Genomic DNA, 144,179 nt, shown 5'->3' on the forward strand with positions numbered 1-144,179 from the left:
TTGGAGCTCAGTTTGCACACTAAACTAAAACACTTAAAGGAGCCAACTCCAACCGCCCAATAGTAGGGTAGTCTAGTAGAGCACAAGGCTTCATATGGAAAAACAGACCGCAATTTAAGGTACTATCCAATAAAACAAATGCAAAATCACATCTTACATTAACATGATGAATTATCTAAATTCTATGGCATAATGCATTCAATGGCATAACACAATTTATTTTTGCAAGGAAATTAAGATTCATAAACTGTTAATATAACGTCTCTCGCACTGAGATAAATGTTGTAGTTTTCTGTCGCGAGTGCAAGGAGGCAGGAGGGGGAGAATATTAGCGATGTAAAGGCAGAGGCGGAGTTTTTTCCTTTTGGGTTTGATATGCTGCATGTTTTTATGCATGTATGCAGTCGTGTAAATGTTGGGGGATCATTGCGCTTACTGAGGCCCCTATAGAGGAATATGTGCACTATATATAAATAGCAACTTTCCCCTAAAATGCTGCGGATTCAGTGGTGTGGGCATTTGAAATCTGATGTCTGCAGTGTGCCATAGGAGCAATATTTGACATGCTTCACTTGAAAGTTATTGCTTTCAGTGCATGTGGGCCTTTAGCTACTGAGTGACATCACTGGAGGGAATTTATCAGATAACATGCTGCTTCCTCTTGAGCCACAAAAGGTTTTTCACTACTAGTACTCCCTAAGACCTGTAAACCCACTTCAATGTGTAAAATTGGTGTAGCTACCCTTTAATGACAACAGGCCACAGCAGAGTGTTGTCTTCATTTGTAGACAAATGTCTAAATTTATGCATGTACAAGCAAATTTAGTATATGTGCAGGATTATGATTTACCCAAGCATTTTTTTTTGTTGGTATTATAATCTCTTTAAGTAAATGTTTTCAAATTGGCTCATATTGGGCACCATATACGCAGATACTGATTTAATTGTGTTATCAGCCAATTTATATATCAGTTGGGCTCTAGTTTTAGGTTGTTTGAACATAACTGAATGTGTCTGTGTCGCACCCTGTCACTAACAGATACTCACCAACAAACAGGACAAGCACTGAAAAGGCTCCCAGCTCCAGAGGGGTGGCTTGTGGGAGACCCTGCAGTTTGGTCCACACCTTCTGCAGAATATCCAACACCTCCTCTTTCACATCCATTCTGACTCTCAGATGCAAGTTCCACAGGGAGATATGACAAAATGCCTCGGGCTTTGCTTTCGGGAGGGGAAACGGAGCTCACACCGCTACACCTTAAAAAAAAAACAAAAGATATGATGCAGTGAATGAATAAGAGTTTCACTGTCTCATGGGGAGAAGTTCTGAAAGTAGAAATGAAGAAGTTATTTTCATCTCCAGCCCCACCCTGCACTACTTATACCTCCACCCTGCAATTACACTGCAAGCCTGGTAAGCATATATACCCTTTATCCCTAAATACTCTATGTGCTTTGTGAATACTCATTATATATCGGCACCCCTAATTAGCCCCCGTATTAACTTCCTGCACTTGTAGGTGTATGTGGACACACCACGCGTCTATATAGTGTGTGATTATGGACACAGTGTGATTGCCTGCTCCAGCCTGGGCACATTTGTATCCACACACAGGAGGCACCATCCTGCATGTTCAGTTTAATTATAAACAAGGCAGACTATTTCAGGCATGACATTTCAACTCTGGGGCCTGTCATCATTGCCGGAGCAGCTGCGTGTGGGTGAGATCGCACAGGCTACTAGACAGGCTGAACAGACGACACAGGGCTGTGAAGTGGCAGCACAACAGCACATTGAAGATAACAAGTCATCAGAGATACACTCTAAATGGACATTTGTGACTTAATAATACATTCAGGATCTATACTTATTTATATACAACTTCAAATAAAGGCTGACGGTTTTCAATGTATATAATTTACATATTATTATATAGTAGTATTATTTATACGTGGCCAAAAAACAGATAAACACACAAACCTTGCCATAGAACCTACTGTTATTCCTTAAAAACTACAGATAATGCACTCTTTGGATAATGTGAGTATGTATATCATAAAATATCAATTAACAGCTACTACCAATAATGTATGTCATTAACTCAGTAAATGTAGACACATTATAACACATGGCTACAGTAAATGCAAACAACATATATGGCAGGTTCTGTAAAGACCAATTAGTGACAGAGAAAAAAGGAAACAACATTCAGGTAGGATAAATACACTGGTGGGCAACATAGGCTAGTAAACTATCATTAGCAGAAACAAATGAGTTTAGATCATGCTGTTCTTGATGTTATTTCCTTGTTCAGGAAGTGTATGTGTGCCACCAGACACAAAACTGCTGTCTCACTATGATTGAAGAGGGTTTTGTCTTTTTGTGGTTGGCATACTGTCACAGTGTTTTGGTTGAGATAAACAACAGTCCGCAGCTCTTACAGGAAGACAGTAAAGAAATACTTCCACGTAGGTAGTTCTTTAACTCATTCTGATGACATTACTTACAAATATTTCCTCAAACATGCGTTAATATAGCTATATTGTTCATGGATGTGTACGTTCTTGTTTTGTGGAAGCCTCTCCAGCTGAAAGATCTCAACCACCTGCCGGAATTAACCTGAAGAATGTCTGACCTCTGCTGCTGACTCTCTCATCTCTGCACTCTCCTCATGTCTTAGTCCTCCTTCCACTGTACTCCCACATCATATTTCACAATAAGCAGAACATAGAGACCAAGACATGCTGCAGAAACCTTACTGTAGAACAGAACACAACAACATCTTTGCACTGAATCCTGGAAGTGTAAATAAGTCTGTGTCACTGAAACAAGCTTCTTTATATTGCATTTACCTACATATCTTACCTTACCTTACCTAAAAGCCTGCAACTTGTCAACAAAACATGCAAACAAGTCCAAAGATGGCACTGAGTTTGATATACACTGACATGTAACACATGAATAACAAAAAACATGCTCTTACCTCTGCAGTGAATGTCAGCAACTTGACTTTGAGAGCGTCACTGTTTCCACTTGTTAACTCTTCTGTGAGAGAAGAAACACACTCAGCTGTACATAAAACCATCCCCAAAATGTTTCACAGACTACTGCTTCTCGTCTTTACCCTCCCCCTCTGCACTCATTCGGGTTTTTTTTCTCAAAAGTTTGTTTGTGGTCTCAGGATCTTCATCTAATTAGCCTGCTCCAGTTCAGACTGAGAGAGCAGCTCTGGATGTTTGGAGGTAATTTGACTCTTTCAGCAGATCAGCAGACTGCAACTGTTCCTCCTTCCGTGTGTGTTCACTTTCTCCTACTTTTTGACTACTAACTCCAGTTCTTGGGTAGTTTGTGCACCTCCTCCCTCTCCTCCTCCTCCTCCTTTTTCACCCTCTGTCTCTCTCCTCCCAGCCCCCCCCCCCCCAACCACTTCACAAATCGACTTGTTCACTGCTGCTGAGCCTGTCTCCCACACCCCCTCACCCTCTGTCCTGTCTGTGCGTCTGAACACCCATTCACTGTTTTTTTCCCTTCTCTCTCTCTCTCTCTCTCTGGTTGTTGAAGACCAGCTGTGCCAGGGCCTCCTTTTTTGTCTTGCGTCACCGTGGAGACGAGGCTCCTTCTAAAAGGAGCAGGGGGTGGTGTGTGTGTGTGTGTGTGTGTGAGTGTGAGTGTGTGTGCGTCCATCTGGTGTCCCGCCAGCTGACTCCCATATTTCACAAGAGGATGCACGTATGCGTTTGCTGTCGATTCTCCGTGCATACGTGTGAAGCTGTACAGCAGACATGACTGATAAAACCATTGGAGGCTCATTTTCCCCTGTGATTTCCTCCTCCATCTAAGTCTGAGGTGGGGTCTCCTGTGCCATGGAAAGGGTCTCACAAAGAAAAGAATGAAAGAAAAGAACAATGAAGCTGTTCCTTGATCTTTGTTGTTGAATATTTTTGAAATATTTTTCCTAGCTGGTGTATCTTTGATGAAAGATGAAAGAAATGCATTAGAGGATATGGACTTTCCAAGATAGATAGATAGATAGATGGATGTGTTCTTTGTTGTTTTCTCTGTGTGTAATATTGTTTCAAATGCAAGTAAATTGTGAAGCAGATTGTAAGCAGCAATTTTACACGCTGTTACAAACTTTGGCCACAAGCTGGTAGTATTGAGTTGTGTTATTGACAAGTTCATTATAGTCTATATTTCCCTTTTGCATGCGATCCATCTGGAGTTTTGCTGATTAAACACACATGTCAACACTATGTCAACGGGCACAGCTATTGCTGCTCTCTTGTCGAATCGACAAGAGAATCGCCAAATGCAATATTAGTGGAATGAATAAAGGATGCTGGATGGAAATCAAACTTTATCAGGTACCTGAAAACATACCAAACAAATAGCAATAGCAAACATTTTTAGCTCAGCATCGACAGCATGCAAGGGGTCAGTTCACTGAGTTCACAAGTTCAGAATTTTTCTTCACTAATTTAAACACTGAAAAATTTTAAGCATGAGAAGCTGTGCTATCCAGCCAGTAAGTAAATCACCGATAATTGATGCTCTTTCATAAGAAAGTAAACTGCAGTGTCGTTTTACATTTCAAATTGGTTTAATTGTAAGTGACGTTTAGTACACTGTGCTACCTACATGTAAACCTAGAACTGATGGTAAGCAAAACATCTTAGAGGAAAGCATGGTTTGAGTGGGTTTCATTCCAAAACACAAACATTTCTTTCAGGGATTAAAGTCAGCTGATGTTTGCTGTTAAACAACAAAGACAATTGTATCCACAAAAGTGTTCTGTTCTGTAAGAAAAGGACTGAAGATAGCCAATAACTCCAATCATATTTCATCAAGAGTTTTATTTTCACGCAAGAAAGGAGCCAGTTTTCACAAACGGTAGATTTCTCTTTTCAACAAAACTGTTCATGTTTTAATGTCACCAGTTTATGGACTTGCAGTATATTTCAGATACTTTAGCAGCAACAGTGTTTTGCTTGTAGCTACTGTAGCTGTGTATTGTGTTTTTTTCACACTGCATTGCAATAGCCTGTTTAAAGTGACCATATACCAAACAACTAATCAGTGCTGACAATACTCTATGCCAATAGATAAAGAATAAGAGATGATAATACAGTACATGCTTTGAATTCTTAAGATATAACTATGCAGTGTTCTAAGCAGACCTGATGGCATGCATCAGATGATAGAACGCTCATTACAACCATAAGAGACTTGAGACTTGACTTGGACATGTAAAAAATGACTTGTGGGCATCTCTGCCCTGAAGTAATTGTGTCCTCTGTCTAATTCCATGGACGACATAAATAACGTAATCATTTTTGTGGATGACAAAACTCCACCCTCCCACCTCCCATCGGCATGTGTGACTTTAGTGTCACGCGTTATGAAGACCTCAGTCAGGCCTGGAGGATCACCTGTTCAGCAATGACAGGAAGTATCCTTTCAGCCTTAAAGTGTTCACACATCACCTTACCCTGTGAATTAACATCTCATTGTTCTAGATGCTGTACAGGACAAGAATGATTCATTGTGGGGATGTCATCGCCATTAATGGAACTGGTCAGTGGTTTATGAGTAAGGGGCTGACTTGCGTTGACCCCTGTGTGATAGGATGTGGGAAGGTCTTGTGAATGAAAACCAGTTGAGACAGGTCTCCATTCAGGCTTTGTTTTGGGCAGTGTGTGACATGATAGCACTTCAACCTTGTGACCCCTGTTGTTGTCGGACACAGAGAGCACTCTACACCCCTGAATCCCTTATCTGTAGCCTTATTGAGCCCAAAACATGCAATATTGATTATTTTTCATTTTGTAGTACTACTACATCATAGGAATCAAAAAGCTTTCAAAAATAACAACCAAAAGCAAATCTCTGCACTGACTTCTGCTTGTTATTTGTGCTAAACCTCCCTCGCAAGAAATATGTGCAAAGTACCAGACAGGTGACAAACCCTGATGTAATCACTGACGCTGTACATGCTAATAATTGTTCTTTGGAATGAATTTTGCTGTGAAAATTTAAGCAAGTCTTGCTTGTGCAATTCAAATGGAATTATGCCACACTCTAAATAAGGTCATGCTTTTTAAAAACATGTTCTTATGAAGCAGAGATCTGGTCATTGTTACTTTGACTCAAGTTTATTTGGGTCTCTGTTTTTATGACTTGCAACTTCACAAAAAAATGACTTGGGACTCGACTTTGAAGATGAAGACTTAAAGACTGGCGACTTGAAACATGATAACTCGAATGACTTGTCCGTGTTCACTTTTTGTTTTCAGTATAGGTTTTTTCAGTATTTCATTGTTTAAAAGTGATAGGGATACTTTTTTTGATCGACAACACATTTCGAAATAATTAATTATAATTTCAATTAATTGTTATACTTTTTAAACAGGTTAGAAAAATCATTATTAGACGGGTAATACCTTGTCTTTTCTCGTTATAAAAGGCTGCAGGTAAAACTGCAGTATCTTGTCGGGGAAAAAGTGACTTTACTAAAAGTGACCTTTTCTACGGACTCCACTTAACTTGAGTCACATTGTATTTAAATGACTGTTTGGCCTTTTCCATCTCTTTACTAAACTTAGGAGTTACAGTAATACCATCCATGTAAATAATGAGAATTAGACTCAATAAATGCTGTGCACAAACTCCTCAACCCCGTGGGTTTGGATAACACTGAAACCCATGTCTTCTGAATGTCCAGAAATTCAGTGAAAGCTGAACAATAAAAGTGATTCAGTCAATGGGAATTTTTAACCATTTGGCCAGATACCAGCATCCTACCAGCATACCAATAATCTGCTTTCTGCTCTCCCTTATTGAGTTTGCTCATTTCAATCTTTAATTCCTGTTCTTTTATACTTAGTCGGGTGATGAGAAAAAGGGAAGTCTGTTTTTGCCTCAGTGTCTTTTCTGTTCTCCTTTATAATCTGACCTGGACCTGTTGTTTGGAGGGCTTTGTGGTCTTTTTATAGAACTGACTAAATAAAAAATAATAATAATAAAAAAATTCATCTATCACAATAAAATGCATTGCTATTCATAGTTGCATGCCTTGAATATGCACCAATCAAACTCTCCCTTTGGAGAGGGCACTTGTGTAGATGCATGAATACGTCATATAAAAATATACTATACAATGAACTGAAGTGTTGACATTTAGAAACTTGCTTCACAAGTAGCACATCCCCCCATAAACCCAACCCAGCATCACTGCAACAGACAGGTGTGTCGTACATGATCAGGCTGTGTCTTCTTTTATTTTTTAGTGGATTTATAGTGGAAGTAAAAGTAAAAGTAAAAGTAAAAGTAGCAATACCACAGTGTAGAGATACTCTGTAATAAAAAAATTAGACTTGTGTAAAAATACAAGCTCATTTTAACTTTTAGTAGAGCGTAATCATAACCTGAATCAGTGAAATAATTAAAGCTTTACAAAAAATGTAGTGCAATAAAAGTGAAAGGCACACCATAAAGTACAAGATCCCTCACTGACTTCCCACTAAGGAACATTGCAGTTTTGTTTGGAGAGCTGGAAGTTGTGCTGTCATGAAGTGAACCCAGGTTTCTGGAGAGGCTGCATTTGTCTTTCAACTGCACAACCCGGGCACCCCTATCAGCATGCTACATTACTTAAAGGATGAGTTCACCCAAAATGAAAATTCAGTCAGTATTTACTTACCCATATGCTGATGAAAAATCAGGTTGGGAGTTTTATTTACACATTTTTGAAGCAGAAATCTTCTCTATAGCTGCTAAGCTAAAAGTGCTATAGCGCTTCCGTGTGAAATGGACCTTTGAGCTCATCTATGCATTTCAGCATTGTGGTATAGTGTTGGGTTAAATCTTAACAGATGTACATTTACAATGAATAGGCCTACTGTATGTTATTTGATGTTATGACATCCTTAGGTGTACAAATCTAGAGGGCGCACTTTGTCGAAAGGGGACAAAACGTTAGTGTTGCATCTTACGAGCGGTACCTGAATGCAGCGTGAGCGTGCCGCTGATAACGGGGATAAAGGAAGCGCTGTTGTTGCAACACCTCTGCCACGTCTGTAGGCTCCTCTGCAGCAGCAGGAGCAGCACTGGGTCTGAGCACCGGGATGGGCCGCTGCTGGGCGGTGGGGGGATGAGAGGGAGAAGTGGGAGTGACGGAGGGAACACAGATGAGAGAGGAAGGAAAGAGGAAACACGTAGAGAGCCACAACACAACACTCCCTGACGGAGGACTCCAACTTGAAGGAGCGACCCGCTGCCTGCTGGGGCTCTTTTGTTCTCACAGAGGGGCTCATTTCTGCGGTTCTCCCGGGGTCACCCATGCTAAGCTCAGGGAAAATGGAGGAATTCGTGACCGAAGAGGAAGAGCCGTGGTACGACCAGCAGGACCTGGAGCAGGGTAAGACCAGACACCATCCTCCCTGCTCGCAGCATCCCTACCGTCAGCTGCTGGCGCCGGCCGGTCAGCTAGCCTCCCGCACAACAAAGGCTCTCTGTCATGTAAAGACACGGCAGAGATGTCATTTAGTATTCTTTACTGAGTGCAATCATTCAAACACATTAAAGTAGCTGAGGAGCAGGCGACCATCTTTGACAACAATGCATTGAAAGCATGCCAAGCAGGGCCTGTGCGGCCGGAGATGGCACCAGACACTGTGTGACCAGGCTGTGGTTTATGACGCAAAGATATATTTTGTCTAACTACTAGTCGACTAATTGATCAGCTTGACAGAAAAAATAGGCCTAATTGTCAACAATTGTGCCCATCACTTGTCATTTATAAGGCAAAATTCATGGTGTTTGTGGTTGCAGCTTCTGAAATGTGAGGATGTGCTACTTTTATCTGTTTTATATAACTGAACGTTGAATATCTTCGGGTTGTGGGGAAATAAAAACACCCAACAACTTCAAGATGTCACGGTCAGCCCTGGAAGAATGTGACAATTTCTTCAATATTGTAGTATGATATATAACCATTTCATAATACAGAGCCAAATTATTATGGAAGGCTCTGGTTCTGTGCACCTACTAAGAATATTTTTATTTTTACTTTATATCTACAAATTGTAGTTTAACACAGAGATACAAAAATGCATTGCTTGCCCTAATGTGCTCACAAAATTTTTATGCAAGTATAATTTTTTGCTGTCTACTGAAGTATGTTCAGAACATCTGCAAGTCATATTACCAAACTGAATATGCATTGTACTGCACAGAATCTCACAATCTTGGTTAAACAACGTAAATAGACAAGATGTTTTTAAAATTCGGGACCACTGTCATGCTGATATGAATGGCGCCTGAATGCAGTTCTTACATTTTCATCAAAAACAAAGGGTCCTCTTTGTTCTCTGCACCATTTCACTTCCTGTCTCTCACCATCTCTCCATCACTTCTCCTCTTGGCAAGTAATTACAATACTACATTTTCTGAGGTGAAATGGTGCTGATGCAGTGATTTTACTTGACCAGAAACAGACATGCACACACAGGCATACATGTGCCTGCGGTCATGGTGTCGCGGATTTATGAGACAACTTCTTTCCTGTCACACACGGATGGACCTGAGGATAAAAATAGACCTTCAGTACTCTTTTCTTCAAAATAAGGAGGAGGAAAGAGTCAAAGAGACACAGCAGCAGAGGGGACAAGCATTTAAAGTCAAAATGGCCAGTGTATAAATGAGCGGTGTCTTCATATGTGCCTCTGTATTTGATGGAGCAAAGATGATGCCACAACTCTCAGAGCAGCGCTTTGCCTCATAGTGCTGACTGCCTGAGCTCATCTGTTGTGGTGTGACATTTCAGATGCCACGAGTCCTTCAGAGAGAGGCACCGCTGTCATGGCATTACAGTACCTGGCTGTCATGCTGGAGTCACTGGCGGGTTGAGCAGTCTGGGCTTAACTGCAGCGGGAGAAGAAGGCTCTTTTGCAGGGTTTCATCCTAAAGAGACGTGGGAAGAAAAAAAGAGTACTAATATATTTTACTCTAAATAGTGTAGAGCTGAAACAAACAGTCAATTCATCAATTAGATGACAGAAAAAGAATCGGCAACTTTTTTTGAGAATTGTTTAATCCTTTAAAGCCAAAATAGTGAAAACATGCCAAACATTCTCTGGTTAAGTTTCTCAAATGAGAGGATTTCCCTGCTTACTGAGACGTTGTGAAGGGTATTTTTTTCATACTTTTTTGACATTTCAGAAGAAATGATCATTCAATTTAATAAAGACAATAACTGGCAGATCATCATCAATAAGAAAAATAATTGTTAGTTGTTGCCATAAAGAAAGAGCGTAACTCAGCTGCTGCTTTGGAATGAATGATTTAAAAATATTGGATAATATCACTAAAATTCTGTGGTAATAAGACTTTTTGGAAACAACCTTTGGATTTAAGTAGTTACTAATAAAGGAAAAGTTTCTGAGTTAAAAAAATCAGCTTTTAATTGTAAGATTAAAAACAGTAGAGAGAGCGTCTGAGGAGGCTGACCTGGGTTGCAACCTAAATTAGAGGACACAAGAACACATCAACTGCAAGTGGAGTGCCCCTGTAAAATTAGATGCATGTTGCTTATTGGTGGTGTTAAAGCTACTACTACGAAGCAGCTAACATGACGCCACCAGCAACAGCTGCTTGGCTTATCTTAGCATAAAGACAGGGAACGGGCATTCCAGGCTCTTTCTAAATCATGAACTGTTAAATATGTGGACAGAGCTTCTGGGTCTGAAAAATTAAGCCGATGCAGAAGTGTCTTAAACCTGCATTCTTTCTAATGGCCAGCAGGGGCGGCAACTCCAGTGGTTGCAAAAAGAAGTCTGATTGTATATATGCTTATGAGAAAATGAACGCACTTCTTACTTGATGTATTACCTCAGTAAACAGTTTCCTAATGAGTTTATGGGTTCAATCATTAGTTTCAAGTCTTCTTCAATATAGTGTGATGCTCATTTAGTAAATTATTGTATTTAGGAGTAAAATAGATGATAAAGCAGGGTAAGCTTAAGGTAGCTTGTACTTTGTAATTGACAAGTTGCTATCAGTTTGTCTTTAGGTTTTCAGCCAGATAGAATCATTATTTTCCACAGCTCCACCCTCTCATCCAAATATGGTCACTTCTGGCTCCCAAAAAAACCATACGGCAATGGCTGTAGGTGCTAATGTAATGGGTTTACACTTGGTCTAATTGTAAAAACAATCCCACTACGAGCACCTCAAGGCTCACTAATAAACATGTTATATCTGGTTGTTTAATCTGTACAAAAACTGAAGAGTAATAAAGACAAGCTGTTGTTGCTTTAAGGGGGTTATGTTCCAGACTATTTCTTGGCCAGTTGCAGTTACTTGATGTTCTCTTGTTGTCGTAGAGGTGCCAGAAGGGGGATTTTGTTACCCCTGGAGAAAACCAGGCTAACCTTTTCATCTTGTTTTAAGTCTTTGCACTAAACTAAGCAAAACTATGTTAAACTAAGTGAAGCTAAGGGAACTGGCTGTAGCTTCATAATATAATGTAAACACATCAGAGTGGTATAAGTCTTCTTGGCAAGAGAGCTGATAAGCTTATTTCCCAAAGAGTTGAACTCCTCCCTGAAGTCATTTGAGAAACAGCTCTTCATTTGCATGGACATTTAGCAGATGTGGAACTTGGAAAGCTGAGTGCCCCTGTGGAATGTAAGAGATGTTATGAAGCAGTTACAGCTGACATTACAATTCTTAAAGCTGAAAAACAGGAGGGCTGCAGACATCTTATTTGGATGCGTCTTTGTTTGGGCCTATTGTGTGTTAGCCAGAGCCTCTAATGGCCCAAGGCCAGTAGAAAATGCGTGGCTCTACCAGCTGAGACTGAAGGCTTGTTGGCTTGACCTACAGTACATGTGATCAGAGGCTTCCTCAACTGTTTATATGCTCATGTTACAGCTGTGTTTGTATATGCCAAATCATTCATTAAGTCAGTTCAGAGTCTGCTATACAAGTGTATGTCTTGCCAGTGAATATATCTTGAACCTTTTTTGTTAAGAATTTGAGTCTGCAACTCAGGAAAAGAGGAGGAGGAGGAGGAGAAGTCTTGCTTTCAACATTCCAGTAAACCTCATGGGTGATATTCACCTATCAAAACAACACTGTCTGTGGAAGAGATCACCACATAAAACATGGAATATGCCTGTCAACATGCACACACGGCCATGAGCTACTAAAAACCAGATTCAGTGTCTAACGAAGACATTTATATAATTCAAATAATAACTGTGTGAAAAGTGCAGCAGGGTTCTCTGAACTCACAAACACACTCCTAACTGGTTGCAGCTGGTTTTCTGAAGCATGCAGGAAATGTATCTGTCATAAATGATGTGATTACGATGGAGTTCCGGCCTGAGTGGTTTCATCTTGTGCGAGTCAAGCCTCAGGACTGTGATCTGTGGCAAGTATGCACAGGGCTTATCCCATCTAAGTTAGCGCAGTTAGTTGTAACGATTGGCTGTCTTCCTTCTCCTCCTGTATTCTCCTTTCACTGAGGCTTTTGGCTGTGGAGAGCTGACATTCCCTCTGTGGCAGCCAAAGAGAAATCAACATCTGAAGCTGGACACTAACACAGTGTTTCTCTCGCCTGGTTTTCTTGCTGGAATTTGATCTAGATGCGTCAGATTTGTCCATAAAGGCGCAGATTTAAAGAGCTTGTCAGAAGTCTTTAGCCATATAGTCTGCCTAAACAATTTGTTTTAGTTCATGAGAGAAAGATGTTAGTGCATGATAATATACTAGATTGGTTTATGTGGTACAGTGCTAATGCTAACTACACAATTCATCCTCAGCATATTTCAAACAAATAACTTATAGATATCAATTTTAAACTAGCATTAGTTCATGTTATGGCCACTTGGGGGCAGTGCAACAAGCGTAAACACATCACTAACATATTATTATCTTATACAGTTGATATAGTGAATGTGTTAATAACAACATGCTGCTGCTTACGGCAGGAATTCATTGAGCTATCAGCACAGAGGGAAGTCTGTGAATTAGTCCATATGGAGCTGTTGGCAAATGTATGCTTAGCTTGCCTCTCATTAGTCCAATGGAAGCTGGTGAGAACGGGACTGCCAGGTAGAAGAGGAACATGGCTTCAAAACATGCAGTGACTTAGGGCTAACTTACAATGGATTTATAAGGCTAAAAGCAAATTTTGAAATTGGATAAAATTAGATATATGCCATTAACAATAATGTATTCGTGATTAGCTAAAAAACATTCCAATTGAGTATGTAATTGCATTTCTTTTGAGAGCTTTTTTTGAGAGGGGTATGCAGCCAGTGTAGAGTGGATTTATCAGAGCTTCTTTCACAGCTTTCTGCAACTGGAGAAACTATAACAGTGGTGAGAGTGAACCAAAGCAGTCCAGTTGCAGGTTGTCAAACCAAAACAATGAGCTATAAGATGCTCGAACTCTCCATAGAGCTGAGGGGAACAGCAGAGTTGGAGGATAATGATTATTTTGATTACAAATAATTCTGTTTTATATTCAGTTTACAATGACATGAAACAGAAAAAAACAACCAATCAATACTTAAACCTGGAGAATGTTTGAAATGTTTGCTTGATGTATGACAATTTACTGATTATCAAAATGGTTCTTGAGCCATTCTGTTGATCAAGTAATGAATTAGTCAACCTTTTTTTTGGCACTAAATCCGACAACGATTCGCTTGGTAGATGTAAGCTGAATCCAATCTAAGATGTACAACTATCTGTCTAATTACCTCTGTTACAGTACCTGCACATTCTCAGTAAATATATTCTGGTTGAGTGTGTGATTTCTCTATTTACTCCGTTCCAACATGGCACAGCTTTGCTGATAGCTAAATGTTGCAGTGATGCCGGTCAGGAGTTGGCATCCGTCCCAGTGATAACTATTAATTATTAAAGACAGAGCCAGGAGTACATGAGAGATGACTTTATTGGCTGCTTAGTTTAGTCCTCCACTTTCTCTGAAAGGTCGCAAACCACATCTTGCTGAGTCAGACCCAACAATGTGGGCCATCAATACCACTGAGTCAGAGCACAGTTAGAATAACGGATGGTGACAGTGACTCATCTAACTTTAGAGGTCTGGAAGCACAAAAACAAACAGTAGAGCATGGTGAAGTAAAAGTAAAGCGATGACTGGTGTCGAACATGCTTTGTTTTTGTGATCAATGGCGGAAATTCAATATCAGCACACTTTTGTTTAACACATACATGTGAATTTTCCTGCCTTAGTCTCCTACATCCCAGCTTCCTGAATTCCATCGTATTTCTGTTCTAATCTCAGTGGAGAGATGTCTCTCCAAATAATCTTGGCACCAATCTCTGACCTTCTCAGCGGGGAGAAAAGGACCTGCAGGGAGAAGTACTGCCTCTGTCCTCCTGCTCCCCCCTCTCTATAATTGAAATGGTTGAGTGCAGACTGTGACGACATGATGGGCCCTCTGATCATTCTGTTCCAGACCCTGTTATAACCTTGTCTAAAATAGAACCAAGTGCTCCATTAATCGTGACAGTGGGTGTAATCTAAATTGTATGCCTGCATTAAGTCTTTTTCTTCAAGATTAAATCCCCCTTATCTGTCTTCCTCAGTCCTCAGTCATCTCTATTTCTGGATTTGTGACTTACTTCTTCATGCCTTTCATAATTTCTTTCCAATTTTCTAGACCTCCATTTGGCGGCTGAGCTGGGAAAGACTCTGCTGGAGAGGAACAAAGAGCTTGAGGACTCCCTGCAGCAGATGTATATCACTAATGAAGAGCAAGTGCAAGAGATCGAGGTATGTATGAGTCCTGCCAAATATGTCAAGAACTTGTCCTAATCGATGCAGGTTGGCAGGCAAAGAGGATGGCTTTATTATTATACTGATTTTGATTTTTTTTGTTTCTTGCTTATCCAAACCATTAATTGAATTCACAAATTGAATTAAGTACAGTTGACAATCTCATCTCAAATCTCAAGGTCCATTTAGTGGTTGCTCTGGGTCACTTCATCATATTACACAAACTCAATCACAAACAGTACATTAAAAGAAAGTACAGCCAGATTCTTGGGACAGCCACTGAGAGCGTGTGCTGCTCCCCTGCTGCTGTTAAAGATCTGAATGCCATGCTATGTGTGACTATGTGTATACATGGTATGCGTATACAGTAGGGGTTTGTAACATATCTATGTGTTTGTCCCTTAGTACCTATCAAAGCAGCTGGAGGTCCTTCGGGACATGAACGAGCAACATGCCAAAGTGTATGAGCAGCTGGATGGGACCGCCAGAGAGCTGGAACGCACCAACCACACTTTGGTGATCGACAGCAAGGCCTCACAGCAAAAAATAGAGAGGTGACTGGGACTAAAGTTTTCTTTTCTCTGTCTCCCTTCATCCTCCTGCTTTACTCCTTTAACATTTACCCTTCTTCCTGGACCAGGTTAACAGGGACCATTGAGACTTTGCAGAACCAGGTGGAGTCTCTCTCAGGGCAGGTGGAGCAGCTTCACTCTATGGAGCAGCTCCGAGTCAGGAGGGAGAAGAGGGAAAGACGCAAGACCATCCACTCCTTCCCCTGCCTTCGGGAGCTTTGCACAGCACCCAGGTTCTTCTTCTTTTGTCCACAGTCTGTAAAAGGAGAGCAGGTGACAAGTCATCCTTACAATGAAATACTGTATACTACCAGTCATCACTATTTCTGTGTCATGTTGTCAGGTATGAGGATGAGTTTGTAGTGGGCAGGGCGGAGAGTTTTTCCGTGGATGTAAAACCTCCACCAATGGAAGAGGAGAACCAGCATCTGAGAGAGGCGGTGTCGGCCCTACGAGCGGCTGTCCGGACCGAGAGGGGGCGTAGAGAGGGTGTGGAGAGGGAGTGCAACCTCTTAATTGCTGAATTCTCCAGGCTGCAGACTCGAGTCCAGGTAAGGTCCAGAATGGAACACAATATCACAGCCTTATGATTATATCTGTAACATGCAACAGTACCCTTGGCCTAGGATGGGAACCAAATGCACCAGGTGGTTCTGTATTCAGAAAGATCGGGGAAGGCCGTGCTAGAAACTGTTTGGAAAAGGGCAGACACTTGGCAGATGATTGGACGGACCATCTGTCTATCTCCGTATTTCATGGGCTAACTTCAGCCAATCAGATCAACAGTAGGAGCGAGCTACCACCAGCAGTGCCCATTGGTAAACCCAAGTCTTACCAAAGTCGAGCTTTCTGGTATCTGCTATATCTATCTGCTACAGCAGCTGCATTAACCTCTTGAGAAGCTGCCATTGTTGTTTTTAGACGAACAGATGCTTCTCTCACTGGTTGTTACACCTAAACCACACCCGTAGCTGACAGTAGTTATCCTAGGACGCTGATTGATTCAACCACTGTGTTCGGCCACAATTGCATAGCTTGAAGACTGACGAGGTGGATCTTACACCTCTGAATTTGAATTGGACGTTGCATTTGGTGATCAAAATCAAAAGAACCGTCAGATCTCATTGTAAAAATTGTTTGTCTTTGGTCTTAGGATGCTGAGAGCTGCCAGGGGAGGGTGCGGGAGTTGGAGGTGGAGCTGCAGGAGCTGCAGCAGCTACGTCGGGCTAGGACTTTCCTGCTGAGCAGCGAGGACGACGGTGTGACTCTTACCCAGACCGTCCTCAACAGTACCCCAGAGACTGACACCTTCCTGGAAGTGGAAGGTGGCGAGACAGGAGGAGGTGTGAGGGAAGAAACTCAAGGCGGAGGAGGTGTTGGTGGAGAGACTCTCCCCGATTCCAGCCCCGTGAGGAAAAGCTGCAGCGACACAGCGCTCAACGCAATCGTGGCCCGTGACGCGTCTGGCCGCAGAAGAGGCAGCTATGCTCTCCACGCCAACAGCGTGAGGAAGCGGGGGATGTCTATCCTCAGGGAAGTGGATGAGCAGTACCACGCCTTACTGGAGAAATATGAGGAGTTGTTAGGGAAGTGTAGGCGCCACGAGGAGAGCCTGTGCCACACCGGTGTCCAGACTTCCAGACCCGTTTCTCGAGACCCATCCATGAAAGACTGTGCTATGGGGCCAACCCCGGCGCCTCCTCCTACGCCCACCCAGTCGCCCTCCACCCCCGAGGCCATTGAGAGCATCAGCAAGCAGGTGGAGGCCGTGGATAAGAGGCTGGGACAGAACACTCCAGAGTACAAAGCGCTTTTTAAGGAGATCTTCTCTCGTATCCAGAAGACCAAGATGGACATCAAAGCTACCAAAGCTGCTAAGGCTAGCAAGTCTGGCAAATCTGGCAAATCTAGTAAACCTAGTAAACAGTAATGGTGCACTGATTGGCTCTAGAATATGAATATGTGCTATTTTAGTGTTAAGTACTGGTGTTTGTGAAAGGGGTCTTGGTCGAAAGATTCTTATAGAGGGTGCTATTTCAAAAACTGCTAAATCCAAGTACAGTGAAGCTCAATCGCAGTCAACTCAAAAGGAGTGCAAAGTTTTCATCCAGAATTGAAACCTTCTCGCATACAGGAGGATCTGATTAGCATGTGATCTATTTTAAATATTAGCAGAAGTCATATATATAAACCGTGGTTCGATAAGAGCCAGTTCACCCCCCTCATATCCTTTTATGTAATAATCCAAAATATATACTGGCTTCACTGCCTTACTACGTTAGGCATATACCACAATAACACAGTAAAAGCAATAGGCCTCCCATGAGCCTCACAAATGCACTAAATGTTAAAGCTTCACAAAGACAACAAACTTGCATCTCTGATGAAAACGTGTGGAAATCTAAATCTCATAGCAACAGGAACTGTAGCTGTAAGGTTAATTATAATGGACTACTAACATTTGTATAATTGCAGTAAAAAAAGTGAGATTGATCCTCTCAGGCCACAGTGCTGTCTGTCTCTAGAATAAACTCCAGGTGCTATCAATTGCCATCCCATATCGCTAAAGAAATTAACACTGCTCAAAATTTAAAAAAGCCTTTAGTCTGGGTTCACATCTAATTCATTCTGTGTGTGACCTTACTACTACTTTTTAAAGTTTGCAGTGCCTCGCCCTTTTATCTAGAGATCTTGAGGAAGAGCTTCTTTCCTAACAGTTGGATAAAAGGGCTAAAGTAAAGTAAATATGGCGCTGTAGCCAGTTAGCCTAGCTTAGCTTAATGACTGAAAACAGGGAAACTGCTAGCCTGACACTGTTGACATTGACAAGTTGTGTTTTTTTTTTAAATAAATTAACCAGACAAGATATAACGTGTTAATTAGCTAGGGTTATTGGCAGATTTTTTGCCTTGGGCAGAGTCAGGCTAGCTGTTTGCGTTCTGTCTTTAGCTAAGCGAGCTAACTGGCTGCTCCTATTGTTAGCTTCTTATTTAGCGTAAATTAAAAGTGTGGTGTCGACATTTTCTTCTAACTGTTGACAAGAAAGCAAATATGGTTGTTTTGCAAAATGTTGCAAAATGGTGAACTAATACACTTGAAGGCTTGTGCTTACATGCTGCTTAGTGCTCAGATGCCTTTGGAGTTAAAGTGAAAAAAGGATGCTAACTGTTCAACTTCAGGAAAGGAGCCCAGACTAGAAACTCAACTTACATTCATAAAATAAATATCTTCTCCCTGCACGGTGTTAAGTCAGTTCATCTCTCTTATGAGAAGTGTTATCTTATTTGCCCGTTAGGACAAAAATAACATTGTTCAATGAGATATAGGAAGGATTATTATTTCATAGTAGTGAGTGACATCTACAATATAGGCTATATATGATCCCACTAAAGGCTGAAGAGCTGCTGTCTCTGCAGATTGTTATTTTCACCATTTTCTGGGCATTATGGACGCTCGGCATACAGAATATAAAAATGTTGAGATGTCTAATAATGGGTTTTGCACCATACTGTATACAGTATAGGCATTTCTGTTTGCTGGGGGAATCGTTTTGGGTCTATCTAACAAATAGCAAAAAGACATGAACGAGGCATAACTGTTGATTGACATTTGGATTGTTTAAAAAGGCCACTGGATGGAGACAGCATGGACATTAAAAACACACGGGGATGTGGATCCTTTTCAAAGAAATTGGTCCGGACTATGATGAATAAAATATTCTTCAAAGCTTTTTTTATACAAGTGTTGAGACTATTTTCCTTTAATTACAGCTAGACAGACACTGTATAGTCAAACTGTAACCAGTATAAGGCTTCAAACCAGGGCTTTGTCTAACACCTAGCAGTCTTACCAAACTATAAAACTAACCTGCAAACATATTGCACCCTTTTTCACAATATTATATAGCCTACCTATGCCTTTTTTCTGGGTACCTCCTATGTATAAACCTTTGTTATAATGAATGTTATTACAGCTAATTTTATATCCGACTCTTCAGCAAAGTTGAAGACATAGCCAAGCTTAAAATCTTTCACATGTGGCACAGCTCGCACCAGAGGGACCCTACACTCGTGTTTGAGGCTATTGTGTGTAAAAGGAGGGAAGGATGGATGTTTGGCTGTAACCTGGCGTTGAAATCAGAGAGAAATTGTGTTATGAAGTTAAGGTTAAGTTACTGTTGCAGCAATTGTGGTGTATGGAGTGCATTTGAGGTCAATGCTCATGTCTCTTCGAATGATTCTAGCATGAGGAGGGAGGAATATGTATTAGCATAGACAAAACAATGCCAATCCAGAGCCTGTTATCTTATTTAAAGGCTCATGGGGTTTTTGTACTGTAATGTCTTACCTATTGCACTTGAAAATGTTTGATGCCTCATCTTTTGCATATTTAGAATAGCTAATATGAAACCGTATCTGTGTATTTATTTCTGTGTGAATGTTCTTCTTTTCTTTTTAACTTTTCTTTTTTTTATTTTTTACTTTTTCAGTGCCTATATGTGAATGTCACTAACAAATTGTCAAAATAAAACTATTTAATTGCCTTACTTATATTATCCAGTTTAAATGTGTGCATTATTAGTAGATAAGATATTGGCATTAAAGTTTAGTCTGCTCTGGTATTAGTTCATATCATTACTGAACTAAGACCTGTTTAACCTTGTTAATAAAGCATTTAAAGAAGGCATCTTGTGTTGTCGTCTTTACTGTATTGAATGAAAAAAAAGAAAGAAAAAAGACACAATTCAAAGAAACCACCAAAATAACAACCATTAAATACATACCTCTTTGCCCACCTTTACAGCCACTATTTCGAAGTGACGTTAGAGCAGATCTATCTCTCTGGATGAAAACAGAGCTGTACTATTGCCATGTTTCTTTAGTACTATAGGTATTTGTAGAGATCACGGTTGCTATGAAGTCAATCCGACCGCGTGGCCTAATGGATAAGGCGTCTGACTTCGGATCAGAAGATTGAGGGTTCGAGTCCCTTCGTGGTCGTCTTTTGCAGACATCAGCTTTTTACTGTTTGTACACGGTAGCTGTGGCTTTTGTGGCAAGCAGCACTAGTTAGCTGTATCTTGTCATACGCATCGTTATAAGAAGCATCGAGATAGCAATCTTTGTTTAGCCAATCAACACTATGATTGTGCTAACATAGCTAGGATAGCTACTGTTAGCTAGGATAGCTAATGTTAGCTAAATTTAATTGTCACAGAAATGGCCACACCTTACAGAAAGAATAGTCGGCAAATGCGTTACAACATATTCAATAACTGCGAAACTTGAAGTGTTGGTTTGGATATTTTTTGGGATGTTTTAACGCGGTGCTAAACACAAAAAAACTAACCAATCGAGGCAGCCGTAGACTAGCAACTCCCGTGTTTTGTGTGGCAAAATTGCTATTTTTGTCAAAGGAGTCTGGCGACTTTCGAGAAAGTATAGATGCATGTTAACAGCTCGGTAAGAGCTGTCTAACGGCAAGGATGAAGTATTCTAAATATGGCGTATACTTAAGAATATTGATCTTTATTATAATGTAATTAAGCGGTGTGCTGCAGGTGGCAAAAATACACTCAATATTCTACAAAAAGTCCGAAATGACCCTTTATAGTGAGATCAGGTCTCCTATTGACGTAGCAGCAGAGTGGCGCAGCGGAAGCGTGCTGGGCCCATAACCCAGAGGTCGATGGATCGAAACCATCCTCTGCTATGTTTTTTTCATTTTGTCTGTCACTATATTGACAACCTTGTACAAGTACGGTTGTTAATTAGTATTACTGCTTCATTACTGCACTATTTTGTACTTCTCTACTCTTCCTATTGGTAATTTCTATTTTAACACCAGTGTGACCTGAATAGGAATATTGCCACTGTCTTTGAATCCATCATACTTTAACACATACTTAATCCTAGAATTAGACTCAACTTTACAGACAAAGTATTGTGTGTTTTTACGTTGCTCTCAGTGTACATGCACACATTTCCAGCAGCGAGACAGAGCTGAAAAACTATGACAACAAAGCTGAACAAAGATGGGTAAAAATAAACATAAAACTATTATATAAATACAAATAGGTGAAACAGATATGTGTATATGTGCAATGACCAACAAAACAGTGTTTGTTACTTGTATACAAATACTGCAGAGGAATAAATATAAAATACATTAAGTAGGTGGGTTTGTACAGTATATGTATGTATGCATAGCACACATCCCTGAGGGCTGCCAGTGCTGACTGTCCTGCTCCTGAATATGTTTTCCCCAACCTCACCTGCTGCTGGCACAGTGAGCTGGGTGAGTTTAGAGAGTTTGATAGGAAGACAGGTGTATGTGCAAAAATGTTGCCACCATAGTCTTTGTAACCCCTCAGATTTTTTTTGTATAACAGCTATAAAAATAAAGCAGGTATGATAAATATGTTCACAGTGGAAATACAGCAAAAAATCCTGATGTATGACACAGAATCAGACACATTTAACACTGGTTTGTATATTTAGTAAAAAAGTAATACGTTTATTCTTCAGAAAACTAAAGACAAAATAATAAACACTACACATACAAATAATACGTAATTATTGACAATACAATCATGGGAGGTAGAAAAGTAGCAATCAATCAGTCAAAATCCACTTGTCTGCTCTTTTTGATTGCTGAATGGATCTTCTTCTGGTGGAGTCTCTCCTTGTTCCTTCTCTCTAACCTGCACAACATATTTCACATCAGACACACATGAGACACATTTATAATCAAGATGGATAGAAACACATTGTGCTCTAGTACAGCTACTACTAGTAATACCTGTCCTCCCTGAGAGCTATGTCTTCTGCTGTCGGTTCATGTGGCTTCTCACTGGCCTCAGCTATAATGGCAGAAATCTTCTGGATACAATCTGAAAGGTTTCTCTGCTGACTCCTGCTCAGCTCCGAGGTCACCAGCAGCTCTCCGGCCTTATTGATGCGGTTTTTGTTCTGTGCCACAAAGCAAAAAAAATGGTGCAGTTGGTTAGGCTACAGTTTCAAGATGACAAAAATCAGCATATGCAGAGGTCATTCAAATACTAAATGTACTGCTTTTCTGTTGACAATGTAATGGTCCTTAAGGAGAAAACTATAAAATAGAAACTTTGAGAACTACAACTGTGTACTTGTACTTAACTATTGAGGCTTTTATCCTGATTCCACAGAATTATAAAACAAACCTTTTCAAAGATCTTCTGTCGAACATCTTCTGGGATCCAGTCTGCTGTGTGTACATGGAAACGGACTTCTGCTTTTGTGCTGACTTTGGATTGAGATGTCATTAAAGAAAAGGAATATAATGTATGTTGAGATGTTGAGAGTCACTTGTCACTTTACATGCTCTTTTCAATGGAGGAACATTTTTTTGAATAATAAAGTTAAACTTTGGCCACCTTTATTGACGTGCTGACCACCAGGACCACTGCTTCTGCTGTAAGATACTGTCAGACGTCCTAGGAGACAACAGGAGTTGAAATACATTGCTCAAAAAATTAAGGGAAAACTTTAATCACACATCAGATCTTGATGATCACATTATTCAAGTTGGAAATCTTTACTGAGGTACATTGTGTAATTTGTTGAGAACAAAATAACGTAACAACGGTCAATGGAAACCAAAATCATCAACCCACTGAGGGCTGGATTCAAAATCACACAGAAAATTGATATCACAGGCTGATCCAACTTGCGTGAATTGGATGATACAGGCAGCATAATGTTCAGCACAGTGTCTCCAGACTCTTTCATGCCTGTCACATGTGCTCAGTGTGAACCTGCTCTCATCTGAGAAGAGAACATGCCGCCAATAGTGGACCTGACAATTCTGCTGTTCTCTCCTGAATGCCAATCAAGCTGCACGGTGCTGGGCAGTGAGCACAGGTCTCACCAGAGGAAGTCAGGCCCTCATGCCACCCTCATGGAGTCTGTTTCTGACAGTTTGGTCCAAAACATACACATCAGTAGCCTGCTGGAGGTCATTTTGTAGGGCTCTGGCAGTGCTCCTCCTGTTCCTCCTCGCACAAATGAGCAGATACCAGCATGCTGCTGGGTTGATGCCCTTCTACGGCCCTGTCCAGCTCTCCTTGTGCAACGGCCTCCATGCTCTTGAGACTGTGCTGCGAGACAAAGCAAACCTTCTTGCGCACATATGGATGTGCTATCCTGGAGGAGCTGGACTTCGTGTGCAACCTGATTGGGCTGCAGGTATCACCTCACCAGTAGTGACAAGGACACTAGCAGAACACAAAACTAGAGAAGAATCAGTCAGGAAGGATAAGGAGAGAGCAACTGTCTGTGGCCACCGGACGCAAAACCATTCCCTTTTGGAGGGATGTTTTGCTTTTGCCTCTCCATTGCACCTGTTGTCACTTTTATTTACACCAAAGCAGGTGAAGCTGATTCACAATCACTTGTGCTTCCTAAATGGACAGACTGATATCCCTGAAGTTTAACTGACTTGGTGCTATACTGTGACAATTCGGAGTTCCCTTCATTTTTTTTGAGCAGTGTATATTATTGAAAAATACAAAAAGAGAAAGAAGATACTTTCCAATTCTGCTTTGGCAAACATAGACGTGTATAGTTACCGATTGGAATGTGCACTTGGGTGTCCTGAAAAAAGAAAACATTAAATAAATCCGACATCATCAGCCATTTTATGAATGTATTGCTTTGTTTGAGGATGGCACAGCAAACTCCATTCACAATTCTGACCACATTGCCACAACAATGACCTCTGGAGGTCAATTTGAAAAAGTAATAGCTTAGTACTGCTTGTATTTGAAGTAAGCACATCCTGGTGTAATACAAGGAACGGTCATTACGTTGCTCGATCTTGCTTTGGGGCCTGACTGCAGTGTCGGTTATATTGAAGTCAACACAATTGTGGCTGTGGTCTTTCAGTTTATTGAAGACATTTTACCTCTCATGCAAGAGGCTTGTTCAGTTCACTGAACTGAACTGAAAAAGCCTCTTGGATGAGAGGTGAAACGTCTTAGATTATAGCTGCACTTGTGTTAAGCAACTAACCTGTGAGTTGTCTGTCCCTCGAGTCCCGTAACCAGCTCTCGGCTGCAAAGCTCTGTTTAAGTCTGTTATTTCAACACTCCTGGGTTTGACATGCTGTGAAATAACATTTACTACTGCTCTGCAACAAAATAAATAAGGACGTCGTGTTATGTGCGCCGCCATGTTGGACTGACGTCGTTATAGCCACGTGACCTAGATGCTGACGTTAACTACGTCTGCTCGTATTTTTTGAGTGCGCGCTGACATGGGCTTTACTGCACACACACGTAGTGTTACACGTTATTACATTTGTATAGCCGGATAAGCGGAAGAAAATGGATCGATGGATGGATGGACATTTGTATATAGATGTGAAAGAAAAATATAAAGACAGGTTCCACCGAGATTTGAACTCGGATCGCTGGATTCAGAGTCCAGAGTGCTAACCATTACACCATGGAACCCATGCGAGATTACAAGAAACTTTAGATGTTATGATGTTTTTGTTATATTGCGTGAATTGCTATTTTGTGAACAATACATCGAAGCAACGATAAGTAAACAGTATAGTTCACAAAGCCGTGTACAAAACTAGGTGGCATTTGGGAAGAGGGGCGCTTTTATTAGAGGAAGAAAGAAATACCGGAACCCCTGTACACTAGCCTCTGTTGCAATAGTGTACCATTAGCGGGCGGACACTGCTCGTTCTAGAGCACAACAAAACAAACCAGCTTTCTACATTTGGCTATGATTGATGTTACCTACACTTCTGAGATGAATAGGTAACGTTCGACATAAAGCAAAACATTGATACGACTAACAATACGACGATATAACAATATTAGCGGTTGACGTACGGCATTCGTTCTATTTTTTACGGAATCGTTCAGAGTATTTTTAGCTAGCTTTCGTGTTAGTAACGTTAGCCTACGCTTGTCACGCAATGATTCTACTGGCTGTCGTTAATGTTTGGCAAGCTGTGCGTTGATATATCGCAGACCGCAACACTGTCTATGAGATAAATTTTACTTGGGCGTTCCTGGCTAACGAGTTAGGTCACGTCGATGGGTACACATTTCCTTGATTACTCAGCTTGACGTTATCGTGTAGCTAGCTAACATAGGCAAAACCATTTGGTAACCTATATTCATTTGGCAACGCAGGAAAGTACGTTATTATGTGACGACAACGGGTCAAGCTCGTTTCCTGCCACTGTAACTGCTGCTTTGGCAGTGGAGACATGCAAGGCTTGAAGTGTCCATTGTTCCAGAGAATCCTGTCCACTTTCTAGTGGTGAGAAGATAATTTGCCACAAAAGAGATATTTGGGCTTGTCAACTTGCAAAATGCCTGGACTCGTGGTGTTTGGTCGGCGGTGGGGGATCGCCAGTGACGACCTTGTCCTCCCCGGCTGCTTCGAACTATTCGTCCGTGTACTTTGGTATGTTTTTACCTTCATAAGTGGCAATTACTCACTGTAGACTCAGGACACCTGATGTCCAGCTACATAATAACATTCATTGACTCTGCTCTTGTCATTCTCTACTGTTATTTACTTCTCAGGTGGATTGGCACCATGATCCTGTACACCTACCACAAGGGTCATTTTGACTGTAATGGGAAAGGAGTACTTCACAGCTATCTGGTTGGACTATTGGTTGTACTGGCGCTCATCATCCTGTCACTGCTGGCTATTGTCTATGTCAGTGCTCGAGGTAAATCAGCTGTGGTTTATCAGGATGATTAGACATGAATAACCTATTGTAGGGGTGGGTGTCTTTTTTGATCACAGCAGCAAATGTGTCAAAATACAGGTTGTCTGCAAAATGCAATACAAGAAGTTTGCAAGACAGTTGCTGCCTACACAACACCATTCAGAGTTGGACTCTTAAATGAGATAGTGTCCTGGGTTCTTTACTCCTCCATCACAGCAAACTAAATATCTTTAGGTTGTGGACAAAAACAAGACATTTGTGGATGTCATCTAGGGCTTTGAGAAACACTGATCAAATCACTGAACATTTTCACTATTATCTGACATTTAATAGACCAAATAACTAATCAACTAATAGAGAAAATAATTGACAGATTAATCGACGGTGAAAATTATTACAGCAACATGTACACAACAGTTATAAACTTGCAAAAGGCTGAATGTAGTATATAGTATGGAATAGTATCCAATTTGCGATTTAATATGACATCCCGTTGATAGTATTCCTAGGCAACTTAAAACTTTTGCATTTCAGTGTTGGGCTTCGACTGAGGATCATTTTCAGAATAAATTAATCTGCAGATTATTTCGTATTGATTGATTCATTTGTCTATAAAATGTAAAAACAAAAAAATGTGTTCTCATCACAATTTTCCAGAGCCCAAAGCGACATCTTCAGATTGCTTTGTTTCTCTAACCAACTGTCCAAAACCCAGTCCCTCTTCATTTACTATCATGAATGACAAAGAAAAGCAGCAAATCCTTACATTTAAGAAGCTGGACCCAGCAAATGTTTGACATTTTTACTTGAAAAATGACTGAAACGATGAATCGATTATCAAAAGAGCTGGCATTCATTTTCTTTTGATCCAAAAACTGATGAATCGACTTATCTTTGCAGCTCTTTTTCAGGGCGTTGCTTGCTTGCTTGATACTCTGATGGAACAAGTTTTTTGTGGCATCATTACCTACTACTGTAGTACAGCTAATTAAACATTTCCCTTTCACAAGTGCAAAGCAAAGGTATATTTTTTATTAATTACTCTCATTTCTGTGCTCGTTTCTCAGGTACCATTACGAACCCTGGCCCCCGGCGCTCTATCCCTGCACTGGTGTACCTGCGAGCTCTCCTGTACCTCCCTGAGCTGGTGTGGGCCTGTTTGGGAGCTGTCTGGGTGTCTGATGACAGCCAAGGCTGCGATCCTGCCACAGTGGGTGCTGTCATTGCAGCAGTGGTTGCCAGGTAGGTTCTTTAAGGCGATGAGGTCACAGTTTATAATTTGTCAAAGGGCTGTTTTGATCCAGCATTTTTCTCTTTGTGTCACAACAGCTGGATCATCCTGCTTTTCACTGGGGTAGGCGTGGTGTTTGTGTTCGACCCATTGGGCAACCCCCGTCCTCAGCCTGCTGCCATGGAGCCACTGGGAGTACAAGATATGCAGAGCAACGAGGGCGCCCAGTTCCTCTTCACAGCTCGCTCCCTGGCCGTCAAAGTGTGGGAGAGCAGGCTGCGACTCCTGTGCTGCTGTCTGCCGCAGGACGAAAGTCACCGTGCAGCGTTCTCCAGCATCGCACAGCTCTTCAGCGGATTCTTCTCTGTAAGGGACACCTTCTCTTCCTTTGCTTTTGATCTGGCAGTTTGTGGGTTTGGGATAAGATCATAGTAAAAATCAAGAAAAACTAAAACAAACTGTGTGTGTGTGTGTGTGTGTGTTTGTGTGTGTTGCAGGACACAGACCTGGTTCCCAGTGACATAGCAGCCGGTTTGGCTCTGCTGCATCAGGAGCAGGATAAGATGGAGCAAAGCAGAGACCCAGAGGTCATTATTGATCACAGCCCTTCCTCTCCCGTCGTAAGTACACCTCAGAGCAGTCAGGAATATTGGTAAACCAGCGAGGAAAACCATCGATGTCATGCAAGTCTGCCAGATAAAATCCTAATTCTTCAATATTTTTGCTTGCTTGTTTATCTTTAACCGTTTGAAGGGAGAAGATTTGGAAGCAGAGTTGGAGAAAGCAGCTCACTGCATGCAGTTTGCTGCAGCAGCTTATGGCTGGCCGTTGTACATTTACTCCAACCTGCTTACTGCGCCCTGCAAGCTCAGTGGAGACTGGTAAGATGGACTGTTGTCTGAGTCAGTTAGGTTAGTTTAAAGGGACAGTTCACAAAATAAAAGCTCATCCCAAGTGAAATGTCCAAGTGGTAATTACAATATATCAATGAAATTGACGCAATAACACTTTTTATTTAAATTATACTTTTAAACTATTTTTATGTGAAATATATTTAATTGATGAGTAACAGTTTATATAAAAAATTACATAGCATTTAATTCCCAATTCCAATATTTTTCAAATTGATCATTATAGGTTTTCAGTTAAAGGGCAGAAATAGGCTGCCTCAAAAAACAGTGAACTACAGATTAAGTTTTTTGTCCTGCAAAAGGTTGGATTTTCTTCTGCTTATAGAGAAAAGACAAATGCTCTTATGACAGCACATAACTTGGCCTACAAGTTACGTAATCTCAGCGTCAGAGAAACATAAGGAAGTAAAACATTTATTCTTAGATATTTTTACTCAGTTGAGCCTTATCAAATCTGACGCCTTAGTAATAATATGATAGTGAGAACCAAAAGGATGAAATCAGTAATTGGAACAAGAAAACCATAAGCATAAATAGAGATCATGTTTACAGTTTAGTGGCTTTGTCTTCTTGTTTTACATCTCAAAAATCTGTACCCAGCTACGGAACTGCGAGATTGTTGACAGTGTCTCTGTCTTTGGTCAACTGGCTTATGTTGCCTTTGTTCACAACCAAATCAAAATGTGTGTTTCAGCTGTAGGAGTCATGCGGGTGAGTATGACATCGTCGGAGGAGACCACCTCGGTTGTCACTTTTCATCCATCCTGCTCAGCACTGGTTTGCAGTACAGAGACTTCATCTATGTCAGCTTCCACAACCAGGTAGACATTTTATTAGCTGTCACTGTCAGGAGCACTCCTTTGTGTTGATATTTTAGGTTCTTCTCAGTTGTATTCCTTAGAGGTCAGCACCTGTCCAACAGTCTCAATGATTCAAACTGTTCAGCCATGTTCTGTGGATCATGTAGGCAAACTGTTTTTGTTGCAGATCTATGAGATCCCCTTCTTTGTGGCTCTGGATCATAAGAGAGAGGCTGTTCTGGTGGCTGTCAGAGGAACACTGTCACTGAAGGTGAGTTGCGCCTTTTTGAAAATGTTTTTCTTTTCTTATATCATTTTTTTGGGAAAAGACAACTGTTTATTACTTTTTTATTCACCAGGCCAGATTTATCTGACACTTGTTGTCCACATGTGTAATAGAGATGTGATTTATTTTTTTTGGTCAGTATTTTCATCAGTCATTCTGTGCAACTGCTGTGAATTTGTAGTGCTTCCTGTTTTCCTTCCATCTCCACTTACTGTTTAGAATCACTTCCCTGTTTGTATGGATGACTTGATAACTGAAAGAAGAGTTCTTCTAACGGCATGAGCCACTAAAAATAATGTTTGTATAAAAAAAGAAGATTTAAGTGAAAGTGTGGTGCGTAAGTGAGGGTGTTTGAATGAGTGTATCAACGCATGTGACAGTCATAATCCATATATTCCAATCCTGTGTATGTTTGTCTACAGGTCTGAATCTTGTCCCCCAGCATTGATTCTGAACACAGGAATTTGTTCTCTACCAAAATAATATTCTACATGCAGCCTTAAACTGTTGCCTTTGACATTTGGTCTGATACGTGGGTAATCAGATTCTCAGGCTATATTATCTGACACGGTGTCTGTCCTGCAGGATGTCCTGACAGACTTGTCTGCTGAATGTGAGAACCTGCCTGTAGAAGGAGTGTCTGGAGCCTGCTACGCTCACAAGGTCATTGTCCTTTTAAACTCACTACTCTCAACTTGTGTTGAACTTGTGTGATGTTTACACCACTCTCAGGTAGGATTATCTAAGGTGTTTGTTTTCCAAGATATCAACGCATGCATGTGTCTCTTACTGCAGGGCATTTGCCAGGCGGCAAGTTATATCTACAAGAAGCTGGTCAACGATGGCATCCTTAACCAGGCTTTCAACATTGCACCGGTAAGAAGTGTAACAGAGGTCAAAGACTACATTTCAGCTGCAGCAGACATAACTGTGTTTTATCGTAATTCCATCATAGCTGGAAGCAACAAGATATTATCAGTGGGAAAGTTCTGCGTGGATGGTAGAGTTCAGGCAGGGAAAACTACATGATGCTAATTTGCAATACTTCTGATAAAAACCACAAAAACACCAAAATCTGCTTTCCTCCATTAGCCGGTACAAACACACACAGAATACCTGTGTCCAGTGAGGTTTAAGGGCTACATATACATTTTAAAGTGTTAATTTACATATTCTATAAATATTGCAATTATCTCTGTTTTACAGCATGAGGTAATATGTCCACTTAAAACTTGTTTTAATGGCTGACTTTATTTTGACGGAATATCTTTTTTGTGGTAATCATCTATTTCATTTCTTGCGTGAAGTACTTATTATTAAATTGTGATGTTGTTGGCGTACATTTTCTAACCATTTATTGATACGAAATAACAAAAAAACTTGCGAAGGTAATACGTCGATAACAATCCTCAGAGTATGTAATGTGTCTCCTCATTCCTGTATTTCTAGGAGTATAAACTGGTCATCACTGGTCACAGTCTGGGTGCTGGCACAGCCTCAGTGCTGGCAGTCCTCTTGCGCAGTTCCTTCCCCACCCTGCAGTGCTACTCGTTCTCTCCACCAGGGGGACTCTTGAGGTAATGATAACTGTACAGTAGCACTGTGGCAAGTACAAACAGCTTACAGTGGACAGACTGGGACTGATTTCTCCGGTCAGTTATTGTATACAGTTAAAAAAGACACTTATTTAAGGAACAGGTTGAAAAATGTCTCGTTCATAGGCACCCAGTATAAGATAAAGATGTATGATAAAGATAGCCCTGTTATCAAATGTATTTTTTACAGGTCTAACTTAAAACATGTGATGTTTATATACTTTCTGCACTCTCAATTATTGGCCACAACTTCCATTGTAACAGGGTTTTTTCGATCTGTTATGTACAGTAAAGCTTTAGCTGATTACTCCAAGGACTTTGTGGTCTCGGTCGTACTGGGAAAGGATCTTGTTCCCAGGTAAGACAAAGCTTTTTTACTGTATATTCTTAACAGCCATTAGAACATATTATTTAATTAAAGGTGCGCTGTGTAGTTTTGGGGAAAGACTTCTAATTGGAAGAGAAAGATTTTCATTGATTGATTGTCTGACAAACTAAATAAATGAACTCTTTTCATTTCATGACTGAATTAACTGACCTTAAAGGGAAACCCAGTTTCATACTTTAGTTTTACTTTCTCTACATGTGTTTCCTCTGAGAACAGCTTGTTTCAGTAATGGAAAAAAATAACAATTTCTGTTTGTATTATTCCTCATTGATATTGTAAATATTAAAATTCCGAGTTTAAACTTCTTTTCCAAAACTACATAGTGCCCCTTTAAACTAGCACGTCTTAATGAATAAATGTAACCCTATATTAATACTGGTTACATCTTTGTAGCAATTTAATTTTGTTGTGACAATATTCACTGTGGCTTGTGTAAGGTAGATATATTTTTGTGTGTTAGCAGCACTGTAGACTCTTGTCTTCATAGGCCAATATGAATGTGCTGTGGTGCATAGACTATTATAGACTAGTGCGTGATGGCAATTCTATATTTGGCTCTGCCCTGTTATTACAGGCACAGAGGAGAAAATGAGTGCAGCTCACATGCTCCATTTTCCTCTGTTCTGTTAAAGCTGTGTTCTCCCTTTGCAGTGTTTAATCAATCAGCTATCACTCTGTTTGTACAGGCTGAGCATTCCTAATATGGAGGATCTGAAGAGAAAGATTCTTAAGATAGTTTCCAACTGCAGTAAGCCAAAGGTAAAAAACAAACAAACCATGGTTTCACACCTTGACACCAATGTTCAGTATTTTAAGTCACAGTCAGTCATTTTCTCTGTATTTTCCAGTACCGCATCCTGCTGCAGGGGTGTTGGTACGAGCTGTTTGGAGGAGACCCAGACGACTTTCCCACAGAGATGGACGACAGGAGGGAGGAGGAGCTTAGTCAGCCGCTGCTTGGGGAGGAGTCACTGATGATTCGCCACTCATCATCCTATCAGAGCCTGGCGTCAGATGACTCTCCTGCCCACACAGCTGCACATTTACCTCTCTTTTTGCCTGGACGCATTCTGCATATCACAGAAGATGGGCCGTCACGGAGGTCTGTCTATTGTTAATTTTCCATTCACTTTACAGCAAATTTGATGTTAATATGAGCAGCTGAGTAGGAAAATGTGTGCCCTCTAGCTGAGGTAGAAGTAGGATGTCGGGGAAGCTTCTATTACGCGGACGATAAAGGGTGTTTTAGGCGAATAACATTATCGATATTTAAAAAAATCCAAGAATGATATTAATTTTCTTTACAACCCATACAATTAATAACCGTTTTTGATTAGGTTCCTCGAAAAAAACAAATAAACAACTGCAACCAAAAGATTTACTGGCCGGGACATTTTACAGTTGAAGCATAAACTTGACACTACTCTATGCTCGGTAAACTATAGAATGGTGACACTGTTATCAGAGTCAGAATCAGAAATATTTGCATGCGTTACAGCTGCTCCCATTCAAAGTCCCAGAAATATGCAGAAGAATAAAAGCGATATATAAGAACAACAAAAACAGAACAAAATGACAAGAAATGTACATTCTCCTAGAATATATCCATATTAAAATACCTTTACTATAATACCATTATAATACCTTACTTTTTTTGGGATGTCTGTACTGTCATTACAAGCTGCCAGAGGTGTCTGCTCCGTGTGCCAGCAGGCCAGCAGCAGAGTCGCAGCACAAAGTAACAGGAGTCACATTTCACTTTAGCATGGAGAAAGGAGAGCTGACTGACAAGATGATGGCAGAGGATTTGTTGTCAAAACACAAAGCATATTCATACATACACTACCAGTCAGAAGTTTGGACACACCTTCTCATCCAATGTTGTTTCTTTATTTTTATTATTGAATACTGAAGACATCCAAACTATGAAGGAACACATAAGGAATTATGCAGTAAACAAAAAAGTGTTAAACAAACCAGAATATGTTTTATATTCTTCAAAGTAGCCACCTTTTGCTTTGATGACAGCTTTGCACACTCTTGGCATTCTCGCAATCAGCTTCATGAGGTAGTCACCTGGAATGGTTTTCCAACAGTCTTGAAGGAGTTCCAAACCATCTCAACTGGGTTTAGGTTGAGTGATTGTGGAGGCCAGGTCACCTGACGCAGCACTCCATCACTCTACTTCTTGGTCAGATAGCCATTACAAAGCCTGGAGGTGTGTTTGGCGTCATTATTCTGTTGAAAAACAAACGATGGTCTCGATTAGCACAAACCAGATAGGATGGCATGTCGTTGCAGAATGCTGTGGTAGCCATGCTGATTCAGTGTGCCTTGAATTTTGAATAAATCACCAATAGTGTCATCAGCAAAGCACCCCCACACCATCACACCATCACACCTCCTCCTCCATGCTTCACGGTGGGAACCACACATGTAGAAACCATCCACTCACCTTTTCTGCGTCTCATGAAAGACTCGGCGGATAGAACCAAAAATCTCAAATTTGGATTCATCAGACCAAAGTACAGATTTCCACTGTTCTAATGTCCAATCCTTGTGTTTCTTGGCCCAAACACTTCTCCTCTTCTTGTTGTTCTTCCTCAGTAGTGGCTTCTTTGCAGCAATTCGACCATGAAGGCCTGATTCACACAATCTCCTCTGAACAGTTGTTGTTGAGATGTGTCTGCTACTTGAACTCTGTGAAGCATTTATGTGGGCTCTAATCTGAGGTGCTGTTAATTTGTGGTTTCTGGGTCTCTTAACTCTAATGAACTTATCCTCTGCAGCAGTGGTAACTCTTGGTCTTCCTTTCCTGGGGCGGTACTCATGAGAGCCAGTTTCATCATGTGTTCGATGGTTTTCGTGACTGAACTTGAGGATACACTCAAAGTTCTTGATATTTTCCGGATTGACTGACCTTCATGTCTTAAAGTAACGATGGACTGTCGTTTCTCTTTACTTAGCTGAGTGGTTCTTGCCATAATATGGATTAGAACAGTAGCTGAATAGGGCTATTCACTGTATTGAACTGTGTACCAACCCTAGCTCTGCACAACACAACTTGTGGTCTCAAACACATTAAGAAGGCAAAAAATTCCACAGATTAACTATTGACAAGGCGCAGCTGTTAATTGAAAACCATTCCAGGTGACTACCTCATGATTCGATTGAGAGAATGCAAGAAGTTTGTCATCAAAGCAAAAGATGGCTACTTTGAAGAATATAAAATATAAAACATATTCTGGTTTGTTTAACACTTTTTTGTTTACTGCATAATTCCATATGTGTTCCTTCATAGTTTGGATGTCTTCAGTATTAATCTACAATGTAGAAAATAATAAAAATAAAGAAAACCATTGAATGAGAAGGTGTGTCCAAACTTTTGACTGGTCGTGTATATCTATGTATTGTTCAGTCAGTCCCAAAAAGATGCCTCAGACTCTGAAATGAGAATTCTGAGTATGATTTACCACCAAACTTCTTTCTGCCTTTTTCCTCAGATCTTGTTTTTCCCAGGTCCGTTACCGTGCAGACTGGTCCAATGAAATGGCCTTCAGGAGTATTTTGATCAGTCCCAGGATGCTCTCGGATCACATGCCTGACGCTGTGCTCCGAGCACTCAGCAGTCTTACCACCGACAGGCCCTTCTCTCTCTGCCCGTCGTCTTTAAACAACAGCCAGCACAATACTATCTGACATGTACCATGTACCATAGACTGACTCCTTACAAATGTGCTCCCAGACTGGATTGTAATGGTATTGGAAGACATGAAACCACAGAGATTTACCTGTTGTGATCTCCATGAATGAACCTGATTCTTTAAAATGTTGGCGCAGAAGTACTTTGTTAAATTGCACTTTTTAATTATTGAATTCCTGTCATTTGTTTTATTTCAACTCTGAGTTACTCCATGAGCAACTTTATGCTATGATCTTTGAATGTGCGTTGTGTACAATATTTGACAGTGCTGCAGTTTTACTGTGACGTCAGTGTTCTACATTTTATGTTTGTGAGCGCTGTACGGCTGGCAGAGGCTGCCTCACGGTCACTGAAAGTGGCTGATGTTGTCTTCCTTATCTGTGGGGAGGACTGAAGAGCAGTCTGGTCCAGGATGTGAGGATATAGGGCAGGACTGAAGCATTATGTCTTCATTGTGTCGTGACTAGTTAGTCTGTCTTGTGTTTAATGTCTTTAAACATCAGGGTGAACAGTGCCTATGCATTACAGATAAACAAGTAAACAGAATTGGTTTACAGAAAAGGACTGTTGATTGCAGTGTGTTTACATTAAGTTTTCTTCTGCATTTTCTACAATGCAGTTTTAATAATGCATGGTGTTCAGCAAACGATATACATAAGAGGTAGACTGAATGTACTTATACATTATGTGGGAACCTGTTTACTTGCCATGGATATTACTTCTTTTTTTTCAGGTAATGTATAATAATAAGTTGAATCAGAATCATCTGATGCCTGCATAATTGTTTCACATCCTCAGTACAATGGATTGGACTCCTTGATGCAAATAAATGCTTTTTGTGAAGCGCACTCCTCATCCCTGGATTTCTTTTCTAACAGCAGGGATACAAGCATAACCCCCGAAACAGCAACCTGTTGAACTGAATGCAAGTGATCCAGATTTTGAGGAAAATTGGAGGCTTAGAAGTTGAATGAGTCTTCTGACTAAAGCCATATGAGTCAATGGGAGGGGTGTGAATAGTTCTGAATTGTTTCCAATGAACAGATGACTCCGCGTCCGCTACAGCTTTTACTCTATACTACATCAACCCTGTTTAGCATGTGACGTAACCGCGACGTCCCGTCACCAGCACATGACATCTTCAAGTGATCCTCGTATGTCCCTACATCCAAGCGCGGACACGGCAATTTCAAGCGCGGCTGTTGACTGAACAAGTTGTTGCTACTAATGAATTTACATGAAACATCGAACTGTAGACTGCAAACCGGTGACTGCTTTATTTGTTCTGCAGCTTTAGAATGAAACAGATATAGTACGCCAGTAACTGATGCATTTGCAAGGTAACTCAATGAAAAGTAGAAAATAAACGATGAGAAGTGCGCATCGCCCACGGCTGTAACTGAAGAGATAGCCACAAATAAACTGTTTGTTCTTGTAATCAGTTGATACGGGTTGTTGTCCGCCCTCTAAACGTCACATTACTGCAACTATAAAGCAAAAGGTCAGGAGAAATGATTCTTTTAGACTTTAAACTAATGAGATGATAGTGTTCATTCCTACTGTTTGTCGCCACTCATCCGTTATATTGTAGGACTCTAGCCTTCCAACTTTTTTCCAACAGTGTAGCGCTTTCAAATTATATTTTGATTGCACCTTTTGCCTTTTTGTAAAAAAAAAAAAAAAAAAAAAAAAAAAAAAAGTCATTTTCAGAAATTAGGTAGCTTATTTTCCATACATCCGGTAACCACTGAGATCAAATTTGACGTTGTCTCTGCAGTGTTTACTACTATGTTATGTTGTTAAATTGTGTTCATCTCCAGCTTTCCGACGGCACTTGAAGGCAGCAGCAGGAGCTCATCTGTTGGACAGGGAAACTAATCAGGAACCAAGTAAAGACTTTTCAGGACTGCTAGCTACCAGGCTAGCAAGCTTTTAAAGTCAGCCGTCCAGACGACTTAGTGTTATAGACTTTGTTTATGAAGTACAGTGTATCTTCTGTACAATACATAACGTTCAAGCTATGTTTTAGTAACACCGCTTTGTTGCGCTGAAAGTAGCAAGGCGGACAGCCTCTGGCCAGCTGAAGCTTGCGGCTAGCTCATTAACGTTAGCTGGTAAGTAAGTGCAAGCGGAGGCAGGAAAATGGAGCTAGACGACGTAGTCCTGTATCAGGACGATTCTGGCAGCTCGGCCATGATGTCAGAGCGGGTCTCAGGGCTGGCCAGTTCAATATACCGTGAGTTTGAACGGTTAATCGAAAAATACGACGAGGAGGTAGTGAAGGAGCTGATGCCGCTGGTCGTCGCCGTATTGGAGAACTTGGACTCGGTGTTCGCTGTCAACCAGGAGCACGAAGTGGAGCTGGAGCTGCTGAAGGAGGACAACGAGCAGCTCGTCACCCAGTATGAGCGAGAGAAGGCACTGAGAAAACACGCCGAAGAGGTGGGTTTAACTCCCAAACTAATTCATCACCCGGATTATAGATTAGGATCTCGTATTATTTGCTTTGGTATGAAAAGATAAAACGCCAAGCCGAATATGAAAATCTGGCAATTCCCTGTTGTGATGCTCATCAACTACATATCACATCTCAGTATTCATGAATAAGTACTGTATATGAAGTATGTGAACCATCATTTAATTCGGCGTAGTTTGCAGAACCCCATAAAGCAAGTGTTTGAAGAAGAATTGCACTTTATAAAGTGGTTGTTGATACTCGCCACGGCCAACTATCGGGTTGAATTGAAACTATGTTAAAAGAAGACTAGCGTGATGGTTTGCAGGTTCATGAAAAAGGTTTAAAAAAGACCGCCTGCACACACACACACACACACACACACACACACACACACACACACTGTAATTTAGCTGCGACCTCATGTCACCATAGATGCCAGTGACTCTCGGGACCCAGTTGCAGATGCAGTTGATGCGGCATCAAGCTTAATAGGCAGCACGGGTGTTTAGCTTGAAAGACCTCAACATTGATTTCCAGTCAGGCCTGAGTTATGCAAACCACCCAGTGATTTGTTTATCAGGAGGCTGCTTTCTCCTGCCTCCAACAAATTCAAATCAGTCAGTGATCACATTCAGCTTCATGATTAATGACTGTCTCACTGCCCCCTCATTTAGCTCAACCCAAGTGACACACCTATTGCCATGCTCATTATTGCCTCATCACTATGGTGCAGTCTGTGTTTGGACAGTGACATATTTGCAGTTGTTATTGTGCTACACCAACAATCTGGGTGAAACTTAACGGTGTGTTTACGCCGTTATTAGGTCAGTGCTTGGCCTAGTTTTCTTTAACTGCACTGTATGTGACTTTAAGTGATGGTGCATTATTGGCAACTGGTTCACAGTGGTCGTCCAGTATTACATCTTGACACTAAGCCTGTATTAAATCCATTGTAACAACAGGCACACAGATGAGATAAAAGCTGTGGGCTCTAGAGCTGCAATGGTTACTTTATTAGTTGTAAAACTAAATTACCAAATATTTTGTTGATTGATTAATTGGTTTGATTAATTTTTTAAGTAAAGAAAAGTCACATTTCTCTGATATCAGTTTCTTAAATGTAAACATTTGCTGGCCATACCCCTCTATGACCATAAACTGAATGTCTTTGGGTCATGAAACAAACAAGACACATAAGGATGTCATCTTGGGCTTTGGAAAACATTGATGGACATTTTTCTCACTTTTCTGCCATTTTACAGACCAAACAAATAATCAATTAATTCAGAAACTATTCAACAGATGAATCGACAATTAATCATTTCTTTCGGCCCTAGTTAAGTACGATCCACAGTGTTGCGTGTTTTGCTTTAGAAGTCTGTTAGCACAAAGCGTTATTCAGCTTTGCTCCTGTACATATGTGTGTGCACCTCCCTCCCACCTGTTGTCAGGTATGGGTGAGTATGTAATGTGTTGCCCGCTCTACCAAAGGCCACACCACTCCTTTTACTGTAATCACAATAAGTTGCCCACAGTAATGTAATGTTAGGGTCATCCTGGATGACACTGGTGACAGTGAGATTATTTGCAACATGTCTGTGATACGAAGCAGTACCTGTAAAAATAAAGAGGAAAGAATATCTATCTAATCTCTAAAAAAACACAAAAGCCACAGAATTAGAATGTCTAAACCTATCTCTGAAGTATTCATGAAACCTACAGCTACTGGTTTTTAAAAATAGTGTGGACTAGTTATACCAAACACAGGAGTTCAATAATTTCCATCAATGAACATTTTACACTATGCTGTCAGTTGACTTTATAGTTCTGTACTTGTTTCACGGTAAATTTAGCTAAATATTAATGGCTTATTTAGCGTTCTAATGTGGCTCTTTTAGTAGGTTAAATATTTATATGCTTTTGTTTTGAAATGTCTATGTTGAATGACTGCTGCTGCAGTCATTTGACTATCTCCCTGCGCAGTCACACTTCCAGGAATCATTTGGTTACAACTGTTGTCAGGAGAAAAAATCTGAAATGAGTCACAAAGAAAACTGCTGATTGAATGTGACATGTATTATGTATTCTACCATGCTCATGCAGTAGGACCCTGAAGTCATGGTTTGTTCTTTTCAGCCCATGATCAATATTGTGTGCAGGAATTGTATTTTCAAGAACTACTTAACAGACTTCATAAGAAAACAAACAACATGAAATCTAAAATTGTTGCCAGAAAATAAAACCAGAACTTAAACTGCACCTTGAAAACCAAAAACTTAACAAAGGTTCATATATCAAGATTTCTGAAATAATTGTATGTTGAAATCTATCATCTATAATTTTCTTATTATCCTTTTAATAAAAACAGTTTGTGTCACTATATTGATATTGCAATAGCTATAATACTGCAACGCTATTATTCAGTGAATTTCATTGAGGTTTGTTATTGTACTTGTAAAGCTCAAACCCACAAAATTCCTCCTCCTTAAACCTCTCTGTTCCTCATGCAAGCAGCCCCTCAATGAACCATCTTAAATAACCCTGAAATACTGCAGGGATTTGCACTTAATCTGGCTTATTATTTTTCCAGCCTTTAGCCATTTAATCCTAGCAAAAAAAGTGGTGGCCAACATGCTCTAGACTGGGAAAAGCATTGTGAAACCCGGTATGATGTCTGTACATGTGTCATTTTTGCCACTCCTCATTATTTTTCAAGTTGGTGACATTTGACTTGACGGTTAAATGTTGAATGACAGGCGCAACAGGTCACACAGCACTATGTTAATCATTTCTGTCATGTCATAACATTTTGCCAAGCTTTTTAGATAGACCTGTTAACACAAGATTTTCCATTGGTATGTGATGGGCTTACATTTATGTTGTTCTTCTGGCTGCAGTGTGTAAAATACTTCATCCCCTTTATAACTAGCTCTTCACTCAGTGAGGCAACTTGTCAGCTTTCGTGTTGGTGTGACCAGTGTAATTCTTGAGCTGAGATGATGTCAGATCTCGTTCTTTGACTCTAAATTCTCTTTTATAGGAGAGGTCAGCCTCTGTACATGTCAGTGTAGGACCTTGAATGAACAATTACATTTCAGGATGTGGCAGTCATGACCGTGTCAGGATGAGGTTAATGAACAGAGCTGTTCACTATACCAGCTGTCCTATTCAGACTGGCTTGTGGCATTAGGTATAGGACAGGGCATGTTTAAAAATGCTCTATATCTGATTGAAATATGAATACACTAGCTTGAAAGTTTTATTGCTGATATTAGGTGAATGTTTGAATTTCATATTGTTTGTATAAATGGGTCATCTATAAAAGTCAAGTTTTTTTGTGTACAAATTTTTATTAAGTCATGTTGAAAGAAAGAGCATGTATACACCAGCCATACACCTATTTACTTTTGAAATAGTGAAAAATAAAATGTGTTTATGGTCTGTTGTACATATCCATAGGATTAACTACAAGTATGCATATCCATATATACTTAAACTTGGAACATGTGTACAAGTAGTAGACTTGTATGTACCTGCATCTGCGCGAACAAGGTCTTAATTCATATACATCCATGACCGCCATGCCCTCCTACCCCAAACCCAGCTCACTTCCCGTTTTCTGGCAAGAGATTCAACAACTAATGCCATTTTTCCACCAGCACCTTTGGCTGTGCTCGCGACGGTCCTGCTCCAAAGTAGGGCCAAACCGGGCCCGCCCTGGCTCTAAGCGGGCTGCAGTGACGTCTCGCAGCTGCAGCCAACCCGTAACAAGCACCCAACAAGCATTACAGGAAAACTTTTCCCAAAATGACTTACTCAGCCAGGTGTGACCAGATCGATACCAAATTTCGTAGCACACACCACCAACTACCTGCTCAATGGAGGCCAATAAGTAGCATGGCAAGGACTCAGTTACTAAGCTGCTCACTTTGGCAACAAGTCACTCACAAATCAAAGAAGCAGATTAATCTTACCAAACAAACACTTTGTATGAGCCAAGTCATGCTTTTTGCAGCTCCAAGCCCAGAGGGATACCTCCACTCAGTAGTTTATCTCAGCACAGCAGAGGAAAAGGCATGGCAGGAAATTCTTGGGGAAAAACAGCACTTCCCACAGTTCTTTTGTCCTTTCGAGGTAGTCTGCTGACCTGGAAGAGACCACAGCATATTCACGTTAAATTGCAGCTGATTGATTGATCATGGATCGTTAACATGAAATGTATTAAAAGACAGCATTGACACATAGTAAACTGCTTGTATGAAATGAGCAAGTTGATCGCCTAAGGATAAGAAAGATTTTAGTCATGCTAGCAGCGTCGCTCTAGGGACAACGAAGTTGGTTGGTCCAACACTTTGGTCAAGAGTGAAAGAATTTGGATTGATTGCCATGCATTTTCTGTAGAGACAGCCATGGCCTCTAGAATCCTCCAGACTTTTGTAGTCAACTGGCTTTTCTTCTTGCATCAACATGAGGTTGACATTTGTGACTCTTAGTGAAATATCTAAACAACTTTCACAGGGATTGCCATGAAATTTAAGACAGATGTTCATGGTGTCCAGAGGATGAACATCTATGACTGTAGTGATCCCAAATAATATTTTCACTTATCCAGTGAAAAATATCTCAAAATTAATAGCGTGAAAAAGCCAGAAAAGCCAGATTGTACAAATTAAATGTGATGTATGTATTTCAGAACATAAAGCAATTTTGTGTGATATACTACTTCTCCCTCTGCATCTGTACAAAGTTGCTCCTTTATGCTCTCGCATCCTCACCAGTCCCACTGCTAGCTCCCTTCAACCTTCATAAAAACCAATCCGTTGTAAAAGATTTAAGCCAACTCAAATCTTAAATCAAAATTTGATCAGCACTGTCTCACCATCACATTCATCGCCCCTGGAGTGTAGCAGAGAGGACCTGACTGTTTGGTGGCAAACTTGCTGCAGTGAAAATGGACCATGCTGTGGCAGTGCACAGAGCGAACTGGAGACAGCGCAGTTGCTGCCATATGCACTGCCTTCTCCAGAACATCAACCGATACATCCGCACCACCTGCGCATATGGATTGTATTAATTATCAAAGCCTGGAAATAAAGCTATTAAACGCTCTCACACAATCATTACACTCCATATCCCTATTATGAGTCCTAATCATAATGCATAATGTTCACCGTAACAGAACATAATAAATAAATACTGTGCATGTATCAAACTTCCATTTTCAAATGATATCTCAGGGTGGGCAAGACCACTGATGGTCGCGATCACATTGGTGGGCGTGAAGTCAGTCTGATTGCTGTAAATACTTAAATACTGCGCTGACACATCTGTGTGATGCTGCATGATGGATCCATGGCCTTTCACTGTCCTCAGGTTGTCCTCCTCAACGTGAATGAAAGAATTGATAAGTGTTTTATTACCTTCGCCTCACCCAAAAAATGTCTCCCTCTTGGTTGTGACCTTGATTTACTGTATTGATCAGTGGCTCCACTCCATTTTCAGCATTTATAAGGATCTTTGCATTGACCATTTATGTTTGAATTTGGGTGTGGAGAGGGCGGATAAGGGGCTGATCCATGTATGCACATTTCCAAGTTGATTTATAAAAGGAAATTGCACACTGTTGGGCGTATGCCAGGTTTTATAAATCAGAATATTTTTTGTGGTACCTACATTTCCTCTTTTGTACGTTGCAAAGATTTAGTGTGGCTTCTCCGTAGAGTTTTATAAATGAGGCCCCAGGTCTGATATAACTGATGCTATAACAGCTACCCTAAACTCCTGAGGAGCCTCCATTGTTGATTTGAAACAAAGAGTCACTTCTCCTGCTGTTCATCTCACCTAAACCATGCCAAAAGCTTGAGTTCTTCAAGAGATGCTGATTGGTTAAACCTCCGTGTGTATGTATTCGGTCTAAAATATCATGATATTTGATTTTGTGGTTCCTCTGTCAGTTTATTGCATCTGATGAACAAGGCCTTACTTACACACCCCTTGTTTTCCCAAATGTCCCAGTAGCAACCTCACAGCCAAAAACACTAAGAGGAGTTAATTTCACTCTGTCAATTGAGTGCCTATACAGTGGTGCCCTGTCTGTGCGGATGTGCTCGCACTTGTGCTGGAGCCACATGTGTTTGTGTGTAAGTGTGTGCTGGCACTCAGGGACAAAGGGAGCATTATACATGCAGCGTAGGGGGAAGAGCGCACATAAAAACCGTTGAACACTCATTCTCTGGAGCGTTGTCATATGCACAGGCCTCTTTCCTAGGTCATATGATGAGCAGCAGGGTAAGAGAGGAGGATGTAGGGAAGATGTTATTCTAATGAATGTGTTGAGACAGTCATCCATACAATTTGTTAGTCTTTAATGGAGTTAATTGGTCTAAATCTAAGGAGAATCCGACCTCTTCAGATGTTTTTCCTGGTGGCAATTAAAATGATCAGAAGTGAAACCCTGTAACTATTTAGCTTGTCTTCTGTAAATTTGCAGATCAGCGCGCCCCCCCAACCCCCCCACTACTAAACACTCAGTCTGTAGATTAGCACAGTGCTACGTTAATGCTCTTAGTAGAATTACATCGAAAATGCGGCATTACTACCATTGCCTTTTGTTCCTATGATGCTCCCTTGGCTTTCCAGACCCCACTGGGCCCTCTGTAAGTCTCTCAACCCCAAGCCCAGATAACCCCCCCCTGCGTGCACCCTTATTTTCACCCTTGAGAAAAAAGTGCGATTTCATCATAAGGCAAAATCTATTCACTTTTTGTACGAGTTAGATGTCACATATTAAGAGCCAAAGGCAGAGAACACATCTCAGGCCATCAATGCCTGAATTGTGTTTTTAAAAAGAATTAAAAACAGGCCTCAAGGTAAAAAAAAAGCATCTTGAGATAACCTTAGACACCTCCAGTCTCAGTGTGACGTGGGTAGAAAGAAGAGGCTGCTTGTAACAGGGCGCACAGGTGATCCTCATGCCCTTGCAGATGACATCTTCCCACAGGGCTTGACCCCACTGAGCACCCACATCACAAGATGGCATGTTAGTTTTGACTCAGCTGATCAGTAGATTCCAATAACAAAACCAACCACCCAAAAGAGTAACAAAAACATGGTTCTTAGTCTTAGATTTCAATGTTATAGCTGTTACCACATTTTTTCTGTCAAAGCATCTTAAATGTCAACTCTGATGTCAGTCTTCTGCTGTTCAAGTCAACTGATAAATATGTTGGTGTATATCGTAACAGGGGAATGAGGAAATGTATTTTAATGTTTTATTTTAACATTGCATATCGGGTGATGAGACTCTCCATTCTTTTTCACAGTAAGAAACTTTAGATTTACATATCGCCCTATTATTCCATGTATTTTGAATTAGGTTGCAGCTAATGGTTATTTTCATTATCAGTTCATCTACTAATTATACTCTCAGTTAATTTTTAGGTCTGTTAAAAATAAAATAGTTTAGCATGCTCATTACAAAATTCCCATGAGCCCATGGTGATGTTTTCAAATGTCTGAGCTACAGTCCAAAACCCCAAAATATTCATTTAACTATTATCGACGACCAGAGCAGTAAAGCTTTATAGATTGAAGAGTCGGTTGGATTAGTGTTGATGCTGATCTTTTTATTAAGCAGACATGGTATCAGCCCTTATGTGACCAAGCCACATTAGATACACTGTTTTTGTCAGTGTCATAAAATTCAGTGTTTCTGCTGTCGACTAAATGCATTGATTCACAACAAGCTGCTGAATCTGTACTTTGTGTCACAAAAGGGTTTGCTTCACGAATCTATCTGGGAAGGAGCTGCTGGAAACTGTTTGGAAAAGGGCAGGCGCTTTCAAAAAATACTTGGAAGGTGATTGGACGAACCATCTGTCTGTAACTGTCTATCACAGGCTAACTTCAACCAATCAGAACAATAGTAGGAGAGCTCTACCAGCTGTGCTGCTCTATCAGACTCTTACAGAAGCTGGTCGGGAGAAGAGCGAAAAGATCTATTTCATCCAAAACAGCCCTCAGCACTGTTCTTTGCTCTCCTTTTAAATTAAGAAATGTTGTCCAGTTCTGATAAAACTGCTGCTATTGCAGCATACAGGCTAACCTCTTCGGGGGCAGCCATTGTTTAGAAGCTAGCAGTTACTTCTCACCATCGTCGCATCTAAACCACGCCTGTAGCTGCCGACTCTATTACTTCAAAGGACACTGATTGGTCTGATCATTTTTTGTACCGTCCACATGTGTATAGCTTGACGCCTGGCAAGTTGGATTTGCAAGATTATATACTTGTGATCTCGCCAATCCAGTAATCTCTGGAAAGAAAGGTTGGGTGCAACCCTGGTTGGTCAGTCCACTTTGGTCCAGACTTTAGTATCTCAGCAACTATAGGATGCATTGTCATGTCTTGGTCCCCAGAGGATATAGCTTTATGGCTTTGATGATCCCCTGATTTTAATTCTAGTACCACCATGAGATAAACATTTGCAGTCCAGGGTGACATGTCTCAACACTAATGGATAGATTTGGTAGAGAAATCAGTGCTGCCTTCAGCGCTCAACTTTGGTGATCCCCTGACATTCTGTCTAACGCTGTCATCAGGCCAAAATTTGAGTTTGTCAGGTACCAAATTACTGCAAAACTATTGAGTTTCAGTGCTAATTTGCAATCAATAGCCTGCTGTCATGCAGACCTAAGGTTGTAAATCACACCTGCTTAACATCAGCAGGTAAGCATCATCATTGTGAGCATGTTGACTTGGTCGCTTACTTACTTAATTAATTTACTTTTGCCTCAGTAGGTTCTACTGCAGTTGTAAATGCACACACTCTTTTCATATATTTTTAGTATCCTCCAGTGTTTACAGGCTATGTTAGTATCTGCATTTACTTTGTTCTAGTTTTTCCTTACTTTATCTTACAATTTGTCCCTTCAGTAACCCACTTCCCCTCAGCGATCATGAAAGTTTCATAAAATTTATCTATTTATTCACAAACAAAGTACAAATTGCCATCAGGAAGCAGTGGTTAACCCAGCATTAAATGGATCAGATTTGGGCAGCATGGTGGGTTAGTGGTTGGAGACTGTTTGGGAAGCTGGCTCAAAGCACACTGATTTATTCTGACTATTCATTAGAATAATTTATTTAGCATGACGGTGTTCAGAATGCACCTACTGTCCTGGCTCCTGTGTGATAGTTTATCCAGTTGCCCATGATAGTAAAACACTTGGAGTGTCTTAGGTCCCTTGTGAGAAGCTCTGTTGTTAGCGACAAAGGCTGCTGTGAAGATCGAAAAAACAACCTTGGCTCTAATATAAAGTGTTACAAATGTGCCCATGCAAATGTGTGTGTGCACACAGACAGAACACACCACACACAGGCTGTGACTGTAGCTGTTGATCTTTTTTTTTTCCCCCGATGGGGAAGCTGCCGCTGTGCACCTGTTGTGCAGAGAGGTGATATGACTTTCACAATGGGCAGGAGACAGATACTGTATACTCTATTTTCCACTGGAATCAACACTTTTGGCACAAGAAGATCTTTATCACGTGCGCATACACACACACAAACACATGGATTTAGTCCACAACATCATTTGAGCCCCAACTCTTTCAAGTACACTCAAATAATTTGATGTCATGGATGATGATGATTGTGAGGTCATTCAGAGCTGACTTTCTGTCACCTGTTGCTGCCATAAACAAATAATCTTCACAAGTTCACAATGCTGATGTTCAGTTAAACCCTTTGATAATAAAAGATCTGTTCTTTTCTCTTTCCTGTCTTTCCTGTCTTTATTTGCAGAGGTACATCGTCTTTGAAGACTCCCAGGATGGTGAGAAGAAAGATCTCCAGTGTCGACTGGTGACGTTGGAGTCACACACACGTCAGCTAGAGCTAAAAACTAAAAACTATGCAGATCAGAGTAAGTCCACAGCATTGTACATCCATCACAGGCACAGGTTTTACTGTACTAGCTCTATTATTGGAAAGTCTAACACACACTCACACACACTCTCTCTCACACACACACACACACACACACACACACACACACACACACACACACACACACACACACACACACACACACACACACACACACACACACACACACACACACAAGCAGGCCAGAAACCCTGTGAGCAACAACACCAGTTTACAGGTCTTGTGACTGTTTGTTTGCCTGATGTGCCAGAGTGCAGATGGGCTCCCATGTCCCCACTGAATAAAGGCCATTAGTAACATACTATAAGTGTTTGCTTGCCAGGTCTGCAAATGAGAATTGTTGGGATCTAAGGTGCCGAAATATTAAATAAATAAATTATTATTGTAATGTCATTTTGACTTTACTGGATGGAATAAAATGTAGAATGACAATTCAGTGGGATTGGTGAAAAGTGACTTGAAATTTAGGCTAGAGCTGGATTAATTAGTCGATAAACAGAAAAGTTATCTGAAACAACTTGGTAATCAATTCATTGTTTATGTCATTTATCAAGCAAAATGGTAAAAATATGCAAACATTTCTCAGGTTTCAGCTTCTCAAATGGAAACATTGATTGAAATGTTTATTTTGAATATGTAAAGAACAAGAAACGACAGAAAAGAAAAATAGTTCAATAACAAATTGTCAAACACTTGATGACTTTGTTTACATATTCGAAAAGGGTTTGAGAAGAAGTATAAACTTATTTAATACCACTCCTTTTCCATAAGTCATTGAATGATAGTTAACCATCTTCTTTAATGGTCTAAACCTATACTATAATTTTCCTAAACTTGGCCTAATATAATATTGATTACCTTTTATCTTTGTCATACAAAAAATTTAATTCATTACTGATATACTATCCTTAAAATATTAAATTCAATTATTGTCGCATGAACACTCATTTTTTAAGTTAAATTTTCTCCTTAAATTATATTCCCCTATCCTGATCACTTAAGAATTTCTGAATGTTTCCTGGTAGTGGGTTATTTTTAGCCTTGAACATTACTTGTGCCGTTTGATATTCCACATGATCCGTACATTTGAATAATTTTGACTGTAAGAATAATAATTTGTGAATGATCCGTATTGCTCTTTTTTGGAGAATAGATAGTGGATATGATGAACTTTTGTAGTTGTTGCCCCAAACCTCCGCACAGTAATTTAAATATGGTAAGACTAGTGAACAGAAGAGAATGTGAAATGATTTACCTGGGTTATTATTCCTGTAGTTGCTATCATAGACTGTGAAAAGTGGCAGTTGGTCACTGATATTGTTGATTAATGATCCGCTTACTGTGTTGTTTTCAATGTCATTGGTGAATATATTATCAATAAGAGTGGCACAGTGGGATGTAATTCTGCTGGGTCTGGTGATTTTTGGAAATGGGCTCATACTGTACAACCCTATTGACAAATGAATCTGTAATTTTGTGTTTTATTAGTATTTAGCAGGTCAAAATTGACATCTCCACATATGAAAACTGCTTTGTTACTTTTTTTTTAAAACATGCACTCCATCCAGTCCCTGAAGATTTTAATCCTTGAGACTGGTGCTCTCTCTCTTTCAGATATTGCAATTTTGTTGGATGGCTGTGAACATTTTTGTAAATATATCTTTATGTTATTGAAGTTTACATACAGGCTTCTGCTACTTATCTTCAGCATATATCACAGGAAACTGAATATATTTGGGTTTTAGACTTTTGGTTGGACAGAACAAGACATTTAAAAATGTCACCTTTGGGCTCTCAAATTGCTTAAATAAAAGTATTTTAAAATTGTGTTTATGCCTCCACTGTTATTCAGTGCTGCAGCTCTGGGACAGTAACTTGACTGGTGCACAGAGGCATACAACCGCGATGCAGTAATTGTAGTTGAATACTGATGCGATTATCAGGTCTTTCAGTCGGAGAACGTCTTTGATTTTTGAGTTTGGCTTTCCTTCAGGATCACTTGCTTTACTCTCCACATCTCTGTATCTGATCTCCATTATCTCTCCTCCACTCTTTAACCATTAGTTCCTCTTTCAGCCCTCTCATCACCACACTGAATCAGATGCCACTCTCAACCTTTTTCTTGGTCGGCATCTGAGAACGGACACCAAGAATGTAGGACTGTTTTGACTACAAACCAATGCCAAGTTTTAGCCACCGCAAAAAATGGATTACCATTGTTGCTGACTGGATATGACTGAGGCTAGTGGTTGCTCTGTACATAGGTGTGTGGTTTGTTTAGAACCTGTGTTTTTCCTTTTGGTTGGATATGAAAACATGAAACGTGAACTGATTAACTTGTAAATGTTTCGCTACTGTCTAAAGCTTTAAAGAAGACAGTTTTATTCTTCATCTTGAACTTTAATTATTACAAACCACAATGAACTTCTGAAACCACCGTAAGGCGAGACCCAAGGAGGGCTGCAACTAAGATTATTTTCATTGTCAATTAATCTATCTGTTGGTTATTTTCATGATTAATTGATTTGTTGTTTGTTCAGTGAAATGTCCTAAAATGGTGAAAAACTTTGATCAGTGTTTCTCAAAGCCCAAGATGAAGTCTTCAAATGTTTTGTTTTGTCCTGTCCATAACCCATAGATACTTAGTTTCGTTAATTGGGTAATCGTTGCTGTTCTAGCTGCCATGTCTTTTGCATAGAATTAAATGTTTACATCATTATAGTTCTCTAAATCACATCAGCTGCAGATTAAACTGAAAGTTTGATGTTAGTCTTCCAAATGGGTCGAAACAGTAATGACGATAATAAGAGTTTGACTTCACAGCTGTGATTCAGAGAGGTGAAATACTCCTGTGAGGCTCTCTGCTTGATGAGGGCTCCAGAGGGGTTTGTTGATGCACGGTGGCCCTCTTCTGGCATTGAGATGTTATTACAGCAACTACCACAACATGCAGCACCACATAGTTAAATCATACAAAATGTGAGGTGGAAATAATTTATTAATTTGTCAGTAGACAACAGTTTGATCCATGTTGTGTTCATTAATGTAAAAAAATTGCAGTTTTATTGCGTTGTTATCAGTAAAGCTTGCTGCAGTGCGATGGCTTTTCTTTTTTTTTTTTTAACGTGCACTTTAAGTTATTGATTCTGTTTTTCATCCAGTCAGCAGATTTGAGGAGAGAGAGGCAGAGCTCAAGAAGGAGTACAATGCCCTTCATCAGAGACACACAGAGGTAAGCTGGTCAGGCTAGTTCATTGCAACGTTGTTCATCTGTGCATTGTGCTTACACTAACATACGGTGACTACATTATGTGTTCTTTTTTAAAACTTCTTTCACAACACAATATCCAGGACAAAAACTCGGGCACACTGTTCACCTCACTTGCAACCAAGAATTAATTTTGATGCCAACGTTTCGATGATGGAACTGAAAAGTTGCTATTAAAAGTAATAACGTTTTGGTAAAGTCCCTGTGATATGTGGAAAAAAAATTGTTTACCTTTTCATGAAAGCATGAAACTTGGTACAGTTGTACAGTTTGGGGCCCTGAACATTTTCAGATATGGAACCATCACCAAAAGTCACGTGGCAGCTGCGGTGGCCATTTTACTTTCCGCCATAACTGAATTATGTGTTTTACATCATATCTCCTGAACCAAACATGATAACACAGACAAGGTGATATCTACCCCTATGTTTTGATGGTCAGTGATTACAATACCATATACATCATTTAGGTGAAGAGGTAAGGTGGTGAATTCAGTTATTTTGAGAGAAGGAAACGAGGCGGACCATCTAGTGATGGGAACACTCCATTAACATATTGACCTGTGAGTACTTATGTAATCATTACTAAATTATTTCATGAGTACTCAGTAATCATGTGTCAGACCACGCCCATCTTCCAACTTTTTTTTTGCCTTTTCATGGCTTTATTGACAGGACAGCTTGAGAGATCATAGGAAATGGGATGAAAGAGAGGGGGGATGACATGCAGCGAATGGCCAGAGGTCGGCCAGAGGTCGGCTTTCATGTTTGTAGTGGTGTCTCATATAGTGGGTGTTGTTTAGCCTTGTCTAAGTCTTCACTTCACATAACTAGTAATGTGGCTAAAGTATGTTGTGATAAACTGATAAAGAGTCAGTGGAAGTTAATCCTCAATATAATATTACAAACTGGACTCGGCTGATTCATAAAATGTTGCTTTTGCCTCCATTGAGTGAAATCCCGTAGGTTATGACTTTGAGAATCACAGCAATAGATCATGAGATTGTGATGTTTATTGTAAGTTCAGCACCAGTGTCACTGATCGGAGCAGCCTGCCTGTCTGTGACACAGCCCTCAGTTTTGATTGGTTACACTTCATGAGTAATAGCCATTTAGATAGCTCTGTGAACTGATGTTCCTGATTTTTATTATTATTCTCATGGTTATTTTGAGAAAGGCAGGTGCCAGATACCCTTTTTTATTTTTTAGAGGGAGAGAAAGTACGAGAGAAATGAGAAGGCTGAGGTTAAATGCCAAAACCAATATTGTAACTTGTTTAATTAATAAAGTGTAGTGGTGTACATCTGCAGGTGTATTTGCATTATTCTATATCTATATATCATATTTTCTAAGCATGTAAAATGTCATAGTTCTTTTAAATCAGACTTCGACAGAGAGGAACATATAAGTGTATGGGCACAGTCCCTGTCTGTCATACCAGTTAGATCGTCACTGAAAATGTCCTGGAGAAGTCCTAGAAAAATTATCTCTAGGAAAGAGTGGGAGCGCTGAACAAGCAAAGACAAACATGAAATCCAAATAAGGATGTATAGAATTCAGAGACAGAATCATAGAGCAAATCTGGGGGAAAGGTAGAAGAAATTGTAATTAGTCCTGAGAGTTAACAGATTAATACAGAACCAAGCATGGAACGTACTACATGTATTTGTTGCCATCCTGCTCAACATGCATTATTTTCAGGAAAATAATAAAATAATTGTAAGTGGGTCGGGTTGACACTGTTCCATTAAAGGCTGAACACAGTGTGAGTGACAATAAGTTAAAGTAAGAAAGAGAAGAACTGGCCTTTGAGTGGAAAAAATAACAATGGTACTAAAAAATGAAAGCAAGTGTGTTGATTTAATATGATTAACACATGTATTAGTCTCCGAGCATCCAAATCTGCTGTGTCCCTTTAATCTGCCTTGGTCTGTTTTTCATTATGCATCACTAACAGATGCCTCAGTCCACACAAGCCTGTCAGGCTTCAGCCGACAACTGTTGATCTGAATAATGCTGAATAGAGAAGCTGCAAGTCTAATAAAAGCTGTCACCTACATATTATTGGTACTTCTACATCTTTCATTATGAAGCTGACTGTCACAGCTGTGCCTGGACACAATGTACTTCATATGTGATTAACCATAGTGACTAGTTACAGTGAAATATTTTGTAATTGGTAGCAACATACTCATGTTGTTTTCTATTTTTGTCTTAGAAGCACAGGGTCTCTGGAGAGTGTAATACATAAAATGCAGGAGTATATTCTAATACAGCTCATAAAACATGCAAACAGAAAATTCAGTTTACAAAATGATTGTACATCAACAAGAAAATACAATTTTCTTGTTTAAAAGGGTTCTCAGTCAGACTGCCTACATGTATCATGGACTTTCTTTGCAAATAAGCCAGATAGTCACTTTTTTCATTTTCTATTTACGCTCAACCATTGTCCTCATCCTTGAAGAGCACCTGATTCTTTGCATCTACAGCAGAGCAGCACTTGCCTTATTTTTTCACTATAGAATTTTTTGCTTATTCCATGAATCTGTATGTGTTATTTGCAGATGATCCACAACTACATGGAGCACCTGGAGCGTACTAAACACCAGCATACAGTGTCCGCAGCAGAACCCTCAGAAACAGGCACAAGCACATCAGCCAGAACACGGTGAGACTCTGGGTTCACACAAACCTACATAATTTGTCAGTCCTGTAATCTCTTGGATTTAAAAAAGGATATTGGTGCCCGTGGAGCAGCAGCTGGGCAGTTTGAAGGTGTCAAATTGTGTTGATTTTATGTGGGGTTTTTAATTCTTGACACACATGCTGTAACAATTAGTTGACTAATCAATTAGTCAATCGAAAGTAAGTGAAAAGTTTGAGTCATTTTCAAGTAAAAATGTGCTTTTCTTTTTCGTCTATGAAAGAAAATGAAGAGTATTTGGGGTTTGGACTTGTGGTTGGACAAAGGAAACTATTTGAAAAGTTATTCTGGCATTTTTCACAATTTGTGCTACATTTTATAGACTGATTAGGCAGATAAATCAATAATGAAACAAATCCTTACGGTAGCTGCAGCCCTACTTGACACTGTAGAGTGATATTCTCCTTTGTTTAACATACTTACTGCAAGTAGATCATGAAGTTAATGAAACTCCATTGATTTCAAATGCAAATATCTCACGCTGTAGATAACCATGTCAATAATTGAATATAAAGCGCAATATATATTGGAGTTCAAGACGTGACAATGTTGACAAGGGGGTCTACTGTATGTGAGTCACTCTCCAGGTCCGCAGCCTTGTATTGAAGCAGATTTAACCACTGCAGCCTCCTCTACTCCCACACATATATGTTCCCTACAGGCAAGAGGCAGAAATGGGTCAGAGAACCAGCAGAGAAAATGAGAAGAGAAAGCAACTTCAGCTTAATGCAAAAGAGAACTGTACAAAATAAGAAGATATTGTCTGTTTGTAGGTAATGATGAAGGTTTAAGTGAAGATATTGGCATTCAATTGTAATAAGAAGACAAAGTAGGCAGGGACCATCGAAGAGGGAACATCATTAAAAAACAGCTAGATGAAATTAAACTGCATTTACTTGACAGTTTCAGGATGCTGAGGAGTGTGTCAGTCAGGGCTGTAGCTGGGCTGTCATCAGATTAATCTACTTAATGGGAGGATGAGCTTTGGCTGATTGCTCATTTGCTTAGCAGCTTATGCTGCAGGGAGCCACGAGGTAAGCTTAATATTTGTTTTATATTCAGTCCGTAGTTTCTGCAAGGATACTGGTGGAGGCCTCTGTGTCAGCTAGCATTAGTGTTTATTCTGTTTAATTAGATTTTCTTCCATAATTTTTCATTATTGTGATGTACCTTCTAAGGTCGCAGAAAAGCACCTCCACAGCATTTTTCTGTCTTCACCACACTTCTTCCTGGGAAAGGTTTGTTTTTCCTAATGTGCAGTGTTTGCTTTATGACATATAAAGTGTTTAGTTCAGTGGTCAAAAGGCTCCATGGTCTCATCAGACCACAAAACCTCTTTCACCTGCCTTATGGTACTAGTATCCCTGATGTCATGTTTTTTTATCCATGATTTTTTCTTTGACACTTTGGTAAACACCAGAGCTACAGTTGTTATACGCACAAAGTCTCCCATCCCAGCCCTTGGATCCTAAAGCTCCATCACTGTCTAAAGAACTCTCTTTAGCCTCCTTCAGTAGCACTCCTCTCACACAGAGCTTTTGAGAAGAACCTGTTCTTGACAGACTTACAGCTGCTACATATTTTTGTTAGTCTTTTTTTTAGTATCTTGGGCATGTCTTTGTTCACGAGTTTCCTAGAGAGGTCACTGGGGTAATTTATGGGTGATACTTAGAGTAGTAAAAAAAGTATCATAATAACTGACACATCGGCAGCACTTTCAAGAGTTTAGAAGCTTTCGCTAATTGTGCTAAGCCATAATAATAGTAATGAGTTAGTAGTATTCACTCAATAAATCACTTGCATAGATCTTCATGAATGAATGAATGATATGCTGCACAAATTGCTCTAAAAACGATGATTAGCATCCTGTTACCAAGGATAACACCGGTTCTCTTTAAGTGACTAGATGTGCCGGAAGTCGTGGCCATAATTTAGGGATTTAATGATCGATAGAGATAGCCTAATGATGGCATAGCTGTAAGTGCTATTAAAGGAATGTTTAAATGGAAAATCAAATTGAATCCTGACCTTACATATATTATGTAACAATGCATTAAAATGTCCAAAAACAACTAGATCTTTCTGATATATTTTGTTGAGTTGTGTACTTACTCTCTAGAAATCAGAGAGAGCCCGAGAGTGCAGAAGTCAGTGAGTCACATAGATAGATTTTCATTGGCAATAATGGTTGCTAAACAATGAAGGCAAATCTTCCACTGACCCAAGCTACTTACACCTTTGTTTTGTTGACCCCTAGTGGCCAAAATTACATACTGTAATGTTCTATTTAAAATAAAAACTGATAGAATCTTGGACTTGTAGAATGAATCTTGACACCCTTTACTGTAGAGTCTTGTTGCCAAAAAAGTGAACATCCAACAGCTATTTTTGTATACCATTTACACTGCTGACATTTACTGTTGTCAAACTATAAAACATGAAACAGTCCAACAGGTGAGAACGGGGTGTTATACAATGTCACTGTATGTGAATGCACCATGGACTGGATGTGTGCATTCAGGCAGCCCAATGTATTTACGAGCCCCTCACTTTCCCTCTGGTTAATGCAGACGTACTGTCAACCTCCCTCACTAACACACACACACACACACACACACACACACACACACACACACACACACACACACACACACACAAACAGTTTTTGATCAGTGTCCGTGTTTTGCAGCCAATAAGCTGCAGCCTGAGAAGAGGCATATGGAACGAGCTGCCTCAGCATCCAAAAGAGAGAGAGGGAGATGCGGCGAGACAGAGAGGGAGGGGTGGTGGGTGCTATCGGAGTGAGAGACCGTACAAGCTTTCCAGGCTGCACAGTGGCAAATGCGTCGCATCTCGCCAGAGGAGAGGAAGAGTGAAGGAGGAAGGCAAACAGAATCACCTGCCAGAGAAAGACACTGGGGGAGAGGCGCTGCTGCTGCCACCAGCCTCTCCCTGCTCTATGTGGATGATCTGCTGCTCTGTTGCTGCTGCTTTAATCAGTCACTGCTGCTGAAGCCACCAGGATTACTGTTATTGTGACTGCTGCTGGCAGATTAACCTGCTCCCACTCTCTGTCTGCCTCACCATTCAGCTGCAGTATACAGACCCACTGCTCTGGTGTGACTCTCGACTGGACGGATACAGCATTTTACCCTCAGCTATATGTAATTAAAGTGGTTGGTGTCCGATCAGAGGTCTGCCAAGGTGAATTTGTTGCCTCATCTGCAGTCATCGTCTGTGCCCCTTCAACGGCCACGTCCCTGTTGAGGCACTGGGCCATGATCTGGGGGGGCCATGAGCCCCGGGTGTATGCTGCTGTTTGTTTTTGGCTTTGTAGGGGGAGCCGTGGTCATCAACTCTGCTGTACTGGTCTCTCTGTCAGTGCTGCTGCTAGTTCACTACTCTGTCTCTACCGGTGGCTTACCTGCCCTGCCTTCCTTACCCTCCTTACCCAGACCCAGCAGGTATTATCTCTATGTGTATGTGTGTTATCTTTATGTATGTAAACTCGGTGTAATCTGTGTCTTTTGTAGCCATGCAGTCACAGTGTTGCTGCCATGTGGGTGTGTTACAGTCAGACAGTATGAGACTGCACACTAAAAGTAGGTCAAGCGAGGAATGGATGGGGAAAAATGGCAGAGTCATACCTAGAAGACTGCACCACCTTTAAAGTTTATATTTGTTTGTGATTATTCTCGTCATTTACAGTAGTTAACATCTTTTCTGAGATGAAATAGTAATGAAGGAATGACAGTGAGCGTTTGATTTTTTTCCCCCCTCGCCCTTCAGTTCAAATAACAAAAGGCAGCATTGGTCACCATCAGTGGCCTGTATGTGACCTCATCCTCTCAATATGGTGGTGTGTCCATTGTTTTTGAGCTGCAGCTTTTCACCGCTGCCTGTCGGCTGCTCTTTTCACCGTGGCAGCCATTGTTCTGCTCGCAATGTACAATATTTCTTTCAAACCCCGTCACTGGAGGGAGAATTGCTGCAGGTCTGATGCAATGTATTTATTTCAATGTGGTACTGAATATTGAAAGTCTTGAGAGTTGTTGTGAAAAGGTTTGAAAGTTTGAATATAAACTCCCCCCATGCAGGAGGGAGCTGGTTAATGAGTTTTATTGTGAGAGCTGAAGATGCTGATGTGTCCCTGCCTGTGTGTGAAGAGTCTCAGCAGGCAGAGTACATATCCATCAAATGGATTTGTGTTATTGTCTGAGCTCACAGGTGGGAGGTAATGAATTTTATAAGACAACCAGCTTTATTTCTCTTCCCACAATTCAGTGCCAAACTGTCTCAAGGGGGTCTTTGCTGCAAGACCTCTGTGTGAAGTCTTTACTCAGATTGTTTAGTACAACTGATTACACCGATTACATAATTCCAAAATGAACAACTTGAAATGCAAAGGCAAACAAAATGCATTATCTGTAATGTATGTAGCTATAGGGTGACTGAAGAACTGTGGCTGTTACACAAAACTTTATTCATCACTTGACACTATAGCCTATTCGACTATGTGTCACTTTCTCTCCAGAAACCTCATCGCAACATGAGAGAGAGGGTCACAACATTCAAACTAATGAAAACCTGCCCAACGTCATTTATAGTGTGAAATACATCCCAGTTTTTAGTATCCAGTATAAATCTTATGTTCTTGCGCCATGCTGTTCCTCGCACTGCTTTCCATCCTTAAGGTCTCCTTTACTATGAAAATGATTCTTGATGTTTTCAGGCTTGCTAACAGCATGGCAACAGTGATAGCAATGGCGGTCTGTCAGCCAGTTGTGCTGCCCAGCACTTTGATCGTGACAGAAGTATCTCAACAACTATTACATGGTTTGCCACAGAATTCTGTACAAATATCCATTTTACCCACAAGATGACTTTTGATGACATTCTTGAGTTGACACCACCAGCAGGTCAAGTTTTAACGTATTCAGTAGGGATACCATGCCACATTATTTTTTCAGACATTATAGATTAAATTGTGCTCAATTTTGACTAAATTTGTGATTTTCTGAGTGTTTTCTTACTTTCCACTAGTTGAAGTTTAGCCTATAGATGAGTCATTAAGAACATTTCTACTAAAAACTATACCTGTATCAACATTTTAACATGCAGATGTTAGCATTTAGCTCAAAGCACCAATATGCCTTGATACAGCTTCAGAGCTGAGCTTTGATTTCTCTTCACTCTAATTAAGTAAGAGTGACTTGACCAACAGGCCACTCTCTCAGACACTTGTTTATACCTTTCTTTCAGAATTGCGCTTTCCATTTGAGTCATCCTTCAATAAATTTCTCTCTGTTTCCAGGAAGGAGCGTCCCATCTCCATGGGAATATTCCAACTTCCTGGGACTGATGGTATGACCCTTGACGTCCAGAGGGAACCTGTTGACACCCCTTCTGAGCCATGGAGATTCAACAACCTCAGCCATCCACGGTCGAACACAAGCCTCAAGGTATGACTCACTGTGAAGGAAAAAAAAGGACTTTTTTATATCACTAGTTGTGAAGTGTAAAGTTACAGTCTGAAGTTGGCCTGTAAAGCTTCCCACGGATCAGACTGGTGACATCATACCCAGCTCGCTTAAAAGGGAAACAAAATGCAAACATTCAATGCCAGCAAACACCAAAGAAAGAGAGTACATTTCTATTCCGAGAGAAAGGATTGTTCAGTGTGTCCAGAATTTTTAGTAGCCTGTTTAATGGGGTGGCTTGGAGCCCAGCAAGCGGAGGAAGTGGTACCATTTGGGGGCCTGCCTTTAACCCCAAGGGAGGGTGGAAAGGACAGAGTGTCTTCACATTGTTGCTGTTGGAAACCATGCTGCAAGCAAGGCGCCATCATGAATATTAATGACTGCCTCATAAGTATTCATTTGCTGTTATTATACTAGAAAAGGGTCGGATAGAAATTGTAAGTGTTTTGAGTTCTGGTAACCTTTATTTTGACCCATTATCAGGACTTGTGTTTCATAACTGGCAGCCAAGGTGTGCCGTTTAACCCATTTAATATGAATTGAGTATGGATGGTTGATCAGATGGATGGAGGGATGAATGATAGGATGATAACTAATCAAAAAATTTGTTAGGGATTTTGGAATATGGGTGCATATGTACATGTGCATGGATATGCAATGAAAGTCAAATGAATTGTGTGGCTTTTTTTTGGGGGGGGGGCACCAAAAATATTCACAAAACACAAAATAACCCTCTCTACCTCAGCCTTCTCAGCAGCACAGAGGAAGGAATAAAGTTACACACTTTTGTGGACCCTGTCAAATGTACATTAGGCAAGCTAGAGGATGTACATATTGGCTATTTTTTGCTTCAAGGAGAGGCAAGTGCCGTCTTGACTCTGATGTTTGTCCCCAGAAGTTGCATAATAACTACACACAGAGAGGGAGTGTGACATCACTCTCTGGTCAGAACATCTTTACTCCACTATATCTTTACATAGCTAATACTTTTTTCCTGACATCTCGTGACGCTGAATGTTGTATACTTGACCTTTTATCAATAGATGTTTCTCACTCGATTTATACTCACACACACAGTCTTACCAGGCACCCTCAGAGCAGATACACAGCAGTGCCGTTGTGTTTTGTCCTCTGACTTGACATTTTCCAAAGATTTACAGTTAATGATCCCTTCCCTGTGTGTGTGTGTGTGTGTGTGTGTGTGTGTGTGTGTGTGTGTGTGTGTGTGTGTGTGTGTGTGTGTGTGTGTGTGTGTGTGTGTGTGTGTGTGTGTGTGTGTGTGTGTGTGTGTGTGTGTACACTGTAGGGGGGAGGGTTAGGTGTGTGTGTGTGTACACTGTAGGGGGGAGGGTTAGGTGTGTGTGTGTGAATACTTTTTGGAGAGTTGGCGAGCCATTATCAGCAGAGTAGAAGCAGAGGGAAGCTTCCCCCCTATTGTCTGCTCAGTGCTACTATAGCAACAAACGCGTGACGACAGCAAGAGATGTGAGTTGTGTGCTGAGAGAGATATGTTGGGACATAAGTTGGGAGACAACAACAGTATGGAGTTTACTTTTCAAATAGTTTCTTATTCAATGTGTGTGAAAGCCTAATGCTGGCTCTGCTGTCAATGTGACCTAGGGATCTGTGTTGATGCTTTGTTGTTGTCGTCCTGATTGATTTTTTTTTTTTTCCATCAGGCACTGTGCTATTTATAGGACAGAAGCCACCGCAAAGGGCTGCTAAGAGCTGATGAAACCTTACGAGTGTTTGATTGGTATTGTCCAGTATAAATCCAGTTCATTTTCATTTACCTTGACAGAAAGCCTTTGCCAACCAGGTCACTTTGTGTAGCAGCAGAAGCCATAAATACTGCTCATTACGTGGTTCAGTCCCACAGCTTTGTTTTATTTTTTTCGTATCAGTTCTAATGGAAAATCCTCTTACCGTTCATTCTTGCAACATCCATTCATATCTGTGTCTTACCTAAAGCCTTGGTTTTGCTTAGCTCTTTTTTGCTCTTGCAATTTTTATATCTTCATCTGGCCTCAACATTGATTAATTGAGCAGACGTTTTGGTGAGTCATAGCAGGAAAAGCACATGTGCATTGATAACATTAAATGTACTGCATTCACTTTATAGTTAGTGGCTTACTGTGACAGTTGATGCAGCTGAGCCAAAATATGTTTTGTCCTGTGGAAAAGATTTTATAGCTTATTTTCTGTGTTACTGGGTTATGTGCTTATTTTATGGCTTACCAGAATAGATTATGTTTGTGAAAGATGGAGTGTCCTGGTTGCATGTTGTGGTTTGGTTAGTGTTTGTGTTGGCTGTAACTGCACGACAAGGTGTTAAAATGATTTTTGGCGTCATTTTATTTAAATGGGGGGATTGTAAATGTATGTGCTAATGTCATTTTCTGAAAGAGTCTTGAACTTTGAAGACTCTTAACTCAAGGTCAACTCACCTGCTGTTTACTGAGCTAACACTTGAATTTGCTCAGTTGTCACGTCACCTACAGTACGTATGGAACTTCAGCCATAGTTGAAAGCTCCAAATGTGATAGTGAGTAGTCCCCAGGTTAAGATTATTTTTGACGGACTAGTCGGGTCAGCTCTGTCACTCATTTCTTCGTAATGTTTTCCTTTATCTATTATTTTTAGTTTTATATTTTTAGCTGACTATAGAGTTGTGATAATCAGATTTAGTCTTTTTTTAAACTTGTTTGGATTACAAATATGCGAGAGGTTCATGATTTTGAACAACAAAAACATATAATGTTGACTTCTTCATGAAGATCATAATTGTATCTTTTGTTGTCCTTGTTCACCTCTTTTCTCTGTCCCCTTCTCTTCTTCCGTCTTCAGGATGAATTGTCCGGTGCGAACTGTGGAGGCTCCAAGTCCAGTTCTCCAGCCACCCAGGGAAGTGCCTCCAAAAGTGGATCACCTGCGTCTTCACAAGCTGGAGGATCCAAATCCAACAGCCTCATGTCCTCCCAGGGTGGCAGCTCTAAATCAAACACCCCCACATCTACATACAGTGCTAACTCTCAGTCCACCACACCACTATCTCCTCACGATGGAGTGTCAGCTGTCAGGGCTGAGTCTGCCTCTGCCGCATCCCTGTCTACTGCTTCTTCTGATGTCACCATGGAGTCCGTGGACATGCCCCTGCATGAGCAGGAAGTTTCAGACAGGCTCAACAAGAACCTGGACAGGAACAGTGGGAAACCAGAGAGCAGTAAGAACATTACAGCGGTGCAGGAAGGACAGCAGGGTCCTGATGGTCAGTAATGCAGTTAAAACACCTTCATGTTAATACTAGACAAGCAGCAATTTGACATCAACTACCTGCTGTTTGAGTGAACTCATTCTTTTGTTTTGCGTCTCTGCTGGTTGTACTAGATGGAGCAGACAACCTGGAAAAGTCTGAGGTGCAGGCCATCATAGAATCCACTCCAGAGCTGGACATGGACCTTGATCCCAGAGGAACAAGGTACAGAACTGATGAATAGATAACCTGGTTGCATGTAGTGCAGGTGGCAGGAAGCAGGTAGAATGATGAATCTCTGAATCGGATGACAAGCCAGTGTGTCCCACACATAGACTTTTCTTTGCTGGGCCACCCAGGTTTATTAACACCTAAGTATATTTGGCTAACCATTTTAGTATTTTAACTTTTATTGTTATCCTTCTGAGAGAACGACCCCATCCGCGATCATTTAACAAGTGGAAAATCTGTCCTCATTCTACCCCTCTGGGCTACTGATAATTGCATGCGCTGCAGAAAAACGCAGAGAGTCTCTGGTTTTAATCCCTGATAAGTGCCAGGTGTGGCATTTTGTAAATATTCGGCCTCAGAAGTCATTAAATAGTCCCAAATTAGAATTTGTGAGGTCTTAATTGCCAGAAACATTTCTTTCTTTTAATTTCTTTATGTCAAAATGAGTCAAGTTCTTCTGTGTTAAAGTCCACATTTCTGATGTCACAAATCTTTAAACCTATCACTGAATCCAATACTCTTTTTACTTTAAAGTTGCACTTACCTTATCCAAAATGCGGATTAGCCTGACTCTCTCTAATAACCCTTACTCCTGAATAAAACCCTCCTCTGCATGGAACCACATACAGTATAAACTACTTATCTGCTATGTTTGAATAAGAAAAATATGATTTTTCAAAAAGATCATCCTTGTCCTTGCATGTTCTACTACTACATCCTATAGACACCCTACTTTCAAACATTGGATATGTAGGGGCAGGCTCGGTCCACCAATTTCTGTAACTTTCAAAAACTGATAATCTGACATTCACAACTGCTTCACAAAGCGATGGGGCAGCTGTGAAAGAAAGTAAGCAGGGTTTGACTCCTCTCACTAGCCCTTTTTTTATATGAATTCCTTCAGCTCCAGAATAGCTACAGATTGGACCTTGGAGTAAGATTTTTTGTCAACAGTTTCCAAGGTCAACAATGTATGAACATTCCATCTCAACTACAAAAGAGGCTCAGTAATTTTTTAGGTAGTTTTTTTTTATCAATAATATGTAAACGGGTGTAAATAGTGCATTTAACGGGCACCATGTTAAGCCACGGATAAAGTGTGTTGGTTCATTGCAATGAAGCAATATGCGACCCAGTGTGACAGTGCTTTAATGTGTTTTTAATAGTTTTAAGAGAGAAAACTAAACTGAAAGAACAGTGGAACTCTGTGGCACAGAGGAATACATTAAGAAAAAGCGATTCAAAATAACTGCTAAAATTCTTTTACACATTATATTCAAATTCCAATAGGTATCCATTCAAAGAATTAAACTTAAAGCTATGTTCACATTTAATGGCGATATTCAGGGAGATGGTCATATTGCAATAACATGCCTCTTTCATCATGATAATCATCAATTTCTCTATCTTCTCTGTCCTTCCAGCACGCCTTCTAAAAGTGGCATTGAGAATCTGGCATTTGACCGCAACACAGACTCTCTGTTTGAGGAGCTGTCATCTGCAGCAAATGACATGATAGGAGACGTGGACGAAGGAGCCGACCTGCTGGGTAAGATGCCTCACTCTTTCCTTACTTGTTACTATACAGTGTTTCCCCTAGGATGGAGCTGTAGCAGAGGTGTCACACGCGTGCACATTTGTTTTTGTATGTTGGCAAAGTGCGCCGTCAGAGAGGTTTCTGTCGGTCTGCCGGCAGCATAAGGGCTGTAAGTGCATAAAGTACATTTGAGGTGTAATCTTTTTTTTTTTTAACTTAAACAAAGCTAGTTGTGTTTATAGTATATACTGTGGGGGAATTAATATTTTCGCAGGATGGGGGCTCTTTTCCCCCTGGGATTTATGCCGATGTGATTTGACAAACAATTCTTAGTTTATGTGTGACCGCTATCGACGACTAGGTGACCATATACATCCACTGGATGCTAGCTAGCGACTGGCTGTCACTCATTCTTACAATCATTCTTTCTTAACTCTTTGTTTTTCTAGAATTAACTTGCATCACCACAGTGTTGTATCATCAATAAGTGCTAATTTACTTGAATTTAACAACGTTTTCAGTGATAAAATAACTTGTGTTTATGATGGTCTCTTATGAATCCTGTCTAAATAATAATTATTGAGTTGACATTCAGGTAAGCGCAAAGTTCCTCGTGTATATGCAGTGCAAAATATTATAACGTTAGATTCTAAAGTTATAAGAAGGTGTCCTCTCTTCTGTGCTTACTCACAGGTGTAATTGACCTGCAATTTGAAGCGTCCATAGCGCTAAATAATATAGGCTAAATGTAAGAGATAAAATGCATAGATAAATAAGGGTAAACACTGCTATAATCTCAACACAGTCTCTACTTTTGAAAACAATTGTCTTCCCCTGCTGTATTTTCTGAATTGTTTCTTTTTCTTTGGCTGCTGGGCTTTATCGTCCTTGCAGATGAGTTTTCTGGTGTGTATCAATAAATTCCCCTCAGATCTTATTACCAATTCCTTATTCTCAACATTTGTGTCCCTAATTCTGTGCTCATTTCCCTCTGTGACTTCTTTATTTATGTACAGAGTAATAGAGTAGAATGGTGCTATTTTGTTGAGAAGAGCAGTAATACCATAATAGACTGCTGATGTTCAAATGAGACCATTTAACTTATTCAGTCTTCCATCATCTCTTGCATGGCTCTCAGACTACAACTTTCTCGGTAAGACTGTGAGAACAATATGGTAGTATGTAGGATAGATCTCTATATTTTTCCCTTTCGTTTTGGAGCAAATGAGAAGATGAAACATTTATATTGTATTCTCATTACGGTGATCATTTTCAGGTATGGGTCGCGAAGTCGAACATCTTATCCATGAGAACACCCAGCTGCTGGAGACCAAGTTAGTACTCACTTGTATAACTACTGAAGAGTTCATTTCTTTTCTTATGTAATCAATAGGGATGTAATAATGTACAAAATCTTGCGATATTGTGATTAAAACTGCTTTATGGTCATTTTGCTCGTAAAGTTCATGGATCTAGCAAGGGAAAATGGTATAAATGCATTCTACCATCTCCTCTTGTCATTGTATTGTTCTGTTTGAACAGCAGTGGACGCAATCAAACTAATTAGGAAGACAACGTGCCGTTATTATGGGTCCCACCTGAGTTCTCATAAGACCCACCCTACTCCGCCTCTGATGCGTTGGCTTTGTGACAGTGTGTTTACAGGCGGGGAAACTACAGCCATCTGTGTTTTTATAAACCAACCACGAGAAAAACACAATGTCAACCCATTAACACCAGACACCAACTGAATATATAGTTAGGAAATAATAATGTGTCGGTTACTCGTACTGTGAGTTTTTGGTATCGTTACATCCCTAGTAATTAACCATAAATATTGACAAACAGTAAATGAAAAAGATCTAAACTATATTTACATGCACACTGGTTTTCCACTATTATTCAGATCATGAAAACAACATATTCTGTTTGGGTATTCTGGATTAGGCCTTATTCCAAAAGTAGCATTTTTGGATTAAGACATTTGGGATATATCAAGATTAGTTTTAGGAACATTCTTTGGACATGTATACAGTGCATTCAGAATGAAAGGTTAAAATGTCATGGTTTTTGTGACCGTAAAGGTCCACCTTAACTGAATGTTTCTGTTCTCACTCAGTTTTTTTTTTCCTAAGTAGCAGTGTGTTATAAGTTTGGCTTTCAGGCGGCAACAAAGCAGTAAAGGGTGCTTTCTGGCGGAGTATGCAAGGCTGCGTGTGAATGGAAGTATTAGTGGACTAATTTTTCATTAGCTTTATAAAAAGCTTAGTAGGAATATTGTCTTTTTTGGAATACGGACAAAAACTGGAACATTTTGTGCATGTAAACGTGGTCACTGAAGTAACTACAGTGCATCACCATTGCAGACATTGAGTCATGTCAGTGTTAATGAGTCAGGTTGCATGCCAAATACCTGATTTATCTTCCCTATTTGTTTATTTTAAAGATTGATATTGATAATGAGCTGAATTTAACTAATACACGAACACATCAAAACAGAGATAACCTTCCTGTTGCATTATCATGAAACAGGACAGTGCTGCCACCTTGTGTTTAATATAGATCTTACACTAGAAGAATGTTTATGGTCATGTATTCATTTGTTTCTAGAAATGCTTTGAATGTGGTGAAAAATGACCTGATAGCACGCATGGATGAACTGGCATGTGAGAAGGAGGGCCTGCGAGGTGAGCTGGATGCTGTCACTCAGGCCAAGACCAAACTGGAGGAGAAGAACAAAGAATTAGAAGAAGAACTCAGGAAGTGAGTCACGTTGAACTGCCCACCACTCTACATATTGACAGTGTATACTGTAGAAAGATGGAGGCTAAAGACTTTGTGTACTCACTTGCAGGATTCGAGCAGAGCTTGAGGAGGCCAAACAGAAGGTCAAGCCTGAAAACGAGGATGATGTGAGTCCTTAATAATTATTGTCTGAGTGTGTGTTACACCTGTATGGATTAGAGGAATGTTACCTTAACGGTGAACCTGTTTTAGATATCTCGAAATATGACCATTTCCATGGCAATGCTTCCTTTTTAAAAGCTTCGTGGCCATCATATTACTCTGATTAATTCTGATTTTAAATAAAAGGCCAATTAAAGCATGTTTCATGTACTGTATAACCTGCATATGTATTGAATAGTGGTACATATTGCATCTCGTGCGTATTCCAGCAGAGCGATGTGCCAACAGCACAGAGAAAGCGCTTCACCAGGGTTGAGATGGCCAGAGTCTTGATGGAGAGGAACCAGTACAAGGAGAGGCTGATGGAGCTGCAGGAGGCTGTCAGATGGACAGAGATGATCCGGTAAGACAGGAAGCACAGAGGCTGCAAGTAGTGGACAATATGAAGTAAGGCTGAAGAAATGATTTAGATTATATTCTATAAGTCAAACTGCAGTACCACATTTGTGGTCAACATTAGGATAGTGATTATCAGCCTGCCCGAATATCAGGGCCAATGTTCAGCATTTTTCCAATTATTGGTATCAATGGTTTTTGTGGCTGATTGCTGATAATATAAATGTATTTAAGATGAATTAAATGTAATAAGAAATGTACTACTTTGGCTCTGCTGCACTACTTTTGGTCTGCTTGTTGACATAGTGTTAAACAAAACATGAGTACACCATAAATAATCACAATTCAATAGAATAACCAGCTTGTTGTAGAGGTCAAATTGGTTAGAGAGACATTTAAATGTGCCTCGTTCTTCTTTCTACCTAATTTGCCTAATTACTTTTTACACATTGCTTTGATTTGATCATGAAGTACTGCTACAATTGAATATAATTCCCTGGTTCCTGTGTCTCGATCCTTGACACACACATCCACACAAAGGGTCCACAAAAGAAGTACTGTACAATAAAAACTGTCAGAGTGTGGTTTGATGTTTCACATAGAAACTGAAGATTTGTCTGTTTAAAACGTTCAGTTTAATTAAAAGTGAATTGTCTTCTGCAGGGCCTCAAAAGAGAATCCAGCTCTTCCAGAGAAGAAGAAATCCAGCCTCTGGCAGTTGTAAGCTCCTCTTTTCTTTTCACCTCAGCTCTTAGATACCACCAGACTACAATGATTGTTATTTATGTGTTTCGTTTTGCTTTTCTTTTGTATTCCATGTTTTATGGATGTTTCCTCCAGAATGTAGGTACATCGGTGACATGTTAACGGTGTCTAACTTGACTTGGCTTCTGTTGTTTTCATCATGACAACAAAGGAGAGCCAGCCAGGAAGCTCTGATCTCAGATCTGAGCTGCTTTGCTGCCTCAACTGTCTTTAATTCTTTATTCAAAGAATTTATTAAACATAAATTTATAAAGCATAAAATGTGATGGAAACTTTTTAGAGAACTGAGATTGGAAGAAAGCACTTGTTTCCTTATAGAGGAATTAAATCTGACTTCCTGTTATAATCCCAGCTCTCCTTTCCTGAGTGTCATAAGGAATGAGTTTGGTTTGGATTGAAGGAGGACATTAACTCGGTGGCAGGTTTTTGGCATCAGGACTGGGACATCTGTGTGTAAGAGAAGCAAAATCTGATAAATCCACCATCTCTCCTGCCCTGTTTCTGTGTGTCCCTCTATATTCTGCCTGATGTTGTGATGTCTGTGTGCAGGAGGTGTGTTGAGAACGTTGCTATGGAGTTTAGAGGGAAGTTAGGAATATGGGTGGAGTGTGTTGGTTAAACAACACAAATATGCTCGTAAAGATAGACTCACTAAAGCCTGTTTCTTATCTTTAAGTATTCATTAGAGACACGCTTAACATGTGTTGCTATATGTATGTATGTATATGTAAACACGTCTAATGTGATAAATACAGTGTGATCTGAGTTAGGTGCACTTGAAAAGCGTTCTTGTCCAGTGTTCTGTGTTGTTGACTAATGTCCTAGTCGAGCACAAAATTAACCCTGCCCTGCAGCACTGTAGGAGGACAGCTACTCCGATGCTTTGCTCTTTGGGAGACGGGTCAATTGGGTCTCGATGAGTTAATACAAATATGTACATCAATGTTTAATTGCTACCTGTGTGAAAGCTGGCATGGTGTGTTGGCATGGGAAAGGTACCTCTTTACCCTTAAATGTTCCTCTGCTGCTGGAGCTACTGCTTGTGTCCATCCCTCTATACGTTTGTCCGTCTGCTTTCTTTTTCTCTTTCCTCCCCACTTCCCCGTCCTTACACCTCCAGTTTCAGCCGTTTGTTTAGTTCATCGGGCGGGGCAGCCAAGAAGCCGGCAACGGAGGCCCCGGTGAACGTCAAGTACAACGCGCCCACCTCTCAGATTCAGCCATCCGTCAAGAAGAGGAGCAGCACCCTGCAGCAGCTGCCCACTGACAAGAGCAAAGCCTTTGATTTCCTCAATGAGGAGTAAGTCTGACAGTGAAAACATGTAATGCTGAGGCACTCTTGATTGGGAATAACAGGCTACTCATCAACTATCTACACCTCTAAAAAAGAAGTCAGACTTTAATTACACTTTGAAACAACTTTACAGAGATTGCATGAGAAGCTAGGTCTCAGTCTGCTTCCTAGTGGACTCACCAGGAGTTTTTGACAGCAGACATGTATTTTAAGTGTACATTAAAAAGCTGCAATAAACACAACTAAATACAACCAAAACTAACTAACCACACTATTAAGAATGTGACCTCACAATCTGTAAGCTATAAGCGATGTACAACCCAGTCCATAGTTTTGCAAATCATCTAGTAACCACAGTAACACTTACTTTTAATTTTGGTCAACTCAAAATGGTCAACTCTCACAGGCGTGAGCAGGCACTGTCTACTGGGTTTCTGCATAAGCTCTGCTGGTGTTTTTGCAGCCATAGCTGCCCTGAGGGTGTGGCTTAGGACAATGACTATATACTGTAGTTGTGACATCACAACATTACAAAAGTCCTAACCACTTGTTTACAGGCACAGTTTTTGAATACATGTTGTGTGAATTTCTCCGTGGACTGAGCATTTTGACACTTTAACTCACATTATTAATATAGCATGTAGATTTGCTGTGCAATCAAAAACGAAATGGGAATCTCACTTTCTACAATGTGGGACCTTTTAATGTTAACCCCTTTTGGCTGTCAGTGAGAACACAAACTAGACTAAAAAGATTAAAAGACAGCAATGTATATTTTTTTGTTTCCTGACCAAAACTACAGGTCTGAAATCACCCACTCAAAAAATTTCTCACCATAACGGTCTAAGTTTGATTTGGATTTTTAAAGCCTGACTGTCCAACAACAGACATCTTTGTCAGTGAGCTGCTGTTCTGTCCTGCAGAGTGGCAGCTGACAGTGTGGTGTCCAGGCGAGAGCAGAAGAGGGCTCAGTACCAGCAGGTCAAAGCCCACGTCCAGAAGGAGGACGGCAGAGTGCAGGCTTACGGCTGGAGTCTGCCTAAGAAATACAAAGTAAGGAGATGAGTGATAGTACTTTTAGATGTCTTCAGATGATAGTTAAAATATTGTGATCAAAAGCTATAACCGAAACAAGTTGTAATGCAGTGGTGCTGTTTTTATTTCTTTTTCCAGGCCAATGGTGGTCAGGCAGAGGGTAAGATGAAGAATCTACCTGTTCCTGTCTTCCTCAGACCACTGGATGAAAAAGATGCTTCTATGAAGGTATTTCTTCCAGCTTGTTGGTGTAATTGCTACTCTTTTAACCAATACAAAAACGGTAATGTTGGTATGTTTTGACTGAAGGTGCTGGTAGCTTTTATGTACTTTATCTAAGCAATGTGAGAGGGGATGCAATGATGAATCTCATTGTATTTGACTGTTTTACCTGTGTCTTCAGCTGTGGTGTGCTGCTGGTGTGAACCTTTCTGGAGGTAAAACCAGAGATGGAGGTTCCATCGTAGGAGCCAGTGTGTTTTACAGTGATGTGCCTGGACCAGAGAGCCCTAAAAAGAAAATAGGGTCTCAGAGCAGCCTTGATAAACTGGATCAGGAAATCAAGGTAGGCACACAGATTCTAGTTGTTTCATTGTCTTATTCCATGAGGTGATTAAAAATAATCATATGGTACCTAGAGCTTTAAAGACACACATTGACATACACCAGGGGTCTCAAACTGTCGGCCCCCTCCTCTCCATCCGGTCCGCGACCTGATGTCAAAAATATAATACAATCCGGCCTGCAAAATTATAATTATTAATATCAACAAGTTGACTTTTATTTTGAAGTTAACTTATGTCTACAGAGCAAAACAGTGGTGAGTTTCGGCACAGTGGATCAATTTTAAACATGTCTGGGACTGGTTTTACAAGCAATGTAATCGGTGTAAGCCCAACTACTGCGAGAAGCCTAGTTCAAGGTGTAAATACATTATTTATAAGAAAAAACTTGTGTGTACTAATGTATACTTCTGTTTTTGTTAAATATGAAGAAAATATGAGCAGAGGTGCTGCTAGGTGTCTCGCATGACAGTGTTTCCCTTAGGATGGAGTTGTAGCAGCGGAGGTGTCACACGCACGCATTTTTTGTACGTTTGCAAAGCACATCTGGGAGGTTTCTATCAGTCTGCCGGCAGCGTAAGGGCGGCAAGTACATAAAGTACATAGGAGGTGTGATGGGCCAGTTTTTTAAACTCATCTGAAAATTCAAACATGCAGGACCAAAATCCTACGAGATGACAATACCAACAGTGGCAGAGTTTGAGACCCCTCACATACGCACAATATCTCAAGCTCCATGTCTTTTGTTTGCAGGATCAGCAGAAAGAGCTGCGGCAGCAGGAAGAGATGTCGTCGCTGGTTTGGATCTGTACCAGCACCCAAGCCACTACTAAAGCTGTCGTTATTGACGCCAACCAGCCTGGAAACATCCTGGAGAGCTTCTTTGTGTGCAATTCCCATGTCCTATGCATCGCCAGTGTACCAGGTCAGCAAATGAACACATGTGCACATGAAAAGAGGATCTTATTACTGATGTCTGTGGGCATCATGAGGAATTGAATGTTTTCTTATTTGTGATTATATTTATGTCTTTGTTTAGGTGCTAGAGAGACAGACTACCCTGCTGGTGAGGAAGTAGCTCCAAACTCTGAGACAGGACCAGCAGGAGATGGCAGCTCACAATCAACCAATAGTAGCTCAACAGGTTGCGATGACGTGCTGGGAGGCATCACTGTTGTTGGCTGTGAAGCTGAAGGGGCAGCAGCTATTCCTCAGACAGCCGTCAGTCCAGGAGAAGATGGAGAAACTGGTCAGAGATTTTTTTTTTTTATCATTTTGTTTTTATTGTTTTTTCAAAAGGAAAAACATACATACACACATGGCCAATAAAATGTGCCATCCATCAAATTATCACAGAAAACTACACGTAAGACAGTACAAGGACAGAGAACAAGGACAAAGGGAAAAACAGAGACCGAGCATTATATACAGAATATATTCTATCCGATATACATCATATGTACCAAATGGTACATCGTATTATGTAAACTTAATAATACCTCAAATTATACACATCATATAAACCAAAAAAACAACAAAAACAAAACAATATTATTGTAAAGGGTGCAACTCTTCAGGTGGCTTCACTGGTCAGAGATGTTAACCGTGTAATCTCATTTGACCTGATCGTGTTTGACATGCATTTTTGGTGATGAGGGCCTGTATTTATCAAGCATCTCAGTATCACACTGACTTAATGGTGACGTTTCCTACACCAGCTAGAAGGAGTACTTTGCAGAGTGACTGTGTTGCTGTTTTATGGTCGTCAGAGCTGCAGAGTAGAAATTGGGATAATGAGCTATAGTTTTCTCTCAGCTGCAGGTTGAAATATTAAACAGTGAGACTGAAAGTCACCTTTCGGCTTTGGTTCCTGTTAACTTATGTGTCCTTAACATGTGTCTTAAACACAGCCCCGCTATATTAAAATAAATGAATACATGAATTATTAAATAATAAACCCACAATATCTTTGAATATATTTTTTTGTCCACAATATTGTGCTGAGTGGTGTTAGATGAAAGAAATTGCTTCTTATCTCAGTATGAGCAATCAAATTTTGATTTATTGCAGCAGAAACTGTCAATTGTGACAGATGCAAGTCAAAGATGCATCAACCTGTTGCTATGAGGTTGAAAAGACCTGGCTTTAGAGGAGAGAGCATTCTGTCTTTTGCATCCTGAGGATGGCCATCAAATCTTTGCCGAAAGGCGGAGCTGCTATGTTATGTGATGCTACTAGCATGCTGGTCCTACTTGTGATCGTTTGTCCTCATCGATGGATTGAGAATAACAGTAAACAACCAGGATGCCAGGCAGATCATTACTGTGTGTTTTAAACTGGGGCACAGGACCCAACTGAGTGATCACAAGTGAAACATCATGCTACACAGAGAAATGTCTGTTGCATTCCCTTTGGAGCATTTAGCCATGCTAAATAACATGCCCTGCGACTGACCCCTTCTGCTCTGCCTCTGAGCTGCTGTCATGACTGTAGGTTAAGCATGCCGGTCCTACAGTGATCTTGTTTTAAAGTGGTGCAGAATGCCAAACTGACTGAATATACACATGACGCATTACGTTACAATCCTCTGTGGTTTCAGTCATTCATGCTGCAAGTTTGATCGCCAGCTTATGTGACTGGCGACAGTAATGTGACATCAGGCTGCGTTTCTCCAAAAGTTGAGTTGGCTTCAACTATTTCATAGCAGGCTGCATTTTTTCTGGAGCCCCCTGCGGCCAGCACCGCCGTAGCCAAAACGCACTGCCCTCATTAAAATGAATGCCACCACGCCTGATCCAATGTGAGTCCAGCCTTAAAATAGAAACAAAAATGTGTTACTCTGAGAGCTTTTAGCCAGTTGGGACTAATGTCCTCTGAGATGCTTGATAAGCACAGGACCAGACTATGTTTTGATAAAGCAGAAATGCATTCAAACTCATTTAGCCATGTGATCAAGTGCAAGAGGAAAAGTAAAATGATGTGATAACTGTCAGTTCTAAAGAACATAAAAAGAAAGAGACATGCATGACGATCTGTGGTTTAGAGAGGGAAGGACAAAATCTGTTATCAGTATGTGAACATGCTGCATATTCTGGCACATACAGCAACAATGATTCTCTGTACAGACTCCAGACCAGCAGAAGAAGCAACAGAGGCGACAGAGGCCAGCGCAGGGCCTGCAGACCAAAGAGAGAGCTTGAGGGAAGCCTACACAGAGCACATCTTCACTGATCCACTGGGAGCTCAGCAGAGTGCAGAGGCTCTGTCCAACTACTCTCAGAGGTAACATCAGGAGGCCCATTACCCAACACAACGTTATTACAATTCAGTCTGTTCAACTAAATTGCCAATTTTATCAGTGCAACTATCAACAAACCCACTGCAACGACGTCTAATTGCTTTAAACCACTTAGTGTAATACATATTTGTGTGATGGTAGATTAGTATTGCACTGAATTAAACCTACAAGTCAAATTCCTTTGCTACATCACTGGATGGCTGTGTGTGTTTTGCCCTTAGCTACTACTCTCTACAAAATGGACTGCATATAAGGCTAAGAGCTACACTGACTTCTTGTTTGTTTCCTTGTTTATTGACTGTGTATCGTGACATCAGATGGTTAATTATTCACTCTTTCTTTTGTCTCTGATGACCAGGGAGTGTGACCTAGTGAAAGATGGAGTGAGTTCAAACCCCACTGCAGAGGAGCAGGACCTGATGAGAGAAGAGGCTCAGAAAATGAGCAGCGTTCTGCCCACCATGTGGCTCGGAGCACAGAACGGGTGGTGAGCGTAGAGTGTTTGTTTCTCTCACTGTATGTATATGGCCAGAATTCAAGAAATCTAATGATTGAGTTTGTGATTCCAGTGTGTATGTGCACTCGTCTGTGGCTCAGTGGAAGAAGTGTCTCCATTCTATAAAGCTGAAAGATTCTGTGCTCGGCATAGTGTAAGTACAGTGAAATTAATGATGGATTTTCTTTTTTTTTTATATATGCAGCATGTGGTTTTTGAAATGTTTGTGTCCGTTCCACAGGCATGTGAAAGGTCGTGTGTTGGTGGGCCTCTCTGATGGCACTTTAGCCATTTTCCACAGAGGAGTAGGTGAGAGGATACGAGCGTCTTCAAATAAACAAGTCAAATATAACTGATGTAGCATTTTTCTGCAAATCTAACCTTTGACTTCTTGTGTGTGTGTGTGTGTGTGTGTGTCAGATGGACAGTGGGACCTGACCAACTACCACCTGTTAGACTTGGGGAGACCACACCACTCCATCCGCTGCATGACTGTAGTACATGACAAGGTGTGGTGTGGCTTCCGGAACAAGATCTGTGTGGTGCAGCCCAAAGCCATGAAGATAGAGGTAGGACTTAGCCCTCACTCATTTACTTTAATGCATGTTAGCGTGTCCAATTTAGTGTTCTGCATGACCCAAACCAGACCTGCTCGAACCCACCATGGTCAGAGGTTTTTTGTCTGTTTCCATAACATACTCATAATGTTTCCAAAATATAGTCACCTCCCCCTGAATTATTAGGGATTTTAAGAAGCTCCCATTTTGCAAGTTTTTGCTTTATTTAATCCTTTACTGACTGCTAAACCACCAGGCTGACACACTGTATTGCCTTCAGAATGAGAGAGAGAATAATTGTTGTGTGACATAATCCAACCAGAAACTTTACCCACATAAATGGGCCAAAGCTGACCTGAAATACATCCCATCATCTTGTTATTGCTGAACTCCATTCATTTAGAAAGGTCGAGTAGAATCAAAGACATTCAGAATAATTTTATTAATGTCAAAGTTTTATTAGAAGTAGAAAACAATTTTGTTCAACCTCGCTCTGTCTCAGCTTCACTTGACAGTGTGATGGTAGTCAGGCCTGACGCAAATGATACAAAAATTCTACTGTTGCCATGGTTTTCAACATCCAAGTCTGTATCTTCAAATATTTATTTTACATTTTTTTCTGGAAGAGGAAGGAGATGGTGCGCCACACCCAACAAGAGGCAAAAGACTAATAAGGAGCAATACATGGAAATCCTCTGTGGCTTTTAACTTGTCCTCAAAGCCAGCACACATAAAAAAAACAGTAGCTGTCGTCTCCCCTCCTGTCTACATTTTGGTTTCAGCATTTAAATAAATAATGACTGTCAATTTGGTTTATCTAAGCTCAAAATATTTGCAGCAAATTATCACTGAAGCTTCAAAGCCCTAAAAATGTTATACTGGACAGCCCTGATAATAATGTTGTCTTTCCTGCACTCTTCTTACACTCGTCCATATCTGCATATTCTCTTCTCCTTTGCAGAAGTCATTTGACGCCCACCCTCGTAAGGATAGCCAGGTCCGTCAGCTGGCTTGGGATGGCGATGGTATCTGGGTGTCCATCAGACTGGACTCCACTCTCAGGCTGTTCCATGCTCACACCTTCCAGCACCTTCAGGACGTTGACATTGAGCCCTACGTCAGCAAGATGCTGGGTCAGTTCATAACACAAGTATCCATCCTCATTGAAACACACAAAAAACGCTCAGATTTGGTTTTGAACGTGTTCTTTATACCTTTTTCTACAGGTACAGGAAAACTAGGCTTCTCATTTGTGAGGATCACAGCTCTCATGGTGTCATGTAATCGTCTGTGGATCGGCACTGGCAATGGAGTCATCATCTCCATCCCTCTGACAGAGTGTGAGTTTAGACTGATAGATGTTTCTCTTTATTCATTTTTAGAGGGAAAGTGATTTTTTTCAACCGTCTTCATGTTCTTCTATCCACTCACTACAAGTTACTACTGCTCAATATTAATACTGAATATTTGTTTTTGTAATTTTGGGCGGCATTATGCTTATAATACATCCAACAAGAATATCACATTAGTTACACTTCAATCTGACTAATTAAACCGAGTGCATTCCGTTGTCTTGAAATTGGATTATACAGACTGTTTTGTTTCTCCTCCACCATTTCTCTCATACTTCCTCCATTCCATCAGCTGCCAACAAGGTAGCCAAGACGGCAGGTAACCAACCAGGAAGTGTAGTCCGTGTCTACGGGGATGACAGCGGTGACAAAGTGACTGCTGGGACATTTGTTCCATACTGCTCCATGGTTCATGCTCAGCTTTCTTTCCACGGTCACAGAGATGCTGTGAAGTTCTTCACAGCTGTCCCAGGTAAACAAACCACGCTGTTTGACCTTTTTATTTATGTTATTTCTGAACTCTGCTATCAAACCCTTAAGATTTTATCAAACATTTTAGATGTACCTCATCTTTCCTTTGTTGGATATTATTTTTCCATTTAAAACATTTAGGAGTAGTTGTAAAATGCTGTCCTTTTAGTTGCCGCCGACTTACACTTGTGATATGTGATGAAAGAATTTAAGTGTAATATCAAATGAGATTACAATTGCTGTGGTTACATGAAAAATATTTTTTCATTTGGATTGAATCATTCTTATTAGAGATTCCAATGTAACTATATTCATGGATTCTAAAGGAAGTGATCCAGTAAGATGTGTGTTTGCATGCCCCAAGGCACTGAATCAGAATCTAACTTTTTTGATATGCACGTAGTGCTTCCACTCACTGTGAAGGGTCTAATCTGCAAGAACTGTAACGACAGAAGAAGAACAAGATTTTTTGTTGTCATTGCATTGAGAAAATGATTTCATTTATTCGCTCCACCTGTTAATACAGTTTTCAAGATGGAACCACATCGTGTACTGCATGGAAACAATATCTGAGGTTATTTTTTTTCTGGTTCGGTGCTTTCTGACTTTGTTCATCTTTTCAAGCACTTGTGTGAACAACTAGTTGTTTAGAGCCTTTTGACCATTAAGGCATTCAATCTATAAATCTTTTAAGATGTCCAACAAAGAAGTTGAATCGGCCACAGACCAGTTCTGTTTTGCTACTGCCACATGCGCAGAAAGAATATATTTATTCTGACCAGAGAAATTATCAGATTAAGCACTACATTTTTCTATTGAACGGATTATCAAAGGTTTACACCACCTTTGATATTCAGATTAGGCCAGATTGGATCAGTCTCCTCTGATTGAGGTGGTTACGTGAGCTGGTTTTTGTTGTGATTGGGTCAATAATCAGTCTGATTATTAGTGGATTAATGGGGTCCATGTAAACAAAGACCTTCTATATGTGTATAAAATGTTAAAAATAAAAACTAATAATAAATAATAACTGTTTGCTTGTCATACCATGGAATGCAGATTAAAAGCTAGTGTGCCAGAGAACTGAGATATCATTAAATACAGCAAACAGAAAAGAAGGTCTGTGCCAGAAAAACACAATCTGGACTTAATTGCTGTTATTCACAGTTTTATGGCTCTGTGCTTTCAGGTCACGCTGTTCCATCTGTGTCCTGTGGAGGAGAGGCAGCAGGTGACAAGGCGACAGATGCCACAACTCAGGAAGGAACCAAGTCCATGTTGATGATGAGTGGAGGAGAAGGCTACATCGACTTTAGGATGGGTGAGTTAGCTACATGTAATGGATAAAAACATCCCTGTAATCACTGCAGCCGACCTAGAGACAAATGAGATGCCTCTGTGTGTGTGTTTAGGTGATGAGGACGGCGAGGTGGAGGAGGGCGAGGACCCCCCCATGAAGCTGCAGGGTAAAGCCGAGCGCAGCCACCTCATCGTCTGGCAGGTCTTGGCCAACGAGGACTGAACTCTGACCTCGGGTTTGATTTGCCTTTTTCTTTAAACTCCGCTGCCATGCAGGAGGAGTACAGGTGGATGACTTACCTCTGCAGGCACGAGTTTGATCAGCACTTTTTTCTTCCTCACACCTGAACAATAAGAGTGAAACAAGCAAAAACTGTTCTGAGAGCTACTCAGTGGTAAACTGGACTGGAGCAGTGCAAACAGATTCAACTGCATGTTATCGTTTTATTATTAGTTGTTTCCTCTTATTTGTTCTTTTTTAAAAAATATTTTATGGATTTGAATTACAATCTGTTATTATGCCTCTTTCTCTTTTAATATTATTTGAGGTGAAGCGGTTAATGGCTACAGAACTTTTAGTTTGTTATATTTGCAAATTCAATGAATTTTACTCCAGACATTTCCAGTTCCCCTTCACTCAGTTCAGTTATTGTATGCCTATGCTGAACTTGTTGTGCTGACCTGATTCTAAATCAGTTGGTCAAAATTGACAATAATCACCAGTGAGCTCCCTTATTGCCCTTCAGTAATGTAAGGCTGGTGCAACCATGTGGGATTCTGGACTGATTCCATGTTTTTCATCCTTTGAGAACTCGGCTTTTGATTGTATGCAAGTCAAATTTAATTGATCGCCAGTTTTCTCTTAGTTCAATTCATCAGATTCATCTGGTTTGTATGTGTTTGAGCAGAGGATGGCTCCATATTTATCATAATATCCTAGATGTGATCTCATACATGTATTACTGTTACATTTCAGTCAAAGAGCTAAGCAATCTGATTTGTGAAAAATGAATAACTGGCAATCTTTTGAAAACCCAGATTGGTTTAATAATTGTTACCACTGTTCTGGATGTGTTCCCAAAATCCTCAAAGACTCTAACCATCTAAATTAAAGTATATTCCATCTGCTTCAGGATAGAAAAGATTTTGAACCATTTCCAATTCTGGAAATACCTTCAGTGCAGTTGTTAAAATACCTCCTTGGTTTTCAGCCATCCATCACCTTGGTCCAAAATGAAATAACTATTGGATGAAATTTGACATTTATGGCCCCCTCAGGACGAATTAAAATAGTTGGTGACCCTCCAACTTTTCCTGTAGTGCCATCATCAGGTCTAAATGGATTTTTTTTTCCAGACTTCTGACCAAACACATGTAAAACTAATGACACTCCCATCAGCCCCAGCTGTACTTAACTGTTTAATGCTATTAAGCAAATGTTAGCATGTTAACACCCTATCCTTAGATGGAGAACGTGGTTAACGTAATACCTGCTAAGCATGCTTAACATACTAGCATTTTCATTGTCCACATGTTAGCATGCTAACATTAGCATTAAGCTCAAAGCATTGCTGTGCCTAATGCTGCGTTCCAGTCAATGTCAGAAGTCGGACTGGGGAAACGATTATGGTTGATACTTCCGGTGCTCAATGGAGATAGCTACTGACAAAGTATCAGAATAACTGACACACTGGTGGCACTTTCAGCTCTTTAGAAGCATTAGCTAAGTGGGCTAAGCAATAATTTTAGTGTTAGTAGTATAACTCGATGAAGTAACTAACCTAGAGCTTCATGAATAAATGATACACCATACCAATCGCTCTTGGAGGATCATGTACTGCTACTATGGAAAACGCCAGTTCTGGTAATGCTGGAAGTAACACCTGTAATTCAAGGAATCATATGTGTTAGGAATAAAGTGGATACATTTTATTTTACGGCACTTTTATACTTGCCAACATATCTACATATTCCATTCACTAGCCTAATACAATCACAGTCATCTACAAATACATCCTACCACCTCTCCATGGGTGCCGCCATTGTTGTGTGATGTCAGACAACTGCTCCCTCGTGAAGTTGGGGTAGAGGGATTTGCCCCGAGGTTACAATTAGGAATTCCAACTTCGACTGACAGGCCATTATAATTTTGTAACCCCAGTAGGAGGTCGGACATTTTGGAGTTTCAAGTTGTCTGGAACGCAGCATTATACCTGCTAAACATTAACAGGCATTTTCATAAGCTCCCCTGTGCATGAATACAGCCTCACACAGCAGCAAACGTAAATGTAGACTGTTAGTCTTGTTCAAAGATCGCCAGGTAATGCTTTTTCAGAAAATCAGATAGTTAGCTTTGTGACTTGAATGTAATGATAAAACATTAGCAGCATAAAATGGAGCCTAGCTAACTCACTGACAAAATTCCATTCACAAAACTTGTAATTATGAAATAAAAAGCAGCAGCTGCTACATCTACCACTACACACTGTAAATCCTTCTTCCTTTGAGTTAGTTATGATTGCAATGCTGAAAAATTCAGACTTGTATTAAATCCAACATTAATGAGGCTTTCCGTCAGTCCTCTGCTCTCAGTCTACCCACACCCAGCTTGTAGACACTTTAAAGCTATGCCTTAGGTATCAAGGTTTGAAAGGACTAACTTATAGGCTTTTCAGGTGTGACAAAGTATTTATTTTTTCTTGAAAGAATGTTACGGTGGCTACCAAAGGTTAAAGAATGTGATGGATAGTTTGCTACATGCTGAAACAATGCTAGTGTCACATTTTAACATGGCACTCTCTAGCAGCATGTTTGAGTCTGCCTCCATGCAGATGCAAGTTTTTGTAACAGAAATCCTGGTGAATAGATATGATATATTTTTAGACTTTCGTATTAGGAAATGGTAATATTTTCTAGATATGAGAGAGGAGAATGCGCTTGGCCTGTTAATATGAGAGGATAAAACAAGCAGCCACACTGAGGATTACATAATCCCACTTTAATCCTTATCTTGACATTTAGAGGTCAAAATTCAAACATTAATTCGTTTTGTTTTGCCACAAGCAAACTCAGCAAACGGATTATTTCAGAAAGTGTTTTGAGTCTTCCTTATTAACTTTTTTGTTTCATGTCTTTAAGACTGTGCTCTCTGAGCAAAGTGCACAATATGTTCATTTTGGGTATAATATAAGGCTGTCTGTCTGGTCTCTGTGTACCACTACTTTGTATTGAACAGTATCAGAGGAGACCTGTCCTCATCATGAGAGTGTATGAGTATGTATGTGTGTCTCTTCTCTTCAGGAGAGGAGAGAAAATGTTATTGCAGTTTAGCCATTGCAGTATTTATTTACAATGATTGAGCCTTTGCAATTCAGAATGTATCTTTGTACATTGAATATGAATATATATGATTATATATGTATGAAACATGAAAATGGTTTGGGGTTATTGCTTTGACAACAGCTGTTGAAATGATATGAATTTGTTTTGTCGGGGTTAACCTTATCCAGCTATGCACTATGTCTGCGAGGGGAGAGGAGTGTGTGTGTGGTTGTTTTGGGGGGGGGGGGGCTGCTTCAGACCATGTTTTGTTTGTTTGTTTGTTTTTAAGTAGAAACCCAGCAGCCTGTCCACAGATCCTGACACAATCAGTTTTCAGCTCCAATGCAGGAAAAAAGTGAAACTGAAGTCAGCGAGTGGGCAGTTTCATCCCATCACAGCATGATGGAGAGTCTCGCCCATCCCTCTCATCTGCATACAAGTGTCATTGGCAGGGGCTCCCTCTCTTCCCCGTTGCCAGTACACTCACCATCTTGTACTTCTGCAGCATCTCTAGCCTTACCTATTTTTTAACAGTCGATTAAAACTTTTGTGGACAAGTTTTGTCTGCTTGTAATGTTTATTGATTCACAGCTTCTATTAGATTTTGGGATGCACTTCAGAGGTGAAGCTTGTTTTGCTGTCTTTGACTTTGGCCTTGCAGCTCCACAGTAGACAATCTCTGAGCCACCAAAGGCATGTTTCTAAGATCAACATTACCAGAGAGATAAGGGTGAAGCCAGGCTTACATCACTAAGCCTATCTGATTTTAGTAACCATGAAACTAATAAATGAATAAAGCTTGTTTGATAACTTTGGCCCATGGCCTAGCCTCGTAGCAGTATTTTGGTTATTTTCTCTTTAAAAGTCTGAAATTAAATTTAAGAAACTAACAGCCATAAAATATAATCCAATTCCAACTGAGAAAAGAATTCCCTTCTTGAAAATTATTATATTATTATTATATTATATTAGTATTTGCTTCAAAGTTGTTGAATGTCATTTTTCATATTATTTGTACATTAATCTTCAGCACATGTACAAGAGCTGCAACAATGAATTAGTTGTCAACTACTGAATTAGTCGCTAACCATGGAAAAAAGTCTAAATTCTCTGATTCCAGCTTTTTAAATGTGAATATTTTCAGTTTTATTTTCCTTTCCTATGACAGTAGACTGTAGATCTTTGGGTTGTGGACAAAACAAGACATTTGAGGACGCGACCTCGGGCTTTGGGAAACACTAATGGACATTTTTCATCATTTTCCGCATTTTCTAATTTGTTAATCAAGAAAATAACTAACAAATTAATCTACAGTAAAGATAATCGTCAGTAGCAGCCTTAAACCATACAAACAAAATTGGCTGGCAAAACATCTGTTTTGGTTTTGGTTTTGGTTTTGTTTGCATTGGCTTCTATGAAGTCAGTTTGACAGGCCTTTCACAGCAAGCCCTGCTTGTCTGAAGCTCCTTGTCTCAAAGCTTTATTACAGTATTTATGTTGCTTTGGCTCGTCAGATTTCAGCTTATATTTCAGTGAATTTCTGTTTTTCGTGCAGGTACAGACTATCGGAGCCACAGTGCACCTGCCAACACTAGGTGGCAGGCTTGAACTACACTGTAATAATGTTTTCCCAGTGACTTTATTGGAAGGACAGAAGCACCCCTCCCCTGCCTGTGATTGGTCCAGCACGGTTCTATTCAAGGCCTCGGTTTCAGCCCATTGAATGAGGCTGAACTGGTGCTTAGCAGGCTGAGAGGCAGATAGGGAGGCTTTAATCTCTTCACAAGCTCTTAGGAGAACACCTGGCTGTCATGGAGTCACAGTCATGATAGTGGAGTAGGATGTTAAGTAATATATATATATATATATATATATATACAGAACAGTACAGTATGCCTGGTGACTGTGGTGCCTGAATAAGGTCAGAGAAACATATAGTTACATGTCCTTTAACTGCTGTCATAAGATACAAGATTACATGCACCAAGAGAAACTGCAAACTGCTGAGCATGAAAAATTATTTTCAAAAAACAAACTTAAACCTTTCTCATGCTCGCGATCCGTTTCTCTGCCTCTGGAACCAACATCAGCACACACATTTAGTGTAAGATTATTGACATGCAGGCAGCAAGCCTCACATCAACATGCACAATACCAAGTATCGGCTGGAGTGTCACAACTGGGTTCTGGAGCAGTGGAAACAAGTTTAGTGATGAATCACACTTCACTATCTGGTAGTCTGATGGACTAATTGGCGCCAGAAGAACACTTTCCTATGTAATGCATAGCTGTAGCAGCAGTATATGTATAGTATTACACAGCAGCATTCAGAGTTTACTACTAGTCACTAGTCACTGGTGCTGCAGAACCTCTGAGTGTACTGATACGAGCAAGGCTGTGTTTTATAGTCTAGCGCTTAATGTTTCACTTATGAGATGAAGAAGTTATTTAACCTCTACAAAGTTACATAGATTCACTTGAAGATGATTTTGCAGTAAATGGGTCCTTAACTATACTATTGCCCAACCCTCCAAATAGGATAGAAACATCTAAACCACTGGGACTCAGCTGCCCACGTTTTAACATACAGGGCTGTAAGGCCATGAGTTTACTCTTCATGTAACTAATCACTTTTATCATTATAAATGCTCCACCCAACTGTGTAAACTGAACTTACACCAGCCTTGCTAACAGGAGAAAAATCTATTACGCCAGTTTGCATAACCTAACCACCATTTTACAGTCAATTCTGCAGTTAAGATAGACAGATGGCTCCAGGGTTGTAAGAGGGGGTTATCCTGGTCCAACCACAACCATGACCTCTTGAATCCTGTTGAGGAAACTGTTGCCCAGGATGCTCCAGGTTAACTGACCTACTTATACCACTGCAACTCAGTGTTTACAGTAACACAGAGTTGGTCTGAGGTGAAATCCTGCAGAACAGAACATGCTATAAAAGTACAAGAGTCTTTTATATTTCACAGAGGGTCACACGGGTGTAATGAGATTGATGCTGACTTCGCTGAATGCCACATTTTCGCCATGAGAAGACAAACGCACCAGGGGGAAATAGCTGCACACAGACATTCACCCTCTCCTCAAGCAAGATTTGCTGTGGTGCATCTATTCAGCATGAATCATGGGTAACAGACAGACAGACAGAGACACACACACACTCACTCACTCCAGGAGAGAAACGACACACACCTTTCACTGGGTGTTTATGCAGCCTGTCGTCTGTGTTGCATGTCACAGGCCTCGTGGGCTCTGTCATCTCAGCTGGCTCGACACAGTCTTCCCTGGTGCAGGATAAACACACAGCTGGACCACCCTTCATTTCACACACATCGTCTATTTCTGTCCTCTCATCGTTTCTCATCACTCTTTTTTTCACGCTCTCCTGCTTCCTCTTTGTCATCCCATGTTTTCCCTTATGTTTGTTTCTTTGTGTGATGTGAGGACTCCCTTTCCTTGACAGTCATCTCTATCACCAAAGGGTTTTTCCTCTCTATTTGTGTGTGTGACTCTAAGATGAATTAGAGCTGAGCTGACAGTGTATGTGAAGCTATCAAGAAAACTCCAGCTTCAGCACACATCTTTGTTTCGTTTCCATTAACCTCCGATATTAGAAGAGTGGAAGTCGTGTCTGCATGCATATTGCCCAGTCTCCGTTTACAGTCACCCTGATGCTTTGATCTGCTTTGTCAGGGCTACACACACAACACTGTCATAACTGAACACGTTCACACACGCACTGAGCGTTGCAGAGACACTGATTAGACACACTCATTTCTCTTTTACCAGCCAAGAGCCCAAGGCAGAGACGAAGGAGAGAATCCAGCGCTTTCTGTTTAATTTTTCAGATCTATTATGTTTTTTCCTTTCCTGTCATTTCATTTGGTGTTGGCCTTGAACCTAGCTGTTCAATTGCTTCATTGCAAGAGGCCATATTTGCCATGTTAGACTAATATATATATTACCAGTTTTTTGACATAACATAAGGTCATTTATGACTGTCACTCTCTAGAAAATGTTCTCTTTTTTACTGGTCATTGAAGTATTAACTTTAAAAAATATTTACAAAAATGTAACTGTACCCAGTTTTTATTTGCAAATGTGTCAAAAGAATATTTAATATCTATTTGATATTCTGGTATATGTGCTAATTTGCTTTCTTGTTGATAACTAGATGAACATATCAATACTACTTTCATAAACATCTGTCAAATATGAAGCTACCACCAGCCTTCGAATAGGATAGGATAGGATAGGATAGCTTTGCTTATAGGTTAGCTTTGCTAACTAGCTGTTTTCTCATTTCTAGTATTAATGCTGAACTTGGCTAACTGGTTGCTAGCTGAAACTTTGTATTTACGATATGGTTACAATCAATTTTATCATCCTAGTCTCCCCAAGAAACCAAAAAGCTGTTTCCCAAAATGCTGAATGATTGAATGACAAAATTGTAATCTATAATGGTAGAAAATGGTAGAACAGGGAAGGAGCAGTGCATTATGGGATTGTCCTTTTAATGTATAGAAATAACTGAATAACCCATGTTGTCAAATTATTATTTGATTCTATTTTCCATGGTCCTTACAGCTGCTGAGCATGTAAGTCTATAGAGTTGTGAATGTTAATAAGTTGTCAATAAATGGATTTTGGTCTGGATGCAGCTCTTTTCACACAAGGTAAATACTGAAACTGTCTATTTGAGGAGTCCTGCTGGTAAATTAGAGTGCTACATAAATAGACAAAGGGGACAATTTTTGGTAGGTCAGTACAGTTAGACTACATGTACTATAAGGTTACATATCCTGTATTTTCACTGTATATTAATTTATGACATAATGCCACGCAGCCACGTGAGAGGCTCATCTACTACCGATAAAGAGGCGGCTCTCTTAAATACAAAGTAAGAAAGTACAAAAATGTGTTACATTCTGGTTTTTGTACAGATGAATTGAGACAGTCAGTAGATTTTGCTACGTTTGGACAGAGACAGGTCAGCTGTTAACCTTGTTTCAGTCTTGAAGCTAAGCTAGGCTAACTGACTCCTGGCTCTAGCTTCATATTTCACAGACAGATATGAGAGTTGGATCGAGCTGCTAATCTAATCCAACTTTAAGAATGATGGGGAAATTCCTTCCCCACAGTGTTATCTCTATTTGAGCTGCCTAGAAAAGATTACTATTGTTTTCTTGTCCATGCTTTTAGAATTAGAGCTCCCATATTATAAAAAGTGAGATTTCTGTGTCTTTTTTCATTATAAAGCAGGTCTAGGTGCTATATAAATACTGTGTTGTGTCAAAACACTCAATCCATGTGAAAAAATGCAAGTAGCTCATAGTGTGCCTTTAAGCGACCCACCAGGCCTTCCGTAAGGTTGTGATGTCACAACTATATAGTCACCGCCGTCAGCCATGCCCCCAGCACTGCCTTGGTTACAAAAACACCAGCAGAGCTGATGTGGAAACACAGTGAGTGGTGTCTGTGTAACAAGGTCAGTTATACAGCAGTAATATGTGTGTAATATGTTAATTTATTATGTGCAGCATTATAATTGATTACAAAATCTGTGTAAATAGTTATTACCTGACAAGCTAGTCAATATGTGGAAAGTCTGAGACGTCTTCTCCGTTGACCTCTCCCCTTTTGCCATTGTACTCCACGGTAGAGGAGCTCAAGTTTGAGGGCATAATTGACTGGAGGGATTTGTTATTCACCTGTTTGTCAGAATAAACAGAAAAGACCTCCAAAGATATCCTGGCCTGGGCCTCTTCATCAATCACGTCGCAGACAACGCTAGTCCCCTCCAGTTAAACTTGGTGCAGTTGCATCTCCAATCAACGCTCGCCTGGTCTTTTGGGATAAAGCTGCTGACTCCTGTCTCCTCTGCTCCTCCTCCATGCTTTGTGGCCTCTGTGAAGTGTTGCTCGCTCCTGAGTGCACATGAGGTGTGTCACTCAAATCAAAGGTATTATTGGTTTGTGCTGATAAGACTATCATGGCCAGCAAGTGCATCACAGGGTCACTTTAGTCATTAAAGGTAAAACTAACAAGAAACTGTATATAGGAAGAGAGGAAGAGAGGATTTGACGAGATGAAGAGCTGCTTGAGGGAAACTGGAGCCACGGACATGATGTTATACCCGGCCATGCTGAAAGTAATCGATGATGGGACCACCAAGTTATTTGACTCCCCCGCTAAAGCCATGACTCTCTTGTTTTATTCATTCTAGTTGAAATGTGGATGTAAATGTCATTCTGGTGGTGCTATTCGGGCTTGGAGTTGTATAGAAAGCTAACCAAGGTTATGGTAATCCTCTTGTTATTGTGTGGGGAAGGTTTTTTCCGTTAGTGCTGTTGGCACATTTGTTATTTGTATGTTGAGTGCATGTTGTTTGTCCTAAATGATGAGGAGCATTTAAAACTGCAACAGGTGGCTTTGACCAAGTCTGTTTCTCATCTTTCACTACCAGAGTATGGACTGTTCAGACTATTCACAGCCTCTTTAAATGGAGAGGAATGTTGTGTCTTAAATGTTTACCGTCCCCCAGGCCATCCCCTTTTCTAATAGAGGCATTTGCAAAGCTATCTGATCTAGCAGTCGAAAAAACCCATTGTAGGATTTGACTTTGTCTTATGGATCCTCTAACGGACAGGTTCCCATTAGGCATTTCATCCCTGTCAAAACAGGTGAAACCAGTCAGTGGTCTTTGCAAGGACATGGGGTATGCAGATGTATGGAGGACATTGCACCCTGTGACTAAGGAATACAATTTTTTTCTAATTGTCCTAAATGCTACACAAGAATTGATCTGTTGCCTCCTGTTCAATGGGAAACATTATAATATCAGATCATGCTGCTGTGTAGCTAGATATTAAATGTAAAAATCCCTCCCAGAAATCCTGAAGCTTGAGAATGGATACTTCAGTTTTAAAATATTTATATACATTTATATCCTATTTCACTTCACAATTTAGGCTAATTCTCCACCGGCTAGTAACTCATCTCTGGGATACCTTTAAGGCTTATGCTATAGGGTTAATAATTTCTTACACTGCCAGCAAAAGACGCCAACACCGGGAACAACACATTTTACTGAAAAAAAGGCTTAGTATGTCAGAGAAGGACTATATTAAGAAACCTACACCTGCTTAACTAAAGGAAATTACGGCCATTTGCTCTACACTAGACTCCATTCTGACAAAGAAGATGCATAACAAAGATTATTTGAACATGCGGAAAAGCCAGGAGAATGCTTAACCTACCGAACAATAAAACGCAGGGCTCCCCAAACCACTGGGTCAATTGGAGATGGGACAGCGACTTGCTCTTCTTATTCCAAGTTTATTAATGACACTTTCAGGCAATTTTATACAAGATTATACCAATCCGAACAGAGCAACGATTCCAACACACTAATGGAGACCTTTTTCTCTGAGCTTGATCTTCCGACTATATCACAAGACCAGAATTCCACTTCTAATGATCACTGTGACTGAGGTATGTAAAGCCATTCACCAAGCGATGGCCTTGGAAGTGAATTTTATAAAGAATTTCAAAACCTTCGACTGTGTCGAATGGCCTTTTTTTTATGCACTTGAATGGTTTAGCTTAGGTGATAGCTTTGCTAGGTGGGTGAAGGTTATCTATACCCTGCTGATGGCTGCAGTCTTAACCAATGGACTAAGGTCCACAAATGTTGGTATCCAGAGGGGAACAGACATGCTGTCCTTTGTCCTCACTTTTGTTTGTAGTGGTGATCAAACCTTTAGCAGAAGCTATTAGGAAAGACCCTTTAATGGCTGGACTGGATGTCGGTGGAAAATTGCATAAAATCACCTTATATGCAGATGATATTTCTTTTAAACCCTTCTGTGTCAGTCCCTCGTTTCATTCAGATTATTACCATGTTTGGCGCCTTCTCTGAATAAAAAATATTTTTTTCTAAATCCTAGGCAATGCCTGTGGGTAATTTGCAACAACAGCTAGATAACCCCAACCCCTTTCCTTGAAGGTAATCCCCTGCAGGTTTTACATATTCAGGTATGTTTATTACACCAAAATTCAATCAAAAATTTCAAGCCACCTTCAACCCGTTATTTTATCAAATTAGACAGGATCTGGAGAGATGGAATAATCTTCCCATATCATGACTGGGTCGAATCTCACTTTTGTAAATGAATATCCTTCCAATCTTGCTCTACCCAATACAAATTACAGTTTGTACAGTTAATACTGTCCGAGCATGGAGGATCCCGCAGTGTGTAGAATGGAGATAAGTGTTTACATCTGCTTTCCCTCCAGTCACTGACAATGCAGACTTTCTATGACAGTTAGTGATAACAGAGGACATGTGAGAAAATATCTGGGATAATGCAGGGAAAATAACTGTCTGTAATCAGACAAGAGTATTACAACAAAGGGGCCAGTATTTGGGGATGGACTGCTATGTGGCCTTATAAGCCCCCCTCCTGCCTTCATAGAGGAGGTGATGCTGGACAGCAGTGCAGACTGTCCTCCCTCTGTCTTTTGGATCCCGTCTGGTGCCATGCACACTGTCAGGATGAATGAGCCTTAGCATTTGCTCCTTCCTCAGCCCTCACTGCTGCTCGTCTGTCAGCCCGTCTGCCTGTCTCCCCCACTCTCCGTCACCCTCAGCCCTCTTCTTTCTTCCTTCAAAAAGTTACGATACGTGCCTAGCGCTTTGAAGTGAAAGGATGATTTTTATTTGGTTCTGCATTAATGTGAAGTGCACTGATGAGATTAGATGAGCAGACAGCGCAAAAAAGGTGAGAAAGGGAAAGAGAAAAAGATATATTTTGAGAAGCAGAGCCAGAGGGTTAGATGAGTCACCCCGCCCTCCCAAACGCACTGGGCTCAAAGGGGTCTCACACAGCCTGCAGACACACGCACGCACACACACACACACACACACACACACGCACACACATCCGCTGTGCCCCTCCCACACACTGCCCTTGCTCATCTGGTCTGTGCACACTCCAACTTTCGTGCATGCACGGGTACGCACACTTGAAAAGCACAAGAGCTGCACTCAACCTGTCAACTGTACAAAGTGCTGTTGTGATACTCCCCCTGCATCGTCACTCAGTCACAGTGTGACCAAATGTAAGCTAATGTGGCACCACATGACGATGAAACACCAAATATTACATCTGGCCAAGTCCCTTTGATTAGCCCTTATGAGCCCTCCCTCTCTTGTAACTTTCATTTTCAGCCACATTAAACCATGAATATCATTCTATTGAGGATAATCCTCAGGGATAATGTTTGGCTTGAAGTTATGCAACACACACGGAGGGCGAACACAATCTATCATAGACAGTAGCACCACATCACATGCAGCACTGACTGTCCTCACGAGGAAGCTGTCGAGGTACAGCGATATATGTTCTGAACACTGCCGGTCCTCAGGCTGACTGGAGTTCAGCAAAGAGTCACTAATGCATCCACTTATTTGAACCCAGTATACCGTCATCATGTTGAGATGTTCTCTGACCCATCCTACAGCAATGTGTGCTGTTACACACACCGCAGGAAGCAGAATGGTCAGAGGCAGTGCAGCGACCCACAGCGCATGCACTTCATATCACCTGGCTTTGAAGCAGATATAGTTGAGGGTGAAAATACATTAAATGTGCATTCTACTTCCTGCTTTGTTTGGTATTCAGTGCCTCCAAGGCCTCTCCGAGGCACGTCTGTGGTTTTTATTTTCACACTGAGGTGTGGCTGTGGCCTGCAGGGAGCACTGCTATGTAGAAAGTGGGGATAGAAGAGAAGAAAAAAAAAAAAAGTCTCTTCACCTCAACCCTGCAGACCCTGGAGACACACTTGTCCCAGCCAAGTACTGTGTGTGTGTGTGTGTGTGTGTGTGTGTGTGTGTGTGTGTTTGTGTGTGTGTGTGTGTGTGTGTGTGTGTCTGTGTGTGTGTACCTGGTTTTCCTGTCCGGCCCTTTGCCTTCTTTCCTCCTGCCCACCGCTTCAACTTCCTCTGTCATTGTTTATTCTTCTTTCATGGGTCAGAGAATATTTGATCAGTCAGAGGATCAATAGTTTACTGTAAAACTACAGGATTTGACGAATAGTCAATATTTTAGCTATGCCGAATTTATGCCAGTTTAGCAACCATAATTAGCCTATATTCTAGGCACAGCAGGGCTGTCAAGTTTGTATTTCTCCAGTGCTGAAGCCATGTTTATCAGGCTCTAAGAGTGAAAATAAAGAGTAAGGACGGTGGTGTCATTTATTTCTTTTAGACTTTCCAACACCAACGCAAGATAAAGTGGAATAAATGAGTTAAACAGTGTGTTTATCTGCTGTAACCATTAGCATGCACAGCTAATTAGCTAATAGCCTGGTACCTACACTAGTAACGAAGTGTTTCTTCCAAGACCAAGGAAGACATCTTTAACCACATTAGTTAGTATGATTACACGTTACATGAACTAAAAATAATCTTAGTTCACGACCCCACAGTGTCTTCTGTCCCCACTGTGTAGAAACTATTCCTGGATAATGTCCGAGGTTTAGGGTAATGTTAGCACCTCTGTCCTGGCCTGCTCCTACTTTAAGTGGGGCAGTTTGCTCTTCACCTATCCCAGATAGTGTTACATTTGTCAAACACGTTGATTAGTATTCATCTTAAAAACCTAAAGTTAAGATAAACATACGGTTTGAAAATATGAACAAGTATAGGCTAAGCTAGGCAGCTAAAAAGGGTTATGTATGAACGAAATAAACAGATTTTTCTACTTGGATATTCACATGGTGGCCATTTTCCTTTGACATCTGATAGTGAAAATCTGGAGGGACACCAGGCTGTATTTCAAGGTAAAACAACATGTTTGATAACCTGTTAGCTTCCATTATACAACAGCTATTGCTAGCATTCAACCACTTTCTAGCTAACATTACTGTTTGATTGAGTTAGACATAGGCAGTGAAACACACTGGATGTAATCAAACTGTAATGTTAACTACAAAGTAGTTTCATGCTAACATTAGTGAATGGGTTAATGTTGTTTTGCCTCGACACATGGCCCCATGTCCTTCCAGATTTTCACTATCCATCGTCTTTTTAGTTGCTGATCAATTGAGAAGTGGTGAACTGATAATAATTTGTCAGATTCCTAAGGCGTACACAACTTGCAACCTGGAACACGGCAGCATAACATTATCTGAGCATTCGAGCTTCCCATCCAGAGCGTGACGTTATGGCCTACAACACTAACTTGTTCCATGCAGTACAAGAACAATGTTGTCTCCTAATTTCCACATCTTCTACATGAATCATCATTACCTAGCAAGGTTGCTGACTTTTTGCCTGTAGCATTGCTTTAGCCTCAAACCTTTAGTGCAATATCAGTACATGTTTGCAGGGTTCTCTTAAACATTAGCTAAATTACCTAGATGTGAGCAAACCTGCCGTCATTTCAGGCGCCAAAATTGATAATCAGGAGACTGCTTTGTCTACCTCTGTCTGAAATCATTGATCTACTGTTTGAAAAGTTATTGATAGTTTCAAGTGGTGGGCCTAAGTCTGCCATATTTATCATCGTAAACTGCATTATGTGCAGTTGGAGAATTGAAAGTCCAAGAGGTGCAGCAACAGTAGCTAAGATGACTCAGGGGCTGTCAATTAACAGCTCACAAGATTGATCATTTTAGATGAAAATGTTGCATCTCAACTCAACCTGTATATCTTTTTAAAAAATCACATCCATCTAAGAATATTTACTTTTTTATACCTGCATGTGACACAGGCCTGTATCCTATCCTTACATCCTAAAACAGTACCTATGTCCCGACTGTGCAATCTCCCCTCAGTTTTTAGCCTATTTTAGCTGATTGTTTTTGCTTTTCCACCATTTGCAGGCATTTATATTCAGTGAAAAAGCCCCATGTGTTTCCATACAGTCAAAGTTAGGACTAGCTGGAGATGCAAGTCAATTATTTAGCAGCTGAAGAGCTGGATATCTTTTTTTAGATCAGACTAGAGCTAACAGGAGAGTGAACATTGGAATTATATTCGTCAGGTGGACGGAAACATGACTGCTACTGAATGTTAATGTTGGTTTGTGTCTGCTGGGTGTCTTAATAATGACTACTTGCTAACAAATTCACTGGAACAACTTTACAGGGTGATAATATATAGTGTTTATAGTTTTCTGTGAAGTTCTTTTGCCCCCAAGTGGCCAGAAAAAGAAAAATGCATCATATATTTTCATGTAGTATTTGTAGTGGTATTTCATAATGATGTATAAGCAGTCACAAATTCTTGTGATAGAAATTGTGCCAATTAAGAGGTTAATGAAGCTCTAATAATGTTGCTGTATCCATGACTTACTGCATATAGATCAGTAACTGTTAGGTGATTACTGAAAATGGAGCAACTTTACTATGTTACAGGAGAAAGTAATGATAGTGGTTATATGCTACTTTTTATATTTAGCGTTAGTGTTGTAAGTTTTTGCTCTTTGAAAAATCAGAATCAGAATCAGAAATACTTTATTATCCCGTGGGGAAATTGTTTACGTTACAGGAGAACAAGAACAATAAAATAAAACAAAAATACAAGAAATATACACTCCACTAGAATAAATATACATATATACAGAGCAATGAATAATGCCAAAGTTGAAAACTTTGTGTCTGATACTCAGAGCGAGGACTTGAACAGTTTGATGGCCTGTGGCGCTCTGTTAGATAGACAGGCCAAAACTCTCTGCACCAGCATGTTTGGAGAGGGCACGGCTTAAGTAAGAGCTAATACAAAAAAGTCAAAACAATATATTAAATAAGAAGCTAAAAAGTAGTCGAATACATCACTAATAGAGCATCTACAGCCTACAGACTATGACGCACATAAACACTCTGAACTCAGATCAGCATTTTAAGCCGCTGTGCAATCACTTGCCCATAATTGTGTGCTATTGACTCATGAGTCCAAAACTCATCATTTATATTATCTGCTCTGTTGGTAAGCATCTCTGCTGACCAGCTCAGATAGATAGCGGTCTGAGTCAAAGTTTGATGTTTGCATCCAATTCAAGGCCTCGAGGTCCTGACTCTGGAGGTGAAGTAACGGGAGCTGCTAGCCTCAGGTGCACCATGACCTGATTCAGTCTGCATGTTGCCTGGACAGTGAGAGGAGAGGAGGATCACTAGATAGGAGATAAAATGATGACATAAGAGACTATGTAAGAAGAAGAGAAAGGAAGTTTGCTTGGACTATAGAGTTTTCTATCCTGTATTGTCTGGCCTCGACATTTATGAGTCATGTAAAGAGTTTTACTACAACTAACTTTAACTACAAAACATACAATAAGATATTACGAATGGCTTATTACTCCACTCAAAGGAATGCATTCAGTTAGTGTTGATGAAAGTTCTCATTCATCCAGGTCATGGTAAAATCTAAGTGCTGTATCATAGGCAACTGGACTTGTTTCAGTTTGTTGAAGACGTTTCACCTCACATCCAAGAGGCTTCTTCAGTTCTAACTAACTGGAGGAGTGGCAGGCTTTTAAACTCTGTGTGGGAGTGTCCTTACAGAGTCGTTAAGGACACGTGTGAGCTCTGAGTTTCAGAGTCGTTAGGGCCACTTGTGGGTCATTGACTCAACCAGCCTTCATGTGGGTTGCTAAGGCTAGGTGAGCCCAGGTGTGAATGGTTGTTAAGCTGTCTGAGGTGGGAACTCAGTACTGCATTGTAGGTGGGTGATAAGTAATGTCTCAGGCCTCCTCCTCTGTTCAAAGACGGTTGTTCCAGTTTGACAAAGATGGATTCCTTTACTCCTCTTTCAAACCATCTGTCTTCTCTGGACAACACGTTAACATTGTTGTCCTCAAAGGAATGATTTTCTCCTTCAGATGTTAGTGGACAGCAGAGTCTTGACCTGAGGAGTTGGCCCTCCTCGTGTTGTGCCATTAGTTTATGGAGATGTTAGTGTTTTTGCAGCAGTATGACTTTTCTTCAAACTGGCAACTGCTGCCGTCTTACTTTCATAAATGAGAATAACAGTTTCATCCCCTGAAAGGGATCAAGGAGCCAGTAACAGTCCAATAACTTCTTTTCAGTTTATGTACAAATAATTTACCCAAATCATGTCATGGAGCCAGTTTTCAGATGTTTGCGAATAATGTGGTTATATACTACAAACCTAGTAGAACTTTCTTCCCCTACTGCTGCAGCATTTACAGTACAGCTCATAGCGGCATGGTTTGAAAATACATATTGTATACTCACCTTTAAAAAAGTGTATCAGTGTGCTTTTCTTCTTGGGCCTGGCCCTCATTACACTTTAATAAGTTGAATTTAAAGCTTAATGAATAATGTAATGAACAGGTTTCAATGTAAAACTTTATCATAGTAGTGAGCCAGGTTGCAAACTCATTCATTTAGACTCTTTAGAGATGGCTCTCCTGTTGCAAGCTAGTCTCCCACATTAAATCATCTTTTCACATTTATGTTATAGTGTAACTTCATGGTTACAATCAGCTAATATTTCTCGACACTTGAGATGATAAGCTTGTTTCATTTGGGCAGATACAATCTCACCACTGCCATATTCTAAAGAAACCATTATTTTAGGTTTTGATCATTTCATTTAATTTCAGAATAAAGATAATCAGAATATGGACATACACTTTAAAAGTGTATATAAAGTCAGTATACAAGGATTAAAATAAACGACATACTGCAGTTTTGTGTGTATTATCCATTATAGATGAATAAACTCTTTCAAATAATAAATGTAGAGATTGCCCGCTGGGCAGCTGGTTCGTGTTGTTCGTGCCTCTCCTGTGTTAACTATCTGTCTGCCAGCCACTGGTCTAGATCCCTGCTTCATTTGCATGATAAAAGAGAAGTGCATGATGGTCCTGAGATTGTTGCTGTGACGACGCAGAGGAGACATATGGTTCTTTCAGAAAATCCTCAGAGTGTCAGGATAGGTTAAAGCTCTCGCTGAGCCTGTACAAGGTTGGGAAAAAGAGTGAGAGAGGTATTTTGGTCTTTTTATGTAGCTAAGCTTGCTGATGCACATTAGAAATGTTTGTGTCAACACCCCCCGCCCCCCCCACATCCTCAACTGATCTGTATTGACAAACAGCTGCCCAAAAATGTATGATTAAGGTTGCCTCTCTCTGAAAAAAATCTCACACAATAGAAGAGGAAGGCTGTGCAAAATGAAATGTCTCTGCACAAAAACACAGTCAGGGTTATTTGTGTGGGAGGGAAAGTTGCCCACACTTCATTTGTGAAAGATTTTTTAAATGACTGAGACGCTGTTGTTTGCTGCATTTGGATACAAAACAATGACTCTCCTATACATCTAAAATAGCACTGTCATTGCACGCCTCATGCTGTCCCACCTTAACCAAACCCTTATCACGAAAAGTGCCTCTTTCACCGGAATATGAACACATGCATGCTGCTGTTTTTTCAAAGTCCGCTGAGGGCAAAACAATGTAAGGCCTGTGTTTGTGAACAAGAACACGTGCCGCCCTCAGACTTAGAGAGCAGCTGGCAGCACCATCAAACATTCATGAGAGAGACGGAAAGACTGTGAAGGACAGTGCAGACCCAGGGATACAGAGAGAGAGGCAGAAACGGAGAGTGTGTGCTCGCAAAGGTTAATGGGACTTATCTGCATTAACTGTGAGCTGCTGTTGTTTTTACGGGACATTGTTTGTGTGTGTGAGGTGGGTCGAGGTGAGCTGCAATCGAGTTTCTGTCACCAGTGATGCTTCTGTTCTGTCCAGTCTGCAGCAGCAGCTTGGTTCGGTGTAACTGAGAAAAACTGGCCAGCTTCATAGTGCTGCAAAGCAGGTAGCAGCTTGTTTTTCATACTTTCATCAGTCTATTCAGCGCTGAGAAATAGTCGGGTGATGGAAAAATCATAACCCAAAATACAAGAAGAATATTTGTGATTCTGCTCACTGTGTCCGATGCATTACCTTGTGCATGTAAATGAGTGGTGGTTGCATTTTTCCAGACTTAAGTGTTAAAATATCACAATGCACTCAACCCTACCAACAGCTCAGATCATATCCACTCAGGATAATTTGAGGTCAGACAGACAACATGGTGAGCTTAAGCAGGCTGACAGATGACTCGATATCAGATGAAATAGAAAACAGTGAATTCTTCAGAAGGTGTGATTGACAATGGAAAGGAAAATACATAAAATAATAACAAGCTGCTTCCTCTGTGCGGCCGTCTCTTCGATAGCCAGGGTCTTCTAAATTATTTTGATAGTTTGATCAAGGTTGCGCATAGCAAGCAGAGATAAACCCCTGCTGGCAAAGAACCTAGCAGGAATAACATAACAATAACAATATACCCCATGGTGTGAAAATAACTGTGAACGGACCATTTCTTTGCAACCCCGAATTTTTTTTAAAGGAGGTAGGCATACTTGTTATGGTAGGCTTCTTCTCACAAGATCACGTGATCATATGACCTCACAAGTCCATCCTGCGAGGCTTCAAGCTAGATGGTTTTACTCTTCTCTTGACTGACTTTTGGTAAGAGTTTGATTTACCATCTGTCTTCTCTGGTGGCAATGCTCTCCTGCAGTTGACTGAGCCTAATTAATAAAACTTAGTCTGTGATAGACCGATGGTTCATCCAATCACCTGCTAAGCATCATTTTGTAAGTGTCTGCCTTTTTCACACATTTTTTAGCGGTGCCTTTTCCGGCTGGCTCTGTATTCTGAAATCTTAAATCAAAATATTTTAGAAAAGATTTTAGAAAAGTTAGTGCCTTTTAATGAGAAAAATATTGCCTCTAATGGTAGGCTGATTACTGGCTAATCGCCAACTTTTGCTAAAAAGTTACTCTCTTTACAACAGCTTCTGAAATAAAGAAATATTTTTTTGAATTTATTTATATTACCAATGTTGAGTTCAAGTGCACACAAAGAAAACATAATGAAACATAAAGGCTGCATTTTCAGTGTTTATTCTTGAGAATACATGTATAATATTACACACTATGAGACATGGCTGTAGCACTCAACTAACAATAACATAAGTTTGACCAACAAGCTGACATCAACTGCATTTTGACTAACGTTAAAAAGTTTAGCCATGTATTTATTTTTGTTGATTTTTTTACATTTTTTTTTCTATTTTTCTGGACTCCTTCATGGTGGTAGAAGGACTGTTGTTGCCACAGAACAAAGGGCACTCACCCCTTCATCCGGGCTTCTTCATGGTGTCAGAAGGACTGTTGTCGCCACAGACTGAAGGGCTCTCACCCCTTCATCTGGGCTCCTTCATGGTGGTAAAAGGACTGTTATCGCCACAGTACAAAGTGCTCTCAACCCTTTGTTCGGGCTCATCCACAATGATATGTGGGTTGGTTCCTCCACGGACGAAGGTCTCTCACCGCTTCTTCCAAGCTTCTCCCAGATCATGGAAGGGCCAACGTTTCCACAGATTGAAAGGCTCTCACCCCTTCGTCTGGACTCCTTCATGGTGGGAGAAGGGCTGGTGTAACCACAGATAGAAGGGCTCTTACCCCATCGTCCGGCCTCCTTCATGTTGGTAAAAGGACTGTTGTTGCCACAGTACATGCGACTCTCACCCCTTTGTCTGGGCTCATCCATGATGATATGTGGGTTAGTGCTTCCACTGAACGAGGGTCTCTCGCCACTTCGTCCGAGCTTCTCTCACTTCATGGAAGGAATGATGTTTCCACAGATTAAAGGGCTCTCACCCCTTCGTCTGGACTCCTTCATGGTGGGAGAAGGGCTGGTGTAGCCACAGACCGAAGGGCTCTCACCCTTTGTCTGGACTCCTTCATGGTGGTAGAAGGACTGGTTACTCTACAGACTGAAGGGCTCTCACCCTTTGTCTGGAAAGAAAGCTTCACACATTAATCCCACATTTATGCTTTAGCTTCTCATTCTGTGCTTTAGAAATGTATTATGTATATTGTAAAACAACCAAGGAATGTGTTCCATCATGTACAGTATAGGTTATCATGTAATCTAACTTTATAAATCTTTGTGAATGTACTGTGTGGCTTACATAGAGAAGATTCTTCAGTTAATACGCTACGGAGAAGTGCTTCTCAAGCTTCTTTAAGAAGGAGGAACTGCAAAAAAAGCATCACATCTTATTGCAAAATGTAATTTATCTTCTTGTTTTTTATAACTGATGTAAGTAATAAGATTATTTGTATACATTGAGAATTTGGTGTATCAGAAAAACAGATCCTCAACAGGATTAGTTCGACCCCAAAATGAGATCACAATTGATTCTTTGGAGGGCATCTGAAGTAGACAAAATAACATGGACACCCACAAGTCAGTACATCACCGCTAAAAGCTTAGCCTTACTTTTTCTCATCGGAAATCCAACATTAAAAGCTCCACTAAGGCAGTAATAATTCCTGAAAGATTTCCTTGAGTCACGTGTAAAGACATATGCGAATAGTTGGCTTGGTCTGTTTTTTCAGCAAAAAAAAGTTTATTTACAATTAAAAAGTTTTCACTTAAATGATGATTCCTACTTTACTGTGAAGTCTTGTCTTAGAGAATGTGCACTGGAGGCTTTAGGTTTCCATACCACACTTGTGTGTGCTGAATATTGGACCATGCTCGAAAATCAGATTTTCAATGATCACTGTACACTTTCAGTTATGAATGTGAAAAAACAGCCATCTTGTGTAAAACTCTGTAAAAAAGTCAGTCTACACAGTGAAGTTCAGACATTCAACTGTAGGAACAAGAAGGAAAAACACATTTTTGACTGGAGGAAGATTTGTATTATAACAGTTCTATGGAGCCCTCCTTGGGGCACACGGTATAAAAAAAAATGGATAAAATTATAATTATATTAATTATAAACTGCGCTCTCAGATTCACAGTCCGTGTGCACGGTTTTGAAATAATTCATCTTTGATGAGGAACATCAAACTCAAATATAAATTCAAAATTCACAGAGAGCACCATTTTTGTTAGATTAATTTGCTGTGGTGTCAGCAGTTGTTTGTCCTTCTCTGTCTGCTGCAGCTACATGGTTTTGCATGTACAGTAATAATCAGGCTAATCTACTCTATAACTGTCCAGATGCACCCAGGACATTTTTGCAGAAGCCTCCAACAGCTGCTGGTGAAGGGCCTTCTAATCTCCAAATCCTAATCTCGCCTAGGGCACCCAAATGGCTATAGAGCCGGCCCTGTTCAGGGAACATTCTGTAGGTTCTCTGATGGTTATGCAAAAAAGACAGACCTGGGGTTCTATGAAGGTTTCACAAATGAATCTTCAGACAGCCCTCAGGGAACGTTCCCTAAAGGTTCTTTGAAGGTTACATAATAACATTCTTTAGAGAACCCTCAGGGAATATTCCCTAAAGGTTCTCTGAAAGGTTCACAAATTAACCTTTTGAGAACCTTCAGGTAATGTTCCCTAAAGGTTCTCTGAAGGTTACACAGCAACATTCTTTAGAGAACCCTCAGGGAATGTTCTCTAAAGGTGCTCTGAAGGTAACACACGTTAACCTGCTGAGAACACTTAGGGAACATTACTTAAAGGTTCTCTGGCGGTTACACAACAAAAACCTCCAGAGAACCATCAGGGAACATGCCCTAAAGGGTCTCTGGTGGTTAACCCCAAAAAAAAAAACCTTCAGAGAACCGTAAGGGAACGTTCACTAAAAATGTATTAAAGGTTAAACAAAAAACTTTCAGAGAACCCTTCTGGAATATTCCCTGAGGGTTACCTGTTTGATGGGTTTGCTCTGGCTTCTTGCGCACATAGACCTGCACCACAGGCAGTGTTTAAAGTGCTGTTCAGAGAGTTGGGACGTTGCTTTCTCTGCAACAATGAAGCATTAAGGGTCATAGACTTCTGTGATGATGCGCAGGGAGGGGTTTTTCTGCTGCCTGCAGTCTGTACGTATGTGTGTGTCAGGTCAGTTCTGGCAAATAAATACGTAAAAACACAATCACAAAGAGCAGTGATACTATTTCTAATAGATTACCAGTTTGTTTTCTGTTCGTGGTGAAGTAAATAGAACAGATGGTGAAATGATCCCTGGAGATTACGAGCTGGCCACAGAGCTCTACAGGATAGTGGAAGGCGGGCAGCGCTTCGGTGCGCTTGATACTACCGGTCAGTAAAGGAACCATTTAAAGCACTGACCATAGGTACACGACAGACGCCATCAGTGCAAGAAAAAGTGGAAAGAATAGACAAAATATTCCGCAGATCATAGCGTTTGTGTGTTTTGTGTTTTAATGCTGTTTAAATGTACACTATGGCTACTTAAAACATACATTATGTCCGGTAGTTATGATTTAACGACGGGACATTACCGACCAAATTGGTCCCAAAAAGTCTAGCATAAACTCTGGTTTAAATAGTTCTTCTACTGGCCCCAAATACTGTATATCTCTACCCTTTTAACATTAACACTTAAACATTAGAGCTGTGCGTTCATGTCATGACATAGAGAGGATGGAGGTTATTGCTAACTGCAAAACAGACAGGTAGTTAGCTAAAACGACAACAAAACTTACAGCAGGTTTAACAAGGTGTGAAATAATCAGACAAAGGTCCAAATAAATGCCTGTTGCGAACAAATTTGTCCAACAGGCTAACATCTGCTGCACTAATTAAAATAACATTTAATGACTAATAAGAAATATTTCATTTTATTACAAATCAAGTTGAGAGAGAGAGAGAGCGACATTGACATTGAAATTGATTTTATTTGCTGTAATCATTCTGGCAATTAAAAGATAATTCCTAATATTCTTCCAATGTAAATGATAGGGGTCTAAATCCACAGTCCATTTTCCATGCAAAAATACAGACTTTAAAAATGATGAACTTACCTTTTCGCACTTAATCACCACTTGAACTCTCTACTACAGCTTGTTAAGCAATCTTCTTGTTAATGGAAGTAACACACCTCCTCTCTGGGGACTTGACCCTCTTTGAATATTCAGTAATTGATCTAATGTGCATTTGCCAAGAAAACAAGGGAACACATTTCCCTCAACTTTAAGGGGAGGATTAATTATCCTTAATTGATTTGGCCTCAAGTGCTGTATTTGTGCTGACTTTGCATTTTTAGCAGAAAATTTCAGTTTTACTGTCACACATTTTCTGACAGCTGTTCCCCTTTAGAGTTTGGATCAAGTTAACATATTGTACATATTGTGGATGGTGTTTTTTTTTACAGAGATAAAAACCTTCAGTGCAGCCTTGCAGTATTTCACACTGCTCCGTACAACCTTACCTATGACATGCATGGGAAAGGTCCCTAGTTGAATCTAAACCCACTATTTTGGCTGTGGTGTGCCAGCCAGACTTTGATCAAGAGTGCCTTGAAATAAGACCTGTGGCCTTGGATCCACAGGCACAAAGAGGAAGGATTGAGGTCAGCTTGTTTGTGTATTTGTGTGTGTGTGTGCTCGTCCACAGCAGTGAGAAGAACATCTTAGAAAGTTAGGGCGATTAGCCGAGTTAGTGTCTGTGCTAATACTGGCCCATATCTGCCATTGATCCTCATCAGCCCATATGTTCCCAGAGAGGGAAGCGCCAAAGCAGTTACGTACACTGACCAGGTTAAAGCTGTGTGTATTTACAGTAATGCACTGCTATTTACAGTGTGGACGCTACATTATCTGGCCAGCCATGTATGGCACAGTACGGTAATGGGCCTAACACTAATACCAGTCCTTGTTTTGTCAAGCATACATATGTGCTGTACTTTCTCTACCAGGTATCTGTGCTGCTGGCTCTGTGACAAGGGCATCTCTAATGGAGGTGTTTGTTGGTGATGATGATGACAAATGTTCTTACAAATCAGCTGTGACTGGGAACAGGGTGTAGCATGGCCTATATTATTACAAAAATAAAGTGTGTGAGTGTGTGGGTATTTCTGTGCATGAGCCATGCTTTCCATATTAGTCCAGATGGTCAAGAAAGGCCTAGTTGAGCCCTATCTGTTCTGTCTGGCTGTGAAACTGAGAGGTTTTCTCTCTCAGTCCATCTGCTCGTGCTCAGTGGAGTCTCCAGCACGCTGCAGTAGCAGGGCAGTTATTAGCCGGCTGGGTCTCAGGGATGACAGTAATTAAGAGATGAGATGGACTCGTGCTGTCCTCCAGGAGTCGGCAGATCCCCCCCTTCCTCGTCCCCCTCTCTTCTGGCATCAGGGGCCCGCCTTGCCTCTAACAACCACTTTGTTTATATAGCAGGTCAGAGAAAACAGGGCAAAACAGGCAGACTGCACAGGCCACTGTTGCACTACTATATCTGTATTCTGCTTCAATGTCAACCAAAGTTCATGCAGTTCATATTCAAAATTCAAACAATCATCTCTTTTTAAAATCTCAATTTAACATTTTATGCCAGCTGGACCAAAGTGAAACTTTAAAAAGTGATCTTAATACAATACTCACATGGACATAGTGAGTTCATAAAGAGCCCCTCAATTTGCATCAGGAAAGGATCACCTCAGGGTCTGTGTGGTCATGAGGAATGACAACCAATAACTCTCTCAAGCATGCATAATATTGTAAATGTTGCATTAAAATAGACTTTTTTTTTTCTTTGCTTTGAGCACTTAGTTGGTGATCTTATACACGATAAATTTTATGTCATTTTTTAGACTAGGGTTTAAAAAATGAAATAAAGTTTGAGTCCTTTTGAGTCCTGCTGCATCTATTTTAGACAATGGAGTCTTGATGATGAATTGATGAGTCTCCTTCCCTGGGGGAAGAAGCTGCTCCATTGTCTCGTGGTATGGCAGTGGATACTTCTGTATCTTTTGTCAGTTGGCAGCAGGGTGAACAGACTGTGGGGTGGGGGTTGTCTTGTGCTATCCTGTGGGGAAAATAAAAATTGTTTGTAGTTGTTGCCAAGTTCATAATAGATATTTAATTGAATATTAAATGTATAATCACTGTATTAACAGGGTTAATTCACAAAATGTTCTACACTACATGCATGCAGACATGATACTATTATAAAGTCAGTAGCGTCAGTAATTGACAAGATCGGAAACCCAGAGCGTCATTATTTGATGAGCTGTGTATGAGACTCAAAAATCTACTTTTCTTACAAGTAGCACCTTTAAGCTAACGACATGATGGTGACATTCGAGTGAAACCTAACTTAATATAAGGGCCTCATCCAAGGCTGGATTAACCTGCTATGGGGCTCTAGAGCAAAAATGAGCAGTGAGCTCCTATTGACTGCTGTTACTCCCGCTCTGTGTATATTGAACACAAAATTAATGAAAGTAATCCTTTGGCTGGAAGTAAATATTATTTAAATTCTTCATTAATGCAGCAGTTGTTTTTACCTGTGCCTCGACCAACAACAACGAAAAACAGATCATGCTGAGGTTCTGTACTGTATCTGCACAGATAGAGTAAATGTGTGATTATAGCTTTAACATTTTTCTCCCTTGCAGATTAATAGGGAGGTGTAACCTACATTTTACGGTAAGCTACACCGTCATATGATTCACAATGTGAGAGTAGAATGATAGTTACTTAGGATCTTGGCATAACCGCTATAACATTATGTCAAGGGTAAGAGTTCCCTCCGCTGTTTACTGTAGGTGTCAAAAAGAACTGCTGAACTACCACAAAACACTGCACATTTATAGATTATGTAGATTATGCATAGCCTAATTAACCGACATTTTGTTTGCATTAAGTTAGCATAACATTAGCTAACCCTAACCCTCTCATTAATTGACTTCAATTTTTATAAAATATCGCTCCTCTGTCAAGAGCTTTTATTTATATGGGCATTTGTCTTTTGTGCGTACTTGATAATTACATTGATAATGAATGAAGGTAAGATGACAAAATAAACGATTACAGTTATAGATAATGTGCACTATCCACCAGAACTTCGGGATTCCCATTCCCTCTAGTAAAAACTCACATTCATAGCACCCAAAGAGACATCTTCAAATTGCTTGATGTAATCAGTCAACAATCAACAAGCAAAAACAAAAAAATTAAATTTACAGTTATATAAAACAAAGAAAAGCATCAGATCTTCAGATTTAAGAATCAAGCGCTAGTGAATGTTTCAGCACTACTTTACCACCCTTTAAACACCAGGATTATGAAGGATAATGTTAATCTATTAACATTATTAATGAATTAACATATTAAAATCATGATGTTTTTTCTCTTTTGGCTTATGTTAAAGCAACTATTCATTTACTTTCATTTTGTGTTGATTGTGGCGGCCCCTGTGGACAAAAGTAGAATGAGTGCCACTGCCTCGTGTCTAAAGTTCTTGGTCTGGCTAGGGCCAGTTTTGGAAGTGAGTGAAATAAAGATTCAAGGTATTTTTAATACAGTTTTTTTTCTTTTTTAAACAGAGTGGTGAGTCAATGTATCTATTTGTGGCTATGTCAGACTGTAATATGACAATGGTGAAATAAAGTATACTTTGTTTTACTGCCATACCTCCAGACTACAGACAAGCTTCTTTCATTGGGCAATGCAATTTACCTGACTGTAATAAATATCCTGCCAATACCCAGCTGAGAGTCACATGACATGATGTCACTGCTGACATTTAAATTCACTGTTGCATGAACCAAGCCACAAAAACGGTTAAAACTTAATGCGGCTTAGTTGCATTAATAAGCTAATACTCTTATGTGGGGAAAGTTTGAATGAGTGCAACATTGAATAACATTTAATTACAAGGAAGCAGTATATGGGGGGTAATGCTCAATGCTTTAATGCCCTATAAAGTATCCCCATGAGAGCAATCATGAAAGAACAAAGTGTCAGAAAAGAAAGACCTGAGTTTGAATTTGAGAGAACATGTCGAGTGAGTCGAGAAGAGTTATTTTTCTGTGAGAAGACGGCAACGTGAGGTATTTCTTGAGCAGGTTCTCAGCCGATGACAGAATTACTGTAACACCCAAAGGTGAATGCAGTAAATCACAGAGACGGCAGTATGGAAAGTGCTGTGTAGATTTTACTTTATCATCTGACACAGAGTGTGAGACTAAATTCCACCTGCTGCTACAGGATTCTTCCACTGCTCCGTGTCAAGTGTCTTTTCATCCACAGTTAGTTAGCTGGACGTACACGCTGGCTTGATGTCTCTCATAGTCCAACACAGACAGATAATCCCATCAAGTCATGTTTCACCTTGGTCAAAGACACAGAGATGAGAAAGAGGAGCTGCTGCTGAATACACAAGCAGATATCAAGCATTGTAAAGAGCTGCAGGACAAAGGCTGTAATCATTCTCCTATCTGTTCAGATGGAGACTATTCTCTGCTAGTTAACTAACAAGGGGAGATCACTGACACCCACGATCCCAAACTAAAGATAAGTTTTCAAAGTGTGACCATCTGCATGTGTGCATCACCCCTGTTTTTGATTTGACCCCTCAGCTCATGGGCAGATCACATGCTTGTTTATGATGCACAGCTGCTCTGTGTGTGTGTGTGTGTGTGTGTGTGGGAGGCTGTGTTTAAGTGAGGGCTTCTCTCGTGCCTTTGACCTTTCAGCTGCAGCCCCAGACTTCCCTTCTCATTTCCTTTCCTAATTTGAGTTGCCTCAAAACCATGTCCACATTCCACCGGCCATGATGGTTGCCATACACCTAATTCGTTTAGGTGGTTGTGTGTGTGTGCTCACTAATGGACTTGTGTAAGAGGCTCAGAGCTTCACAAGGCTGCCTCACTAAGTGGCATGTAGTCCCTGCCCTTCCCCCACAAACACATACACACTTTCAGAGAGAGGAAAATATGAACAGGAGCCAAAACTAGCGGCTGCTGTTGAAAGCATCGTCAAAGAGATGAAGACAGATGAGACAAAAATGGTTAAGTTATTTAAATGAATGAAATTTAAATGGATACAAAGCTGGAAGTAACCTGTTGGTGCAAGGTCCACCAAAAATAATGTTTTATTTTTTTTAAGCTGAGCCTGCCATCCTCGTGTTCTGTGAGGTAAAATAACCCAAAGATTTACATGTTTCAAGCTCTAGCATGCAGACTAGACATTAATTAATGTTCTATTATTGCCACTTGTGGGCACAGTAGCTACTGTTTGGCCAAAGTCAAAAAGCCCCACAAATGTGTGTACTGTATTTACTCTGAATGATTAGACCTCTGCTCAGTTTGAAGACAGGCAGAGCTATACTGGGAATGCCATGAAGACACCGGACTGGATGTACCAATAAGAAAATAAGGTATGGTAAAGGTGTAATTTGTCCCATTCTAGAAAGTGTCACAAAGCTAAGTGAAGAGTTAATGAAATGTCTGCCTAGCCATGGGTGTACCAGGCCTTTAGTGTCTGAAAACAAACCCAACTCGTCAATTACTGAAGCTTTGAGTTTCCCAATTCGTAAAAATCTGATGCTTTGGGATTGTAGGTTTGGTTTGCTGCCATCCCAAAGCGTGAGTATTTGACAAGTTCGGAATTCCTACAAATTGAGCCTTTAACTAATTCAACAAATTAGTTAACGAAAGAAGACATTCAGTTTTGAATCAGACCCCGGGGCTGACCCAGAACCCGCTGGAGTGATTATATATGTCATCTGTCCTGACAACGCCTTGGGATCCCCCAGTGGGAGCTGGAAAGCGTTGCTGGGGAGAAGGATGTCTGGAATACCCTTCTAAGCCCGCTGTCTCTGCAACCCAAACCCAGATCAGTGGAAGAAGATGGATGGATGGATGGATGGATCATAAAGACCAAGGTTCATCCTCAAATTCAATTGGTGTTTGACAGGATTAAACAGTCTATTTTGTCTAAGGAAGAGCAGATTTCAAATGAGACATTATTACTTTCCTTAATTTCTGTTTTTTCAGTGCAGTGATCAATTGAAAACCAGTCAGATGTTCTCCCAGATGCCAATCAACCTGCCAGTCCTAGTGTTCGGTCCTATACCTGTTCAATGTCTCTGAAGTGTTTTTGTATAGAGGGAAGCCATATGATTACATCTTCGAGACTCATAGTGTCCATTCAGCTGTGATTCTTGGAGCATTCACATGCTACAAGTCCTGAGTCTATTTAAGATTTATGTGTAGGATGGAATAGTGATCGGTCATAATATATTAACCTCTCTCAGTGCTTCAGGTCTGGTATACTCTGCACATGTAGGAGTGTTAGAGAGAGGGAACGAGAAAATGAGAGATAGTGATGGTGGGATGGTGTGTATGTCCATGTATCTCTTACATAATCTATGACTTAATATTTCCGTGCGAGCACAATAATCTGTCTGTCTGCGCTTGGCCATCAGTGTGTATCCACTCCGGCTTTAAATACAGATTCCAGCAGGATTAGCACATCAACCCCCCCACACCACACACATACAGACAGACATCCTCCCAGCACACATTATCCCCACACTTTAATCCCAAATCCCCCAGAGGTCAATCAAAAAGTTCCAGGTCACAAAGTTATGACAGCGGGGTGAGCATGGTATCCTACTCTTCCCACTGGCTGAGGATTACACTGGCTGACAGGGAGGGGACTTGTCTCTGATAGGGACAGTTGCTAAGGGTCAGACATGGTTGACTGAATCAGCCTTCTACACACACAAACACAAGTACTGTAAACACACAGATGCGGCCTCATTCTGCTCTCAATTTCACTAATCCGTCCGTCTTTATCTTTCTTAAAAGGATAAATCAGATTTTTTACAACTTGGGTCTTATTTCCACAGTGTTGGCCATCATTTTGGTCATGATAACATTGTATAAACTTAATTGCTGAGATGTAGTAGCATGACAACATTGACAATGTCAACAAGTCATCCAACCTAAATGACAAATATGTTCCATGAACACGATGGCTGGGTGATATGGCTGCAATGCCAGAGACTACTGTTAGAGATGGTGTTTCAACATTGGTAAGTGTGAAACCACTGGATATTTTTAACAAGACATTGGGACATTTCCAGTCATGTTTGTGATGCCAAAACCAGGTGTTCTTAACAAGAAGTTGGGACATTTCCAACCGTGTCCGTGGCAACGAATCAAGGTATTTTATAAGCCAGAACATGAACTTTTTCAACACATCGATGGTTTCCAGAAATGTACATTGCCAACATTTATAGGTGATTGGGTTGACACCAAGGAGATTTTGTGAAAACATAAATTCTGGTTTTAGATAACATCCTTTGGCCCGCTTGGGGGTCACATGACCACCTGTAAACACAACAATTGACATCAATTTGAAAAGGGGATAGTTTTTTCTCACCACTGTCACCAGGTGATTGCTCAGTGGGAAAATGTTGGGTCTCTGTTAATAAATTAATCAAGAAATATGGTCTACACCTGCTCAATTTGGAAAGTGTTGACTTTTGTTGTAAATTGGCGCTATACAAATACAGATTGATTGAGTCATTGATTGATCCTCTCCAATATCTGGCTCTGTAGCTGCTAAATGCTCCACTGTGTTCACTAGCTAGTAACTATCTTTGTTTGTCATTGTTTTGCTGGGATGGTAGAGTACAGTGAGTTTATCAGAGCTTTTTAGCTGAAAACAGCCGACATTGACAAGCGCAGTAAAAATGAACCAGAACAGTCAATCTGAAAACAAGCACTTATCCTCCAGGCACAACTTGCATTTCACCATGATGATGTGCTTGTCCTTTTCACTCTAAAATTCAAAATAATGGGAATATTTCCACAAAGTTATGCTGTCCTCTGTGCCATCTCGCTTTATTGAATTAGGTAGCTACGCATGTGGACTGACACAACTGTAGGTTTACCTTCCGCTGGCACGCAGGCATCTGCTGAGCAGTAGGAGAGAAACAGAAACAGCTTCAGGGATTTTATTTTATTTTTGTGGTGAAAAAAGGAAAAGAAAAGACAGCAATTTTTTTCCAGTATTGGATTACTTTTATGAAAAACTAAATAATGGATTACTTGAATTACAGTTCTAATGTTTAACGTTACTTTTTACAACAAAAAAGTAATCTGATTACTATAACTGATTACTTTGTAACAAGTTACCCCCAACACTGCTACTGAGTACCATTTCCCATTAAATCAATCGGTACCTGAGAGTGCATCTTTACATTTGGTTGGAGAGAGACAGATAGAGACATCACCCCAAAAGCCATCCCTACCAATATCCTGTTTAGTTCACTAAAATGCTATGTTTTTAAGTATGTCTGTAATCTCAGTATGAAACCAATAATATGTGAACGGCATACTGTCAACGAGGAAATATTACAGTACGCATCCTTAGATTCCTGAATCGATTTTATAAAACAAGCACTTAGCCCACCAGCTTGATGCTAGCACATAATGGGAATTCAAATTAACACGCTAACGGAGATTAGCATCGTGACATCGATAAAAGTACATTTACAAACAATGTTTTAATTCCCATACTTAACATAAATAATGTGTGCTTATATTTATAGGCATGTACAGTATGCTCTGGAAATGAATTTATAACTGTTGCTCTACATTATTAACTCAATCTGCTACTGTGTAGCTTCAACACTGACCAGCAAAAGCAAGCTCAACAGGTCAAAACTTAACCTCCAAATTCCCAATTGTTGAGAAATACAGCCACCACAAGTGGAGATGTTGCTAGCCAGGAGGGCAGCGCAAATAAATACATCTTTATGTTTTCTATTATATTTATTCTTATGGCACTAGCTTGATGAGCAGGAACATCCAAGTGTAGCAGTTTACTTCATAAAGTATATATTTTATCCATTCGATTGTACAGTTTTGGTTTCTACTTATAAAAGTGACCTCATGAGGTCAAGTCAATGGGTTTACAAGGACAGTTTTCAAGTTCAGTGTTATATATGAGGGATGTTTATTTAAAAGGTCCCATTTGCTATGTGTGTAGTTTTCCGGGGATCTTTTAATTTAGGCCTAACACCTTATTTTTTATTTAATTGATTTTTTTTTTTAAGTCAATGCAGCAGGAACAGCTGAATGGAGCAGTTAACTTCAAAAAGTATTTTATTTACCAGATTTATATGCAGTATAGCACGATGCTACTGAAATAAAACTGAGAACTACTAACTGACATGTGATGTGCATTGTTATTGGAAATATGGCTCATGCTATATTGCCTCTATAAGTGAATGGTTTAACTGGTTAGAACTGAAATTCCATTTTTAGTTATCACAGAGAGAGTAAAGTACAGAAAAAAGTTACTGTTGTGTACCAGTAGAATTCCAGATATCCACCTCAAACATCCACCTAACCAACATCACGCTACTTCTGCCTTTGATTCTCAGTAACAACAATCAATATCTGCATGATCACAGAAGTCATTAAAACAAAAACACTGGTTGTTTGAGCCAGAGAGTGTTGTTACTGTTTATCTAGTCTCAGTCAAGTCTCAGGGAAAGATCCAGGCAGTGAGAGCGCGAAGCTGGTTTTAAACAAGCACAGTTTAGTTTGAGCATATACAGTCTCACTTTTTTTTGGCACTAAAGCCACTCGTGATGTTGGCATCAATTCCAAATTGTATAGGAAAACTATGTGCACGCACAACTACAGCAAGTATGAGAATGTTTGAATCAGGTTGTGTGTAATATTTTTTACTGGTGACCTTTTTTTCCCCCAATAAGTTTGTTTGCATCCGACTGCTCGTGTTTCTTCTTTGTGGTGATGTTGCTGCTTTCTCAGATATCAGCAGTTAACTTGATATACACAACTGCAATATCATAATTACAATATGATGGCCAAAACTACAAAAAATAAAAACCATGTTGTAAAGCCAGAATCATCCACAACCTCTCTCTTCTCTGTCAGGTAGTCTCCACACAATTTGGACTCCCCCTGTTACTGTAGTGGGAAATTTGATGAAACACCCCCTACTTTACATAATGCCCATTTGTTATTTGAGTTTAAACAAACAGAAAACAAATAGACCATATATGCTAATTGGCAGGATATCTATCAGAGGAAAATATGCATATAGATCTGCTTAATTCCCCGTAAATACATATTAGAAAGGGAAAAGCAACAAATAAAATAAAATAAACAAACACAAAGACAAACAAATGCACACACGCTGGCCTCCTGCCCAGGATTATGTACAGCACACCTTTAGTCACTAGGCTGACCTATAAGTCATGTCATCAAGCTTATTCAATAGAGAATGTGTCACTGTCTCATAAGCAGCCAGTTGTGCCATTGTTGTGGTCCATTCTTCATAAGGCGGTGGGTGTTTTTGTCCTTGAATGTCTTAGTATTATCTGTTTAACTGTTGTAAAAGCCAAGATGATCCATCTCTTCTCAAAGAAGGACAAATCAGAGTCCAATAGATCAGCCGTTGAGCCCAAGACAGACATTATTGCAGAGACCTGGAACATTTTGTTTTAAGACTTCAAAAATGATATGCTGTATGTTATTACACCAGTCTTTAAGTGCTGGGCATGTGCAAAGTATATGTCGGAGTGAAGCCCCATTCTGTTCACATCTCTAGCAACAGTCTACTGGTATCAGTTTCCACTTATACAATTGTTGTGGAGTCGTATGCCATCTGTGTATTACTTTCAGTTCAATAAACTTAACGCACATTTCTTTGTCCATTGTTTTAATGTCACTCAAACATGATTTCCAGTCTTGTGGAGATATGTCCTTGATTACGGGATCACCCAATTGTTACTGTAGCAGATGATAGATCCCTGGAGCAGTACCACTATTTGATGGTGATCTGGTGAGCAGATCCTCATCCGAGCTACCAATACAACAGGCAAGAGGGCTCCCTAACCATTCAAACAAGGTACTTTGCATTTGGACATATCTCCAAAATTGGTTGCGTGGTAATATCTACTTACAGTAATCCCAGCTTTTTCTCATAATATCCAATTAACTGCTTTATCTCCAATTAAAATTCGGCTGTTGACCATAGCAGAGCTTGCCTTGAGGTAATAAGAAAAGTCCCACCAGCCAGCTCTGTGTAATTTATTCCTGAATAGTTCAGCATTAGCAATAACTGGATGATCTTTTTGTTGCGGTGATTTTGTGCCAAATAGTCCAAAGCAGGGGGATACATCATTACACACTTCAGTCTCTATCTAGAATCAACTTGGTTTATCTCTAATCTCACAGGCTGGAAACCACGTTCTTATGTACTTGACATTGGTAGCCCAACAGGACCATTTAAAGTTAGGAAGATAATTTTCTTTTTTAGAATTACATGGTTGATTCCCATGAGGTTCCAGCTTGCCAATTTTAAATCAAGTACATTGGTCATAACATACCTACGAGATCATTCATTTTATCATTATCTATGTACATGTAACATTAAAGGGATGGTGCAGTGGGACAGCGAACAAGTTTTGTGAACATAGAAGCTTAAGGCATGAGGGAACATACTATATACAAGCCTGCAAAATCTGAAAGGCTCAGGCAAACATTCACCTACTAAAACTACTAAAACTGGAAAGCCTGAAAATCACGCAAAATCGTTGTGGCGTAACCTGACACTGTATAACTATAAGTACCTCCTGATGAGCATATTAAGTGGAAGGTAATAAGATCCATATGTGGTCTGTCAGCCACTATTGGAAGGCAGCAATTATAACAATGGGGCACTATCTAGGAATCATTTGCTAGTGTCTGCATGCAGGAGAATTAAGTCAGAAGAATACAAAGACAAAATAACATATTAACAGGCTCTGCAAGAATGTATCAATACAATTTACCTTTACTTGAATAAGAGAGAAGCCTCCCGGCAGTAACATGTTTTCCTCACTTTTAAAGCACTGAAGTCAGTTTTCCTAAGTGATCCTTCTCTTGAAATATTCCAACGCTTCCTCAAGAATGCTGAATCAATGGCGTGCTCTGTTGTATTAAATTTCCAGAGTTTGCGGGGACACGAAGTGTGTACCACACTGTGTACCACTCCCCTGTTCTTCAAAGTAATTAGGAGTAATTAGGAAAGAATATAATCCTGGCTCTCTGCCGTGACATGTGTCCTTTCTTCCGAGCTGCGTGGAGTATCTCCTCTTTTATCTGGTAACGAAGCATGTTGACCATGATCTCTCTCTGATCTCGCCAAGGCACTTGGTTCGTTCACTCAATTTCCACAGATGTCAGGAACTGGTGCTTCAGCATAACTGGGATCTCACCTTGTAGAAACTCATGTCGTTTCCTTGTTTCAGCTCCAGTATACCCAGTATTTTAATGTTGCAGCCTCTATTGTCCAAGTCATCTACGTGGTCTCAGTTTTTGTATTTCTTCTTACATAGTTACAATTTGTTGTTTGGATGTATCAGCGGTGTTCTCCAGAACTGGCATCTCCATTAAAAGCCCATGTGATCTCCTTGAAACACCCCCTACTTATGAACTGTAGCACATTCACAACTGATGGCGGCACTAAGTTGCTGATGGAAAGATTATGAGCAGATTTCTGCTTACTAACTCATATGTCTCATTCAGATGATTTATGTTCTCATTTACCATGCTCCCTTGACACCCAAACCCCCTTTTCTCTTCCCTCTGTAGCTCTCCCTAGTGTTTTGTTCTCCCTCGTTCCACTGAACGCTGCAGAACCAAGGCAAGAAAGGCTCCCAGTACTGTTGGGATAAGAGCAAAACACAATCAAATCTCGTCCTTGCACAACCACAGAGAAGCGTCACAAGAGCACAAACACTTGTGACGCACGGTCTCCTCATTGAGGCTTGCCCTCTTCTAGTCTGACAGGAATTGCTTTCACTTTTTCCCTTCATCCTGGTCGCTTTTATTCCTTCATCTCACAAAAAAACGAGAGAAGGGGGAGCTTGGGAAGGGCATTGAGCTTGTGGATAGAAGAGAGAGAAGGAAGAGGACATGTTGAAAGCACAACAGGGGCTCTAATTCACCTTTTTTGATGCCCATTCATATGCTAAAATGTCTTTTATGTATTTAATGTCATACTGATGAGGTGCACAGTGTTTACACAAACAGGGTGTTGTTTGTGAATCATAATAACTTTTCCATAACGTGCTTGTTCCAGTAGTAGAGGTTCAAGTGCTTCAGGTTTCTAACCTCATGTGATTTATGAGCTCAGTAAAAATCAGAGTCTTAGACATGCACCCTGAGGTCAGATGTCAGGAGAACATGTGTGACTCTAAAAATGACTGTGACCCACTTTTCTAGATCTTCTTCAAAAACTGCGTCAGTGAGGTGAGGAATTGCTGGGTCAGCCCTACCAAACTGGGCACTGACAGTGTTAAAATGAATGCAACTATATTATTTCAAACGTTACTTGTACCAGCTTTATATAATAATATAATAATATATATATAATAATATATCCGAATAACTGTGTGATAAATTTCCATAATATTACAGTCATTCGTGGTTCCGAGACAAGGATGTTACATTAAAACCTGGACACAGGCATGGAGACGGAGCCCCATTCATTCCTATGAAAGCTGCTCAGTGGCGCATGAGGCCAAAATGACTTGACTTTCCAGCGGTAAAAATATCCAGATCTTCCTTGTTGTGGCGCACTAGAGACTTCCGCTGACCGAGCCGGCTAGCTTCAGGTTAAGCACCCGGCTAACTTGAATGGGGATAATTTATTTATGCCCCGCTCTCGAGTACCTTTTTAGTGTGACATCAAGGCAAAAATGAAGCTGAAACTTTCCCATCGAAAATGTAACCCTAACCCTTTTGCATGACACTTTACCAAATCAAGATCAAATCTGGTTCTTTTTTGATGAGAGACAAGGAATATCTGAGTGATTTTACGGCTATGTTTTAAAAATCCCAGTCTCAAGTGAGTTGTTTGTCAGTATGATGTTGTTATTAAAGTAAAAACTACTAATGTGTCAAACAAACCTCTAATGTGAAAAGCAGTAATGATTCTGACAACACTCAAAACTCCTCATCAAGACTTTATTCGTGGGTCAACATGTTACATGTAAATCAAAGCTATTTGCATATATAGTAGTTTCATTACTTTTGACAGGTGGAGAGATAACTGTCACAAAAATTTTGAAGGCATTAAATAAGCAGGCTTTTATCTTATGCCTGTTGCTGACGTGCACTTTAAATTAGGAAACATATCTTTGAAGTCACCCTCCTCATTTGTATCGGGAGGAAAATTTTTGCAAATGCATTCTGCTCATCCAATTACAGCGTGGCCTTCACTGACAGGATGGGGAAAAGGGAATATTGCGATTTCATCATTTACTTATCCTTGCAGGGCCTTGTCACATTTGTGATTCACCTTGTTGTTGCACTCCTTTTTTTTTTTTTCCCCAGACCACTTCCACAGAGGCCTGTCAGCCCGAATCAGACTGTTTGTGAGCCTGTGGGACGAGACAGAGTTTCACTCACAGCCTCCAGGGAGCCCAGTGTTGTTTTGCTTATCAAACCATGAGCCAGCAGATATTTACCTCTGGTATTTGGAGGTGGCACTTGGAGACTGACCTAATTTAATTTGTGACAATTAAAACTGTAAAACTACTGAGGGTCGGATGGTACAACTAATAGCTGTGCTTTAAATACACCTGCTGCATTTTACCTCCTATATATTGTTTAATATTCCGCCAAACATCCAACAACAAACCTCTGACATATTTGGCTAGACAGTGAGGTCACTTGATAAATTATATCATTGGAAAGCAATTATGCAATGTGCAAAACACATGATATTATCTTCAAGATCAGAATATTGCAAACAGTTGGAGTCTCTCTCATTCTCCTCTCTGCCAGCCTCAACCTGCCTCACTACATTTTCAGAACTAGTGGATGAAACTTGAACTTAAAAACTTCAAAATTATTGATGAAAACTGTCACCAGAGGCTACCTTCAACATCTTTGATGTACTTGGCATACACCCAACAGTCAGCCAAAAGTTCTCAGCCATAGCGGCCCCTGAATCACACTCCTCTTGGCTCACAACTGGGAGAAACTCTTGAGGAAAACTTCAGGGAGTATTCTTACTAAGACTAAAGTACTAACATACAGAATGTGTCAACTCTGGAGATTTAAAAGAATTTTACATGATGAGTCTTCGTCAAAAATGGAAGCGGTAGCAGTGTAAAATACCACTAATGAGCTTGAGATAGGAGTTCAATCCCCTGCCTTACCTTTTTACCTCCTCACACCTACTGTAACTTATCTTCACATGAAGTTGGCCTGATTGTTGGACTGTTGGTTTTGGCAAAAACTGTCACCCTTCTTGATTCTAAAGTCATGAAGTGTGAGTGGAGGAGCTTTCAATGTGGACCAAATAACAATGACGCATACTGATGCCTTTTATATTTCATAGCGTATGACCACAAAACATTTGAAACTAGCTAGTCAGGACTCATAATGAATTAGCACAAGCAATAAACATAAAGAATAAAACTAAGTTCTAAGAGACTTTAAACTTCAAATGAACTGAAATGAAAAATCATACCTGCTAATTTTAGAAGCTGAAGGGCTTATTAGACACATGCATGACTGCTCAACCTGTTTGATTCTAACTTTTTAAAAGGGACAGCGGCATATTGCATTAAAATCAAACTTATCGTAATTATCATGACTGGGCACAGTAGTTTTTGAAATGCCTGTCATTTCCTTTTCTTGGGAACTCTGCTGAACATTTAATCTAGTTCAGTTCCAGCGGACCTTAATCAGCCAATGCAATTTTTTTCATGACTTAGTGTTCTGGTGGAAAAATAGATCAAATATGTGGAGTGCAAGTTTGAAAACCACTGAGCTATTGGGCCATTGGACTTGTATTTTCAAGATAAAAAAAATAAAACCTTTATTTGATACTTTTTTGGTTGCAGCATTTTGTGGTTTATTTACATCAGTCGAATTGTGCATATTGAGTAGGATACTGGAGTGTGAAGCTCCGGTTTGGGGCTACGTTGCAGCAGAAGAGACAACATTAAAACTGGGACATGAATGCGGTGTGGGCAAGGGATCCTTTTTTGAGGAACATGCTGTAGGGAAATGACAAAATGAACCATCAGTGTGACTTTTAGAGGAAGAGACAGAGGCAGGAGATGATTTGAGAGTTTTGAGTACCATTGCAGTTATGCAAAATATGTGAGTGAAAAGGAAGAACAAGAACACAGTTTTGTGTTCTGTGATCTAATTCTGTGCTTCACATTGGAGATGACCCCAGGCCTGTCTGGACCTTCACACAAGATAATTCTGGTAACTCACATCTTGTGATGTTGAGGTTTAAGGTTCAAAGTTGAACTTGAAAACAGTGAAAAAAAAAGTTAATAGTTTCATGTGAAATGCACCTAAAAGCTCCAGGAAAAGCTTGCAGATGGATCACAACATGGGTCTTATTTTGGTTGTTTTGGCATTTATTAGTTATTTACCAGCAAATCATGGGGGGTGATTGATGAGTTCATGGCCTAAGGTAGAAGGAGCGTTCAATTCATGTTCAGTTCAGCTCTTTGGGTTATAATGCAAAAAGTCTGATGTTAATAACTTTTTTGGTATTTTTATTTTGGTTGATTGAAAATTGCAAGTCGGCCCTGTCTGAGACACCACTCCAGCCCAGTGGTGATGGCTGCCATCCAGTAGCACAGCAACTGCTCTGCTAGGTCCGTAAATGTTTCAGAGGACTATGTTAAAAAATAAATGTGCTAGGTTTTCTGAAATTGACACTTTCTACCTTAGGCCATTAATTTATCAAGAACCCCTCGCATGTACTTCAATTAGAGAATGTGGCGACATCACTTTGGGTTACTTCGGTATTCATATGAAGATGACACAAATTTCAAACACGAGTGTGTGTCAACTCCTTATGTTAGTGTTATATGTAATTACAAAGTAATGAAAATGTATGGAAAGTATATTTCTGTTAAATAGGGAGTTCCCATTGCTTTAGTGTGTACAATATTATCATAGTTACATAATTAAAGCCTAGTTGTTACAAAAGGCTTTGAGTCCATCCATTACTGTAATAGACAATGCAAACACAAAACGCTGAACATCAACTCTGCTAATCACAGTATAAGATTGCAGAACCTCTGTGTCTCTACCTGTTTAATACTTTCCCACTGTCTCATTCTCCCTCAAAATATTTAGGTTACAGGTTTTGCTGCAGTCAAATTGGAAAGGAATTATCTTTAAAAGTGAAGCTCCCTCTGCTCACCTAATATGTGAGTGACAGAAGGGGTGTAAGCCTCAGAGCTTTCAGATGGTTTATTTTAGCCATAGTGTGATGATGTGCCAGGAGACTGGGACTGGGAAAAAACACAGCAACACTAAAATGCAAGCAATCCGAGAGGGCATTGAACATTGTCGCCTACTATAACAGTTTGCACACAGGCAACATATGGTCATAGTGTGCTTTGACATAAAGTCATGAGCCCAGAGTCAATGTGTTAAATAAACGTTAGTCTTTAGCAGAGCTGTGCTATCTGGATATGTCTCGACAACAGCTGGCTGTCTCGTTCAGATCTCTTAGTGAGATTGGAGGCCGCTGCCACCATCTCCATTAGATCTGTGAATGCGCACATGATAGATACCCTCTGTGGGCTTGTCCTCAGCGGGCCAACCGGTGCTCTAATCCACTTCCTGTCAGAGTGTGCAGCCTGAGCCAGATGAGCCAGATGTGCTGGATGTGCAGACATATCCGCCTCTGAATGTTTATCATTTAAATCTTCGAGTTTTGGCATGCAACATTGAATTACACAACTTTTAACTTTTGATGACAGCAATACTGTCCATACTAAGCATGTTATCTATCCAATCAAGCATCCCCTGTAGGTACAATTCAAGGATGTCAACAAATACCTCAGCACTCACTACTATTTAACCCTCTGGGGATTGGAAATCAGCTGTCAGGACCCAGCCTCTCAGGTCTGTCTCTGCTAGTATTGATCACAGTCTGCTCTCTTGGCCTGTTGGGCTGCCCAAGGCATGCATGATAGTGCAGAATCTCACTGCTGTCCGTTCATAACCTCTTTAACTCTGGAGAGCTTAAGTTCCAATTCTCAAATGATTAATCCATTTCAATTACCCACCATGTGATCAATCATATTCTCATTAATGTCTAAAGCGTTGCCAACAGCTGCAAGGGGCCGATTACTACTCAGGCTTCCAACTTGAAGAGCTTTATTGCTCAACTCCTTGTAAAATATCATTTACCGTCTTGTAAGAAGCTCAAGTGACTGGTTGAGGGTGATGTTGCCGCCTGATGATTGCATGCCAGTGGTCAATCTTGTGCTCTGACCCAAGAGATCACTGGCAAATATAGTCTGCTGATCACCAGGATTCCCCGTCCTGGGCTATTGAAAGACAGAAAAACACCTCCAGTCTGCTCTGAAGTCGTGCAATCTGTTGGTCCCCCATAAATTCCCTTCAGATGACAGATTTCCTCAGCTGGAGAACAGAGGTTGCAATAAGTCCCTGCAAAAAAACAACAGCATATAACATGACACACTCAGGTTATCACCGTGCCACTTTCCACTCCAGCGTGCTTATTAGCTAGTCACATTTTCTGGGTCAGTCCCTCTGTCAGTGATCTGTTTGACCACTTCCTGTGATGAAGAGCAGCGAGGCAGAATCACAGTTAAGTGAGCTCACCTCTCATGAAATTGGAGCCTGACATATAGATGAGCTGAGCTGATTCGCTCCCTCTCTCTGGGCTTGACTTTGTCCCCTTTTGGCTCCTGACCGCAGATTTTCCAGGGCTTCAGTGTACTCTTAGGTCAGGTAAGGCTTTCACAACGTTTCTCTTAATTATATACTGACCTCACTTTAAGAGCTGTAGAAATGTACAGATAGAAAAAAACTGCATCAGGTATCAAAGGTCAGCTGATTTTCTTTGGAAATGATTATGTATCACAGGGATAAGAAGTTTTTTTTTTCCAAATAGAATGGCATTTATTTTCTATAGTGCTTTTCCAGTTTACTGACCACTCAAAGCGCTTTATAACACTTGTCACATTCATCAATTCTTTAGATTAGATGAGAAGTTTGTCATTATACAATGTACAACAACATTAAAAGGGCTTCACTTTAAGGTGCACAAAAACCTACAAAATAGAGGCATCCACACTCAAAATACAAAATACATATAAATATATCGCAATTCAGGTTTCAGTATCTTGCTCAAGGATAGGCCAATGTGCAGTCAGGGAATTGAGCTAGTGACCCTCCGATTACTGGAGGAACCACTCTACCTCTTGAGCCACAGCCCCCCCAACTCCCAGTGATAATTTGTGTAAGAGTTGCACTTAAAGCACAATTCCAGTTTATTACATACAACCAGAGGTGGGTAGAATAGCCAACAAATGCACTCAAGTAAAAGTACTGTTACTTTCCAGAAACAATTCAAGTAGAAGTAAAAGTAGTCATCAAAATAACTACTTGAGTACAAAAGTACTTCCAGAAAAAGTTACTTGAGTAGTGAATAATTACATTCAGACAGAAAGCAGAAACAGTAGCAGTAGTTTTGAAGCATGATATACTTTGTGTGTATATTATAAAACTTATTACCACAACAGACACACCTAGAGCTCTGAAATCTGCTGTGGCGCAGCCTGTGAAAAAACGAAGAATTGTCTAGAATGCAGCCAAAACTGGCTTCAGGGGTCACAGCTCACTGTAGTGATGATGTTCTACTGACTTGATTCATCGGTAAATATTTGCAGTTAGCATGATTTGAAAGCCATAATCCTACTCCTCCCTGCACAACAAAAAGCAAGCTTTAATGATGAGCTAATATAACAATCCAAAATCTAAAACTGAAGCTGAAACGTAAGACGTACCAGAAGCCACAAGGAACAAAGTGGGAACATAGAGGACACACAGGGACAGGGGTGTGTAAGTGTACACAGAAAAAGGGCAGGAAAACAAACAAAGACAGGAAGTAGAAAGTAAAACATGACACACGAGGATAAACTTTCAACATAGAACAGGAAACTAACTGAACTAAATACCAAAACCATTACAGTGAAACTGTTACAGATGTTAACAGTGGTACTGTTGGTCTTCTTTGTTTATTCCAGATACTTTTTGCTAACCTAAGTACAAAGTTAATACAAAATTATTCCTAATACAGTTCCTGAAATTATGGCCATAAATGCCAAAAGAGACTTAACTTGTAATAGACTGCTGTAGTTCTACATTTGTTCTACAACATAAAATACATCATTAAATATCTAACAATTAAATTATACAGCACTTACACGTTTTAAAAACGCTGGTTGCTGACAAATGGCTAAATGAGACTACAGAAGTTGTAAGGGACATTAAACTTCACCACGCCAAACACAGAGACTCATCTACTCACTAGTCTTTAAAGAGCGGACTTTAGTTGCAAACTATTCTAACTCTAACTTTACAACTTCTAGATCTATTAATTTATAGAAAACCTGTATAGTAATTGTGTAGTAAGGTACTAAGTAGTGGTGATGTTTAAGTCATGCGCAAAGGAGTCTGTTTTTTACTAGCTTTTTACTTCTGGCGATATAATTTACACTTCTAAAGCCTAAGAGTGGTGTCGTCATGTCAGTGTTGTCATTATCTTGCTGAACAAAACGTGCGTTATAAACGTATATTTGCTGCAGAGCTTATTTTTGGCAATAATCCAAAATCCAATTCAAAACTCCCACAGGCTTTCTAGCGAGGGAACCAGGGCCCAAGTTTTATTCACAGTACGTTTAGTCTTGTTTCCCGACTTCCTTCCTCACTCTCTGACTCGCTCCCTTAAGTTTTAACAATAGGTTACGAACATGAATAAAATGCAACGTATAATGAACAAACAAATCAAATCTGATCAAAGCACAGCCACACAATCCTGAGTTACAGAGTTTTTGAATGTTTAAACATTCAAAAACTCTGTTTAGAAGGATTTTTTCCCTTGAACCTTTATTGTTGCTTTTTTAGTTAAGAAAACTGACAACTCATTAATAATGATATTGGGAAATACCCAAGAGTTGACTATAAGTTGAAGCTAATTTTTCAGGGGCTTGAAAGTCACTAATGTGTTTCATAAAAACACATACTAATTTGTCACAACGATAAGAAGAACCCCTTCCTCCTGTTTACACGAACAGTCTTACAGCAGGATAAATATTTTTTCTAATATGCATGTCATGTCCACCCTCAGAGAGGAGAGTGATCTCTGTGGTGTCCTGCTAATCAATGGGCAGATGGCTCCTCCACATTTTGCATCTCATGTTTGATTAGTATTTGAAATGTTGTCTGATTGCAAAGTGGGCTGTTGCACCTCACCGCCCCTCGGTTTATGTGTTTTTTCTCAGAGCGGCAGCCTGCAGACGATAGTCCCTTTGCCTCTGATTAAACCCTTGAAGCAAGGTCTTCATCCTGGCAAGAATCTGTATGTACCTCTCTGTGTGTGTGTGTGTGTGTGTGTGCGTGTGTGTGTGTGTGTGTGTGTGTGTGTGTGTGTGTGTGTGTGTGTGTGTGTGTGTGTGTGTGTGTGTGTGTGCGTGTGTGTGCGTGTGTGTGTGTGTGCACAGGAGAGAGAAAGGGAGAGAGAGAGAAAGAGCATGTTGTTGTGTGAGGCAGACGAGAGGGGAGGGAAAGCAGTGGCGAAGCTCTGTCTGCACGTGCATCCCTCCCCACATTATCTATTGTGGGAGAGGGGAGGAGAGTCGGAGGAGGAAAAGAGGAGGGAAGAGTGTGGGTGGAGGGGGAGAGGCATGACCAGGACATTGGCAGTCTCTCAGACTGTCCTGGTGACTGCTGAGAGAGAAAGAGAGAGATGAAGGAGGCATATGAAACAGAAAGTGCAGGTGACCTGTGGTGCTGCCAGGCTGCTCGTCACGGCTAACTGCGGCTAACCAGTGTCCCTCTGAAAGACCACGACAATGGATCAGTCAACTCAGTCATCAACTGCCACAATCAGGGTTTGTTCATCTCAGACAACCAATCACAACCAAATGTGTGTGAGCAGGAGACTGTAAACACATTGTAGGGAGATGCAGAATAGAATAGGACAGAACAGAGTTTGGGGGAACTCGTCTTGAATAGATGAACACAGCAAGCACACAAAGTTACTGTCTGCTTGACCTTGATCGCCTTTCTCTCTCTCTCGCTCTCTCTCTCTCTCTCTCTCTTACACACACACACACACACACACACACACACACACACACAGACACACACACACACACACACAGCAGTCATTAAGACCTGGTTCTGTATTATGCTGGGACTGCAGTAAAGGCTATTACACTCCCTGGTTCTGTCTCTCAATAATGCATGATTAATTAGCCAACTCCGAAATAGAGTGAAACTGAGCACAGGGTGGAAACTAAAGAGGGACTCAGCAGGTAGCCACTGTCTCATGCAGAGGCCTGCATGCACACACACACACACACACACACACACACACACACACACACACAAACACATGCTCTTACACACACAAGAGTGTGGGGTATGCTTAGATATGAAGACAGTGTCTTGCACTGTAGAGCCTAAATAGATAGATAGATAGATAGATAGATAGATAGATAGATAGATAGTTAGTAAAAGAGCCCCACTGTACTCAGCACCAAACGGCAAACAAACCATGTTAGCGACTGAGCGTAGTGGAGTGTTTAGCTGCTAAAGAGCCAGATATTTCCCTAAGGTGCTGGTGGAGACCAAAAACAGAGGTACAAACAGGTGGCCAGAACAGACAAAAATGTTGTGCAGTGTGATTTCTATAGGTTAGGTGGACAAGACCAGGAAATGAGTCATTGATCTGCATATGCAGTGAGCCGCTGAACACAGAAGCAAACCAGAAAATGAGAAATAATTTTGTCTGTCTGCAAGGATGAGCAACTTTCATTGGTAAAAAAAAAAGGGCACTCTTACAGTCTGGTATCAGTTTATCATAATGCATTCTTAAACCACAAGTAGGAAACAACAAACATGTCTCCTGGAGACGATATTGCTTGTTTGCTAGTGCAATGCTGGCTACTGTATACAAGTTACCTAATCAGTGCTCTGGATCTGCAAGGTTGCAGTTAAATGCATGTGGACGGCCCGTTTTAATGTTGTCAGAGGAGGCGAGGCCACTTCATCAATTTCTATATACAGTATAATTTTCTTTTGCATTTCAGGAAACCTTTTGAGAAATAGTGCGCCTTGTAATTTTAGATTTTTCTTTTTAAATCTAAGGAACCTAAACATAACTATGAATGAATTCATGAATGACAGCAAAAGTAAAGACGTTGCATATAATGAACCAACCTATCTGAACATTATTGGAGGAACAGTAATATGTTCCTTTTTTTTTTTTAACAAGAACAAAGTAATATAACCCTTTACTAAGGATTTCAATAATATCATATCAAGTGTACTGTATTATCACCCATGTAAACTGACATGTAAAAGAAGATCTGTAAGATCCGTATTTCACACTTACAGCATCTGCAGAGTGCAGAAAGCAGCGACGTAAAAGACTTGACAAGATGGAAACAGACAGAGCGAGACTAGAAAGGGGGGAAAAGGCGTGTTAGTGTCTCTTATTTGCAGAGACCCTGCAGATTTTCTTATTTTCTCAATTCTTTGTTGTGGTTGGAACTCTTTACCCAAAATGTTGATATTTGACGTCCCGGGATACAGTATGAGACACAATCAACTAACTTCTACTACCAATCCTACTGGACCAAACCTACTGATTCTACCTTTAAATGTAATAGTCTTTTAATTATATGATGTGAGGTTCAGTTAGCTTTGCACAGAAATGTCCTTCAGAGGGATATTCATACATTACATTACAGTACATTTTAGATCCTGTACTTTTTCACTTTTACGTTTTTAAGTTATAAGTTGAATCAGTACTTCAACTTTTACCAGAGTCTTTATTTACATTAGCATCTGTACAAGCATGTTTGGACTTATTCCTCCTCTGCTTCTTATTGTCCCCCACTTAAGGTCTCTTGCACATTCTTTGTTGTATTTCTTTCCCATACTGTGCAAAGAGGAGCGAGAGGAGCAGACAGATCGAGCGACCCAAAGTCACTTTAAACAAGCAGCCTTGACAACACTGGCCTAAACTATTACTAAGAAGGTACCGAGTGAAGCAGTTCTAATCAAAACAAAAAATATCAAAATCGTGCACATAATTCCCATTATACACTACTATTAGCTAACAATAGCTTCTGGTCATGCCAGACGAAATGTGGTTGAAGCAGCAAAACCTGATTGTAATGAATTGAGTAAGAATGCGTTTTGTTGCTTATGAATTCAACTTTTCATTTTAATTTCAACATTGTGACCATATTTTAAAAGACTCCTCTAGAATGTGTTGGATGAGAAATGATCTCATTGCTTTGGCATACTTCAATTTTAAACAGCATGTACTAAGTTTGAGTTTGATTAGGACACTCAATATGAATGTAGCAGTAACCGCTGTCTCATCTATATTATCTGTCTCTTCCTCTTTTCTGGCTCTCATGTTTGTGCCGAATCTTAACCAAAGCCCTCAGACTTCACTTCCAGATGTGATGGTCCAGAAGTTTCCAAGTTTAGACAGCAGATGCCAACTAATTCCATGCTCTGAACTTTTCCCCCTCTAGCTCTCAGGTCCACCCCAGGCAACAGAAAGTTAACATGTTACAGAGAGTCAGAGAAAGAAAGACAGAGAGCGAGGGCATCATCCATGAATAGGGAGTATTCAGTCCTGCCTCTACCTCATTCCCACAGAGACTTGGCCTGGGCTGGAGTTTCACCTTGGTCTGGCCGACTGAAATACAAACCCCTCTCATCACAGACTCTGATTCCCACCAGAAACACATTATTGATTCCTCTCTGCGACCCTTCCATATTTTATTATTGCAAAGGTGAAAATGGATAACAGGGAAGCTCATATCAGCGCGCCGCTGAACAATACTGCATTGTGGCAACTCGGCTCCACTCTACTGAAGAGGAAATCATTCAGTGGCTGCACACAATTATGATCCTGTGTTCAGTGTGCCCTGTGCCAATAATGAATACATGGATACACAAACACAAGATGGGATTGTGAATTAGCATTCGATAACAGCTGCTGTCAAAAGTGGAGCTCCGCTTGTATAAGCTACCCACTGTCCTGCTGAGAAAGTGTGTGGCTTCACCGTTGGGCGGCTGTCGCTGTGCTTGTGTGTCCCTAAAATGAATGTTGAAAATATGGCGAGTGTTGGCCCTAAAAAGATGTAACATCTCCATTGTTTTCTCTGAGAGGACGCAAGCTTCTTTGCAGCTCGTGGGTTGTGCTTGCCTCGGGGTTGGCATGTCAGGAAAACTTACATTCAAGATGCAGCACCGGAATTTACAACTCAAGCTTTAAACTTTAAAAACAGAAGAAAGTAGCTGTGAGTGTTTATCACAAGTTGAGGGTGTGGATGATGATGTAACAATCTGTCTCGCTTCGTCTTTCTCTCCCCCCTCTTCTCTCATGCTGTTCCTCAGGAGTCAGGGCGTTTGACGCGATGACTCACCGTTGTTGGAGGTGGTTTTTTAAGCAGATTGAGTGACATCCGCGCGTCCATTTTTTCCCGCTTTGCATTAATGACGGCAATCTGTCTTGTTCAGGAGCACAGATGCAGGTTTGGATTTGGAGACGAACTGCAGTCATTATTTCTACAATAGAGAGAACAGGTTGAGGCAGAATTATCTGTGGAGAAAGATGACAGTGCCAACATCTGAGCTTTTGTAACCACACTGCAAAAAAACTCCTTGAAGAGACAATCAAAATATTTCGGAGCCTATCACGGCTGGTAGTAAGAAAAGATAAACCTAAAAAGAATGATTTAGTGTGAAGGTTGGGGTTTTTATTTGGACCCAGAATGCAGAGACTGGAGGCAGAGAATCAGTCTAAGGGTGTTTATTTAAAAGACAGTGGTAAGGCTGGTCGGCGTGGACTGGAGGCAACAAAGAGAATTTCCAGGCGGGCCAGAGATGCTGAGAGATGAGCAGAGAGATGCTGGAGAATCTGAACACATGCATGAGCTGTGGTTCAGTCACAGAAAAAACACTGTAGCAAAAGCACTAGAAATACACATTTCATTGAGAGAGTAACTTGAATTTGAGTATAATCACCATACGTGATAGAACAATCTGGCGCCGGAGTAGTGGAGATACCAGGGTAATAAAATCGCAGGTGATGAGCTGATGAAGATCAGGTGCGTCTCTCTGCTGCAGTGGGAACCGGTCGCCACACCCACAGACATAGACACACACAGAGAAGACGCAGGTGAAGGAGGAAGGAGGGGAGGGACAGATGGGGGAAAAACCACACAAACAAAAACCCCAATTTAGCCTTTTCTAAAAGTCCTTCCACTGAACCAGTCTTGATAAGCAGCAACCTCTTGTGGCCGTAGTAATTATAACAGAAGCAATTGAGGAAGTCAGGCAAAGAGTTTGTATTGGGACATGGTCGGGGAGGGATGGTTGGGTCAAACAGTGGACCGCTGTTTGTGTCCATAATGAAAGTCAATGGTGAGTTATTTGAACTTATGTAATAACCCGAACCCTTAATGTAACACAGGTACGTTCGTTACTGAAGTTATATGAATTATTATTTTAAGCCAAAACACAATGTTTTCCTAAACCTAACCAAACTGCGAGTGTGCGACAAAGGTCTGGTAAGCCTCTCGCTGGTTCACTGCAACGTTGTTTTGGGAACTGTGATACATGTTGTTTTGGGGATTACTGGCAATGTATCTATTCACTTGTTTATGTATGAGGATGTGTTAGCAGCAGACAGCCAAAGACAGACATTTCTGAAGTTCCAAGTGTTCACTACCTGCTCATCACCAATCATCAGACAAAGTTAATGACTAGCTGGCGAACACAGTACTAAAGATCCAGATATTTCCCTCAAAAAAAGAGCTGAAAGGAGAGCAAATACTCAACTTGCATTCATCATATTCATCAAAGAGGACTCTAAAAGAACATGAATTTTGCTCTGTGTCACTTAATTAATGTTCTAAGATGTATTATATGTTAATGTTGTGTTAGCAGCCTATTCTGCTGCCCTAGGTAGCCATAAAATCAACTCAAAGCAGCTTTAAAAATGAGCAACAATTCACTTTAAGAGTTTGTTTTTTTTCTGAAGCGATCTACCGTATTCTGTCTTGTTTCAAGAAACTTACTAATTTCTGGAAATGTTTTGAAATAAGAAGATTTGTTTACAGGCTAAAATGATGTTACTACAATAGCAGATTATTTAAATCATTTTGAAAAACCAAGATTCATGGCACTCAATAACAGCATGCCTTGTTAAGATGGAGATTACTTGCAGTACGCAACAAACAAGCAGATTTGAAGATAATTGGCTTCATTGTTTATCCTATTGATCTTGCCTATAAATGTATCTTAGGAAATGTTCTTCCTTTATTCATTGTCATTGTGTGCTGCTGGTACTGCTATCTTACCACCACACTGCTATGAGGGTAGGTAATGAACATGCCTCAGAGCAATTATCAATAATACATCTGACTGATTGTGGCATGTGTGCGCAGTGTGTCCTGATGTTCAAATAAGCACATCAAGAGAACAGGTGCATATTTGTGTGGTTAGATGATCCTGCCCTGTTCAAATCAAAATGTGGATGTACATGTTGACCTCGCACACTCTTGGCACTCAGTCCTGGACTTAGTCATGTGAGTGCGTCATACACAGACACACAGTGACAAATAACACACACACACACACACACACACACACACACACACACACACACACACACACACACACACACACACACTCGTGAGCTAGCGGGGGAGAAATGCTCTTATGGACCCTGTTCTGAAAGCAGGTTTGCTCAAGCTGTTTGTACTGGCACCGCTCCAGACTACAGACTACAGCCACTCACACTGTGACTGAGTGCAGAGAGGGGGAAAAATATAGAACGTTTTATGGAAAAAGTACAGATTAGACAAGCAAACTGTCTAAGGGTAAAAGGCAAATATTACAGAGCTTAGAGTAAAGAAGCAAACGCTTACACAACAGAGTGTAGACATAAGAAAAAATGGAAGAGGACATGGTGGGAGTTGGGGGAGGAAGCATAGAGAGCCCTGTTTGGGTTCATTCTTTGGCGTCTTGTTTCAATCAGGTCGAATCTGTGATTAATGTATTTTCACACAGGCATGGAATCATTCACCACTTCCCTGTAACATTCTTCCCCATCTGTCAGCTGGTTCCAGGCCTGATCCCAGTTCAGAGCTGTGGGTGTCTCTCTGCCCACACCGCGGGTCATAGCAGACAGTAAACATTGCGTTAGGTAAATGGCTGACCGGACCCAGTTCTGAAGGAGAATGTTAGCTGCACAGGCTGTACATACTGGAGCTTATTTATTTGAACCACTGTAAGCCTAGTCACACACTCATTGCTTATTACACACACGCACTTATTTGCTTTGAAGGTTGAACCATGGACAAATCTCTTTTGTAGATGCAACTCGTGATACGTGGTTATACCACTTAAATACCCCTCGAAAAAGAAGATTTAGCCAAGTAGGTTTTTTAGTGAATATACACAAACTTCTGTGTTGTGCTGGAAACTGGTCATTAGTTTATGCTAGTGGACTCCATACACACTCCAACATACTCCAACATACACACCAATATGATGTATCGATAATAGGCCAATACTGGCCGATAATATTGGATAAGTAATATATCGACCTAGGCAGGAGTTGAAGCTTCTCACAGGGGTTCATTTGTCAAACTTCTCCCACACAGCTGATACGAAGAAAGCGGGCATGTCCTCTAGCTCTGGTGTGTATCTTCTACGTCTTGTTTTATTGTGTCTACTTCTTTTGTTGTTTAACGGTGGTTGGATAACAGCTTTAAGGTGATCACTGCCAAGAACTGGATGGGAGTGTGCATCAAAATGGTTATTTTAAGCCTTGGTTTAACCTCTCGCCATGGTGTCACAGTCAGACATATTCTTCTCACGACTGCATGCACATGTACCATTATACCTCTAATCGTCAGTTATTACAATTTGGGGACATGTATGTGTACAAAAATTAATGGCAATCCGTCCAATAGTTGAGGTATTTTCCACAAAAACGTCAACCTGATTGTGGTGCTAGAAGAGATGGCAGGAGGCCAGCAAGTCAACAGGATTCATCCTCTGGGGACCATGAATGTCTGTACAAAAGTTTGTTTCCAGTGGATAGATAATTGAAACCTGCTGTTGGTGTGAGAGGAAAACTCAGGGGATCAGCAAAGTCATCATGATTCATCCTCTGGCCACCATGAAAGTATGAAAATTTCATAGCAATTCATCCAGTGATTGTTGATTAGTTTAGAGTGGGCCAAAGTGGCCAATCGGCCGACCAAGCAATCGTCATTGCCATCCGTAGAACCATGCTGCTACTGTAGCATGGCTGAAAACAATGTTTAGTACAGCAGGTGATTTTGCAATGAATGAAAGGATCCATGTGTTCAGTTATGCCACAAATGCTTTATGAATAACAACTGTGAATGAAAGGAGTTCAGCTCAGTGTGGGGGTCTAATACAGTCTAACCGTATTACATTAATAACCAGGATGTAGGAATTTCTCTGTCTCACACTGTTTGCTAAACTGCTGGTGTGGAGACTGAGTCTCTGTGTCCCACTAGGCGGTGGATATTTCCCAACACCAGCAGCTTTGTGGGATTGACACAGCTCAGTTGTATTGTGGTGAGCACTGGAGTGGCCTTGTGTGGCCTTTTGTATTGTACTCATAGGAGGTGGCGCAACAAAGGGAGACATGACGATGGTTTTGGATGGCGAGAGATAGGAGGAGGAGAGTTGACCCACTCAGGTCAAACTTCAGATTATTTAGAGGCTTATCTACTCACAAACTGGGAGCAACATGCTCAGCAAGTCACCAACCCAAAGTCCCTAGAGAGCTGTAACAGAGGTAGAATTCACACATCTGTAAAAGCCGTTTTCAGATGCAAATAAGAGCGTAGAAATACGTCCTTAATGAGGAAAATAATGACAATACCTGCAGCGATCCTCCAGCAGTGTAGCAGATATGGGTATCTGTACATGAACATCACATTACATTTGCGCACAAGGAACAGCTGATAAACTTCATGGATTTTTTTAAACTCCTGACTCGCCAACAGGATTCAGTTACGTTCTGTGTTCTTCTACACATTGAAAGGTCACACACACACAGTCCAGATTCATACAGAAAAATAGTTTATCAGCTGTCCTGATGAATCCTGAGGTCCTGTCGTAACATGTGTTTATGTTTATATGTGCCCATGTTTTTTTACACATACATCAGCGACACTTCTGTCACCACTCCAGTCAATTTGGAAGAAATTGTCATTTTTCAGTGCTCGCAGCGTTGACACATGACAGAACACACTGTCAACAGTCTTCAGGGATTCATTCTGGGCCAAATAAAACCTAACTACATGGCTAGATACCTTTCAGTGGGAGAATCTGTTTTTCTGTATCATATGCCAATGGACCCTATAACAATGTCACATCATAGAAAGCAAAACCAAAGCAACAAAACATACATTGCATTTAAACCAAGCCTCAGGATGAAGTAAGACATCTCCCAATGTGTTTACAATAAAAACACGTTATTAGTATACATACTGTTGATATATTAGTGTACTGAGTATGAAAGTCTGTATGACACAAGTCCAGATGAAGAATTCAGGTTAAACAATGTGAGAAAGTTTTGTCAAAGACATCAGGCCCTATGAGGAAATCATTCAGGTGTATTGTAGGTATTGCCATTTTCATTTATCATCTGAATCGACTGAATTGACCGTGTTGACTATTCGCCCCAATGCTTTCTGATTACTGGGATGAAATGCACTGAGTAGCAATTCCCAGTCAGAGAGCACTGTCACAATTACTCTCCTTCTCCCCTCCCCGAGATCACAGCATTGAGCTGCTGATGCAGTTGCATACAGTGCAGCGGCCCCCTGAAACACTGGTTTTTCTGCACCCCGGCTCTTTTTTGTGTTCTCACGCTCTTTTTTGCCTGGCCTATCACCTTTCTCCATTTCTATCAAAGGACATCCATCAGCGAAATATGGCTCCACCTTCTCCTGTTACCCCGACAGCACTGTGTCAGCTCTTTGAAGCAGAGAGCACTGACTGCTGCTGCTGCTGCTGCTGCTGCTGGTGAAGGGGAGGTTACAGACAACACACTGCACATATTTGTCTCTATCAAAATTCACTTCTACCTGAGTGACTCCCTGAACAGTCAACATATAAAGCAGGTGCCTCGTGAGTTCCCATCAGGATGCTTATATTACATATGTGGAGTGAATTAGCGAGCTCATCATTACCCTCTCCACACAGGAATGATCATGACTTCCAGCTCATTATTCCTTCTCGTCCTGTGTTCCCATCCTGGTCAGCTGTTTATGAGGACAGAACAAAGCAAAAGATTAACCTTAACAGCGCTGCTTCCTCTCTTTCTCCTCATCATCACTTTGTCTCAGCGGCTCATATGCTACTCTCCATCCTCTGCATTTACAACGACCTGCTGAGAGATGAGATCTGACATTTGTCAGACGAATAGCATTGAATGCTACTCTAACTGTGGAAGAGCATGGGGCAATGTGTAAGAATAGTTGCCATGACTACATTGACATCATTTCTGGCAAACAGAAAATGAGGGCTTCTCAATAGAGGGTCTGTGCAAATTCCGGCTGTGCGAACACACTGATTGGAGATCATGTGCAAAAAAAAAAAAAAGGTTTTGAGCTTGTACAAGATAATGTTTGTGTTACGTTTTGATGATGATGCATGTTTGCATAATGTGACATCATCTATTGCAATCTGAAATCTGTTTTAAGGAGCATGCAATGGGTGTGGGGGAGAAGGTTACAGTTCAAATGGAAGTGTAGCGGTGTGTGTGTGTGTGTGTGTGGGGGGGGGGGGGGGGGGGACAGGGACAACTTGCGTGTTGTAGCACACTCCATTTAGTATTCATGGAAATGTGACACATTCCCACTTCAATGGATGGCACTCAATCTAAAACCTTTTCTATCCACAAGCACTGGCTGTTCATTTCAAAGCATAATTGAATTTCTCAAAAAAGTCAATCTGGCTGTGAGGGCACGGCTTCGCCATGTAGTGCCCCGTCTGAGGCAGGACGGCAGCAAACACACAGAGCGATCTGGTCTCCGTGCCATGCCTGTTATTAAGCTTAATGCGACTGTGTTCTGTTCTGTTGGCTGATTCATGACACAGCACCCGGCATGCTCAACATAATCCTTCGACATGAAACCGAATAGTGGAGCAGAATGGTATTTAAGTGGGAGGAGCACAGCTGATCCCCTATTGTGTAACCTTCCGTCTCCTCCAGATGGCTTGATATGAATCTTTCCAGGGGTCAAAACACTGTAACCCGGCTCAAATATGAAACCTGCTGGGTGCTACATGCTATGAATACGCTCATTATTCCACATAAACACCACTTCATCCACCCTCTGCAGATGTATGGTGAGGAAGCTCAGGCTCAGACTCACCGAGCAATGCCTGTGTTTGTCCAAGCATGCAGGTATGAGAGGGTCTGTGGGTGCTGTGGTGGCAAATATTACCACTGCTTATATTAATGACATTCCTGGCACTGGTGTGAAAAAGAGCTCTTGCTGACCTCCCGCTGCCTGCCACAGCATTTGTAAACAACTCAAGAGGAAGCAATACCCGATCCACATGCACACCAGACCCCAGAGGACTCTCATGTACCAAAGCACAGACTCACTTTCTCAACTTTTAAGATGATTTCTCTGTGTAAACATACATGCTGCAGATGAATCCCTTTCTGCCTGCTGTCATCGACACAGTCGAGAGTTTTAAAGACCGCCATTCCTTTTAATTTAAGGGAAAAAATAAGCAGGTACTTGTTTATGTGTGCATGGAGCTATACAGTAAGTTCCAGTGAACAGCTTAATCTACGATTCACTACAGATCTACTATGAATACTAATTGAGCACCAGCTCCTCTTCCGTGGCTAAGACTGCATTTCAATAACAGAGCAGTAAAACTTCTGTTCCACGCAGCATCACATTTATTCAGCTGGTAAATGATATATATGCACAGGGAACTTCTTTACATGTCAAATAACGGGAAGGAAACCTTGTGTTTGGAGAAAGATTCGCAAGAAATAACAATGGTACAAAATTCTGCCACAGTTGCACTAAATTGTACAATAAATGTAATATTACACTTTGAGATTAAAGTTATTTTATGAAATCAGCCACTTGTGGAGAAAAAAGCAAAAGTGTACAATTTAACAAAGACTAAAAACCTTTAAAGTGACAATTATGCAACTTTTGAAAGATGAAATAACACATCCTTCCTCCTACCAACAAAAAGGTGACTTCATGAGCAATAACACAAATCTTTACTCACCTAAATACATTCAGCGGTTTAGCTTCTACAGCCTAACTTGGTCAGATGTGACCAGTACTTTATGGTAGCTGATGTTAGCTAACGTAACCAAACTTTTGGCCGATACTGCTGTTATTGAGTTACTTCACTGACTTTATGCCCCTTTTCTACTTGTGGAACTGTTACACTATCTCATATGACTGTGTGAGTGTCAACAAAAGCAAGTCTTGCCTTAAAGGTCCAGTCCGAAGGATTTAGGGGCAGAAATGGAATATCATAGTCATAATAATGTTTTCCTTAGTGGATGGTGTGTGGAAATCCTTAGAACAGTAAACATCAGCAAAAGACATAACATCAGAGTGTATTTCACATTAAACATTTAAATCAGAGCAGTCACGTACTCGATTACTGATGGTATAAGGAAATGTGTGTGTCAGGTGGTGTGATCACTACACAGACTACAGAGACAGTGTAGGCTACGTGCATGTGTGAAGGCTACAGATGTCTGTGTACAAGGGTATAAGTAAATTGGTGCATCATTACTGGAAATACTCATGCCAAGCTGTTCGCTGAAAGGAGAAAGGAAATCTTTGGCTGTATTTATAGTTTTCTTGACATTAGCCTCTGGTGTAAAAAAACAGAATAGATGATTTTACATCGCAAAGATTCAGTAGGATTTAGGGGCAGCAATGGAATATAATATTCATATTGTGTTTATATGTAATATAATATAAATCTTTATCTTTTTGTTATTTCACCATGTTGCACCGCCAGCACATACATAGCAACAGTAGCATTTATATTCACTCTCCTTTTAGCTGTATATGGTCTCTAGCTCTCTAACTCTTAGCTGCTCACTTTCTTTGTCTGCCATTTGGTGTTGGGCAAGTAGCATGCAGTTGATTTATCAAATCCTTTTCGCTTAAAACAGCACATGCTGCAGCTGAATACAATGCTGGAGAGGGTGAATCAAATCTGTAAAGCTGCAGGCGAGAAAATTAAAAAGAAATGAGACGAAAAATGCTAAAGTGCTATGTAGAGCTGAGGGGAGCTGCAGACTGATTATTCATTGTAAGTCCTGAGTCTACCAGTGATTCCCCCCTGCAATAATGTGAGCAAGCTAACCTAACCTAAAACACTAAATCACTGTGCAGCACCTTTCCATACTGGCAAACTAGTCAGCTAGCTATGTATTATTGAACCATACTAGCCAGTTATCTGCATCATTATCACAAGTGTACGTACATGAAATGTTTCAAAACTTATCGAGCAAGAGACTCAAAGAAACCACCAAAGAAACCACCAAAGAAATTGGAGAGGGTGAGGCTGTGAAATGACATCTATTTGTCTATTTCTCTACTTATGACACGATTCATTTTCTAGCTAGCGTTTGAGCTTCCCACCCTGAGTGTGATGTCAGAATTAAATGGTCACAGTGTGAATATGGTTTGTTGTAGGCACAGTTTGATATGCAACAGAATTTTACACAATATGTTTAGTAGGGGTACCTGCTCGGTCTCTATATTAGGTAAGGGGTCCTTAGCTCGAAAAATGTTGAGGACCCCTGCTGTAGGTTCAGCATTGCTCACAGACCACATAATCATGTGAATATTATTATAACATTGCACCCATAAAAGGACAAAAGGTCCAACGTGTTTTGTTTATAATCTTCCATACACATACAGATTTATTCTGCTGCACTTGGTTAGAGGTCATGAAATGTTGAATAAAAAGAAATAAAGTTAAGTGAACCTGTCTTCATAGGGGCACCACAGGGTTTAATGAATAACTGCAGGAAAGCTAGGAGCCTGTCGTTTGTTATAGCAATCTATTTATTTTGGCTTGTATTTTGAATTATACTTGTTCTTCTTCCAGGGAAAGACACAACCAGATAAAAAAGTACTATATGAGTTGCCTTGCCCTAAAATTGAAAAGGGTAAGAAAGACATCTCTGCTTTATCCTGCAGCTGAAATTTGTGAGCTCGAGATATCAAGAAGGCCCTCGTGGTAAGGCACAGAAGAATGAAGTCACCTCTCCGAACACCATTTGAGCTTTGAAGTCCGGTGGAAAGAATAGAATCAAATAAATCTATCCAAGCTCTCTCGGTGTTAGTCAAATAACCAAAAGAAATGAATGCTGCCTGTGACAACTTCCAATATACAGCATGTTCACATGAGCAATACTTTTGCCAGCTCTGTCAATTCTGTATGCCAGAACCCAATTTCTTTCCATATAAAAAGCTGTTTTTTTCATTCCTTTCTTGGTAGTAAGTAAGCAAAAAGTGGCACAAATTCATAATACCTTCCGTCACATATAACTCCCTCGGTACTGAGCGTGTGATGTTACGCAGATTAAAATCCACTGACCACATCTGGAAATTGAACAGAGCTTATGTGCAGCTACAAAGCCAGAGAAAAGAGAAAATGATTTCACAGCTCTGTGAAGAGAGGGGGTGAGAAATGTCTATGTGAACTGACTTCGCTAAAAAAATGTGCATGAGTCATGCTAAAACATCTCACTTCATTAGCTGTGTTTACCTCCAGGTCCCAGACACACAGACTCACAACAACAGGAAGAAACTTCTGCCATTCGCCAGGTCCATACTCTGGTAGAGAATAGCAAATGGGCACCACCTACCCAGAGCCAAAACTAACACTTACTTACTTACTCTACTTACTGAGTAGACACAGTGGGAGAATGAGGATAAGGATTCTGGACCTTCTCATGGTATTTCTTACAGTGGCCTTGGCATTTCTCCAAGGCCCCCACGGCGTGTAAAGTTTGTGTTCAGGTCATCCATCACACGAGATCCTCGGTGGTGGGGGGACTAATCTCTCTCCCCTGCTGACACACAGAAGTAATGTCATGAATACAAAAACACACTTTAAGAGACAAGAATGACTTTAAAGACTGATGAAACACACATCCTCTGAAAGCAAATTTCCTCATCAGGGATATAGCAGGCTGTCCACAGCCACTCTGATGTTTTCCGTAATGAATAATGTACTTTAAAGCATATGTCTTTGTTTTAGCTCAGCGGATAAAAAGGAGAGTAATGTGTCTTTTTTTTTTTCATTTCTGCTGTCATGATTTAATAAAGAAAATGACGTCGACAACAGACTACGAAGTGAATTTATATTGATTAAGACCAATCATATACGGCCCTGAAATATCATGCTGTTCCCTCAAGAGAGCCTGTAAGGAGCAGGCAGCTCTCTCATACATCAGCTCTCAAATTTAACATTTACAGACATGACCTACACCATGAGTGTTTTTTTTTTAGCAAGAATATACTTTTGTGTCTCAGCTTCCAAAGAACAGCCTGTCTTTTCTCCTCCTCCTCCTCCCTCCCAGATGTATAATTCATGTGGCATTGTATTTATTGTGCAAACATGCAGTGTGAGAGCCCATGTTAGGTAAGAACATGCTGTGGCGTCAAACACCTTAGGCCTGACAGGGGAGAGCTTAAGCCCTGCACCGCACAGCTGCCGAAAACAAGAAGCCAGCGCGCAGGCACTGCAGAGCAGCCAGGATCCATTGTGTAACCATTCATTTTCACAGTCCACAGACCTCATAATGAAGAGAATTTTATCACAGGTACACAGTGGGAAAATAATGTCAATATTTACACAGATGGCAATTATAGGATTCCATCTGTTTTGTTTAAAAGTGGCGGAAATTGTGGTGTATCATAGAACGCCACTCTCATTAGGAGAAGGCTGTTTGGTTTAGATACACAGCTACAGCTGGCTCAAGAACATTAAAATGTCATTGGTGAGGGGCAAGGAACACAACCAGTGACAGGTGTGTCCCTCCGCCACTGACTATCCAGCCTTGTTTAACCCTGTAGTGGGAGAGCAGAGCCAAATGTGGTTTCATTTCAGTGTTGACTCTGGCCGGCAGCTATAATTATACAGACTATTGAGCGTTATCATCACGATGGACTCTTTGTTCAGCTATAGGTTTCATGCATGATGGAGCACAACCTCTGATCACAGAGGACCTTTAACAAGGCATCACGTAAACACACATTTACAGACATGCATGTCTTTTACCCTTAAACCACGTTGGTGTTACAATCTTTTCTATATTGTTTCAGGAATCATATTTTGCCCCAAACATGGCTTTGAAAAGTTATTTTAGCGAAAACTTAGGAATAAAATAGGCCGTAGCACATGAAAGGCAAAGCACTACCATAAATAGAACCCGGCGGTTGATTGAGCACAAAATAACCCAATCACAGCGGTAGTCGGGGTGGTGGTTGATGACGAATCGACGCACAGCCAATAGAAACACGTTCCTGGGTGTTGACCTCTGCGAGCCGCATCACCACCTCCTCCATGTCCGTGGCGGAGGACTACTATAAAAACAAATCAGCCCCAGTCTAAAAGGGCAGAGTTGTAGAAACTCCCAGGCTGTGGGGAGTTAGCGTGGCTGCAGGCGGATCGGAATTTAACTGTACCCCACAGAAGCAAAATCGCCTGGATCCCTATCAAGACGACAACATTTTTTTTTATCATCTCCATTAGAGAGCAATATTAGAGGCTGTACAAGAGCAACATTTGCTGGAGCGGACTCTGGCTGGTGCGAGAAGGACCTGCTGTGAATTTCCATGTAAGTAAATATTCATTTAACGATGGCATGACATTGGTTTAGTCGGAAACTAAAATAGCTGTACATTCTTGTGTTTATCTCTTGATTCGGACACTGATACTCAATAGTATTATCGAAAATGAGTGTTATAGCGTTACTAATATTCCGGGCAGTAGCCACCTTGCTACTTCAGATGCTACGTAGCTTGGTATCGATCAACACAATCGTCAGTCCATATTAAAGCCCATCTTCTTCCCGTGTCGCTATCAACAGTGACTGTACTATCTGCTGTCCGTGCCCGTGTATCTTTTGCTTGCTACACACGATGTCACTGCGAGGAAACTCTGCTAACCAGCTGTGGTCGAGCTAAACATTAACCGTATCTGCCGTCCAGCTAGGAAGCTAGTTGGCTACGTTTCTGTTCACACCCTTCATTAAGTTGCTATTGCTAGTTGCTCGGCTATGTCAGTGCTGGACGTGGAGAGAAAGCGAGTCGTTTCGGATTTTTTTATTGTCACTGTCGTCATGCAGTCAAGCGAGTGTGTCTTGCCCTGTTGTAGAAATGCTTTTATGGCCGTGGTTGGACTTTGAATGTTGGATTATGTAACAGCAATTGTCGTCGCACAGCTTCTACGTGTTCCCACCGTAGCTCAGTCGGTGCAGGGAGAACAGCAGAAAAGCCAGTTTGGGTAAAGCAAAACAAAAAAACACACCTTCTGCGACTTGGTCGTGCGAGGCAGGAGTTTAGCCTGAACATGTCCGTGTGCCAAAATGAGGCAATTGCAAATCCTTCTGACTATTGACACCTGCTATCGCCGCCCTACGCAGAGGTCAACAGTGCTTGCGTATTTCTGTCACAGTAGACCGCTGGGGAACACACACTGCTGACACTGTCTCTGAGTCAGTGGCCTCTGTTTATTTATAGCTGTTGATATTGTACAGCTGAGATACAGCCCTACTGTGCAGAAGGGGGAGGGCGGGGACTTGATGGTGAATACATAGTACTAGCCAATACATGAAATGTCATTGACTATAATGGTGTCTAATATGATATATTTCTTTTTTAATTATTTGAACTACGAATGTCTTCTCAATACTAACTGCTTTTCTCTTCTACTTTATTTCAGGATCCTGAACCTAACCCTGTCGCAGGAAGGATATTCATTTTTGCAGCAGGCACCGAGTTTTGTCATCGCACCGATCACCACTGCCTTGGAGGTTGTTGCAGCACTCAGAAAAAGCAACTTGGTGACGGAAAAAGAATCACCCTCGCCACTGAAGCAGCTATGCAGCTTGAAATTCAAGTAGCTCTCAACTTTATTATTTCCTATTTATACAACAAACTCCCTCGACGACGTGTGAATATCTTCGGTGAAGAGCTCGAGAGGCAGCTGAAGAAAAAATATGAAGGCCACTGGTATCTGGATAAGCCATATAAAGGTTCAGGGTTCAGGTGCATTCATGTAGGGGAGAAAGTGGACCCTGTGGTGGAGCAGGCAGCCAAAGAGAGCGGGTTAGACATCGAAGACGTCCGGAATAATCTTCCTCAGGACCTTAGTGTATGGATCGACCCGTTTGAGGTTTCCTACCAGATTGGCGAGAAGGGACCGGTCAAGGTACTATATGTGGATGATAACAATGAGAATGGGTCAGAGTTGGACAAGGAAATCAAGAACAGCTTTAATCCTGAGGCCCAGGTCTTCATGCCAATCAGCGACCCTGTTGGGGCTTCCTCAGAGTCCAGCTCCCCCTCCCCTCCTTTCGGGCAGTCTGCTGCCGTGAGTCCCTCCTTCATGCCACGCTCCACCCAGCCCTTAACCTTCACCACTGCCACCTTTGCTGCCACCAAATTCGGCTCCACTAAGATGAAGAGCAGTGGCCGCGGCAACAATGCCAACAGTGGCAGTAGTAGCAAGGTGGCCCGCACCTCCCCTACTAATAACCTGGGTCTGAATGTCAACACCCTGCTGAAGCAGAAAGCCATCTCCACCTCCATGCACTCACTTTACGGGCTGAGCCTGGGTCAGCAGCAGCAGAAGGCCTCTGCTCTGTCCCCTAACGCCAAGGAGTTTGTGTTCCCCAGCTTGCAGGGCCAGGCCAGCCCTGGAGCTGTGTTCCCCGGGGAGGGCTCCCTGGGGCTCGGCCCTCTGCAGTACAACAATGCCTTTGACATGTTTGCGGCCTACGGAAGCCTCAACGACAAGTCCCTAATGGATGGCCTCAACTTCAGTCTGAGCAACATGCAGTATTCTAACCAGCAATTCCAGCCAGTCATGGCTAACTAAACTCATCATCAATATGTTATTTATGAATGATGGTGGTTCAAAGAGAAGGAAAAACAAAACGCACACTTAGATACTGGACTGTCAAGGATATAGTGTCTAGTAAGTCAAGCGCATGTGCCCAAGGGTGTTTTTTACTGTGCCCCCTTGAGTTTGTGTCTACTAAAAGCTTGTTGTACAAACACATCCAAGCTTGGTTACTTCGATTCAACATGCATCATTGTTTTTCTTTTTCCTTTTTGCCAACCAAGCACAACATTTTTTACCATGTTGAGAAAATTCTCCAAAAACTTAAAAAAAGAAGAAGAAAAAAAAAAAGAAAATACAAACTTCAAGCTTTGGCCTCTTGCAGTATTTTACAGGTGAATAAGACAAGGCTGATTTTTATGAATTGGCACTACTAAGTGGGGTTACTTGGTCTTTTTCTAATTGTATAATTTAATTTAGTACAGAGTTTGTAAGATATCAGAGTATATATTGTTTCTATGACATGGTGTTGCATTTATATCTTTTTACTACTCCAGTGATCTGTGATGGCTGCTGCAGCTTTTCCTTATTTTTTTCTTTTTTTAAAGATAATTGTTAAAGAAATCCATCTTTTAAAAGAAAAAAAATACATTAAATAGTCTAAAGATTGTGTACAGAGTATTCCTAAGTGGTGGAACTCAAGTGTAGGAATATTTGCTTTTTCTGAAAGATGAATTGTATTTTCTGTTAAGAGGTAAAGATTTTGCTATACTATGGACAAAATGTAATCGTATGAATATTAATTTTGTACCTACATTGTGCAATACTTGATAAAAAATACGGTATAACAAAGTATTTTGAGTCAGTGTCTTACATGTCAAGAGGGACTGAAATAGTTTATATTGTTAAGTTTGTATTAAATGCTTAAAAATTATATGCTTGTCTTTATTTTTTTTAATTTCATATTTGCACCCTGGTCTTTTTAATAAAATAAACTACAGTTGAACATGATCTGTGGAAAGCGCACTTATTGCTTGTTCTATTTTTAATGTTTAACCAGCACCAACCTTTGCCATTGGGCAATCCTCTGCATGAGCAGATAGTATGGATAGTCGCATGATAGGAGCTGCCACTGTGTCGTGAGGGCAACTTCAGGTTAAAAGTGGAGACTTGACTGTGCAATCTGTCTGTGGCAACATGCAGCCTGAAGCTTATGTATTGTAAACTTTGGATCTGTCCAGGGCTTTAAGGCAGAGGTGAACATCTCAGTAATCAGGGGAAGTAGTCATGTGACTCCATGGATGTGCGGTGGAGTGCTTTTTATGATCTGTTGCAGTAAGAACCATCACATTTCATTTAAAGTCTCATCCAACCTGCCTTTTTAGGTGCATATGTGTTGATGTCACAGTGTACATGTT

At 40.6% G+C, this 144,179-nt stretch overlaps 5 protein-coding genes across 8 annotated transcripts; 4 read left to right on the forward strand and 1 right to left on the reverse strand.

The window, feature by feature from the left end:
* Positions 1-8,030: 8,030 nt before the first annotated feature.
* On the forward strand, positions 8,031-20,072 carry LOC311250712 (cerebellar degeneration-related protein 2-like). The gene is made up of 6 exons (XM_084342675.1): positions 8,031-8,417; positions 14,701-14,813; positions 15,222-15,370; positions 15,457-15,621; positions 15,732-15,939; positions 16,542-20,072. Exons 1-6 carry the CDS (start codon positions 8,339-8,341, stop codon positions 17,316-17,318), a joined length of 1,491 nt encoding a protein of 496 aa, XP_084198801.1. The 5' UTR covers positions 8,031-8,338; the 3' UTR covers positions 17,319-20,072.
* Positions 20,073-21,901: 1,829 nt separating this feature from the next.
* mrpl58 (mitochondrial ribosomal protein L58) lies at positions 21,902-24,624 on the reverse strand. The gene is made up of 6 exons (XM_084342137.1): positions 24,439-24,624; positions 23,997-24,021; positions 22,803-22,862; positions 22,590-22,672; positions 22,190-22,359; positions 21,902-22,091 (listed from the first exon to the last, which is right to left on the reverse strand). The coding sequence occupies exons 1-6, from the start codon at positions 24,598-24,600 to the stop codon at positions 22,007-22,009; spliced, it is 585 nt and encodes a 194-aa protein (XP_084198263.1). The 5' UTR covers positions 24,601-24,624; the 3' UTR covers positions 21,902-22,006.
* A 425-nt stretch (positions 24,625-25,049) lies between these two features.
* On the forward strand, positions 25,050-35,893 carry daglb (diacylglycerol lipase, beta). Its single transcript, XM_084342450.1, has 15 exons — positions 25,050-25,857; positions 25,980-26,131; positions 27,199-27,373; positions 27,461-27,728; positions 27,860-27,982; positions 28,116-28,243; positions 28,968-29,094; positions 29,261-29,344; positions 29,945-30,022; positions 30,155-30,235; positions 30,809-30,936; positions 31,244-31,312; positions 32,029-32,101; positions 32,191-32,444; positions 34,846-35,893. The coding sequence occupies exons 1-15, from the start codon at positions 25,763-25,765 to the stop codon at positions 35,039-35,041; spliced, it is 2,031 nt and encodes a 676-aa protein (XP_084198576.1). The 5' UTR covers positions 25,050-25,762; the 3' UTR covers positions 35,042-35,893.
* A 1,014-nt stretch (positions 35,894-36,907) lies between these two features.
* On the forward strand, positions 36,908-82,235 carry spag9b (sperm associated antigen 9b). 4 transcript variants are annotated; one of them, XM_084342873.1, is made up of 29 exons: positions 36,908-37,487; positions 47,306-47,426; positions 50,611-50,681; positions 53,284-53,387; positions 58,738-58,885; positions 61,751-62,171; positions 62,291-62,381; positions 63,812-63,936; positions 65,201-65,258; positions 66,535-66,687; positions 66,779-66,836; positions 67,101-67,234; positions 67,891-67,947; positions 69,113-69,292; positions 70,210-70,339; positions 70,460-70,549; positions 70,725-70,886; positions 71,638-71,809; positions 71,924-72,133; positions 74,010-74,166; positions 74,541-74,669; positions 74,752-74,832; positions 74,920-74,987; positions 75,099-75,247; positions 76,197-76,368; positions 76,462-76,575; positions 76,880-77,059; positions 78,248-78,379; positions 78,471-82,235. In XM_084342873.1, exons 1-29 carry the CDS (start codon positions 37,188-37,190, stop codon positions 78,578-78,580), a joined length of 4,077 nt encoding a protein of 1,358 aa, XP_084198999.1. In that variant the 5' UTR covers positions 36,908-37,187; the 3' UTR covers positions 78,581-82,235. The 4 variants fall into 4 exon arrangements, with proteins under 4 accessions (XP_084198999.1, XP_084199001.1, XP_084199000.1 ...); XM_084342875.1 differs by having other exon boundaries at positions 69,119-69,292; XM_084342874.1 differs by having other exon boundaries at positions 67,104-67,234.
* Positions 82,236-140,305: 58,070 nt separating this feature from the next.
* Positions 140,306-143,772, forward strand: LOC311250618 (protein Tob1-like). Its single transcript, XM_084342468.1, has 2 exons — positions 140,306-140,533; positions 141,640-143,772. Exon 2 carries the CDS (start codon positions 141,799-141,801, stop codon positions 142,795-142,797), a length of 999 nt encoding a protein of 332 aa, XP_084198594.1. The 5' UTR covers positions 140,306-140,533; positions 141,640-141,798; the 3' UTR covers positions 142,798-143,772.
* Positions 143,773-144,179: the final 407 nt, after the last annotated feature.

The sequence above is a fragment of the Pagrus pagrus genome, assembly GCF_965226575.1.
Source record: "Pagrus pagrus genome assembly, chromosome: 21".
Taxonomy (NCBI): Eukaryota; Metazoa; Chordata; class Actinopteri; order Spariformes; family Sparidae; genus Pagrus; species Pagrus pagrus.

Excerpts from the sequence above, each read along its gene's own strand:
- LOC311250712 (XM_084342675.1), top strand. The coding sequence starts at position 8,339 with ATGCTAAGCTCAGGGAAAATGGAGGAATTCGTGACCGAAGAGGAAGAG. Across the intron at positions 14,814-15,221 it reads AGCAAGTGCAAGAGATCGAG|TACCTATCAAAGCAGCTGGA; the intron begins GTATGTATGAGT and ends TTTGTCCCTTAG. Across the intron at positions 15,940-16,541 it reads GGCTGCAGACTCGAGTCCAG|GATGCTGAGAGCTGCCAGGG; the intron begins GTAAGGTCCAGA and ends CTTTGGTCTTAG.
- mrpl58 (XM_084342137.1), bottom strand. The coding sequence starts at position 24,600 with ATGGCGGCGCACATAACACGACGTCCTTATTTATTTTGTTGCAGAGCA. Across the intron at positions 22,863-23,996 it reads CCAAGTGCACATTCCAATCG|GACGTCTGACAGTATCTTAC; the intron begins GTAACTATACAC and ends GTTGTCTCCTAG. Across the intron at positions 22,673-22,802 it reads TGGTCAGCACGTCAATAAAG|TCAGCACAAAAGCAGAAGTC; the intron begins GTGGCCAAAGTT and ends CTCAATCCAAAG.
- daglb (XM_084342450.1), top strand. The coding sequence starts at position 25,763 with ATGCCTGGACTCGTGGTGTTTGGTCGGCGGTGGGGGATCGCCAGTGAC. Across the intron at positions 29,095-29,260 it reads ATGTCAGCTTCCACAACCAG|ATCTATGAGATCCCCTTCTT; the intron begins GTAGACATTTTA and ends TTTTTGTTGCAG. Across the intron at positions 30,937-31,243 it reads CCACCAGGGGGACTCTTGAG|TAAAGCTTTAGCTGATTACT; the intron begins GTAATGATAACT and ends TGTTATGTACAG.
- spag9b (XM_084342873.1), top strand. The coding sequence starts at position 37,188 with ATGGAGCTAGACGACGTAGTCCTGTATCAGGACGATTCTGGCAGCTCG. Across the intron at positions 37,488-47,305 it reads TGAGAAAACACGCCGAAGAG|AGGTACATCGTCTTTGAAGA; the intron begins GTGGGTTTAACT and ends CTTTATTTGCAG. Across the intron at positions 74,167-74,540 it reads CTGTCCAACTACTCTCAGAG|GGAGTGTGACCTAGTGAAAG; the intron begins GTAACATCAGGA and ends TCTGATGACCAG.
- LOC311250618 (XM_084342468.1), top strand. The coding sequence starts at position 141,799 with ATGCAGCTTGAAATTCAAGTAGCTCTCAACTTTATTATTTCCTATTTA.